A 105,463-nucleotide genomic window follows, 5' to 3' on the forward strand; every position below is an offset into this window, starting at 1 on the left:
GGCATAACAAATTTTAAGAAAAAAATGTATGGTAGATATTTATTGTCAATATTTATTTCCAAAATAAATATTTGTCAAATTCATTCTCAATATTTATTTCCAAAATTTATAGTTGTCAAGAAATAACATACCAAATCAGTAGTTTTTTCTGGAAGACGAAATTTCATTCTCTCTCTGTGTCTTTACAATGTTTTTATCTCCACAAACTATTTTGTCTTGAAAATCATTACGAAAATTATATATATGTTGATTAAATTTTGAATCTTCTTAAAACATTTATTTAGTTCTAACAACATACTTAAATGTAACATTTTTATCACTTTTTTTTTCGTAAGAAAAGAAGTTGAACTTCCCATCACCACAATCTTCTTGTCATAAAAAACATAATGTAAACTGATATTTATTTTGCTCACATTTTCAGTATTTTGCTAACATTTTTTTAATTCTATTAGCATAATATGTGTGCCATATGTTATGAATTAGTTAAAGTAAGTGAATAAAAGTTTGATTATTTTTCTAGCATCTTATTGATCCTAACAACATTCTTAATTCTATTAGCATAATATGTGTGCCATATGTTATGAATTCGTTAAAGTAAGTGAATAAAAGTTTAATTATTTTTCAGTATTTTTCTAACATTTTTTTAATTCTATTAGCAGAATATATGTGCCATATGTTATGAATTAGTTTTTTTTTTTATGAAGAGCGGCTGTCGCCTTTTATTAATTAATAGGATTGTCGATTACAATATTAGTTCTATCGAATCTTAATGGACTAACAATGCAAGATGGGACTTCTGTCTCCCTCCATTGTTTACAAATGTTGAACTCTAAAGCATTCTTAGCTAGAGCATGAGCGACTTTATTTGCGGTTCTCGGAATATGTCGGAATGTGAGTGCTTCAATTTTTGTAGCTTCTCTTTTTATCTCAGTAATCAGGTTCTTTATTTTCCAAGGGATCAGGGCCCTCTCTGTCGTACAAGATTGGATCACATTGATCGCATCACTTTCTAACTCTATTTCCTTTATGTTCAGCTGAATCGCTAGCTTTATCCCCACTAGAACTGCTTGAGCTTCTGTTTCTATAGGATAATTAGTATCAAACCACATTGCTTTTGCTGCTATAAACTCACCATTTTCATCTCTAATAACAGCAGTTGCAACCCCTTTAACCTCTTTGCGTGCCCCATCGACGTTGATCTTTAGTTTATCAGATTGTGGTGGTTTCCAAGTCTTGCTCGAGTCATCAATGATTTCGTTCTCTATACTGGGACCAATTTCTGTTTTTCCTCTCTTTTGAAAATTTGACCACATGTTAATGGCGTCTTTAATCACCTTGATGCTCTGTGGAACTTTGTTTTCAAACACTTTCTTGTTCCTTGTTTTCCAAATGTACCACAATAGGTAGAAACTCAATTGAACACCTTCATCTTCTATTTTATGATTGATCCAATGTTGGAGTATTTCAACAATTGTTTTCCCTGCCTCAATTCGAAAACCGAGTGGTGAACGAAACCAAACTTCTTTCGCAAATTTGCACTCTATGAATAGGTGATCAGTGTCTTCATCCTTCTCGTAACATAGTTGACATAGTTTAGATTATTTTTCTAGCATCTTATTGATCCTAACAACATTCTTAATTCTATTAGCATAATATGTGTGCCATATGTTATGAATTAGTTAAAGTAAGTGAATAAAAGTTCGATTATTTTTCTAGCATCTTATTGATCCTAACAACATTATTAAGTTATAATTGAAATTTGAAATTTTTTCTAGCATTTTACTGATTTTGAAAACACAATTATATACTTAATTACCCTAAAAAATACTTCTAAGTTTTCAAAACAACTTAGGTGATTCGGCCTAACAACAACATAATAATGTATCATATGCTTTCTGACTTACTTACATTATGTTAACTAAATTTTTAACATTTCTCTAGCATTTCCTTGATTCTCTTGTATTACTTAAATGAGTTAATTCTTATTTGGCCCCCTACTTTGTGATCAGCTTCCTTTATGACCCCCTATTTTTCATAAATTCAAATATGGCCCCCTTTTTTGGTGTAAATGTCATAAGTACCCTTCCTATATATGTTTTTCCAAAATAAAATTATTTCCAAAAAAGAAATTCCACTTCACCTACACCTCACATGTCTCTCCATCTCACATATCTCTCCACCTCACGTCTCTCTCTCTCCAACTCACCTCTCTCTCTCCAACTCACCTCTCTCTCTCTCAAACTCATCTCTCTCTCTCTCCAACTCACTTCTCTCTCTCTCCAACTCACTCTCTTCTCTCCAACTCATCTTTATCTTCTCCGACGAAGGTGTTTCCCTTAAAAAAAACCTCTCATCTCTTTCTCTCTCTAAAAACTTCGACGAAAGAGTTTTCCTTCATCGAAGTCGGTCGGTTTGTGAACAGACCGATCTGGTCTATTCAACAGACCTTGATCGGTCTATTCACGACTCCGACTAAGGAAAACCCCTTCGGCATTTTAGAGAAAGAGAGAGTGAAATTTTTATTTTATTTTTTTATCTTTCCAGGTCGCCGACTGGAAAATTTTCCGACCGGCGATCTGGTCGGAGAAGACAGAGAGAGAAGTGGGGAGAAAGAGATGTGAGGTGGGGAGAGAGAGATGTGAGGTGGGGAGAGATAGGTGAGGTGAAGAGAGGGAGAGAGGTGAGGTGGAGAGAGAGAGTGAGGTGAGGTGGAGGGTTTTTTATTTTTATTTTTATTTTGAAACATATAATTTGTGGGAGGGGCAGTTAAGGAATTTATCTTAAAAAATGGGTCAAATTTGAATTAACAAGAAATAGGGGGCCAAGAAGGAAGTTGGTCACAAAGTAAGGGGCCAAATAAGAATTAACTCTACTTAAATTTTTTTTTTGAAACCATATTTCATTCCATAAGTGATTAAATCACTAATTTACATGGATAATTGATTATTCCTCTCGGTTCAACGACATGAGAGTTACAAAAGTAAATTCTCAAAACTTCAAAAGTAAAGTACCTCATGAGGTGAGAGAAATTGACAAGACTCTGACAAAAAAAAAAAAAAGAAGAAAGATGAAAAGATCCTAAAGATCAAAGATTAAAGGACCCTAAAGGTCAACAAAATAACTGATAATACAAATAATAAAGAAAATACTAATTTAAATTCATCTCGACGGCCATTGTTGCAGTAGATTGATCATCCTTGGTAAAGCCTCATTATCACCACCTAATCCATGTTGATTCCATCTGTGTTCAACCCCTATCCATATCTACATAACCCTTGAAGATTGTCACCCTTTACATCCCCTGTACACTGCAATGGAGTAAACCAGTAAAACATGACTAACCAGATCGATTTTCCAAAGTTTTTCAATATCATCAACAACAATTAGATCTGAATCGAAGTTAATTATACGATTTACATTGTTTGATAGTAAATCAACTAAGTAAATTCTTGCATAATTTAATGGTTGATCAAGTGCTTGACTAATTGACAATGAGATTTTTCCTCTAACTAGATTTGTATCCAAATTGTAAAGATGAAACACAATCAGATCCGAAAATCAAACACCACCACCGAAACCTCACCACTGAAACACTACCACACACCAGAACATCAACCTTCTCCATTTCCATGAAGCGAAGAATCTTTTTCGGTTTGATAATGATTATGATAATCATCTTTATCATCATCGCTGGGTCGTCAATGAATGATTTATGTTTATGAAAAATATCATAATTTTGGAACTCTTTCTCTGAAGGAATTTATTATCGACGGATCCTTCCTGCTATGTGACTCTCTTCGAAAGAGGAAGTAAATGTTAAATTAGGGTTTTTTATGGTCCCTAGATACCATTAATGGAGGGAAATCTATATAACAAAACAGAGTGGGTTTTGATGATTAGGACAAAATAAATGCACCATTGTGCTTACTTGGACAACCATGTGGACATCTTACTAGGATGAAGTAAATGAGGAGGATGCTACCCTCTAATCTAAGGTGGATCCTAATCTTTGATGTAATCCAACGCCACACCTACTGCGGCGCTTTCTGCATATGAGCTGAAACGAACGCCAAAACCCCTCATCTCCCTTTGCGCCCTATGTGTTCCAATCTTAAAGCATAAAATCTCTTCCTTATCAATATCAAAACCAAAAAATTTTCTTAGGTCTCTCTGGTTGTTAGGAAATCTTCTTCTTTCCCAAATCTTCATAGCAGAAGAAATAACCAAAGCCATCACTTGCCCAGATCTTCTGCAAGAAAAGAATCACACAGAAATTCTCAAGGTCAGCATCGAAAATTTTAAATTTCCTCTTTATTTCTTTCGCTTAAATGATTGATGATCTTCATATGAGTATGAAAAGATTTAAAATTTTCATTTAGATTTCAGTTATACCCTCTTCCTCTCTCTAAAATTTCTATTTTACAAATGATAGTTTGGTAGTTTTTCAAATCTATATAACAAAACAGAGTGGGTTTTGATGATTAGGACAAAATAAATGCACCATTGTGCTTACTTGGACAACCATGTGGACATCTTACTAGGATGAAGTAAATGAGGAGGATGCTACCCTCTAATCTAAGGTGGATCCTAATCTTTGATGTAATCCAACGCCACACCTACTGCGGCGCTTTCTGCATATGAGCTGAAACGAACGCCAAAACCCCTCATCTCCCTTTGCGCCCTATGTGTTCCAATCTTAAAGCATAAAATCTCTTCCTTATCAATATCAAAACCAAAAAATTTTCTTAGGTCTCTCTGGTTGTTAGGAAATCTTCTTCTTTCCCAAATCTTCATAGCAGAAGAAATAACCAAAGCCATCACTTGCCCAGATCTTCTGCAAGAAAAGAATCACACAGAAATTCTCAAGGTCAGCATCGAAAATTTTAAATTTCCTCTTTATTTCTTTCGCTTAAATGATTGATGATCTTCATATGAGTATGAAAAGATTTAAAATTTTCATTTAGATTTCAGTTATACCCTCTTCCTCTCTCTAAAATTTCTATTTTACAAATGATAGTTTGGTAGTTTTTCAAAGTGGAAGAAGTAGAAACCCTAACCCAATTCCTAATTTATTTCTTTTTCTCTCTCCAAAATTTCTGTAGTATAAAATGGTTTGATGGTTATCTAATGGTGGTAGAGGTAAAAACCCTTTCTCTCTCCAAAATTTCTGTAGTATAAGATTTTTAGATGTGCCGCCTACTTGCTTCATTGGGGCTGATTGTTGTTACATTAAATCTCTTAAACTCCTCTCACTACTCAAACCACTTTGTCCATTGAGCAATTTAATTTGTGCAACCTAATTTGAATCACTATCTCTTTGAAACAATTTTGCATGTAAATTAAAAGGTAGAGACGATTGGATTGTGTACTCTATCACAACAACCATGTTGAATTTGTATTTTTGTGTATTTGGTGGTTTTTGGAAGTTTCTGATGAATAGGTTTCTTGAAATGGAAGACGAAATTATCGAACAGTCAAGTCGAGATAATTTTAGATTGGTTTCAAATTAGCCATTTCAACAGTTTATAAATATTGGGAATTATCAACGTATGATTCTTCTTCGCTCGTGTACTTTGTAGAAGTGAGTTCACATCGGCCCTAATTACACCTACATATTGGTTTTTTTAATCTACTATGATAATTTGAAATTTTCATTAGTTTTCCTTTTGTTTATGTTGAAAGAAAGACCAACTTATGGAAGTTGCAAGTATTTCTTTCTGTTCTCTCATTGTGAAAATCTGTGTAAAATTCTATGGATAGGAATCCATCACTGCGATCTCCTCCTTCACAATCGTTCATTACTGCGCCCTCCATCACTTTATGATAAATGGAGGAATTATGGTTTTAAAACATACGAAATGGAAACGGATATTTCGGCTTGTGGTGTTTACTTCTCCTTACCTGTGTGTTTTTCGTTTTTTTTGCTTTAGAGAGAGTTTGAAAAAGAATAAGGATTTGTCGGAAATATAATCTCTGCCTCAAAGAAAAATAAATTTATAGGTAAAACTAATTTAGCTCTGACATTTTCCTCTGAATTTGTTGATTTCATTCAGTTTGTACTTGATGTCTTAATGTTTTCGTTCATACTTATTGCCTGAAATAATCTATCTACCTTTTGATTTTCAGCGGCTTCGTCTCCTACACCCTTCGTCCTCGATCACTTCCAAGGTCCATGCCTTAAAGTAAGTTATTTTTTGTCTTCATTTTTTCTTCTTAATTCACCAAAGTAAGTTAATCTTCTCCCTTCATACTGTGACTCGCATTTTATGTTTGCTTACTCTCTCCCATTGCCCATGTCGATGAAGGAATTTCATGTCGTCTTAGCTTCCGTTATTTTGTTTGTGCGATTTTATTTTGTATTTCAGAAATTTAGTTGTCGTGTGAGGTTGTTCAATGAAAATCATCAATCAATTCAAAAGTCATATTTTTTTAAGAACTCAACTTATTTTACTCTTTCTTCCTACCCTAAATAAAATTTGATGCTATTTTTTTATGTGGTAGGTTTTTACCACATGAATTTCTTGCTATTGCAATACAAATGGGTTTCTAATATAAATGTTGATCTGCATATTTGTTTGCCACCGATTTTTTATGCATGAAGTTGCACCATTTTACAGACTTTCATGAACAATGGTCGACGAAGTTTCCAAATTGAATATCGAGACAGGTTTTAGCTTCTTTTGCTGATTTTCTATAGTCATGTTATATGACGAGGTAATACTAAAGTGATCTTTGAGTAAGTATATATCCATTATATTTTGTTTGTACACAATTAGTTATGTGTGGATAGAGTTATTCCAACCGAACTTCTGGTTCAATAATTTATTCAATTTCATAGAATTCTCTTATTTCATTTTTCCACTGATCAAGTTTTACCCTTGCACCTTATTTGAAAAATCTGTCTCTGACTCGAGTCGCTGGACATTATTTTTTCATCACTTTCTTGATAATGTTCTTGTAGGATAAAATTTCGGACGGGGACTTTTTAACAACTGTATGGCTATTAAGATTAGTTTTAAGGACTCTCCATGTTGAAGAATCAATTCCAAGTTGGATTATAATTTGTGTAAGTCCAATATATGTTCTCTCCCTCCCTCTATTTATATGTTTCGGCAATTTCTCATGGCTATCTATACTGAAACCAAATGAGTTGTGGCTATTCATGGACATCTTCTTGATTCAAGGTTATAAACCAATAGTTGTAACAGATTGGGACGTTGTTATTTGTTTGGTATATCAAAATTTGTGCTTTCATGCCTTCACACAAGCATCCTGTGGTCCTGTACTCCTGCTTCTATTCAAATCCGACATGTTTGGGTGATCGTCCGGGACTTGAATCATCCAAGGTAAGTAAAATGGAAGAGGTAAGGGGTTCTATCCTTTACAATTGTCTGCTAACTTGTTATAATTTTGTTTTCACATCCATGTCTAATGTAGTATTCACATCAACAGTGCATGGTTCGTCTACTAGCTTCTGAAACCTAATTGGTTCCTTCTTCAAAAATCTAATACCTAGATTAAGGCCAACTACTACGGATTCATTCTTATCTGGTCAATTTGATTTAAGGTTGATTTTATCAAATATTTTCTGAAATCTACCTTATCACAATCACTTTAGGGGCTGGATCTTGGTTCTCATTTGAACATTTATAGAAGTGATGGTTGCCTTGTAACGGGTCATGCTCACTGATCAGTTCTCTATTTCATTAAAGCTACAACAATTTGGTATAAATCGAAGTAAAAGTGTATACTCTGAAGTGCAAAAATGATTACTTCATAACTAAAGAAAAAATTTCATATTTTGAACTAACCTTACCTAAAATCTGTTTTAGTTATTGGCAGGTGTTATAATGGTGCTCGGATAAGAGTATATATGTTCTCTAAAGTTGAGAAAATATGTTACGCAAAGTTGAGGTTCCTGTTAGTCTACATATGTAGTCGACTTTGAAGAGTCGTGAGCATAAATGGTTATATATTTTAAACATAGACACCACTCTTCTTCTTCCATTCTCGAAGGAATTCGTGGTAATTCTTCTTTTACATTTCAGGTTGGCTGCAACTATCAACATTCTCTATTTGTTCTGTTGGCTTCTCAAAGGTAAACAATTTTCAATTATCCTTTGATCTAAGTTTGTTAATTAGTTAAATTGTTTTATACTTTTCTCTAATATATTTTCTTACTAAAGTGTTTGAACAAATTTGAATGTGAAGTTTTTTTTTAATGAAAAATCGATTATGTTTTTAATTTGACCAATAAGAATTGAGTTCACTAATGAGTTAGCTGCACAGAGTCAGCGACATCTTCTTTCAGTATCAAAGAGTCACATATACAAGACTTTCATGGCCACAGAAGTGATGCCCTGGATCTGTGTTGGTCCAACTCTAATGCAAGTAACACTTTCACATAAAACTAGCAAGCCATTGAACATGAATTTGAGGCCGCTCTTTTCTGCAAATGGTTATAGTTATTAAAGGTTCAGATGAAATTACAAGAAGTTTTGTAACCATGGGTTGGCAGTTGACTATATTAGTTTAAAATTTGAGCGTACATGCTATAATATGTATGGTGTTTCATAGAAATGTATGTTCCCTATGGTACCAGTTGTCTCTAGAAGAAGAAAGACAAACCAAAATAACAACAGAATCATGTACTTTTTACAAAGATCACAACAGTGTATTTTTTTCATAAAATTACTACTATTTCCTACTATCTCGGTCAATCTTTTTATACTTAAATCTCTTTTGTAGCATAAACATTTTGACTGTTTTGTTCCTTGTAAGTATGAGAGCATTATCCACAGTTGTATTGTGAGATTCATGGATACGAATAATGCACAAAATATATAAATTTGATGAAAGGGAGATGGTAACACTATTTCACTTCCATAGTGAATTGTATAAAACCCTTGAGCTTTCAATAGACTCTACTTCATTTGTGATCCAAGTACTCTGAAAACTTTGATCTTGCAGAAGAGTGAATTTCAAATAATTGCACGTTTGTCATTTTAAAACAATATGAGATCTTAGATATGCCATCTCATACAAAAATCCAAAAATGGGAAGAAGACATACCAAAAATGTTTCTCATTTTAAAATGATCCGAGTTTTGCTATTTCTCAAAAAAATTGTTGAGAAGACGAATCAAAGCGTGTCATGACAAACTATTTAGGGGCAAGACGAACGACATGTATGCTTGATAATCTGTTGGTTATGTTTCCACTGTTCTTAAAATTCTTCTTTTAATTTTATATTACGAATATGTTAATATTTCACTATTATGAGTTAGATCTTAGTCTATCTTTAACACAACCTTCGGCGGAGAATATAACATGTTATTAATGTGATAGAGTGGTTTGTTTGGGTCAACCAAGCAATAATTTGTTTGAGTCAATCAAGCAATAATAGTCCGTATTTAGTTCTGAGTTTCAAATATATTTTGTTAGAAAATTGTATTCATTAGGAGTATTATATTGAGATCATTTGTTTGGGTTCACTCAGGTTTACAGATTTGAGTAATATTTAGGAGCCTGTGAAACCTGCAAAAACTGAGTAACCAGTTATACACAATGACGCATTTTGTGTCTGAAATTAGCTAAGGAATGACAATCAGAAATTTAAAGATGCAATTTTCTATCCACGATTCAAAAGGTATTGTTTTATGTTTGCGATTCGAGGTAACTTGTGATAGTAGTTTTTTTCTTTATCAATATCTTCCTCGTGTTCGAGACCATTTCGACCAGAACATTTGATGTGGCTCATGGATTCAATTGGTTATGGTATGATACTGATGTGGCTTAGACCAGTTTATTGAACTAGAGTTATTTGTTGCCATGTTTATATTGTCTTTTCCTTTACTTATATTTTTCATTTTTCTCATTTTCCACATGTACATGATTCAGAAGGATTATTCTTTGTTAAAACTGGACGAACATCGTAGCCAGCTCCAAGGCTAATCAAAAGAATTACGAGGAATTTGTTGTTCTTTTCGTATTTGTATTTTTCCCATTATTTATCGAGGAGTTTGTATTTATTTTTACTGAAAATATTCAAACTTTCTTTTTATTCTTCACATAATGTGATTAATGATTTCGTTAACAGGAAGTGGATTTAGCTTACAAATGAACAAATGCACCATACAAATACCAACGGATTGCAGTAGACCTTTGCAATTGCGAACGAGATATTGGATCAAATAAGCTCATCCGTGCCGGAGGCACGGGTTATACCTAGTCAAACTACATAGGAAAGAAAAACGGGTTCCGACAAAGGGATGACCCTTTGCCGGAGGAAAAAACTCAACTCTACTTAAATTAGGAGAACAACAACTTAAATTTTTTTTTTAATTTTCTTTATTCTTATATATAACATGTGTTATTACTTGTTAGAGCAAGTGAACAAAAGTTTTGTTATTTATCTAGTATTTTATTGATTCCAACAGCACACTTAGGTATAACATGTTTATTAAGTTACTTAGTTCAGATTAACAAAATTTTCAATTATTGAGTTACTTAGTTCAGATTAACAAAATTTTCAATTTTTTCAAGCATTCTACTGATTTTAACAACCCAATTAGATCAAACATCATATACTTTGTGAAAAAAATTTCGTAAATTTTCTTCTAGCATTTCTTTGATATTTGTATAAATTTTGGCAACTCTACCAACATCTTCAAAACTCTAAAGAATCGATCATATTTTGACAAACATAAATTAGTTGGATAGACAAAGAATATTATCGACATCGTTGTGGTATTTGTAGCATTCTTGTAATATCTTCTAGCATTTCCATTAACTCTCAACATTTTTAAAGTCTTTGACGATATTTGTACTAAAACTTAGAGTAATTAAAGTTAAGAGAAACCCATTAAAACATAATCAATACAAGAACTAATAACTTCAAGACTTTTTCTTCCATTACCCTTCAATTCATCCGGGAACATCCAAGTCAATTCAACCCTCATCCTTTGCGATTGCATTGATAAATCTTTAGCTAACATCCCGTGTGAAAAAAGGCTTAGAGCATCTCCAATGGGGCACTCGATCTCTAACACTTAGAGTGCCACATATGACTTTTTGGAGTTTTTGTTAAAAAACATCTCCAATGGGACACTTTGTTAGACACTCTATTATGAGGTGGACACATTTATTATAGATTGTCTAAAAAGAGAAACTCTAAAACTAGAGTGTCTCTTTGAGACTCTCTAAGTGTCACTTTAATATTTAAACCAATAGAAATCTTTTCTTTTCAACTACTTTTTCCATATTCAATTTAAGAGTGACATGTGCATGAAGTAGAGAGATTTTAGAGATCTCCACTGGAAATCAAAAATGTTTAGAGAGTCTTTATATTGACACCTAGGAAAAAGAATCTCCATTGACACTTGACAACTAGATTTTTAGAGTGTTTGTTAGATTGTCTCATTGGAGATGCTCTTATAGTTAGCTTCGACCACAAGTTTATCCACGTGCAAAATCACATACAATCACAAATAAAATATATTAGTGTTCAAACAAGTGTTTGTAATTCATGGAATGTAAAAAAAAAGAGTAAAAGAATCGAAATATAAAACTTCACAGAAAATCCGTATAGTTGTCGATGAAGTCATTTTGAGAGAAACAATGTTAGGTTTGCAAAATATATTAATTTTTGTTAGAGTTCAGAATAAGTCAGAAAATTATAAAACGTAAATATGTTGTTAGAATCAAGAAAATGTTATGAAAATATACAAAACGTTTGCAAAATATATAAGTAATTTTCATGCAAATTTTCTGGAGAAAACAAGATTGTAGAGAGAGAAACAATGTAACAAGATCTGAAGATTTTTTTTAAGAAAAATTTTGATATCACAGCTTTAAGAATAAGAACAACAAAATCATGCATGGTGCAATAATTTATCATGAAAAAAAAAAACGAGAATATGGTCAAAAGAGATCTATAATCCATTGATCACCATGTTATTCTTGTTTTCTCCAGGTGAAGAGCAAAAAGTATGGACGAATGTTCTCTGCAATTTCTTTAGGTTTTTTCTCGGTGGATTGAAGAAGAGACAGTTATGGTTGATTTTTTTTAGTCAAAAGATTAGGGAAACGTTACTTTAAAAGGAAAAGACAACTTTTTGTAAGGATAGAAACTTCTTATTCAAGAATTATTTTCATGAAACTGAAAATGTTATTTATATATTCTAATATGGGTAATTTTAGTTAACCTGGGATAGGTTAGGTAGTAATAGAGAAAAGAGAGGTAAACATGTAAATTGCTCCTGGTGAATTTATTTTCTATTTAGTATTATTTTTGGATTCTAAATCCACAGACCTTGGGATTTTGGACCTAAAACCCACCCCCTTTAATAATTTAGTTTTATTTTTCTAAATGTAAATGAGCGACGTCCTATTAAATGCACGTGCAAAATTTTGTTGTTACGACCCAATGGAAATTTCGATAACTAAAACAAATGAATCAAATACAATAAAATTTGATCTTTATTTTCAAATATTAAAATCTTACATTATGATTGAGCAGTATAATTTCATTGAGAGTAAGAATTTTGGTACTAACTCCTCTTTTTTTGTTTTTTTTTTTTTTTTTTTTGATGAAAGCTCCTCTTTTTTTTGTTGAAATATGGTACTTAACACCTCTTGAATAATTAATGATCTTATTTTGTTAGCCTCAAATCTCAATGATTTCAAGTTTCAATCAATAATCGAAACTGAAAATAATACTAGTGGGGTTTCTAGATATAAACCTACACGTGGCACTTGAAACGGACTAGTTCTCTCAAGAGATTATAATCAAAGGGTCATCAACCTTTCGCAACATACAAAAAACTGTTAAAATCATAATAATGAGAAAGAGATCATGGAAGAAAAAGGGTACTACTTATATAAGTACGTGTTTGGAGGCGTTTAAAACTAATCAAAAAGTGATTAAATACTCACTTTAACTTTTCTCTCTCTCTCTCTCTACCAAAATCTTGTAACTCTCACAAATCACAACCATAATTAATCATAAGATTTATGCATGGCCGGTTTTTTTCTAATTCATACGGCGGCGCACGATCTCCCATTCATAGATTCATTCTCCTCTTATCTCATCATTTAAATCATCATTTTCTCTCTCTTAAATTTAATCAATACCCTTTCTCTCATCATTTATATAGAGAGAGAGATAACTCTATCTCTCTATAGTAGTGTTGTATCTGGACCTTTCTCTCTCTAGATTAAAGAAAAATGGAGGGGAATAATCAGCAATCAAGCATCCAAAACTTTTCTTGGAATGAAATTTTACCATTTCAAGATGACCCATTTCTCTTTTCAAATTACCCATTACCTCCAATTCATGATCTTAGCAGGTAAGATATAAGCATTCTGATTTTGATGTTCTTAATTAGTTCATTAGTATTAGAATTGAGAAAATTATTGGAATGACTTGATTTCTTTTTGATTTTTTGAAGTGGGTATTCGGCTAGTAGTAGTTGGGTTTCAGGATTTGATGAATTTCCATCACAAGAGAATGTTTTGGATACAATTCCATTAATGGCAAGCTTCCCAACTGATCCCCTCTATTCCTCACTGGATATTTTACCTACTCAAAATGTACTACAAGGTGATTTCTCTCTCTCTCTCTCTTTACTCTGTTTTCTCTCTCTACTCTGTTCTCTCTCTACATGTGTATTAATGTTTTTTCTGGTAATTTCAGAGGATTTTTGCAGTAATGTATATGGAAATTATGAGTTTGGAGTGGTACCCATGCAAAATGAAGAAATGGGTAATGGATTTGAAGGTGAAAATAAGCAAATTGTAGTGTATGAAAAAGATTTGGGGCAAAGAAGTAGTAATAGTAGTAATGGAGGAATGAGGATGAAGAAAGAGAAGAAGATGAAGAGATCAAGTAGAGATAATAATAGTATTGTTATTTCAAGTGATTTGTCTCGTGAAACAATCTCACAATATTTCTACATGCCTATAACACAAGCGGCTAGAGAACTAAATGTGGGATTAACATTGTTGAAGAAAAGGTGTAGAGAGTTGGGTATCCCTAGATGGCCACATAGAAAGTTGATGAGTTTGGAAGCCCTAATCAAGAATGTTCAGGTAACCCTCTCTCTCTCTCTCTCTCTACATGGTTACATATCATCTCTCTACTAGAGGACTAGCCCACTAGGGTATGACAAGCATGTGCATTTCAAGGGAGAGACTAGGGTTAGAATATTGATTTTGTGGCTAGAAGAAAGAACTTTGTCATGTAGTTGGGTCTAGTATCACCCATTATTTACTTGAGGGGCAACATGTCTATATTTAAGTTGAACACAAAAAAAAACATGTCTATATTTTTATTAAAGCCGATAAAGAACGGCTTGTCTTATTCACCACGTAGACAAAATTGTGTCTGGTTTTTAATTTGAGTGTGAAAAGACTACAGTACCTCTTGTCTTATTCACCACGTAGATAAAGCAGTGTAAAGGACGAGCAATAAGACCACCTAGATAAGGCAGTGTAAAAGGGCGAGCAAGGTGGGTTCTTTACATTTTTCGCTGGGCAGACTACGAGTCATTGTTAAGTTGTTTCGAACAAGCACATAGTATATATTGTGTAAATAATCATTATCTTAATTTGTTCTGGATTTGATTAGTTAAAATTAACTAATAGGTTAAATTTTATTGTGCAGGAAATGGGGAAGAATGAAGAAGGAGAAATGAGTAATTTAAAGGTAATAGAAGCATTAGAGTTATTGGAGAATCAAAAGAAACAAATGGAAGAAAAACCAGGAATTCAACTTGAGGAAAAAACGAAGAAACTTAGACAAGCTTGCTTCAAAGCAAATTACAAGAAAAGAAGGCTTATGGGGACTATGGATTTTCAGCACCAATACCAAACACCTTCATCATCTTCAGCTTCATTTAGTAATGGAAACTACTTCTGATAAACAATATTTTTCCTAAGTAAATTAATGGAATATTTTATAGTATATGAATGTGTTCTATGTTGTAAGTTGGTCGGAAGAGCGAAATATAGTTTGGTCGGAAGAGGTATTTGTTATCTTAATTTATGAGATCCCAAAGAGAATGTTCATAATCTTAGTTTAGTTCTTCTGCCGTGCTACATGCCCTAAAATGTTGTGTGAGCAGTCCAATTGGTGATGTAACATGCTCATTTTTCATTCGTAGGTCGTCATATCATCATTCCGACCATTTTTTGTTTCGATGAAAAATTTGATGGTTGCATAACTGTCCTCTTATCATTTTATTAAAACATTTTTTGTTCGAGATTATATATGTTGTTAACAATTGTATTAGTTTCGAAGATAATTAAAAGAAATGGGACTTAAGTTTTAATGGCTATACAACTGTTTTCTTTTTGCCTACTCAATTGAATTGCTAAATTGCACAATTTGCATTTCAGAATGAGAAGTAGAATTCACATTAAATTTTAACTAAAATTGTAAAATACGTTTTTGTCTAGAAATAAACTAATGACTAATGGAAGAGGAGCTTTAAATCCTAATTTTATATGACAAAATTCATTTTTTGAATGAATAAGGAATAAAAATATTATGTGAAGGAAAGGTCATATTTAGATGAAAATATTACTATAAAGTATGGAGTGTATCTTTGTAAGCAAAGATTAGTTGGGGCTTGGCCTTGTCAATAACAAATACTCCCTCCGTCTCAAATGAAGAGACCCGGACCTAAAATCCTTCAAAAAATTTACGTATTTTTTCCTTTTCCGTTTGGTAAAATCACTTCCATTTACAACTTTATCATACGATAATTTTTGACTTCATTGGATATTTGACTTGAATTAGAAGAGTTTTTATAGATATATGATAACTCAATCGGAACTCCATATATTCAAAAACTAAATCAATAAACAAGAAATCATCATAATATGGAAACCATAATATTGGAAAGGCCAGCGCTTTGGGGAAAGCTAAATAGTTTCCGGGGTGTGAAATTTTAAAGGGAATATGTAGAATTTTAGAAATTTTCCGGGGAAATAAAATTTAAGCGTGTGTTTGATATCTCTTATTTCCATGGAAATAAAACAATTTCCATGGAAATAGGTATTTCCGCCGTTTGATACAAAGTATAATTCCATGGCTTTAATTCCCTAGGGAATCTATTTCCATGAAATAGTCCATTTTTAATTCCTTGCTCCCCCCTTGGAATTAGTTTCCATGGAAAGTCAAAAATCAAAATAAAAATATTTTAATGTATTCAGATATTTGAAACCTAATAATTATGTCCATATATGTTCAAAATGACATTTTTACCCATAAAATTTAGCAGAATAAACTTTTACTTATACATTGAGCAAATGACATTTTTGTCCTTCTTACCAAATGACATGTTTACAAAGTTGTCAAAATGACATTTTGGCTTTATGTAACCAAAATTACATTTTTACCCTTTTATAATATCAAATTGACATTTTACCCATAAAATTTAGCAGAATAAACTTTTACTTATACATTGAGCAAATGACATTTTTGTCCTTCTTACCAAATGACATGTTTACAAAGTTGTCAAAATGACATTTTGGCTTTATGTAACCAAAATTACATTTTTACCCTTTTATAATATCAAATTGACATTTTACCCATATGTTGTCAAAATGTCATTTTTACCCTTAATAATATCAAAATGACATTTTTAACCTTATGTGGTCTGAATGACATTCTTACCTTTATCTTGTAAAAATGGCATGCCCGCACTTTTACTTTAAAATGACAATTTTACCCTTTTATATTAGTAAAATTTCTTTTTTATCCATACGTTGTCATTTTGAAAACATAAGGGTAAAAGTGTAATTTCGACAGCATAAGGATGGAAATGTAATTTTGACAACATAATAGTAAAAATGTCATCATGACTACAGAAAGAGTAAATAAAAATTCTTCATTGAATGTTATATTCGTAGAAGTTAGTTGTCAACCAAATAACATAATTCGTAATTCCGCAGAAATATAAATGACTACCAAACGAAATAACTCTTATTTCCATGGAATAAATTCCGTGGAAGACTTTCCTTGGAACTCTTTTATTTCTATGGAATTATTTCCCTGATATCAAACACAACCTAAGGGGAAATAAAAAAAAAAACACTCCACCTCACCTTACTCTATCTCCACCTCACCTCACTCTCTCTCCACCTCACCTCTTTGTCTTCTCCGACTAGGTCGCCGGCCGGAATATTTTCCGGGCGGCGACCATGAAGACAAAAAAAAAAAAAATTTGACTATCTCTCTCTCTCTAGAAACTCCGGCGAAGGGAAACAGACCGATCTGGTCTGTTCTTCAACAGGCCGGAACTCCGGTGAAGGGAAACCCCTTCGCCGGAGTTTCTAGAGAGAGAGAGTGAAATTTTTTTTTTTTTTTTTTTATGGTCGCCGGCCGAAGGGAAACCACCTCACTCTAATCGGAGAAGATGAGAGAGAGTGAGGTGGGTGGAGAGAGAGTGAGGTGGGTGGAGAGAGAGTGAGGTGAGGTGGAGAGAGAGAGAAGTGAGGTGGAGAGAGAGAGGTGAGGTGGAGAAGTATTGTGCTTTCCCCCTAAATAAAATTGTCAAACAAAATTGACCAATTTTTGACCAAGTCTTCACACCCCGAAAACTATTTAGCTTTCCCCAAAGCGCTGGCCTATTGGAAAATATGGTATTAAAATATAAAAAAAATATGGAAAGTAGAATATGAGAGAGAAAGAGCAAGTTAAAAATAAGTCAAGGATAAGTTACTAATGGGTAATGACATTCAACAATAATACAAGTACATCTTCATGTACACCCTCAGGACAAAGAGCGATTTCGAACTTTCACACCCTTTATCATATTAGCCACATCAGACCGTCATGGACGGAACTACAACTAGGCCAGAAGGGGTCATGGCCCCCCTCGACCTAGCTGTAGCAACATACACTATAAGTTATAACCACAAGTCACAAGGGTTATCTATTAGTAAAATAATATGCAACATGTAACAACAAAGTGCAATAGGCTTCTCGGTTTGATTGTTTGCTCATCACCTAGGTGACTCGGGTCAATTAATTCCCTAGAACCGCAAAATTTTTAACATGTAATCTTAGTTTTACGAGCTTGGAAATGCCATATACCATCTGCAATACGTGAATTTAAAAACATTAACAATTTTTTTATTGAAAACCTAGAGACCAATTATTCACATGGATTGGACAATAAAAGCAAATTGTTATTCCTTTTAGTCTCAAAAACTTTGACGTTAAAACAATTTAGTTTCGAATTTTTTTATTTAAAAGACGTTTCAAGTGATGAAGATGTTAAACAAAATCATCGTTTTGACGGTACTATTTTATTTCAAATTATATATATAAAGACGATTTCTTATAAGTGAAGTATGAATATAAATTGTATAATAAAACGACAGAATTCGTAGTACATTTGCACCCCTTGGTGTTTAATCCTGGTTTCGTCCCTAGAGACCGTGTACACAAAGGTGTACTTCAAACATTTTTTAACAAGGTGTAGTGCTCTGGTTATTTGTAAGGTTTGATTAGGAAAGTGAACAAGATTGGCCCAGGCAGACTCCGTTCATAAGAACTTAAAACATGTTGGGAGATACATCATATATATTAGTCTAGCGATCAAGGTGAAAGTTTCACCCAAATCATACTCCTTTGAGTTTATAATGTGGGACTACGGCGTGGTCGTGTCCAGACTGGATCTTGGGCACCTGTGGCCCGTCAGACAACTGGGGTAAACTGTAATATCCCACATTGCTCAGAAGAGTGTCCGGAGACTGGGCTATAGGTGTACGCTCAAGCTTAGTAAGTACCGAGGCCTTTTGGGTAGGCTTGTGGTGCCTTCGCCAAGGACAAAACCCCGTACCTGTGTGAGGTGGTTAAAGCGGGGACAATATCGGCAACTGCTAAGGCTTGGGGCGTTACAAAGTGGTATCAGAGCCGAGGACGACTCTTCGCTGAGGGTGGGGGATTGTAATATCCCACATTGCTCAGAAGAGTGTCCGGAGACTGGGCTATAGGTGTACGCTCAAGCTTAGTAAGTACCGAGGCCTTTTGGGTAGGCTTGTGGTGCCTTCGCCAAGGACAAAACCCCGTACCTTTGTGAGGTGGTTAAAGCGGGGACAATATCGGCAACTGCTAAGGCTTGGGGCTTTACAAAGTATAGCACCCTCACTTTAGAGGGGTGCCACCAGCAAATATTAGGGGCCCAAATAGCATTATCCCTTTTAATTCCCAAAACCCTTAATCCCTCACAATTCTTTTCTTTCCTTCCTGGTGCAGCCCGTGATTGTGAGGAGGGACTCTAGAGTGAGAAAGTGAAGGAGGAAAAAGGAGGATCTTGAAAGGGTTTGCTAAAGGGTTTAGTTTCTTCTTCTTGGTACTACATTATCAGGTAGGTTTCTTCTTCCCTAGGGTTTACATAGCCCTTTTCAATTTTAAACCTAGATTACCACTTTTGTAACGCCCCAAGCCTTAGCAGTTGCCGATATTGTCCCCGCTTTAACCACCCAGGCCCAAGCCCAAGCCCACACCGGTACGGGGTTTTGTTCTTGGCGAAGGCACCACAAGCCCACCCAAAAGGCCTCGGTATTGGGCGAAGACACGCGATTCGCCCGACCTATCAGAGCACGCAGCGACATCGTGGACCCCCCACATACACGATTTTGTCCTCACTTAGCCACCACTCAGCGTGGTGTGAGGTTTTGTCTTGGCGAAGGCACCACGACCCTCCCAAGAGGCCTCGGTACTTACTAAGCTTGAGCTTACACATATAGCCCAGTCTCTGGACACTCTTGCGAGCAATGTGGGACTATTACAATCCCCCACCCTCAGCGAAGAGCCGTCCTCGGCTCTGATACCACTTTGTAACGCCCCAAGCCTTAGCAGTTGCCGATATTGTCCCCGCTTTAACCACCCAGGCCCAAGCCCACACGGGTACGGGGTTTCGAACTCATGACCTTCACGTCAAGGGCACATGAATCCCATACTTTAACCATTACGCTAGAGTCTTCTTCATATATCAATACCAGATGTAAGTTGAATTTAGATAAAAATACTGTCCTCTCTATATGTTTTATGAAATTCAAGATAAAACTAGTCTCTAAGCCATTTAATCGTTCTTTAATGTGATTAACAATACTATAACTATCATGGAATAAATTGAAAGAGCCTACAAAAAAATTAGGAGATAGGAAATCTACCTCTTTTCGCCTTAGATGACTTTAAGACCACAACCATGGCTTGTTCTCTCACTAGAGAACTATATTTCCATCACTTTTCTTATTTATTCCTCATCCCTTCACTAAGGAGCGGCTGCACCCTCTTTCTTTTCTATAGGGTTTCCTCAAAAGTGAAGAGAAATAGGGTTTTAAACCCACCAGTATTTCATCTAAATAAAACTGACCTAGACTTTTATTATTTTCCACCCAATTTGGTATATCAAGAAAATAGGGGTGTTACATAAACAGTTGAGTGCCAGGCTCACAAGCCCAAAATTTCAAACTGTACCGGTCTGACCTTGACAAGGCCCTGGGGATAAAAAATAAAAAGTAATGTGTTACTTATAACTAGGGTTCCTTATAATTAATGGCCATAATTCAATTAATCTCTAGAAGGAATTCTAAATCTTTGGGATTCTCCCATTTAGAAACGATTATGATTTTATGCCACATTTATTTGTTAAGAACATTAGTGATATGTGATGGAATATGTCTCTTCACATTCTATTCCTCAACCTCAATCACACCAAAATATTAACATAATCATTTTAAGGAGTAATACTAATCAAGAATGATATATTATTCTAAATATATACCTTATTCCTTTCATTTTATTTACCTATAAATACTTAAGAAAATAACCCATATCAAAATCAAACCAATTTTAACACCATGAAATCAACTTCTTTGATCATTCTTGTTCACATTCTTGTGATACAAGTTCTGATTACTTCATGTGTTTCAAGAAGAAGTCCTCGTTCCGATAGTTTTGATTTCTTTTACTTTGTTCAACAGGTAAGAAAGATCATTCACAAATAATCATACAACTCTCTATCAGTCTATCTAAATGAGTTATTGTTACTAAACGTTAACATATCTTTCTCTTTCAACATTTTGTAATAGTGGCCAGGGGCATATTGTGATACAAGTAGAAGTTGTTGCTACCCAACAACAGGAAAACCAGCTGCTGATTTTGGAATTCATGGCCTTTGGCCTAACTATAAGGATGGATCTTACCCATCTAACTGTGATCCCGATTCTCCTTTCGATCCATCTATTGTAAGTATTCTTTCATTTTCGTACCAGAAGAACGTTGACAAGTATTGATTTGGAAAGTTTGATTTGATTTTTTATGTGAAGATATTCCCTAATAGTAATGCTATATATATTATATCTTGTTTGCCAAAAATACTAATTCCAACATAAAACTTGCTTTATATATTAAATTTGACATGGGCAAATGACACAATTTTTTTGTAATTTAGGTATAAAATTTGAGTTGAGATCTAAATTTAGTCGAATTAGATTTCAAAATATTTTGTTATCGTTAGGTTCTCGGGTCTGATTCATCACTTTGACAGATATTGAATCTATGGGGATAAGACCAAAAATCTAAACCGAAAGTTCATTATCTGAAGTCAACTTAGACGAATTTTTATGCGATGACACAATCTCTAATGGTCTGATTTGAGACCTAGGTGTCCACTAGTGGAATTTATGTTAAATTTCTTCCAATTATACGAAATTTCGCAGATCCAAAGCATTAAAAAGGAACTGCAAAGTGAATGGCCAACCCTAGCTTGCCCTAGTGGTGATGGTATCAAGTTCTGGACACACGAGTGGGAGAAACACGGAACTTGCTCAGAATCTGTTCTTGATCAATCCGGTTACTTTGAAGCTGCTTTGAAATTGAAGAAAAAAGTCAATCTCCTTGGTGCCCTTAAAAGTGCAGGTATTGATTCTCTCCCTTAATATTACACGAATGATACTTTGCCCGACATCTAGACCTGCAGAATCCCGACTGGTTTAGGTAGATGGTCCAGATTTCACTATTAAGATATTTGTGAATAGAAGACAAGGCCATGACAAATGGAACTACATTTTTCGATACCTTTCCTCCGAAATAACTTAAATTGGTTTACAAATGTTTTTCTTAACAGGAATAGAACCAAATGGAGAATTTTACGGTCTAGACGACATAAAAAGTGCATTAACAAACGCAACTGGATACACTCCAGGAATAGAGTGTAACGTAGACGAATCAAGAAACAGTCAACTCTATCAGATCTACACTTGTGTTGATACTAGTGGAACCAACATAATCGATTGCCCTGTACTTCCTAGGAAAAGATGTTCATCGACCATCGAGTTTGCCAAGTTCTAATCAAACACACATGGGCAAGGACAAAGAGGAGAAGATCTTTCGTTTTTCTAGTCTAGGTTGTGTTGAAAGAGATCAATTTACCTTGGTTTATCTGGCTAGGCATTAGCTTTATGAGTTATAGTTGCTCTTATGTTTATGTCAAGATACAAAGTTATATTTAGTTATCTTCTACAACTTTGCTTAATTCCAATAAATTAAACAGAAGCGTGTATAACATTTCCTATTTGTTAATTTGGGAGAAGTCTGCACTCCATCAAGTGAAGTTGGGCTCGCCTCACTCGGCTGTTCACAAGGGCCCAAGTCAAATGTGCTTGGATGTTTTTGTAGAACTTCTGCCCCAATAGTTCTTTCACCTACGAGTTGTCAATTCGCTCGGGCGAAAAAAGAATAAATAGGCGCTCGATCCGTAGGAACCCAAAAGCTCCTAACCTTTTTTTCTTCCGACTATGGAAATTTATTAATATCTATAAACTTCTTTGAAATGTTTTGATAAAAAAAGTACCCCCAACCAGATGTTTATTTATGTTTAGAAATTTGGCCAAAACTCCCTAAAAACTTTGGCCTTTGGTTAAAAAGGATTGGACAATTTTTTATGGGTTTCAGCTCCCTGTGGCATTTTTGTAAATTATCTAATATAGGGAAAAGACAAAACTGACCTTATTGCAAACTAGTTTGCAAACCAGTTTGCAAACCAATTTGCAAAGCAGTGCAAACCAGTTTGCAAGGCAAACCAGATTGCAAACTAGTGCAAACCAGTTTGCAAATCAGTTTGCAAAGCTCTGCAAGGCAAACCAGATTGCAAACCAATTTGCAAAGTAGTGCAAACCAGTTTGCAAATCAGTTTGCAAACTAGTTTGCAAAGCTTCGCAAAATCAAACCCTAACAAAATAAGTAACTAAGAAGTAAGATTATATAAAATGTGAGGGTTTTTGGAAAATCTGAGGGTGTTTCTAAAATTTTCCTTTATACAATGGTCAATTCAGGTATACAAAATTAAGGGATTTTTAGAATTGTCCTTCAAGCCTATTTCCAAACTTTTCATGGTGCCTAGAAGGAAAAAAAGATAACTTGTCTTTTTGACAAAAAAAAACAAAAAATTGGGTCTCCAACCCAATTTCCTGTTATTGAATTATATTTTGATAAAAAAAAGTGATTTAACAAAAGTTTCCCCTAATGATTGTGAAACGATTAGATTTGGGATATTTTTGACAAAATACCTCTACTAGTATATGTTTGACATCAGTCGGCCACTATCGCTGAGAGAGTTACAAAGGAGTGTCGTCTAAACACACACCGTCATTGTGATGCGTACCATTTAACTCATGCTAATAAGTCGGGGTGGAGACGGCTGAAAACTTAAAACTCCAACATGACTGCATGAAGTTAAAATGGGGATTCCTTACCTTATTCGAAAATGCTATTTCGCTCGACAATAAATAGTTTGAACGGCCGAAGAGGTGAAACTGGTGATGTCATGTAAAAGTTTTATCTTCTCAAGCCATTGCAGGCCATATGTTATCGGACCAAGCATTGTTGACTTTTATAATTGCAGTGTCTCCCTTCAATACATTTCAATTTATTGAAGATAAAATAAAGAAATTAACAAGGTTGTTTGGATAAAAGAATCTTATTCATCAAAATCAAATATTCCTATCATAGGGCTATTTGACCTTAAAAGGAAAGTTTCATTCATTGGCGTGTGGGAATACTTTGGGGTTGTTTGTAAGTTTTTTTTTTTTTTTTTTGATGAGGGTTGTTTGTAAGTTAGCATAGGATATTAGGATCCATGTAATATGCAGTGATAGATAGCTATGTGATTGGACAGAAGAGAAAAGAAATTGGCAGCGGAGGGATTTTAGGGGTTGGTGGCGCAACCTCCTAATTCCTCTCCCGGAGCAGTTTTTTGCGGTTTTTCGTTTAAATCTTTGATTTTCTCCCTACAATTCCTCAAACCGACTCCAAAGTCCATCCCCGGTCTTCTATTTCTATACATCTTCTCAGTTAATATTCACTTTAAACTTCATGATTCGACAGAAATAAGTTCCAAATCGACAACTCTCCATCAAAAGTTAGATCCATTAAAAGAGAATCGATTTTTGCATCAGTGTTGAACGAAGATGAAGATGAACTTTAGAAGATTGTGGTAAATCTCTCTAATTGAGAATTGAGATTGTACTCCTAGAGAGAGAAAATAGATCTATCAAAAGAGGCACATATTGTGTATAAAAAATAACGAAGATCTGTGTTTCAAGTATAAAATCACTAGAAGAGAATCGACATCATAATCTCTGTGTTGGATGGCATTCATTCTAGTATCGTCATATTACTACTTATTTAGTATAATTTTATTATTGTTGATCTTATATGATCCTTAATTCGTGACCTTTAGGGTCCTTGATTCGTAACCTTTAGAGTTTTGTTACTTTATTGTTGCTATCTTGTAATTCTTAGAATTCTTTTTTTTTCTATTGAACTCCAAAATTCTGTGGAGTTTGGGGTTAGATTTAAAATAGGATCAAGGAATTCAAGAGATATTTTGAAGTCTGATTCCAAAGATTTAGTATTTTCTTCCTACAACATCCCTCGGAGATAACGGAATGAAACCAAGCGTTAAGAGAATCTAGGCCTTCAATTACCATTCAATTCACCAGAAGAGCAAGCACCACTGGCGCGTTTTGACTTAGCGCATTCAACATAAGTCCAAAATATCGGCAACATGTGTTTTTGCCCCTTTCAAGTTCAATTATTATGTAATCCTTGATGTAATGTTACTAATTGTGGACATTGTTCTTTGATGAATGAAAGGTTTATTCAAAAAAAAGAAGAGAAAAGAAATTGAAAATATCATCGGTTTGGTTTCTCAACAAACATACGTTTCTTCAAGTGAAAAAATATCATATTGTAAATTTTGTTTCATTCAAATTACAATGATGTTACTTGGCCTGATTAAAAAGGCCAGCGCTTTGGGGAAAGCTAAACGTGGGGAACCAAGAGAAAGCTTGGAGATTAAAACCCTAAACCTAGGGGTAGCAGGACTCTTTGTGAAGACATCTGCAATATTGTCATCTCCTGGAACATAGTAAACCTTTAGACATCCATTATTGACCTGTTCACGCACAAAATGGAAGTCAATAGCCGCGTGTTTGGTGCGAGAGTGGAGTACAGGATTGACTGTCAAGTAGGTGGCACTTATGTTGTCACAAAAAATAACAGGAGGTGCCTTTATCTGAAAACCCAATTCTACCAACAAATTTTGAAGCCATGTAACCTCAGCCGTTGTATGGGCGACAACTCGATACTCTGCTTCGGTGGAGGAGCGGGATACCGTCGGTTGAGTTTTAGACGTCCAGATGATGACATTTGGACCCAGTAGGATACACAAACCCAAAGTTGACCTTCTATCATCTGGAGAGCCTGCCCAGTCAACATCTGAGTAGGCTCTAATCTCCAACGAAGATGATTTTCTGATGGTAAGACCATCGGTGATAGTGAAGGGAATTATACCCTTATACTAGTGTTTATAGCAGATAATGACATCTAATGTCTAACACTAGTATCCCCAAGATCATCATGCAAAACTAGTAATTAAACTAATGGAGATAGTAGATTACCTTAATCGCTTTTCCCTCGAACTAGTTGAATTGATTAAAGAAGACCGAGAGCTTCAAGTGTAGCTCCTCTACTTGGGACACCGAATAGTGTATTTAATCTCCCTCCTTGAAAGCTCGCTAGCACTCCAATGGTGGTTTGATAATAAGAAGACCTTCTTCTTGCTTGACTAGAAGATAGCTTGGGAATTAGCTCACTTTCTCCTCTCTACTTGATGTGGTAGAGTAAGAAAGTTTAGAGAGAAATTCCACACCTTATTCTCTGTCCTAAGAGTGTTTATATAGAACCCAAATAAGAATCCACCTCCTTTTAGGTTTCCTAAAACACCCTTTAGAATAAGATTTAGGGAAATAGTCGAAAATAGCAACTAGTTGATATTTTCTCAAATACCTAAGGAGATGAGGTCCAAACCCAGCCAAAATTGGCAGATTTAATGTTCATAACATAAGGAAACGTCCCTCCAAAAATCAGCCCAATCCGAGCCTTAAAAGTGCCCGAATCGGCCTAGGCCCAAAACCCTTATTTCGGGCCTTTTTGCTATCTTTTGCCCAAATTCTATTTAGGCCTGTGAGATATGTTTATGGGACATTCCCAATGTTATATCACACTCCCACTAGTCATATCATCCGATTAAATACCCATTCTTATGTGTAACCCGATGTAGGATCCGATCGAAGTTAGCCGCGAATTACTTCGTAATTCGACGATCGTAGTTGGTTTCTAGCTAAACGCTACGACCCCTAAATCAATCGGACTTGATGATCTTCTTCATCAATTGTCCTAGCCGACATATTGCTCGCATTGCCATCTTGGTCGAAGGACATCTCCTTCAACTCCTTCAGATGGTACCTTTGAGGTACCGGAGAATCCTCTTGGCCGCCGTGAAGTGAATATCCGATGGAGCTTTCATGAATTTGGAAACTTGATTTACTGCATACGTTATATCAGGTCGAGTTAGATCGAGATACTGTAATGCTCCAACAAGACTTCGATATATTTGAGGATCCAAAATAGGTTTTCCATCAAGAACAGAAAGTTTCGAACCAGATCTCGTTGGAGTAGGAGATGGTTTCGAATGGAGAAGACCAAAACGATTAAGTAAATCTATAATGTATTTCCGTTGAGTGATCAAGATGGAGTCTCGATTTCTAGTGACTTCAATACCCAAAAAATAGGACAAATTTCCCAAATCCGTGAGAGAAAATTGAGTATGAAGATGTGAAATTAACTTGCTTACCTATGAACGCAATGAACCAGTAACTAAAATATCATCGACATAAAGCAAAACCACCAAAAAACTTGTTGAATTTCGTCTACTGTACATTGATGGGTCAGAGATGGATTGATGGAACCCCAAACGAATTAGAGAGTCTGTAAATTTTTGATGCCATGCCCTAGGGGCTTGTTTCAAGCCATAGATTGCCTTGTGTAATTTACACACATGATTCGGAAAATTAGGATCCTCAAAACCTTGAGGTTGTCGCATAAAAACCTCTTGTGATAATTCACCATTCAAGAATGCATTCTTGACATCTAATTGTCGTACCGGCCAATCATTATTGACTGCTATGGAAAGAATCGTTCTAATTGTTGCCGGACGAACAACCGGGCTGAAAGTTTCCTTATAATCGATCCCATGTTGTTGATTGAACCCACGAGCAACTAACCTAGCTTTATACCGATCCACAGTACCATCTAATCGTTGTTTAACCTTATAAATCCATTTACAGTCGATGAGATTCATAGAAGGAGACCACGGTACAAGAGTCCATGTGTTATTCTTACTGAGAGCACTGATATGTGATGGAATATGTCTCTTCACATTCTATTCCTCAACCTCAATCACACCAAAATATTAACATAATCATTTTATTCCAAAATATAGTATTTTCGAGATTGATTTTATATGGGAGATTTTGACATGCACCCCCACTATTATATTAATATTTGGACTACACCCCCGTTTTTTTAAAACTTTTGATTTATACCCCCACGTGAACGGAAACCGTCAAGTCGAAGTTAAGTAGAGTGTGAGCAAAACCCACATACAAACCATGCCGATTTTGCCCCTAGATACATTGCTATGTGCATTTTTCTTTTACTTCTCACCCAACTTTCTCTCTCTCTCTCGTCTTTTTTTTTCCTTCTTGGTCATCATCTTCTTCTTCTTCATCATCTCGTTCTTCTTCACCATCAATCACCCCCATCACCACAACCACCTTCTTTACCCACCATTAACAAAAACCACTATCACTACTCCACCTTTGCTAATCACCATCTTCATTTACCACCACATAGGTCTAGAAATAAAATCTTGAACTAACTCATATATAGTTTGGTTGATTTGGAGAATAAGTTTCATGTTTGCTTTAGATTTTTCCAGTGTCTTCCTCTTAAACTACAATGCCTAGGCAACAATATATTATTCTATCACTTCCACCTTCATCTCTTAGTCACATTGATCAGACTTCACAATTAATCAAATTTTAAGACCAAATAATCAAATGGGGAAGAAATTTACGAACATCTTCGACAAATTCAAAATATACGAACATTGGTCAGATTCCGCAACCAATAAATTTGATTCTATCACTCCTCATCCTTGCCCAAGAACCATTTAAATGGAGAAGAAATTTTGCCTTCAATCACAAACCCCTGATTTCCATTCAGTTAAACCATGATGTATCGACCTTGGAAAAATTCAAAATCTTGGTTATGTTCTTCTTGACGGTATTGTTCATATTCGTCAATCCTATGTTGTTCCTCATAACGAATCTTCTGATCAAGTTTGTTTCTCTCTCTATCATCTCTTTTTATTTTTGTGTTATGGCTATCTAATTAACATTTACTGTATTTGGAATTGTCGATTTGTGGAAGTTAATTAGGGTTTGTATGCTTTGAGGAAAATCAGGATTTAGGTAATTTCATAAGTTTGTATAGGAAGTTTTTTGAATCCAGAAAATAACTGTGTCAATTGCCATTTGCCAAGTTTGTTCTTTAGATTGCCATTCCCTCTAGGTAAAGTCATGTGATGATCAAACACCCTAGCATGGATTCATCTAGAACCGACTTTAGAGAGAGAGAAAAGGAGAGCCTCCATAAGTCAATTTAGAGCATATGAAGGTTTTAGAATTCAAACCACTCTAAGGAGAGATTAGAGTTTGAGAATGAGGAAACCCTAACCTGGATGGAAAAAAATTAAGGATGAAGTAGGCTTTAAGTTTTTTTTGATAATTAGTAGCCTTTAAGTTTCAACCATTAGATCTTGTGAATGGTTGAGATCCATTAGATTAAAAAGGGGTATTATCGTCCTACTTCGCACATGAGCTTCGCACACGCGAAGTTAACCTTGACTTAACGGTTTCCGTCCACGTGGGGGTGTAAATCAAAAGTTTTACAAAAACGGGGGTGTGGTCCAAATATTAATATAATAGTGGGGGTGTATGTCAAAATTTCCCATTTTATATCTACCAAAATAGTCGGATAAGAGGTCAAGTAAGAAGTCAATGGAATACTAATCAAGAATGATATATATTATTCTAAATATGTATATATATATATATATATATATATATATATATATATATATATATATATATACCTTATTCCTTTCATTTTATTTACCTATAAATACTTAAAGAAAATAACCCATATCAGAATCAACCATTATTATTCTAAAAACCATTTTTAAACACCATGAAATCAACTTCTTTGATCATTCTTGTTCACATTCTTGTGATACAAGTTCTGATTACTTCATGTGTTTCAAGAAGAAGTCCTCGTTCGGATAGTTTTGATTTCTTTTACTTTGTTCAACAGGTAAGAAAGATCATTCACAAATAATCATACAACTCTCTATCTAAATGAGTTTTTTTGTTACTAAACGTTAACATATCTTTCTCTTTCAACATTTTGTAATAGTGGCCAGGGGCATATTGTGATACAAGTAGAAGTTGTTGCTACCCAACAACAGGAAAACCAGCTGCTGATTTTGGAATTCATGGCCTTTGGCCTAACTATAATGATGGATCTTACCCATCCAACTGTGATCCCGATTCTCCTTTCGATCCATCTATTGTAAGTTTTCTTTCATTTTCGTAAACCACAAAATTCATTTTAGAAATTATGATGACAAGAACGTTTTCTTTTATTTGATTTTTTATGTCAAGATATGATATATATATATATCTTGTTTCCCAAAAATACTAATTCCAACAAAAAACTTGCTTTATATATTAAACTTGACATGGGCAAATGACACCATTTTTTTTTAATTTAGGTACTATAAAATTTGAGTTGAAATCTAAATTTAGTCTAATTAGATTTCAAAATATTTTGTTATTGTTAGATTCTTGGGTCTGATTCATCACTTTGACATATATTGAATCTATAGGGATAAGACAAAAATTCTAAACTAAGACGAAATTTTATACGATGACACAGTGTCTAGTGGTCTGATTTGAGACCTAGGTGCTTACTAATGGAATTGGTTTTAAATTTCTTCGAATTATACTAAAATTTGCAGATCGAAAGCATTAAAGAGGAACTACAAAGTGAATGGCCAACCCTAGCTTGCCCTAGTGGTGATGGTATCAAGTTCTGGACACACGAGTGGGAGAAACACGGAACTTGCTCAGAATCTGTTCTTGACCAATCTGGTTACTTTGAAGCCGCTCTGAAATTGAAGAAACAAGTCAATCTCCTTGGTGCCCTTAAAAGTGCAGGTATTGATTCTCTCCCTTAATATTACACGAATGATACTTTGCCCGACATCTAAACCTGCAGAATCCCGACTGGTTTAGGTAGATGGTCCAGATTTCACTATTAAGATATTTTTGAATAGAAGACAAGACCATATGACAAATGGAACTACATTTTTCGATACCTTTCCTTGGAAATAACTTTAATTGGTTTTTCGAATTTTTTTGTTAACAGGAATAGAACCAAATGGGGAATCATACAGTTTTGACGACATAACAAGTGCATTAACGAACGCAACTGGATACACTCCAGGAATAGAGTGTAACGTAGACGAATCAAGAAACAGTCAACTGTATCAGGTCTACACTTGTGTTGATACTAGTGGAACCAACATAATCGATTGCCCCGTACTTCCTAGAAAATATTGCTCAAAGACGATCGAGTTTGCCAAGTTCTAATCAAACACACATGGGCAAGGACAAAGAGGAGAAGATCTTTCGTTTTTCTAGTCTAGGTTGTGTTGAAAGAGATCAATTTACCTTGGTTTATCTGGCTAGGCATTAGCTTTATGAGTGCCTTTAGTCTAGGTTTATCTGACTAGAGGAGAAGATCTTTCGTTTTTCTAGTCTAGGTTGCTCTCATGTTTATGTCTAGTTACAAAGTTATATTTAGTTATCTTCTACAACTTTGGTGGTTAATTCCAATAAATTAAAGATATAAATTGTGGCTGGTCTTTATAATAGATGGCAAAGTGTGAGAATGAATCATGGGCTTTGGCCAGCATTGACTAGAGGCACTCCGATCGCTTTCTAATACGGAACCTACTTGGTAATTTGTCGAGGAAAATTTTATACACTTTGCAATAACGCTTGATGTGTGCGGCATTTTAGCCACACCACGGTGTGTATAACAAAAAGCAAAGCGTGTATAAATTTTCAATTTGTTAGTCTGGGCAGAGTTTGGGCTCCATCAAGTGAAGTTGGCCCTCGCCTCACTCCGCTGTTTGTAAGGGTCCAAATCAAAGGTGCTTGGATGTTTTTGTAGAACTTCTGCCCAATAGTTCTTTCACTTACAAGTTGCCAATTCGCTCGGGTAAAAAGAGAATAATAGACGAACCTCTTGATCTGTAGGAACCCAAAAGCTCCTAACTGCTTAACTTTTTTTTTTCCCGACTATAAAAATTGATAAATATTTGTAAACTTTTTTGAAATATTTTGATAAAAGAATACCCCTAACCAGATGTATATGGTTGCTGAATTATATTTTGGTAAAGAGAAAAGGTGATTTGACAAAAGTTTTCCCTTTGCGATCATAAAACCATTAGATTAGGGATTTTTTGTCAAAATACCTCTGCGTGTATATGTGTGACTTTAGTCAGCCACTGTCAATAAGAGAGTCACAAAGGTGTGTGATCTAAAAGCTGCCGTTGTGATAGGTGCCATTTAACTCGTGCCTAATAAGTCGGGGTGCCGATGTCTGAATACTTAAACCCCCGGCATGACTGCGTGAAGCTAAAATGAGAATTTCTTACCTTATTCGAAAATGCTATCTCGCTCGACAATAAATATTTTGAACGGCCCAAGAAGGTGAAATGGGTGACGTCATGTAAAAGTTTTATCTTCTCAAGCCATTGTAGGCCATTTGTTGTCGGACCAAGCATTGTTGAATTTTATAATTGCAGTGACTCCCTTCAATACATTTCAATTTATTGAAAATAAAATATAGAAATTAACAAGGTTGTTTGGATAAAAGAATGTTATTCATCAAAATCAAATATTCCTATCATCACAAGGCTATTTGACCTTGGAAGGAACGTTTTGTGTTCATTGGCGTGTGAGAATACTATGGGATTGTTTGTAAGTTTTTTTTTTTTTTTTTGTTGAAAGGGATTGTTTGCAAGTTAGCATAGGATATTGGGGTCCATGTAATATGTTGTGACAAATAGCTATTTGCTTGGTCAAAAGAAAAAAAATTGAAAAACATTGTCGGTTTGGTTTCTGAACAAACATACGTGTCCTTCAAGTGAAAAAAATATCATATTGTGTGAAGAAAATTTTGTTTCATTCAAATTACAATGATGTTATGTTAGGAGAAGTTGTATTCATTTGTATTTTACTCTTTGTGTTAAGGACATTCATGTAATTACACTTGTATTGCTTTTACTATAAATATATCTCTCTGCCCTACTATTTGGGCATCTTGACTCAAACACTTAACATGGTATCAAGAGCCAAAAGTTTCTAAATTTTTTTTTTGCTTTCAGTGCCATCCTTCTTCTTCTTCTTCTTCTTCTTCTTCTTCTTCTTCTTCTTCTTCTTCTTCTTCTTCTTCTTCTTCTTCTTCTTCTTCTTTTTCTAACATTCTTCTTCACTGTTTCAATGGAGGTTCCAACTCAACAAACCACTATTTCCCCTATTATCTCTTCTCCCTCAAACACAAACACCACCATTTCCACTTTGCCTTCTCTTACCAACATTGCTAATCTTATTTCTATTAGACTTGACAACTCTAACTACCTACTCTGGAAGAGTCAGCTTCTTCCTATACTCCATTCTCAAGATTTGTTTAAGTTTGTTGATGGCTCTCTTCCTCCACCCCCAGCTACCATTTCTGCTCCTTCTCATGTGGCTCTTCTACTTCTATAGCCAACCCTGATTATGTTTATTGGTACAGAGTCGACCAAATGCTTCTCTCTTGGCTGAATGCTACCCTAACTGAACCAATTCTTACCCAAGTTCTTGGTCTTACTTCTTCTAAGGCTGTTTGGGAATCCCTTGAAAGAACCTTCTCCTCTGTTAACTCAGCAAGATTAATGAATCTCAAACTCCAACTTCAAACTTCTAAGAAAGGTTCTCTCTCTGTTTCTGATTTCCTCCTTCGTCTGAAAACTCTGTCTGACTCATTAGCTGCCATTGGGCATCCTGTTGCTGATGATGAAATGGTGCTTATAGTTCTTGCTGGTTTAGGTCCTGAGTATGAAGGACTTGTCACCTCCATTACCACTCGAGATACTCCTCCCACCTTCTCTGAACTTTATTCTTTATTACTTACTCATGAATTCAGACTTCAATATGTTGCAAGCTCAAGTTCCTCTCCCACAGCTCTATTAACTCAATCTCCTGCTCCTATCATTACTCGTTCCTACAACCCAACCTATAACAATACCAGAGGTTTTAGAGGAAGATCTTCTAACAGAGGTGGTGGTCGAGGACGAGCTTCAAACAGAGGATATTTTCAAAGGAACTCTGTTCTTGGACAACCACCAGATCGACAACAGCTGATATGTCAATATTGTGGAAAATATGGACATTCTGCTCGTCAATGTTATTCTCTTCAAAGAACCACTAACCTTAATCAGTCGTTTGCTGTTCTAGGAATTGATTCCATCTCTGCTGATCCTCACTGGTATTTAGATTCTGGTGCCACCTCTCATATTGCTTCAGACTCAGCTTCTCTCATCTCTCGATCAGAAGCCCCTGTTCTTGAAAATGTAATGGTTGGCAATGGTAACACAACTTCAGTTTCAGGAGTTGGTAATTTCTACTTACCTTACACTAATTTAATTCTTAAAGATACTCTCATTGTTCCTACCTTCAAGAAAAATTTAATTTCTCTCTCTCGTCTTCTTCATGATCTAAATTGCATTGTTGTGTTTCATCGTAATGGTTTTTATGTTCAGGATCTTCCCACAGGGAAGAAACTTCTCGTCGGAATGATGTATGATGGCCTCTTTCGACTCTCCTCTGCTCCTGCCACCATCAATCCTCTCAGTTTCTTTGCTCATCATCTACCTCCTGGATCTCGTACATCATCTGATGTCTGGCATCGACGTCTTGGTCATGTCAATCAACAAAGTTTTAAGTTATTATTCAATCAAATGTTATTACCTTTATCTACATCTGTAATGACAAAATTTCAATGTGATAGTTGTGTTTTTGGGAAACATCATCAATTTCCTTATTCTTCTGTTACTCATCAATCTAAAAACCCTAATGAATTAATTCACTCAGATATATGGGGACCCTCACCTGAATTATCCAATTTGGGATTTCGATTTGTCTTGTTGTTTGTCGATGACTACACCATGTTCACCTGGATTTATTTCCTCAAACAGAAATCTGAAGTTAGTGCCATTTTTAAAAATTTCAAAATCCTAGTTGAAAAACAATTCTCCTATCCAATAAAAACTCTGCAAACTGATGGTGGAGGAGAGTATATCAGTAATGAATTAGCAGCTTTTCTCACCCAACATGGCATTCATCATCGAAAAACCTGCCCTCACACTCCTCAGCAAAATGGAGTGTCTGAGCGTAAAATTCGTCATCTTGTGGAAACAACTCTTTGTCTTCTTCATCAATCGTCTGCACCACTAAAATATTGGGCTGACGCTTTTCAGACTGCAATCTTTACAATTAATCGCCTACCCTCCTCAATTCATAAGGGAATCTCACCTTTTGAAAAATTATTTCATCGAAAACCTGATTATACTTTTCTTCGTACCTTTGGTTGTCGATGTTTCCCATTACTCACTCCCTATCGATCTTCAAAACTTGATTTCAAATCAAAACCGTGCATATTTCTTGGTTACAGTACAAATCATAAAGGATATCGATGCTTAGTTGAGAATTCCACTCGTGTATATATTTCACGAAAAGTCGTATTTGACGAATTCTTGTTTCCCTTTGCTTCTTCTTCCTCTCAAGTGAAATCCCCAATTCCAAACCCTAGTTTTTCTCAATTTTCTCTCACCTGGTCTGTTTCAATGAGAACGAATGGACCAGCTGGTAATCAATCTTCATCGGTTCTTCCTCACTCTACTCGTGTGGGTGATACTCACCCACCTTCTCATTCTCCTTTTTCAAATGAAGGTCATGATAACTCACCTAATCTTCAAGAACGTACACCCAACCCTATCTCTAACGGAAATTCTAGCCGTTTGGTCTCAGCTGTACCACCTAACAGTACTTCTACTTCCACTCCTGCCCACATGTCTCCCACGCCAACCCCTGTGGTCCCTCCATTTGTCTCCCCTACCACCACTAATATATCTGCTACTCCACCTTCTTCCCCAATTCCAAATACTCTGAACGAACAGAGTACTATTGTGTCTCAAGCAGCTGCACCACCTTCATCCTCAACAACCTCTATTCATCCAATGATAACAAGAAGTAAAGATGGCACTCGAAAACCTAAGGTTTTTCTCTCTTCTACTTTATCTAATAATGTTTCCTCTGCCAATTATTCGAAGCTTGAAGAACCATCAACATTTCTTCAAGCTTCGAAACAACCTCAATGGCTAAAAGCAATGGAGGCTGAAATGAAAGCTCTCCACAAAAATAGAACTTGGACCCTGGTTCCCAGAGACCCTAATATGAATATCCTTGATAGTAAATGGATTTATCGTATTAAACAACGATCTGATGGTCAAATTGAACGGTTTAAAGCTCGATTGGTAGCCCGAGGATATTCTCAACAACAGGGCATCGATTATGAAGAAACTTTCAGCCCGGTGGTTCGTCCAGCTACTATTAGAGCAGTTTTATCAATGGCTATCTCTGGTAATTGGGGTATTCGACAATTAGATGTGAAAAACACATTTCTAAATGGTGATCTCTCTGAATCTGTTTTCATGCATCAACCCAAGGATTTTATAAATCCTAATCTTCCAAATCATGTGTGCAAGCTCAATAAAGCTTTATATGGCCTTAAACAGGCTTCAAGGTCTTGGCACTCTAAGTTCAGTACCTTCCTAATCTCTTTGGGATTCAAGCAATCAATATTTGATCCCTCCATGTTTTATTCTAATTCATCTTCTGGTTTAACAATCCTATTACTATATGTGGACAATATTATTGTTACTGGAGCATCCTCCTCAAATTTAAAGTCATTGATTCAACATTTGAAACACAGATTCGACATGACAGATATGGGAGATCTGTCTCATTTTCTTGGAATGGAATCTATTCGTGATTCATCATCAATTACTCTCACTCAGCAAAAGTATATTAGGGATTTGTTACACAGATTTGGCATGACTAACTCCAAACCTGTGACTACCCCTGTTCTTACAGGCAAGAAGCTTTCGAAAGATGATGGTGATCAATTATCTGATTCTTCCTTATTCAGAAGTATGGTTGGGGCCTTACAGTACTTAACTATGACACGTCCAGATATATGCTATGCTGTTAATCAAGTCTCTAAATTCATGAAATCTCCAACAAATGTTCATCGTATTGCAGCCAAACGAATACTAAGATATCTCAAAGGCTCCATCAATGAAGGTCTCTGTATTCGAAAAGCTAGTTCTTCTCCCTTGATCGGATTCTCTGATGCTGATTGGGCTGGATCCCCAGATGATAGAAGATCGACAACAGGTTCCTGTGTTTTTCTAGGCCCCAACTTAATCTTGTGGACTTCAAAAACTCAATCAACAGTTGCGAGATCATCAACTGAGGCTGAATACAGAGCAGTTACTCATACAAGTGCAGACATCATTTGGTTACAAAATCTACTTCAAGAATTGGGTATTCATCCTTCATCCCCTCCTATTGTTTACTGTGATAACATCAGTGCTACCTATCTAGCTGTGAATCCTATACTTCATTCAAAAACAAGACATGCTTCTATTGATTTTCATTTTGTTAGAGAACAAGTTGCAGCTAGAAGATTACAAGTTAAGTTTCTTCCTGGAGAACATCAAGTTGCAGACATCTTTACAAAGGGTCTTTCGACTTCTCGATTCAATGAGCTGAAATTCAAGCTCTCTCTGGTTCACCGACGTTCGGCTTGAGGGGGGATGTTAGGAGAAGTTGTATTCATTTGTATTTTACTCTTTGTGTTAAGGACATTCATGTAATTACACTTGTATTGCTTTTACTATAAATATATCTCTCTGCCCTACTATTTGGGCATCTTGACTCAAACACTTAACAACTTGGCCTGATTAAAAATGGTCTGAATGTTTGAACAAGATAAGTTTTGAATAAGACGTTTATCACACCATCACTATTTTCTTTTGTTTGGACAATTCAAACTGCTATTTGTCAGGCCAAACATCATTTTCATTCAGATTATTGTACAACTTATTTAATTAGTTTCATTATTATGTTAAAAGTGATTAGTCAGCTATGTTTGTGAGGAACCATATATCGCTAAAGCATCATTGTTTGTGTATATTAGTACATATTTTACTATTTTATAGTTGAGTCCCCGGGTCACTGCGGAATGTATTAGGACAATAGTATAATTATTTTTTCTTAAGTCCTTAGCTGATCGAGTTCTTCGTTTGAATGCCAATATTGACATGCTCTACTAATTTAAATAAAAGAAATAAATTGTAAGTGAAACAAAAATTAAGCGAGATAAATTTACATTTTCTTCCTTAATTTAATATTATTTCCACTTGTATTACTAACAAATTGTTAAGTTTTGCAGCAAATGAAAAATAACAAATTATTAACTTTCATCCATGGAATAAGAAACTTTCTTGATTCTTGTCTCAATGGAGTTACTTGACGTATATTCTTTTCGAAAAAGCTTAGAAAGACTTGCACCAACTACTACCTTTTTAACCCAAACCAAGTTTGATAACTTATGACCATATTACATCATATGACATAAGTACATCATAAGAGAAAAGTAAAAGTCCACCGCTCTTTAGTGCAGTGGTTGAACACCCCCTCAAGTCTAGGATCGGATCTTGGTGGAAGCCTCACATATAATTAAGACGATAAATATTGTAGAAGTAGGAATAGATGGGCTCCTAGACCCCCTAGTATAGTCCAAAGGGTCCTTGTATAACCTTAATTGGCAGTATACCCCAGGAACTTATGAGGTCTTTTAAAACCCCAATTTTTTAATCAACAAAAGAAATAGGTGAACCAAACTAACACGAAACGAAGGTAGATAAAACAGATAAATAAAGTTATATTTCATTTCAATTCACGCAACTATATGTCTAGCTTAATGCCTTAGGCAATGTCTTTGCTAAAATTATATACCAACATCTTATATTATTATTTAAGTTATACTACTTATTATGGCCTATAAAACACCAACTCCTTTAGAGGAAAAATAAGACAATCCAATATCATCACATTCCCAAATCCCACATCTAAAGTTCAAAAAACAGAAAACCCCAAATCTCATTTTCTAAGAGTTAAGTTAGTTAACCATGAAATCAACTTCTTTAATAATCCTTGTTCACTTATATTTAATACAAGTTTTAACTGTTTTATGTGCTTCTCAAAGTTTTGATTTCTTCTACTTTGTTCAACAGGTAAATTAAATTTGTTTTTTTTTAATGATCCTCAATTAATTACTTTTTTTTACTGATTAATTTAAAGTGTCCGATTGGGTTGGGTTATAGTGGCCAGGATCGTATTGTGACACTAGAAGAAGTTGTTGTTACCCGACAACAGGAAAACCTGATGCAGATTTTGGAATTCATGGACTTTGGCCTAATAACAAGGATGGGACATATCCATCAAACTGCGATACCCGTGAACGTTTTAATCCATCTTCAGTAAGTAGTTTGCTATAACTAAAATACATTTTGCAACGGTTTCACCAACCTTTGCTATTCGCATTTGAAAATTGTGGCGAAAAGCATATTTTCAAGTAATATGATATACCTATAGGCTATATGAGTTCTTGATGTTTTTTGTGATTTATGGTATTTGTAGATTTCAGACCTTCAACATGAATTGGAACATGAATGGCCAACCCTTGCTTGTCCAAGCGGAAACGGTATAAAATTTTGGTCGCACGAATGGCAAAAACACGGAACTTGCTCTGAATCTATCCTTGGTGAAAAGGGATACTTTGAAACAGCTCTAAAATTGAAAAAACAAGTTAACCTTCTAAGCTTCCTTCAAAATGCAGGTACATATATACATGTATATGATTGCTTTAAGCAACCATCTTAGTCTTTATTTTAGTATTTTTTTAGTGTCTAGTACTTCAACTAATGGTTATTAAATTTTTTAGGAATCAAACCAGATGGTAAATTTTACAGTTTAGATAGCATAACGAAAGCTATTAAACACGGAACTGGGTTCACTCCAGGAATAGAATGCAATGTGGATGCGTCTGGTAATGCTCAAATCTATCAGGTCTATGCCTGCGTTGACAAGAACGGGACTAAGTTGATTGAGTGCCCTGTACTACCGAGGAGCAAATGCAAGTCAAAAGTTGAGTTCCCCATTTTTGGAGACGAAGAGGAAATTAATGCTGATGATAGAAGTGAACTATAATTATTCGTCGGGACAATTTATTATTGATTTCAATTTGATTATTGATCGTTATGTTGGTTTCTTTTTTACTTCGGTTGAAAAATAATAAAATGCAATTACACTTTTAAATTAACATAAACATGAAATATTTTCTTTTATTTGACCAAATGTTGTGTATTAATGTGTCTATTACCTGGAATTAGTTAAGTATAGCATTATTTCAACACGAAAAGAATTGCCTTAGCAGAGGACAATAATTACAAACTAGAATGCAGTAAGTCATGTCATTGTTTTTATTGAAAAAGTAATTTATGTTCCATCCACAAATTTTATTTATTTTTCTAAAAAATGTTCCGTTCATCTAAGCTAAAAATAATACGCGTAACTTCTTTTTTGCTTTCTCTTCTTGAACAAATTACTAATTGTTGTCTTTGTTAACCTAAATTCATCAAAAAGATGGTCACAAATATTATATGTTTTTTCTTCTTATATTGGCAAGTGGATGGAGATCCTTAAAAGTCAAAACAATCTCATTCCCATGTTGTTGATCCAATCATAGAAAATTGATGTGGTTTATTCAAGATTAAAGTAAATATACAAGCTCACGCACCATTACTAAAATGAAGTAATGCTCACACATAATATCTACTAGTAATGGATAAGACCGACACCATAAGAAGCACGCAGTGTTTGGTATAGGACTTTGCGTGTACAAAATCCTCTCTCTCTCTCTCATACACATGGTTGTTGGGTGTGTGCAAGTACAATCAGTCGTGATACAACCACCGAAAGGTGAGACACACTCTGGACAGAAAATGAATCAACGACAAGGATAATCTTGGGATCTGATACACGAATCTAAAGAGAATTGACATGGGTGGTCCGTGTGCGCGAATACAATCAGTCTTGATATAGCAACCGAAAGCCGAAAGGAGAGACAGACTCCGGGCAGAAAATGATACCAACGGCCAGGATAATCTCCGAATCCAATACATGAATGTAAGAATTGACCCTCAAATCCTACCAGTTGATTTTATTTTCTGTCCAGAATTTGTTTTGAATTTAGGGTGCCCAATCTTGGGTACCTTGTGCAAGCTAGCTGAGCTCCAACCATTTAGGAATATCCGGATACCTAATGGGATAAGATGGTATATCCATTTTAATATACTGCCCTTTTAAAAAACTGGGCTCCTCCCCCAAGGACATTATTGACCTCCCAAATAGAAGGATAAGCATGTTCATAACCATACTAATCTCTTAATTATATTTGATTATTTGTGTAACTTTCGAGGTTAACCCCAATCTCATTTTAGAATCACAAGACATCAGTAATACCAAGATATATGAATCATTTTGTAAAATTTTGAGTTTTTCTAATTGTGCTATAAGAAAATGTTGTCACAAATGCTTGTTTTAAATCAATGAAACCGAAAAATTAATTGGCACAATTGAATATTTATTTGTCAAAAGTACCTAGTTATGAGGACTCTTATAATATAGTAGATAACGTCGATCTATCACATCTCTAAAATGACATCTTATTTGCAAAAAATGGGTTTGGTTCATCTCTCATCACTACATAATATCTTGGCTAGGGACAGAGAACAAGACATCTTCACCTATATAAAATAAAAAGCAATTATTGATCTCCCCAACAAACAATCAAACTAGGTTATTTTAAGCACTTATTTTGAAATAAGTAACATTACTCTAACATCAATTAATATTAAAATCCCAAGTTAAGCAAGTCCATGTGGTGTAACATTATAGTAATGCATTTTACTGAGCACGATCGATGCTACATTATGTTTCTAACCTTCTGCATATAATTGTTTGTACATTTTTTTCACACTCGTACGTGGCATAATACAAACCATCAGATCAAACAGATTATGCGAGATTGTTGAATATTTCACTAATTGACCTCGTGATTTAAGAGATGAGTAGAATCTGACGGTGGGTAATGCAACACGTAAATTTGTAGATGTACAGACCTTGTCAAGTATTACATATAGGTTTATTTTGCTTACATAATCAAACAAATGGAATCAAAGACTTTTTATTTTTATTGTATTATTTTCTCCTATAAATATACTTGTCATTAGAAACAAAATTATCCAAAAACCAATCATATCTTCTTCTTCTTCTTCTTGACCATGAAATACTCAATTGTTTTCTCAATCCTCCTTGTTAACATAGTTGTAATACCACAAGTGGCAGTTCTTTGTGCTTCAAGAGAATTTGATTTCTTCTTCTTTGTTCAAGAAGTGAGTTTAGACTATCTTTTCTTCTTCTCTTACTCCTTATTCAATACTTCATATTTCATCAAATTTGATTTCATTTTTAGCTTCATCTACTAAAAGTAACTATTTTTTGTTTTTTTTTTTTGGGGTTTTAGTGGCCAGGATCTTATTGTGATACAAGAAGAAGTTGTTGTTACCCAACTTCTGGGAAACCTGCAGCTGATTTCAACATTCATGGACTTTGGCCCAATTACAACGACGGGTCATACCCGGCCAACTGCAATGACGATAGCCCTTTCGATGAATCCGTCGTAAGTTTATAAATTTTATAAGAATTTTATGTGTATTTGAATCATTTGATTCCTAAATCTGCCATAGAAGATGATAGTCAGCAAGTGCTAGTAGGTGACTATGGATAGAGAAGAAGATATCTAAATTATTGAAATTTTGGGTAGTTGTCAATTTGTCATTTTATCCTGCTTTTTTGGATAACATTTTCAAATTATTTTATGACTAATTTTATTTTTCTTTTCTTGTAGATTTCAGATCTGAAAAGCGAAATGCAAAAGAATTGGCCAACCCTTGCTTGCCCTAGCGCTAATGGAATTAAATTTTGGACTCACGAGTGGGAGAAACACGGAACCTGCTCTGAATCTATCTTAGACCAGCACCAATACTTTGAAGCCGCTCTAAATCTGAAGAAACGAATTCCACTTCTCGATATCCTTCAAAAAGCAGGTTATTATCTGAATCTAAATCATTTGACTCAAATAAACTTAAAATTAGTCATTAGGCAAATTAGACATCACGAGTCACACAGAAACAAACATTATGAAATCGGATTAGATTCAGATTTCATATTTGGCCGAGGAAAAAAAACTACCCTAGATTAGTTTATAATTTGGATTCGCGACATCAAATAAGTAGTAGTTCCTAATACTTTGGTTATGAAATGTTTGATTACCAGGTATTCAGCCCGATGGAAACTTTTACAGCTTAAACAGCATTAGCGAAGCTATAAAAGGTGCGATCGGTTTTGCCCCAGAAATACATTGTAACTCAGATCAGTACGGTACTAGTCAACTCTACGAGATCTACATTTGCGTAGACACCACTGCGACGAACTTAATAAAATGCCCAACACGTCCCAAGGGTCGCCAATGCAGATCGAAAATTCAGTTTCCTTACTTCGGAGAGGCTTCTCTAAGATCAGATCTTTAATTATCAAGACGCAATTTGAATTGAATAAATCTATTGGAACTACTTGAATTTCAACTCTGAACTCCGACGAGATTCATCATATGACTTAATCTGTAGTCATATTTATATTCATCTCATATGAGATTGCATCACATTGAGATTCAAATTGTCCCAATGAAACTGCAAATTATGTAATTTCTTTTTCTAATTATGTATGATGGGGTATTCGGGTATACTGGGCCCAGAAGAAAAGTTCAACTTGAATGACTGGAATCTTTAGTAGATAACAAGTTGTTGGATACATTTAAATTTCCCAATTTCAATGAAGCCTTCTTTATTATGTGGTTGTTGGATCCACTAGTACGAAGCAAATGTTTTATTTTCTTCGTTGGTTGAATCTGAATCATCCGACTCAAATAGTTTTAAAATCAATTAATCGATGTATATCAATCATTCAGATGATCAGTCCGTACGAGTTAGACACAAAAAAATGTGTAGGAAAAAGATCTTTATGTACATACAAGCAACCTGTCTTGTAGCCACAGGTTGAATGGCCACAACCTGTAGCTCAACCATCAACAACCCTCTCATATGAGTGATCTCATTATGTGCGAAGAGTTTTAGTAGTCTAGTATATCTCTCACTATTGGAGTATCGGTACAACCCTCTCGTACGAGTAATGTCTTTATGTGCAAACGAGTTTTAGTAGTCTAGTATATCTCTCACTATTGAAGTATCGGTACAACCCTCTCGTACGAGTAATGTCTTTATGTGCAAACGAGTTTTAGTAGTCTAGTATATCTCTCACTATTGGAGTATCGGTACAACAGTAATGTCTTTATTTGCAAACGAGTTTTAGTAGTCTAGTATATCTCTCACTATCGGTATGTTCAAACGTGTTCCTCCACACACTATCACGGAGTTCAAAAACTGATATGTTAGTCGATAATGTGAAACGAGCAATGAAGTTTTTATGGGTCTAAGCTCATTGCTAACAAAAATATTTGTTCAAGATGGAACCCACAAATTCAACAAGGTAAGGGACGATCTTTCGGTAGATCGTAACACTATATGGACCTGAGCCCAACATTAGTATGCAGTATAATGCACATTGGGGAACAAAATTTGAACAAATCAACACGAAAAGAAAACACAGAAGGATGGTCGACCAATTCATTCATAAACAACATATGTTTGAATTTTCACGTCTCATAATCATTCATCAAGATATGTCTAAACTGAATAGAGATCAAAACGATGCGGTTAAATAAATGAAAGCAAAAAGAAGAAGGAAAATCGAAAAACTGACCTAAACATACAGGAAAATTGTCTGAACTACAAAACTGAAACCTGCTTATTGCTTTCCATTATGACTTAAATTACTGATAAGTAGCGTTAGGTTTTGGGTTTCAGCTCTCAAACTGATGTTGCAGCTTCTTTCTTGTTTGCGAATGCCACACCCTTCTCAATGCTAGCTTTCAGCTCTGGTTTAAGGGCTTCTAAAGCTTTCGTTTCATAATCTGTCAAACCCTGGAGATCAGCGGATATTACTGCCTCAACCCCTTGCTTCCCGATCTTAACCCTTGATGCAAAGAAGGGTAAATCAGTCAATTCAGACTGGATGAACGAGCATTCATAAACGTCAGTATCTCCATCAAGAGCACGTAAGGATGACTCGACAAATCTTGCAGCTGCATATGCCATAGAAAGTGTTGCTGATCCTGCACCTGCCTTAGCTTCAACAACTTCCGTTCCTGCATTTTGGATCCTTACTGTTAACTCTTCGACTTCTTGATCTGTGAAACTAACAGATGGTCTAGTCTTGGAAAGCAAGGGTAGAATGGTGATTCCAGCGTGCCCTCCGATAACTGGGACATCGACATCTATGAGTTTTAGGTTCTTCTTCTGTGCAACAAAGGTGTTTGCCCTAACAACATCCAGAGTTGTAACACCGAAAAGCTTCTTTGGATTATAAACACCCTTTTGTTTCAGTATTTCTGCGGCAATTGGAACAGTTGAGTTGACTGGGTTACTGATAATGTGGATGAAGGCATCGGGACAGTTATCAGCAACGGCCTCAATTAGGGTTTTGACTATGTTGGCATTTATGTTGAAAAGATCATCTCGGGTCATTCCCGGCTTTCTTGGAACTCCGGCTGGTATGACGACAACATCTACACCTTTCAATGAGTTTCCCAATTCAGCTTGACCCGTAAAATCCAAAACTTGGGAAGGAGTATTGCAATGGCTGAGATCAGCTGCAACTCCTTTCACGTTTGCGATATCATAAAGATGAAGAGCCGACACCAGGGGTGACATCTTAATCAAGAGAGAGAGAGGTTGCCCAATTCCTCCAGCTGCTCCAAGAATCGCCACCTTGAAAGAAGCTTGAGGCTGGAACCGGTTCTCAAATTTCTGAGTCTGTTTCTCAGCCCTTACGGCAAATGAGGCTCGAAGAGCAGAACTACTTTCCTGGCCAAGGAATGATGTCTCAGATTCACATCTTACAGATCCGGCAGCCTTGAGACCGCTGAAACTCTTTAGATAGTTCGGAGAGTTGAATTTCACGCCGAAAGGCTTTGCTTTGGCTCCTTGCCTGCCACATGGGACTGATGCAACCGAAAAAGTAGCTGCTGTTGTTGCCGCCATTTCACAATCTGACAGAGGAAAATACTATCAAATATCAAGGCTTGAACAAGTTAATTTACAGAACTAAATCAGTATGTAGTCTAACAAAAACGGGAAACTATAGGATGTCGTGAGAAATGTAACAAGACACATAAATACTTCTTATATTTATAACTCTAGGCATAGGAAATAACAATCGATAACTAGCTCAACTGATCCCCGACAAAAGGATTGTGCCTATTTTTATGCTTCTTCTTGAGAAACTAGATCCTATGTCGAATGTGAAATTACATGCCTTCTTTCACATATAATATATTGAAATATTTGATTCATTCTTGCAAGGATTTAGAATCGGGGATTTGGTTGTCACTCCCATAAGCTAATAATATAAACAAATTACCGACAAGTGTTCTAGAAATTAGTTCAAGTCATCAAATTGACATCCTAATATCCTAGTTAGGGCCAAACATCCCCATCTTAAAACCTAACACATAAGTGGTTACTCAAGAAGCAAATCGAGAAAAGTCATATGATGCAGGGGCACCCGGCGTGGAGGCTTTTTCCATGACCAAACCGGGCCATGGCCCATCCGGTCATGAAGAGTAGTTTTAGGAAGTCCCAATTTTAGTATGATTATTAGAGAATTTAGGTTTAGGAAATTATGATATTTTAGTATTTCCAATAATTGGAAAGGTCCAGATTTGAGTCTAGTTATTTAGGAAGTTGCAGTATTTTAATTATTTAGGAAAGTCTAATTCAAGTCTATCTAGGAAAGTCCAGAATCCTATAAAAGGATATCTAGTTTGTCCATTATTCTCAGATTGAAGAGAAACCCCTTTGAAGTTTTAATAAAGTTGAGTATTTTAGAGTTATTTAAGCCTTTATTTTACCGTTCTTATTTAGTTTATTCATCTTCTTTAATTCCGCTGCGTTCTACATCAAGTGGTATTCAGAGCCATCAAAATTCTGGAATTTTTTTTTTTAGTATTTTCATGAAGGTTAATTCTTATATCAATGGATTCTTCGTCCTATAGTGATGAAAGTTTTTTTGAAGAAAGATCAAATTACGAGGAAGATGATTTATCTTACCAAAATATTTATTTCAATAATTTACAAGAAGATAACTTCTCCTACTATGAGGCAGAAAATTTCTATGAGTCGAATATAAATGATTTTGGATACGAATGGGACGATTCAAAACATAACTATGAAGACAAAATACCTATTGAAGAAAATCATCAAAAGAAGAATTCGACATGTTCGTATGATTGGGAACGTGGAGACGAACCAAGTAAGTCATATTTTTTTCCTTCTCCTCCATCTTCCTATTATTCTATAGAACAACCAAATCATAACCATTCTTTTAGAAATCCCTTGCCGCCACCATATTCACCACCACCACTGTATTCTCCTCCCATCCTAAAACGAAGTCACAATATTGCCTCTTTGCTAAACCCTAGTTGTGTAGACTACAACCCGGATTCTATAGGCACCCCTGGTTGTCCCACACATAATTTTTCAATCCCAACTACAGGCACAACCCAATTCCACCAACCGGTCCAGGCTTCCATCCCAACCTTATGGTGTCCAACACCACCATCTCACCAAAACCCAACTTCCAATTTCAATTATTTAAGTCCCCCCATTCCTCTCTTACCGCAACCTACCCTTTCATACTCTTATAACCATCCACAAGTTTATAATGAGGAACAACAACTCCAAGCACTTCCCCATCATCTTTATCCTCATACTCTACATGCACCCTACACAAGCCCAAACAACCCACCAATCCCTACTACTTTTCCATCACCCAATTTCATCCAACCTAACTTCTCCCAAATAGATCCATACCCATACACAAATCCAGACCTAATCCATACTACTTCCACCCCAACCAATGCTTTTAGGCCCTTCGAAAACCAAGGAAACTTTTTGCACCACCCTAGCTTTGTCGACCACCCTTCGTATATGGGTTATTCTTATTCGAGTTCGGAAGCCCAAGTTGAAGGACACGATCAAAAGCAAAAACCAATGACGAATCTTGTTTCTACTGTCGACAAAATTAGTCAACTCAAACCTGAATATTATCCTCAAGTTGTGATGGAGTGGTACAATTATGGAGGAAAAAGAGAGAAGTGGAAAACATATATTGAGAGTGGTTGCACAAGGACAGTGACTTTGAAGGTAAAGAAGCGTCTTTTATCGGTTGATTGGAAGTTCTCGCATGTCATAAAACAGAAACGTAGGTGCGAGCTACGATATATATCGCTAAAAGGGAAGACTTATACATCTCTTGTAAGAGATTGCCAAGGATATTTAGAAGATGACGAACTCTTAGTAACCGGTGTGAAGTCAAAATTTCCAACAAACGGGAAGAAGTTCTCCTCAACCATTAATAGACAGTCACAAACGGGTTCTTTAGAGAAGAACAAATTCAAAGAAAATAAACCTCTTATTCAAGGAGATCGGGGCGACGAAGGTTATCAACTAGGGCCTCTGCGACCTCGCAAAAGTGAACGACAGATTACTATTGGGAGTTTCGTGCCTAAGAATCGACGAACCGTTCTATCCGGGATGTTAGACAGTAATATCGTGTCACCAAAGAAAAAAGTATACTTCACAAGTATTGAAAATTTTCCAATGATTACAGGGATCATATCTCGTGATGGTATCATGGGCATCTGTTGCCACAAGTATTTCGGCTTACACAAGTTTGAAGTTCCTGCTGGTAATTTAGTACAGTGTGTTCACTGCCCATCTTTATTTCATCTTAGCTGCCTTGGTTTGATGAATGTGCAAGAAGAAGACTGGTTTTATCCATCTTGTCAATGTGGGATATGTAAGAAGGGAGTTGTCACTGGAGACGTTAACAAGTTGACAAATACAACAGTTCTCTGTTGTGATCAATGCGAACAACAATATCATGTGGGGTGTATTAGGCAAGGAAGATTGGTGAAACTAGAGAACTGTCCGACCGGAAAAGGGTTTTACAGTATCACTTGTGAGAAGTTCTTTGCAGGGCTTCATAAAGTTTTCGGAAAATCATTGCATGTGGCGTCTCTGTTATTTTTCGTCAAACTACAAGATGACGGGAGATGTCGAAATTTGTTGGATGTTTATTTACTACTTTTGCATGGGAGTGAATCTTCACATCATAGGTTTCAGATTATCGTTGGTGATTTGGCCCATCGTTGTCTTCTTCAGTTTTTCCGCAACTTTCGTGAGAAGTGGGAATTAAGAATCGCCATGGAGGATTTCAGCGTCAACGGGTGCAACATTTTTTGTTTTCTCTCTTCAAAAACGGTTCGGGACGAACCTCTTGGGAGAAGGGGATGCTGATGCTGGGGCACCCGGCGTGGAGGCTTTTTCCATGACCAAACCGGGCCATGGCCCATCCGGTCATGAAGAGTAGTTTTAGGAAGTCCCAATTTTAGTATGATTATTAGAGAATTTAGGTTTAGGAAATTATGATATTTTAGTATTTCCAATAATTGGAAAGGTCCAGATTTGAGTCTAGTTATTTAGGAAGTTGCAGTATTTTAATTATTTAGGAAAGTCTAATTCAAGTCTATCTAGGAAAGTCCAGAATCCTATAAAAGGATATCTAGTTTGTCCATTATTCTCAGATTGAAGAGAAACCCCTTTGAAGTTTTAATAAAGTTGAGTATTTTGGAGTTATTTAAGCCTTTATTTTACCGTTCTTATTTAGTTTATTCATCTTCTTTAATTCCGCTGCGTTCTACATCATCATAGACATTAGAGAATTCACATAATGAACCGAAAAAAGAACCCGGAAACCCAAGATTGCAAAATGAAAACTGCAAATGAAAAATGCATTCTTATCTTGGGAACTACAATCTAAGACAAATTTGAACACATTGAATGCTAAAAGATTAGATTACCATAGATCAATATACCCATACCTTAAAACAACCAGATTCAAACATAACCACATCAAACACAAACAACTAAACCTAAAATACAACTTAAAACCATAGGGAGTTTCAGAAATGAAGAATCTTCAACCAAATATAGCTCAAAATTACAAATCAGATCTAACTACATATAAAGTATCAAGAAAAAGAAGATCTAAAACCTACCCATGAATTAAAAAGTGGAAAAATAAGCTTACCCAATTCACAGATTGAACAATACGAACACTAACAGATCTAAACAAATCTCAGAAATGGAATTCCAAAAAACAATCTATACCTTAATTGATAACGATAAGATGATTATAGAACAAAAAGGGTAAAAGAAAGTAAGAATTAAAGTCTTAATAAAATACCTAAATTTCACAGGTTAATAATCTTCTTGGCGGAGGGGGGAGGAGGAGGAGGCTTTTTAAGAAGAAAGTTCACGTTTTTCACAATTCTCTGTGTTCTCCGCCGTTGCTTACTATTTAACGAATCCTTTTTTGCTTCCACCAACAGGCGTGAGTATATGCTCCAGCTCCAATGATACTATACTTCGAAGGTGTATGAACCTCAGGTTGAGTCCTTTTACAAATCAATTTCCTACCTACCCCATATCATATCTAATGGTATATATATATAAAAGCCCTTATTAAATCATAGGGTTGGGGCATCTATATCTATATTATAAAGAGAGGAGGCATCCTGCCCCCTCCTCCCAAAGGCCAAGATCTCTTTTTTTTTTTTTTTGAAGACTTAGAAGGTACCATATTAATATTGTAGGCACCCTATTTACGTATAGATCCATAGTACGTATAACTTTTGAGGAGCGCCTATAGCTGCAATGTGGGGGCGTCTAGCATTTGAGGGGTGTCTATAGCTGCACTGTGGGGCGTGTATAAATCTGCCTCTTTCTTTCTCACGCCCATTTCCCAGACATCTCATTCCTTCTCAGTCTAGCTAATTCTTCTTTCCCGCACCACTTCTCTGACTCTCCTCTTCATCTCCGATTGTTTTGGTCAAAACTCAAAACCTCGTCTCCTCTCAACGCCCTCTGACTCTCTCAAGCAACCCCCTCACATTGCAGGCCTCGCTCTCACTCAGTCACACAATCGAGTTAAGGCTTTACTGCTCCTTGTTCGCCTCTCTCTCTATCTCTCTCACACACGCGTTCTCATTTTGAGATTTCATCGTAGTTGTCACCCTTCAATGGATATCGTCAAAACTTTGTAGTTCTCATTTTGGTTTTTGTTCGAACTAAAATATCGTCTGAAACGGTTTGTATTTGAAGTATTTCTTTAGATATATAATAAAATTGAAAATGTTATGAGTTGCAATTTTCTTGATTCTATAACGTATTGTATTAGATGCTTGAGTTGGAGAAGATTATATCTTCAATATTGGTATCTATTTTCATTTGGAAACCGTAGGATACATTGTATTGAACTCTCGTGGATTTCTCAGAGATAGGATTTAGTAATTTTGAAGTCATATCAATAAATTAGTGCTTTCCTATTTTTGAATCTTCTAGGGTTTTGAATTTCAAGCTTTCGGTTTAAGATTGAGATACACTTTCAAAGGAGCCTATTTGTGTAAATAATATTGAAGAAATTCATTGATATGTTGTTCAAGAAGCACATCAAGATCCGTAAAATTAAATCACAAATCCTAAGTTCTTAATGATACTCATAAAAGGTTCACGGATTATAATCCCTAATAAACATATAGAAAATTGATATAGATTTGTAAGGAGATTCAAAGAGGAAGATTGAAGTAAGAAACAACACGCTTTAGCCTTGATGGTTTCCAAAATGTTCCAACAATTCAGAAACCTAGATAAAAAAAATCAAACAAATAAAAGCAATTTCAGCTGATCCTATATCATAAAAATCAAAGTGATGATGCATGAGAGATATTTGTTCTTTTATGTCACTTAGGTTGAAGATTGATGACAGTCAGTGGTGATTTAGGGCTTCGATTTAATTTCAAAGTCTTATTAGCTTATGAAGGACCGAAGCAAGTGTAACTTTGAAAGCAGCAAAGAGTTATTTCCAATTTGATGTATCCATAATGGAATCTTTCTCTCGTATCTCTCAGCAGTTTGGGCTTTGCTACTTCATTTAGTTTCAATTGACCTTTGAGTTTTAGTTGATCTTTGAATTGATGTTATATTTTTTTGTATATTGTATTAAGTTGTAGAGTTTTTGTGTTAAGCCACAATTATTTTAAAGGCAACCTCACGTGACGTATTTGATAGAACTATCTGTGTCGGACGTACACATGTTATACCCTCGCTCTAAATACATACCCGTTTTCAACTAAAGAAACATACCCAGGAATAAAACTCTCCTCAGTACATACCCTAGTTATTTAGCGATATTACAACCACACTCCCAAAATAAAGATATCTATAGCGTTGACATTCATTCTTAATTTTCCCGTATATCAATTAAGTAGGTTTCGTGTCAACCACATGAGTAACTTATGACAAAAATATCATTACGGGATATTTAGGTCTACTTAGACATTGACCCAAGTTATTCAACTATTCTAGGATTGCACCCCAAAATGAAAGTATGTCTATAGTTGACTTCGATTCTCGATTTTTCCATCAAACATCAGTAAAGTGGGTCGCGTGCCAACCACACGTATGAGTTTTTCATATCATAAGTAACAACTGTAAAACTACATAAGGACTAGACTTTGTATCAAACGATTATATCTCTAACACTTTCTCGAATCTTTTTTATCAACCAAACTTATTTGACAGTCAAATAGTATTGGGTTAAGTTTTTTTTAATATGTTTCTAATTGGTAGCCTATCCAGTATATCTAGCCAGAAGGTCGAACTGTCCCGGACTTCGGGTATATTTTCCTTAATATTTCAGGCTTATTTGAATTGAGTTTTCGGACTAACTTCGAGTTCATGGACCAACCATTTTTTTATAGATAATGCAATTTGAGATTTTAGATTCTTATGCTATCAGATTAGGATGAATTTTCCATCATATGCCGAAAACCTATAAAAATAAGAGAAACAAAAAATCGCAAGCGAACTTCTAAATTGGTATTTGGCAAAAAAAAACCAAGAATGTGAGTTAATCTTAAACATATTTTTGTTATGGGGTGTAGTCCTAATATTTTAGAAAGTGTATTTTTGTCATAAATCACACATTTAGTTGGCACGTCAACCACTTAACTGATATTTAACGGAAACATCGAAAATGCGAATCAATATCATACACATTTTCATTTTGGAAGTATAGCCCTAATATCGTTGAATAACTGGGGGTCAATGTCTTCGTGCAGACTCCTCTTTCCCCTTGTATTTCTCAATATAATATGTTTCTCTCGTCAAATCCATCTCTCTAAATTCTAATTTTGGATTGTGTAAAAAAAACAAAGTCGAAGCTCTAATTTGAGTAAAGACTTGTACAAATCAAGGAAGTTTTATTTGACTGTTAAACCCATGATTAGTTTGGATTCATCGAAGATTAATTCTATAGGGCAAATTATTACAAATTTGTGGTTATTATTTTGCATATAAACATTTCTATTATTTTGCATTTGTAAATGGATTAAAGTTTAGGATCCGGTCCTTAAATTGTTAGCCACGGCGTTAGATTTGTCGCTAACAACGATTTGGGCAAATTTGTATAGCGCTCCATAATTTCGTTTTTTTTAAATGGTCTGCAAAATCAATTATTACAAGACATTAATACATCTTAAAAGAGATAATAAATATAAAGTTACATCAAGATCCATGAATTAAATCAGCCCCCAATAAGTAGAAGGCAATTACCTAAGTTGATATAAGTTTGGCCTCTATAGATGATCAACTTTTAAAATTTCCCCCAAACTATAATTCTTTGTTACAATTAGCTTCTGAATTTTGTTATACAGATGAGGAAAAAGGCATCAGTTCATTTCTATATATTCTTCTTATCTAATAAGGCACATGTTCATGTATTTTGGAATTTTTTTTTCCTTTTCAGAGAAGTGCCTCATAGCATAAAGAACACTGACCAAATCATCAGGTAGCCCCACTTTTTATACATGAATTTTCAACTATGATATTTCCAAGCAGTTTGGTCTAATTTTGGACTTACACTGGAGTGCGACCCAAATTTAGAAATGTATTTGTCCTTCTAAACGGGATCATCTACGTCTGACTGGCCGCCTATAGATAGCCCAACAGCGTGACGTACATAAATTTTTCTCTAAACAACATTTTTCTCCAAAGGGAATAGATTCTCTTGTTTTAATTTGACTAAAGTGTAATTTAGTTGTAAAAAAAGTTTATCAAATATATAATAATTTTCAGGGTTTCTTTTATGAAAAATTGTGCAGAAATCATTATATTTCGCCACTATGATGTAATTATGGCAGCTTGAACAAAAACGAAATATCACCATGGGCCATGCTTAATCCCATATTTACATCATTTTGAATAAAAACACATATGCCCATAACTACTAACTATAGAAATGATTAAAAGAAAATAGTTTTGTCCCGTCACAATCCTGACTGAATTCCAGCCATACCTAAAATGATTTAGAGAAAGATAGTGTTGTACTCTTTTTTTTTTCTTTATATTCTGTCCGACCATATACCCTCGCCGAAATTATTGGCGGCCATAGTATCCTTCTCAATGATAAATTATATCACTATAACATGTTAAAGATCATCACATACATAGTTCTAAACATTAAGTCTATATTTATTTTTAGAGAAAACGACATACCCATGAATCACTCCTTCTACCTAGTCATTTACCCTTGATATTATATTCTGCAATCTTGTACATTTTAAATTTCTTCATAATTCCAAGAATTGCAAATTAGTACATGTTAATTTATAATTAACCCAAATTAATACTTAAGAAATTAATTAAGGTATCTGATAATTTAAGCAGCCATACACCCAATACCATAACGAGTAGTAGGAAAAACAAGAAAAAGACCACTACAAATTACACCCACCATTAATGGAAAACTCTCCATAACTTCATCCATTTCCTTCACATTCCCAGGAAACAAACAATCTGTAATTCTATGATCTGATAAAGCAATAGCAACAAACACCATTACTGACATTAATGCATGAACAAAATCAGTTAATCCAACTTTAAATCTATCATCTTTTGGTATCTCCACAGTCAGATCTGACTTAAATACTGCTAATCCTCTTGGAGTAACAAACCCATAATATACTTTACCATCTGGTCCTCGAAAACTATCCGTAAAATGAAAGAAGAAACACGAAAAACAACAAAGACCCATGAGAATATATATCATCATTGTGCTTATGGGTGAACACAGACCGTTTCCGGAAACTGAAGGAAGAATCATTTCAAACGTTAAGAGTGTTCCGGTCGGGAGAAAATTAACGAGCATTGATGTTTTCGATAGTGTTTTTTGAACTCCTTTTGCTACTGCACGGCGTTTCCGACCTTTCTCGGTGACTAGAATTGTTTGTTGTTGTGGGTGTGAAGGTGAAGATGTGTATGGAGATGGGTCTTCTGGATGGGTAGCATTATAAAATTTTATTCCAAATTCTTCAATCTCCTCCTCCATTTTCCTGCAAATCTTTTCCAATTCAAGGAAAATAGAGAAGACAAAATTGAATAGTAATTGGGTAGGAATAAGTTATTCTCTTTTCTTTAAGTCATGGTTTATATAAGGGTTGGTTATTGATATGAATTTGAATTTGAACCGGATATAACTGTGCCCTAACCGTTTATAACCCACAAATGACTTTTGACTAAAGGATGCCTAGGGAGGAACCAAAAGTGAAAACCAGTGCCATGGGGTTTGATAGGCGATTAGGCGTGGTGATCGGATAAGCCGTGTACAAGCATTTTCCTCTGTCCGGGCATAAATGTGTTTCTTTAGGCCCGCATTTTCCTCTGTCCGGGCATAAATGTGTTTCTTTGGGCCACGTAAACGACTTAGAGTAACCTTTTTTTAACGCCGTCCAAGCCCACTCACTAACACTAGCGGGCTAACGGGCTGTGATGAGCTTGGGCTCCTGTCTCAGTTGTTTCTCCATCGGACTCTTGGGGCGAAGAACGGTAGTGAGCGCTGGCTGAATTTTTATCCGCGAGGTTGAACTTACCATAGACTGGAATCTGTACAACTTCAATCTTAACCTAAGGCCCCCCTAAAAGAAACTAATGAGCAAAAAAGTTGGGCTAGAAGGTGAGTTTAGCCCAAATGAACAAAATAAGCCCGGCCCAATATCATACTAATTCCATTTTACATATGAAAAGTGGTAGGTCAACTCTTTAACAACAAATTCTACAAGAATTGTTTTCTACCTTGAAAGGTCTAACATTGGTTTGTTGAAATTAGGTTTGACTATTTAACTTTTTGGTTCATCCACCTCTCTGTCTCTCTCTCTCATTTATCTCACTAAGATGAAGCTATCTATCAAACTCAACCATTTCATGAATACTATGCCCATTAAAAAAATAATCTTATGATTAGCCTTACAAGTTACTACTCTATTTCTATCAACAATATTTCTCATTATCTTTAAATTCAACATATTCAAGTACCTAAGTAGCTTAAGATTGCAATGCCAATTATGAGGTTCCATAACACAAAAACCATATTAGCCTTGACAACCATCTTGGTTTTAGGACTTGTTTCTCAACAAGTTTCTTGCAAGGTTGTGCAATTCATATTTGGAGATTCCCTTTCCGATGTTGGAAACAACGAGCGTCTTTCTAAGAGCTTGGCCAAGGCAAGTCTACCATGGTATGGGATTGATTTCGGTAATGGTATGCCTAATGGGAGGTACTCCAATGGTCGAACGGTTGCTGATATAATAGGTAGCTAATTACTTAACATCATTTCAAAATTTTATCTCTTATATTCTAATATTAAGACCTATTCCTAGAGTTAAGTTCGAAACATCTAACATGCCTTTTGCAATCGCCTTTCTGGAGATGATCGGAAGGCAATATTTTTGTGTATGAACTTTCCTATGTATATCCTGTCCATCGAAAGGGCAATCTTTTAGGAAGTCATTTTAGTTGGGGGAAACATGTATGTTTCTTCACTGGAGAGCCTAGAATCCAAATCTTACTATTTCTAAATGGGTTGTGTCGTGGCGCCATGACCTTGTTACATGGTTTGGCGGGTATGCCACGCCATGGTGACACCTGACACAACTTTTAAATATATGAAATGCTACGTTCGTGAAATTTTTTACTCTGTTCCAACTCATTTTGGTGGGTATGAAATGTATCTTCGTATTAACTAATGTTTCTACTAATCTAACATATCGGTTGGGGATATTTATCCGGGTTAAATTTGTCCTCCAAAAAAGGAACTACAGCTAGCTTGTTTTACTTGTTTGTAGGTGACAAAATGGGTCTTCCAAGGCCACCTGCATTCTTGGATCCATCTTTAACTGAGGACATGATACTTGAAAATGGAGTCAATTTTGCATCTGGTGGTGGTGGAATCTTGAATGAAACTGGTGGTCTATTTGTAAGTTCTCTTAACTCCACAACTAAAGAATATTTTATGAATTTAGGGTTAACTATTTTAGAGTATATAGTTCTAAGATTGAAACTTTGTGATTTTATGACTTGATCAAGATTCAAAGGTTTTGCCTGTACAAGCAAATTAGTCTGTTTGAAGGGACTCAAGAGCTAATTAGAAGAAAAATTGGAGCCGAAGAGGCAGACAAGTTCTTTGAAGAATCTCATTACGTCGTTGCCTTAGGAAGCAACGATTTCATCAACAACTACTTGTCGCCCGTTTATAGTGATTCATGGAAGTACACCGATACTAGTTTCATTGAGTACTTGATGGAAACCCTAGAAGACCAACTCAAGGTAAAATTTGTTAATACTGTCACATACTCGTAGAAAGTTTAATATGTGAAAGTGATGTTTTTGATGTAAATATAGTGAATTACTAATATACCATTGATTTTTTTTGCTTTATAATTGTAGTTATTACATAAACTTGGTGCACGACAATTGACCGTATTTGGGTTAGGGCCGATGGGTTGTATTCCTCTTCAACGTGTTTTAAGTACGTCACGATCAGGAGGATGCCAAGATCGAACAAACAAATTAGCACTTAGTTTTAACAAAGCTGCAAGCAAGATTCTTAGTGACTTATCGAGCAGCCTACCTAATGCTACTTATCAGTTTGGTGATGCCTACGACGTTGTTGCAGGAGTAATTAACAACCCATACAAATACGGTACGTAATTCGTTTACCACTCAAATTGTTCTTACACTTCGCTTACATTCTCTTATAAATTAGGGTTTGATTATTCCTAAAGATGATTCGTATATTTTGAGATTCTCAGGATTCAATAACTCGGATTCACCGTGTTGTTCGTTCGGAAGAATTAGACCAGCTCTAACTTGTGTTCCTCTCTCAACATTGTGTGAAGATAGAAGCAAGTATGTGTTTTGGGATGAATACCATCCTACTGATGCAGCTAATGAGATGATTGCAAAGGAGATCATGAGAAAGATTTCTTTTTTGCATGTCAACTCGACCGATTCTCCCACCACTTCTCCAACAAGTGCACCGCCAGATGCTCCAACAACTGCACCAAAAGGTGCACCAAGCGGTCCAACAGTTGCACCAAGCGGTCCAACAAGTTCACCACCAAGGGCTCCCTCAATAGCACCAAGGGCACCAAAGAGACTAAGGATACCAAAGTCACCGAAGACACCAAAGGCGCCAGCAAACTCAGCTAATGCTCCTTCTCCAGGAAATTAATTAGACTATATATATATAGTTTGTTATATCCTCGACGTTTTGCTAATCCCCGCACGTGAAAATTTTTAAGAACTATGTAATTTTCTGGGTATTTACTCTTTGTCCATTTATACTCTTAGATATATATATTTTAGTGTCAAAACTTCGGAGTAACGGCATGAATTTTATTTTTAAATGGCATGTTTGGTGTTAAATGACTCTGATCACGAAGAACAGGTTTTGAGATTTGAGTTATACGAAATGACGGGTAGATTTATCCAAAAATACTTGCGAATTGGGATATAAACATTGATTCCCCCATTATCACAATTAACTAACTTTTCCCTAACTAGAAAGAATCCCCTGAGAGCATAGTTACCTGACTAGAACAAACGTACTACTAGCCCATGTCTGATGTAGAACGCAGCGGAATTAAAAGAACGGAATAAAAGTAAATAAAGAACAATAAAATAACTCTAAAAACTGAAAAAACTTTATTAAACTCAAGGGGTTTTCTCTTCAACATCCATAATAAAACAGACTCGACCTCCTTTTATAGACTACTAAACTTTCCTAGATAGACACAAACTAGACTTTCCTAAATAATAGAGATACTGAAAATAAAGAAACTTCCTAAACCTAGATTCATTATGAATCATACTAAAATTAGGACTCCTACTAAACTACTAAACTCTGGCCGACTAGGCCATGGCCGTGTGGCCTTGTGGGCCCGTCTTGGATGCGCCTGCATCAGCTCCCCTTTCCCCAGAAGGTTCGTCCCGGACCGATTCGATGAAGAAAATAATTTGATGCACCCACATACGATGAATTCTATCATGGCGATCCGTAATTCCCACTTTGCATGGAAGGGGCACGATAACCAAAAGACACCATTATGGATTATAGCACTAGCTTCAATCTCATATTGCAAGGAATTTCGAAAGATCGATCGTGAGAAAGAATCTTCCAACAAATTTCGACATCTCCCGTCATCTTGTAGTTTGATGAAAAAGATTGCAAATACCATACTTTCCTCTATGAAAATTCTAACCTTAAAATTCTTCTTCCAATCCATCACCATTCCTGCCTCTCTTCTTTCAATAATATCTGGAATACTCGTAACGACGATTTGACCATCATACGAAGAGGGAAAGTGTAGAGAAAGACAAACAAACGAATCACCAGGTTCCCAAATAAAAGTATGAAAATTTCCAGAACTTGAAACAATCGGAGTATTGTTATGAGTATCCTCTTGTAATATTGTGAAGTACGCAACAAGGCTTTCTATAATATCAAAGAGGGCGTCATCAGTGGAATCCTTACGAGAAGATCCAATAAAAATTGCAAACCATCGTAAAATTTCTCGAAGATGAATGATCATATTTTCTTTTATATGTTGCATGGCCTCACCATTAACAAAAGTATAATCAATTCCATGAGGAAACCCAGCAGAAACACTTTCATCGATGATCACTAATGTTGGTTCTTCGGATTTGAAGTTATCATCGTCTTTTAACAGATGAGACGGGGCTGTTAGTTTGGATCTTGGGGTGCCAACTGAAACAAAAGGAAGTGCATCGAAATCCTCACGCCTAGAGTCTAAATTTTCTATCGAAGTGCCTCTAGAATCAACAAAAATAGTGGAAGAGGTAAGGGATAGGATGTGTTCACAAAGTTGAGGGTATGAGTAATGGTTTATGGTCGTTGGACTATTGTATAGATGTGGAGATGAAGAACGCACACTTATACGGTATGAAGTTGAGTAAGGAGGAGAACCCAGAGTGTGGGTAACGAGTAGGTTGACTGATTGGTTTTGAGAAGCTTCGGGGAAGATCTGGTAGTTATTCCGGGTTTGGGTAGCCATAGGAAAGGTGAACGATGGGATTGGTGGTGTAACTAGGTGAATGGAACTGGTTGGTGATGGTTCAATTGACTTGTTATGGTGGTGTAGGGGCATGAATAATTCTGCCTGGTTATGGGTAACGGGTGGATGGTGTGTTGTTCGGTTTGGCATGGTTTGATATTCAATCCTGGTATGGTGAAGGGGGATGAATGGTGGTTCAACACTTAGGTGATGTGGAGGGACATTGTTTATGGATAAACTAGAATTGTTTGCTCCTGTTATTGTTGGGTGAACATGCACTTTATTAGGGTGGAGGAAAACGGTTCCTTGATTTTCCAGGGAAAGAAAAGTATTTGATGTAGTAGTGGTGGTTGTAGAATGTTGGGACGAAGATGATGTATAACTAGTAGGCGGTTGTTGTTTAGACGGGGAAGAGTTAGAACGAATACCTTTGAGTTTGAGGTTGAAATCTCTGATTGTATCATTGATTTGATCAAATCGGTGATTAATGCGGTCAAATTTTTCGGTGTTCTCTCTCTTGTATTCGACAAACGCTTCTTCTAACATCGAAACCGAAGATAATCCTTCTCTAATGTTGTCCCATTCGGAGGCGAAAGTTGGAGTCTTCTCTTTAGTGGGCGTAGTGGAAACAGTAGTGTTTACCGATTTGAGAGCTCGTTCAATGGATATTTTTATCGAATCATCCTTTTTCTTCTTATCATCAATGACTTTTTCTTCGGACAACGATGTGGATTGCTTCAAAAGTGTTGGTGCCGCGGAATGGTCAAGAGAAGATGGTTCTATCGGTGTTGGTGGTTGTAGTGAATAATAAGTGTATGGAGGTGGTGGTGAGGGTGATGTTGGTGTATAATAGGAAGATGGGGGTGTTGGTGAATATGGTGGAGGACAAGAAAGAGATGGGGTTGATGTAGAGTAGTAATAAGATGGAGGTGATGGTGTAGAAAACACTGGTGGTGGTTGGTATTGATAAGGCGAAGGTTGTGGTGTATAATTAGAGTACGGAGGTGGTGGTGGTGCGGTTGATGTCGGATAATAAAAAGATGGAGGTTGTGATGGGTTTTCTCTTAAGGTTTCTCCAGGATTCCAATGATAATCGTACGAGTTATTTGGAGAAAAACAAGATGTGCATAAGCATTGATTCGTTATCCCTTGATGAGTATAATCTAGTTGATTATGACTCTCTTGAGGAATAGAATATGACCGATTCTGAATTAACTGATTTGGAAAAAAAATTCCTGAATCATTCGCCCAAAACTCTGGTGGCTCTGAATACCACATGATGTAGAACGCAGCGGAATTAAAAGAACGGAATAAAAGTAAATAAAGAACAATAAAATAACTCTAAAAACTGAAAAAACTTTATTAAACTCAAGGGGTTTTCTCTTCAACATCCATAATAAAACAGACTCGACCTCCTTTTATAGACTACTAAACTTTCCTAGATAGACACAAACTAGACTTTCCTAAATAATAGAGATACTGAAAATAAAGAAACTTCCTAAACCTAGATTCATTATGAATCATACTAAACTTAGGACTCCTACTAAACTACTAAACTCTGGCCGACTAGGCCATGGCCGTGTGGCCTTGTGGGCCCGTCTTGGATGCGCCTGCATCAATGTCTCTCGTCTCTCATTATAGATTGTATGAGACAATTGTGAAAGTCGGCACCCCTAAAAGTATTGTGTCAGACGTAACTGAGCTAATTATAAGTTTTTGTTCTTAAACGAGAGCCTGATTGCAGTTCTCCAAAGAGTACTTTGGGAAGCCTTAGAGGGGAAAGTGTAACTATTCAAGCCCCAACCGATATGTAATTTTGTTCTTGGCGAAAGGTTCCACGAGTACACCCAAAAGGCTTATGCACTTACTAAGTTTGAGTGTGCAACTATAGCTCATATGCTCTCCCGAGCTATGTGGGACTATTACAACAAACCATATTCAAACGATCAAATGTCAACATCCCTGTCAAGTGAGTATTTTTTTGTACTGCCTTTCTAGCAAACTGATGGAAACCTTCATAGTTGAGGTGGCCCAAGCCCGAACTACTCGACTCATTCGGTTGATGAGCCCACACGACCAAGAGGGTGTTTGATTTTTGCACTTATTAAGTGATTTTCACTTAATAAGTGCGGGCCGGCAATTTTAGGTCATTTGTTTTTTCACTTAATAAGTGAATATCACTTGTAAGTGGGGTCAAAGTAAGTGCAAAAAAGTAAGCTCCAACTTGGAGCTTATTTTTTTGCACTTACTTTCTAAGTGTTAAAATAGACATTTCTATCCCCACCGAATGTAATAATTACCAATATAATTATAACTAACAAAAAAATCTTAAACAATTGATAAGTAAAAAAAATCTTTTTATGACTTTATCAATGATCCTTTTCCTTCTTTACTCATCCTTCACTTAAGTTTTTCTCTTAAATTTTTTCACATCTCTTCCTTCATTAATCACGGAACCACCCAAGCTCCATCATGCAACGTAAGTTCTTTTTCCTTCATAATTTTTAATTACTTGAGGTTAATATTTTCAACATAAAGTATTCATAAATCGTAATTCTCTTGTATCCAAACTCGCGAGCATAATGAATTAGTATGAAATGCTAATATGTAAATACTTTAAGGTCAAAATAGACAATTTCTCATTTTTATGACATTTAGAATTAATATAAAAACAAAAATAAAGCACTTAGAAGTGATAGAAAACAAACGCCATATCACTTACTAAGTGATTGTCACTTAGTAAGTGGTAGCACTTGTAAGTGCTAAAAAATCAAACACCCTCCAAGTCCTTCTCCATGATTCCATGAAAGAATATAAGTTTTAGTATCATAATTCGTACTTCCATTATTTTGTGAGTTTTCTCCTTTCATGTTTCTATTTCCTTATCCTGATAGTTAATTATCAGTTTCCTAGCTAAAATAACTTGAGGATTTCTATTTGCCTATATAAAAATATCATTTACTTGTATTTATTTTGGATAACAAGTGAATATCAACAATAATCTTCAATCTAAGTTTTATTTTTTGACTTGTTTAGCGTGTCTCGAATCCTTGACCTTTAAGGTGGAAGACTGTACCTCTTATCACTGCAAACAAGAGTTGTCTGGTAACAAGTAATATCAACAATAATCTTCAATCAAGTCATTAATGTCTTCTCTTATTAGTCTTGTCATCCTTATCGCTCTTCTATAGTTTTCGGTATCATTTCTTATTATTTAATCTTTCTTCCCTCCTGCAACATCTACATCACAATTACCAATGTACAGGGCAACTAGATTATACAGTCTTTTAGCACATCCCAAAAGCCACAAAAAGGAAAATACAAAAAGAGGCAACCAGATGAAGTAGTAGTATAAGAGAACAGTATCAATACTAATGTTGGTCGAACTTAAGGGGTTCAAGGTAATTTGATTGCCCATGCCCCATGGTTTTCTGGTCTTGTTAAGATAGAGATGTTAAAGAAAATTAGTACTAAAAGTTGCTTGATTGACTCTGTCAGGAACATTACAGATTCATAGACAGGGGAAATTCTAAGATAGTGAAAGGAGAGAGAAGAGAGAGAGAGAGAGAGAGAGAGATCTTGACTTAGTTAGGGTTTGGTTCCTGCATAGTTGGTGAAATTTACAAGTCGTAGACGTGTCTATGACTAATAACCACAAATATTGATGTAAGATTCATGACATCTACTCTCTCGTATTTTTGTCTCCCCTCACAACTCTACTATCAAAAACTATTGAACTATATGACTTGATTCAGTGTTATAAATTGATAAAAGAAAAATTATGAAAAGATGAACAATCTTGTTATTCGTTTTTATTGTTGTCTAAATTTGATTCCTCTAAAAAAGATACTTTAGTGAATTATTTTCTCTACCTATAACATTTATGAAGGAGTTTGACGAATTTTGGTTAAAGTTGGTTTTCAAGAAAAATTATCTTCACCAATAAACCACAGTTAAATCATCTTTAAACGAGGACACGTAGAATAAATAACATTTTATATAGAGGATGAATACTCAACTTGTTGGAATCAGTATCCAGCTCAAAAGCAGTTGGACCGGTTTTTCATGAATTTGAGGAATCTATATTCATCGTAATCTCGAGTAAGACGTCTCGTTGGGTTCGTCTCGCCAAGCTCTTGAATTTAGACCCAAAGTTTGTTCAAATCCGATTTCGTATGAATGAGTTACTACCAAATTAGTTTGGTATGAGTAACATTAACTCTAAACCGGGATTTTGAGTTAGTACCACATTTATGATGTTGGAGAAGTTTTATTTCCTTATATAGACTCTTCCAATATTTATGGTATGTTCGTTGAAACAGAAAGGTGTTTCGCGTGGTTTGCGCAGCGTGAGCGAATGGGTGTTTAGGGTGCATTGGGCACTTTAGAGGCGCCCGCACGCACTTCGCATCGGCGCGAGGAGTGATTAGAGCCTTTGATTTTAGGATCATAGATTTGATTCAATGGTCAGGATGTTTGGCGCCCTTAAGATAGATCTGTTGAGATCTGTTGAGATCTGACGATCAAGATTGCATCCGAAAGCCAACAGTCAAATATGACTGTTGGGAATCATCCATTCGTCTATAGGCACCTGTCTGAAGTGTCACCAATACTTCTATAAATACCAAACACATTTCAAGTTACATGAGCATTTTGAGTTTTAAGAAGTCAATTTCATATGTCGTTCTTACTGCATGTTCGAAGTTCACACGCTTTCAGAAAAACGAAGTACTCTTATAGTCGTAATCCTGAAAGATATAGCCGTTGTATCCTGGGAGACAAACATCTAACTAGTTTTAGTACAAATACCAAGGTGTTCACTGTCTTAAGGAAAAAGACAACTCGCCTCAGCTTTCTCTATCTTTAACCTTCTAATTAATCTCTATTTTAAATTATATTAGTTTTCTTTTTTAATCTGTTTCAAATACAACAATAATTTTTAGACATAAAGTTAACTCTGAATTTATTTTAGAAAGACACTCTAAAGTGTATCCTTGTTTTTATTAATTAAAACAGGAAAACCAGATTCTTGGTTTTTCATAATACCATGAAAACAACACAACTTTTAAAGAGACAAGTAGAAACCGTGAAGTCTTGGGAACATCGGGATGGTGTCTGCAAATGGCACTCCGACGGTCAACTCAACAAATTATAAATAAGATAAATATTAACTGATGGAATGCTGAGGGTGTCACCGTGTTGTATCGTCAAAGGGTGGCTCGACTCGTAGAGTGGCCGGAGCTTTGATTCTACGAGATTGTTTGTCAGGTTCGTCTACTGGAGCAGGTCGAGAGGTCGTCGATCAGGGATTCCAACAGAGTTTCAAGGTTCTTGAAGCTTGAAGATGGGATCTCGTCGTCTGGAGAGATTTAAGAAGATAGTAAGTGCAAGAGAGGAAATGAGTTCAGTAAACTCGATAGGAGGTTCTGGCTAATGAAGAAGTAAAATGGATTAGCGATTCTAGAAGAGCTTCAGGTTTACTGGAGTACGAATATAGCCTATCGTCGTCTAGAGTACTGATTAGAAGATAACAAGTGGGAGATCAGATAAGATTAATATTCAGTATGTTTCTAGCTGGTCTTCCATGCCCTTTGGAGTCAGAGTCTCCTTCTATTTATAGGCGACTGATGGGCGCGTGGAGTCTATCAGATCCGAAATAATTGAGGTCGAGGGTGACTCCGAACCCTAAGGGAGACTCGTTCTAGCCGTCGATCTGTCGCCTGTAGTAGCTTGATCGCGCTATTGCTCCACCTCAACTCTAGACTCTTCGTAGCCAGAGCTGGCTTCGAGATATTTGAGGTGATGTGGGGTCTTTGACTGACCTAGTCAAGTGGCACGTGGAGAAATCTTCGGAGTTGAGGTTGAATCGACAACTACAGACACGGTTGAGGGCAACCAAGGAGTGCTTGGAGTATTAATTATTACTTTTGATGGGTTATTATTCGTCTAGATGGACGTTTATAACTTATAAGGGCTTAGAACCGTTTGGACTTCTAATGAGTCGAATTCCACGCTGGAGAGTGTCCAACTAGTAAGCGAGCGGGTTTGGCCCAAGTGATATTTATTCGAAGTAGGCTGGGCCTAGGCGACGTTTAGACGAAGCGGACCTCGTACGATTTTTGGCCACTACAATAGCAATATCCTGGATAGAAAGTACAATCCTTGAATAATGACAAGCAATTAAGCTTTATAGATTGAGAGCAAGAGACGGCTTAAAATTTTAATTTGGTGTATGTAAGATATATGGGAAATGCTAAGTTCACAAAAAAATTTGACAAATTTTTTGCCAAATGATGTGGCAAGTCCATTTTGAAAGTTTGACTGAATTCTGACTATTAAAAGATGAGCGGCTCATAAAGAGAACGATCCAGATTCAGTCAAACTTTCATCATTCGCAAAAATTCTGTCAAACTTTTTTTTTATGAACCTAGCATCTCCGGATATATATATATATGTGTGTGTGTTACTATTTTATGTGCATAAGTGTACCTTTGGTTGATCTTTGGATAGATAGATACAACCCATCTAAAGAAAAAGCCAAATAACAATGGTTATTAAAAGAAAAAGAATAATGTTTTTAACTATAATCCAATCCAAGTTTTCTATTTCCTGGAAAGATCAAAATCAATATTAAAATTCCCAATTGACATTAACATGTTTGAAATTTAGCATTATCCTTTTTGTCAGTTTATGATGAATCAATCTAAATTTCTTAGTTATTTACACATAATTTTCATTATATATTGATAGGACACTTGGTGGTCTAAACTCTACTCTTCCTCTAGACTAAAGAAACATAGGTTAGTTTTTTTTGGAGATGGGTTTGCTTCTTTCTTGTTGGTTCATCATTGAAAATATTCTTTTACCACATGGTTTTGCTAAATGGTATTGCTTGAGTTTCTTTGCCCACCCTTTAATCCTTATTTTCTGCCAAATCTTTCTATGGATCAAAGCAGTAGGAAGTTGGGCATATCTCATTCTTTTCCAACCTTTTAGATTAATTTTTAGGTTTTTTAGTTCATGGATATTTAGATTTCGAAAAACTTACATAACTTTCTTCTTTTCTTTAAAAAAATCGAATAATTACGATATAGTTTTACAACAAAATGATCATATTATTCTACGAAAAGATAGGAGTATTGCAAATTTTAATGCAATCCAAAGTATAGTCTTGTATGATAACTATATTGATATTGGAAAAACTCTTTATGAGTCTATAGGAGTCCTAGTAGAAGATAAAAATATGACAGATGAATTTTTTATTAGTGAGGAACTAGTGGTTGAAGAAAATAATGAACAAGTTGTTAATGAAGAATTAGTAGTTGATAATGGTGATAATAATTTCACCCAAGAATTGGATATCTTTCATGTGGACAACGACATAGACGAGGATATGGAGAACTCCTTAAAGCTTACACCATCTAGACTTGAATCGGCAAGTACAGTTGAAACACAAGTTGAAACTGAAAGGAAAGTCGAAGAAATGGATCCTTTCTATGTGAAATATGTAGAAAGGATGAGGTGGTATGATCTTCTCAGTCATGAGAGAACAAGTGGAATGAGTAAGTACAAATCAATTTTCATTTTTTGTATAGGAAACCCACTTTAATCATATGATAACGTGTTTATCCCCCGGAAGCCCAAGGTTTTCGAATCTTACTGTATCAAAAAAATTCATCCAGCGTTTTAACTTACGATTAATCCCAAGTGATTCGGCTCGAATTCATCCCTCTTCTTTTTGTTTGGTTAATATACCACTAACCCTAAATCATTGGACTTGTTCAAATGTAGGTTCAATCTTGAACAACCAATTTGGGACTCCAAGTTCATTAGAAAGAATAGAGAGTGTTATTGATTTGATCTCAATACCATATATGAGCAAAATGGATAAAAGAAAGCTCATTAGAAGCTTAGAATGTGACATTGAAAAGGTTTATGTGGGTCAAATATGTTTGTGTTGGGAAGCCCTTCATTACCAATACAAAAAAGTTGAACACCTTCTACTTTCTAGTCCCCAAAAGGGTGGTGCTTTTTGTGATAATGTAGCTGGAAATTTTCAAAATTTTCAAGTTTTGTTAGAGAGATTCATGGAAAATGAAGTTGTTGATAGTAGAAGATTTTGGAATTATGTTGAAGCAAGATTTTCCACTAAAGAACTTCTTCATGTGCCCAAAATTTCAGGTACTTAACTTTTCCTGTCACTTCTTTGAATTATGTTTATAGAAATTTCTTTGATTGAAAAAGAAACCCATTTTAGACTCAACATAATTACAAAGAAATGATCTAAATAACGAAATATTTTACTGGAATTATACACTGAGATAAAAAATTAATTTGGAAGAGAAAAAGTGAAAGAAGTTCATAATTTCATATTTTATTTTATTTCCTCTGTTATTACATATTTTAGAAATTTATTGTAGAGATTGTTGGAGAGAAGATAAATTGATAAAAGCTTGATTGAAATGTGTTAAAATAGCACTTCTTTAAGAATTAAGGATTGATAACATTTTCTTTATTTCTAAGTTCAACTAGATTTTCTTTTTTCCTTGTCTTGGTTGACAAGGTCATCTATCATTAAATAAGTAAGTCTTTATTTCATTCAAGCAAAAGATTCTTTAGCTTTTTCATTTAGGGTTAATTTTCTTTTAGCTCCCAATTTGTGACCAACTCATTGTTTTGTCCCAATAAGTGTCTGGCATTTCATTTTGACCTCCAAGAATTATGAAAATTTCAACTCTCTTCGGAAGTACCGTTGGGAGCCGGTCAAAACGAACTGTCAGACACTAATGGGGCCAAAACGGTAAATAAGTCACAAATTGGGGATTAAGTCAGAATTAACGCTTTCATTTAAGTAAATCAAATACTGTACATCCTCTGTTGTATGGTGTAGTGGTTGGACACTATCTCTGTTACTCGGAGGTCTCAGGTCCAACGCTCTTTAAAAGTGGAAATTCATAAGTTATAGATCTCGAGGTAAGTTTAATGAGGTCTGGACTATCTCCCGATGTATCGTTCCAAAATAAAAATATGTTAGATACCATATATTTAAGGATAAACACATTCGAGAATTTTCTCCTCTAAAAATATTTCTTACATGTTTTATTGTAAGATAGTAGATTATCATAAGTTTTACTTGACTTATTGAATGATAATAGATTATCATTTTTTATTTAAGGCTACTTTGAAGAAGAAAAAGAAGGGGAGAAAGAAGAGGGTGTGAGTGTAAAAGAAGTGTTGAGATCCATTGAGAAATCTATTATGGCATTTTGGGTTTTTGTACAATCAGACAACAAAAAGTCTTGGTGGAGATTTAAAAGTCTTATGTGCAATTACCCACCAATAGAAGACCCTAAAGATTTGGGACTCCTAGCTGATCTCACAAAAGAACTTCAAAAGGTAAAATCAAGATGCATTTTCTTTTCTTTTTTTCTTCTTTTTCTGTTGAAACAAGTTTTTGTAATGAATGGTTTTAACTCAAAATAGATTGACGACAATAGAGCTCGACTTTAGCTTTTATATTTTCTTTTTCACTTCATATATGCATTTTTTTAGCCTAACTAGTAAAAATATATTTGGTGTTTCAACAAATAAAAAAATATATTTGGTGTTTCAACAAATAAAAAAAGTAGTTCAACAAAAAAAAAAGTACAAATATATTTGGTCATTTGACCTATCATGGACATTTCATTACTAACTTTGATACATGTTGAGTAATTGAGTTTTTTGACTTCCAACACAAAATCAATTGGTGACAAATGGCGTCATTAATTATTTTACGTGGTTTCGAGGTTAACTCTCACACTGTGTAATTTTACTAATTTTGTAGAAGGAAATGAATTTGAAAGATCTACAAAGGAGGAAAAAGAGAAGTTGGTTGAAGAAAATATATCATCATCATGATAACAAGAATGAAAATGATGAATTCCAAAATATTGAGATTTTGTTTTGTAACATTGAGTTGAAGCTTGTCTCAAGGGTACTCAAGATGTCTTTGATTTCTAGTCCACAACTTAAATGGTGCCAAGAGAAGTTAAAGAATTTAGACTTCAAAGAAGGGAGGGTTCTGAGTATTAATACTCCTGGTTGCATATTATTCCCTCCTTGATTAGCTTCTTACATTTAACTAATGAGAGGTGACAACTTTTTAGACCATCTTTGTAAATAATTTACTTAGGCAAGCAATAGAACAAAAATCCTGTAAAGATCAATAATTAAGTTATTAAGTTAAACAATAAGATTTCATGCTTTGTTGTTGGTCACAATTTTATAATCGGCTTACCTTTGATGGTTGTGTTAGTTGTTTTGGTTACAACTTTATAATCGGCTTAACTTTAATGGTTGTGTCCGTTGTTTTGATTGACTAAACTTTCTTTTAGGCTAGCAGATGTGACAGAATGCATGCTAACATTTTTTAAAATGGGCGACATATCGATGAAGTGCAGAGGATGAAAAAAGTCAACCATCTACCAGAGTAGATATTATATAGATTTATAATAACCAACAAAAGAACTCCACATTTGCCCCTCTTATGAAATAATCCTACCCATTTCAAAGCTTCAATTTAATACAACAAATCAACACAAAATTTAAGCTCTCTATGACGATAATGGTTGTCTCATCCACATTTTTACTCTCTAAATATTCCATTGTTTATCTCCTTATAAAATACCCACCTGATTGGAACGGACGTGACCCAACTCTCATTTATACTTCATCAACATTCCACCAACGAGTCTCCTCTTCCACCATATTACAATAACTCTCCTACTTACTCAAAAAATTTTAAAATCCGACCACAATACTAATCCTCGTGATATTTGCACCGAAAACATTTGGTTCTTCGAAGGAATCCTTTCTTCTTCATAATACAACCGACAAAACTCCTATTATCATACCACTCGTTACCACGACCTTGAGTTGCTTAACATGGTAGGGAGTTAGAGAGTTACCTATCATATATACATTTTTGTACTCCTATTCATGAAAAATTTGCCATTTTTAAGGAAATTTGGATTTTTTTTAGGATTTTTGAGTCAACAGTCCAAAATCTGGAGGGTAAACGCAAAAAAAAATCAACTCTTGTCCAAAAATTAGTTGCAGGTCCAAATGTCAGTTTTTTTTTATTCCCCTCTTGCCCTTGGACGGGACATGCTGACGTTTTCCTAGAAAAAAAAAACTGACTGGTAAAAAAAATAATTTACCAGTACACGAAAAATTCAAAGTTTCAAAATTTTTTGAAAATTTGAAACGAAATTTCAAATTCCCGCCCAACAAACCATCTCTTCTCGGTAAATAAAATAATTTCCCGTACTTTTTTTGAAATTTTCAAACAAAATCTTTTTTTCAAAATTTTCAAACGAAATTTCAAATTCCCGGCCAAATTTTCAAATTTTTAATTCCCGCCCAGCAAAAGTGTCTAGTACAGAAAAAAATTTCCAGTAAATAAAATAATTTCCCGATCACAAATTTTTTTTTTCGAAGTTTTAAAATTTTCAAACGAAATTTCAAATTCCTGCCCAAATTTTCAAATTTTTTTACGAAAATTCAAATTTCCGCCCAGCAAAAATGTCTAGTACAGAAAAAAATTTCCAGTAAATAAAATAATTTCCCGAAAATTTTTCGGTGGCAGTTCCGTAATTTTCTGAACAGTACAGATTCTGATGGACGGGTTGTCAGTTTCTTTTTCAGAAAAAAAATCGTTTCCCGAGAATTTTCGATGGCAATTTTGTAATTTTCAATGGCATGAACGGTAAATACTATATTTTCTAAGGGCTCTTTACGTAATTTTGACCCCCAAACTGACACATTGGACCTCCCTTTCATTTTTAGGCAACTTTGGGTGAGATTTTCATTTTGGGCCTTTTTTTTTTTGTGGACCAATGACCCAATCCCTCTTTTTTTTACTCCAAATATAAATGGTATAAATGCTTCTAGACCAAAATAGAGAAGCTTATTTTATTTAGCAGATCCCCATGAACACTTCAAAAAGTTTTCAATTTTGTAAGATGTAGGGACCTAATGACCTCTCATCATCTCCTTGGCATCAATCCTCAATCAATAGTTTATGATTCTAAGCCTCACATTTGGATAAGAAAATAGATTTTTGAGTGACACCTCATAAAATTTCTCAAGTAAATTACCTCATCTCCCACGAAACCATCTAAAATCACCCAAATTATCTCCTAAACCTTAGTTCCAAACAAAATTTGTTGCAGTTTTTTTCATGAAGATCAAGAAAGTCCAAACTTTTAGACTATTGAGTTCTTCCAACTAGGGTTCATCATCATCTCTAAATCTCCACCGTTCACCAAACCCTTAAAAACTCATATCTCCACTTCATTTTCACTCGGACTAGTGAGAGTAGTAAGTGACCCACTAGCAGAAGTGTTCTACTATTCATGACTTTTTCCATGATTCCTGATCTGGGTATCCTTAAATTTCGCATTTCTCATCTGGGTTTTGCTTCAATCATCATTTCATCACCTGGGTTTTGTTACTTTTCAGTTTCTTCATCTGGGTTTTTCTCAATTAATTCTCAGAGGTGAAAAGACAAACATTCATGGCGTCTATTGGATCTCCTTCCTTCATTTTTGGTATAACAAATGAAAGTGTTGTTCCTTTTCATAGTGGAAAATCTCAAATCATTCGACCTAGATTTCATTCTTATCTCTTCAATGGAAGATCTTCACTTGATTCTGGTTCAAAATTTTCAAAATGTGGGTTTCTCAAGGTTGAAGATGGAGAAAAATTGAAAAATCAGGGTTTATTTTTGGATGGAAACAATCTAATAAAAGTGGGTAATAGAAAGTTTATGACAGCGATCGGAAAGAATGATTCTCAAGGAAATGAAAGTGATGACACAGAGGATATAATTCAAGCTACCCTTGAAAAAAGCAGAAAAATTCTAGCTTTACAGAAAGAGCTACTTAAACAGGTCTTTAACTCAAATTGTTTAATGGGTTTTGAAAGATTTCCTTTTTGTTTAATTTGTCTTTCTTTTCAATATTTGTGTTGCTTTTTGTTCCCTTTTTTACTTTCATGACTTTCCCTACTAGTTTATAATATCTGCAAAAAGTGGAACTTATAAACTCTTGTGAAATATTTCAAGAAAAAGATGAGTTTGTTATATAGAAAGATTGCAACGGAGAAAACCCTAATGGGGTCTCTCAATTTCTGCGTAAATTTATGGCCATAATGGGTATTGGAGGTGAAATTGGGTTTAGGGTTTATGGAAGTTTATATTGAAACTTGATGCATTTCAATGGACTGTCCAGTCCCTTACTAAATTCTCCCGAACCGTGTGTCTCTGACTTCGACTTGTCCTAATCTGTGTACAGATTGCAGAAAGAAAAGAAGAAGTGTCTTCTATAAGAAAAAGTATTTTCAATGGAGATGGCGATTTATTTCCCTATACTAAGACGAATATACCTATCCCAAAACCGGATCTTGCTTCCGCTAGTGGAAGTGGAACTGACGGAACAGCTACTATAGATTTGGGGAACTATGCACCCTCGGTTGGAGTTGATGTTCCTGTTGGTGTCGAAGCCGATAAGGAATTAAATAGAAACTTTCCTCTTGAGGAGGTTTCCTCAAATATCAATTACCAAATGAATTCTGAAGCAACTAATTCAGAAGCTTTTCGATCGGATAAACTGCACTCATTTCGATCTAAGTCATCTCAAGTATCTAGTTCACAAGTAAAAAACTTCAAGGAGTTAACAGAAATGAATTTACAAGAATTGATTAGCGAAGCGAAGGCTCCTGTTGAAGAAAACATAGAATCTCCTCCCTTAGCTGGAGCTAATGTCATGAATATCATTTTGGTATCGGCTGAATGCACTCCTTGGTCCAAAACAGGTAAATTACTGTTAGGAAACCCATCAATGGGTTGTCTCGTTTGAGTTACTCTTTTAAGATTAATTTCCTGGTTCAATATGCATATTTAGGAGAATGTATCTCATACCATACTTCATTACTTTAACGGTAATGTTAATACCTGCTATTTCTATTTAATACTGCATTTAATATCTATGCGAGGTACACCGTCTGGGTCTTTATAGACTTCTATTCCTATTCCCATGATATGCTTAAAAGTTTTAGTCGAGCTGTCAAGCATATACAAAGTAGCCTCACAAAAGAAAAGTGCATGTAACTCGTTACTCGTGGTTTGAACAACATCATACAGTGGGTCAGTCTATAAGGCAAAATATACATTTAGTGAGATTTGGGAACCGACGATGGCAGAATAGGGTATTGGTAAACCTCTGGATTATGGGTGGATCTTATGCATCTTCGCCAGTTGCAGGGAAGCCTTAGTGTCATTAATTTCCCCGTTCGGATTTTAACTTCTCTACTCCGATAAAATGATCAGGAAGAGAAATAAGGGAAGTGGAGAAAAATGGGAATAATTTCAGAAGGTTGACTTGACTCTAAAAACGCCTGGATGTATAAGAGTGCATTTTCAAATTTAGGACTCCCGGGCCATGGTCCCTCTGTTCTTCTTTTTGTTAGAATCATAAGAAGTACATATTTCTTTAACTAAGGAAAGAAATAGTATTTGCTCTGTTTGGTGGATTTCTGAAATTTGTTAAAATCTCTTAGGTGGGCTTGGAGATGTTGCCGGTGCTTTACCAAAGGCATTAGCTCGGCGTGGACATAGAGTCATGGTAATAATATTTTTTATTCATGACTTAGTTGGATATTATAAACTCTTAGCGATGAAACTGGTATAATTGCGTCAATATGTGAAAGAAAGGAATTGCTTATCGTTTCATGTGATATTGCTGTTGTTTAATTATCTATCTTATGAACTTGGTGTATTTAATGTGGTGGATTTTTTTTTTGGATCATTAGGTTGTCGCACCTCTTTATGGAAACTATGCTGAACCTCGCCATACAGGAGTTTGTAGGCGGTATAATGTAGATGGGCAGGTAAGAATTAGCCGAGAACTTCCTACATTATGCCAGCTTTCTAAATCATAGCTTATGATGAAATAATAATGTGTCAAAATGAATTTTGCAGGATACCGAGGTAAATTACTTTCAGGCTTTTATCGATGGTGTCGATTTTGTTTTTATAGAAAGCCCTGTGTTTCGCCATATCGAACATGATATTTATGGAGGAAAACGAGAGGTACGATCTTCTACTTCCTTTCTTATTTATTATAAATATTTTGTTAATGTCTAGGTTGGCTTGAATGTTGAAGTTTAAAGTATTTGTCATCAAGAAGTATTGCCCGAATCTGAGTCTTACTAAAGTGTCCTTCGAATAATTTGGATCGACTCTATACCAAGTGTAAATGTGGGTCAACAAAATACGCTCCCCCCCCCCCCCCCCCCCCCCGAGTCACTTGACTCGGGACTCAACTGGATTGGTCTTGACCTGGCAAGTCACTCGGCCATTTGCTGACTCGTAAGCAATCGCCAAACCTGAGTCTCTTTTGGGAGCCAACTACAGAGAGTGGAACGAGTTATTTCAAGTATACACCAGCAAATGATCTTAAGCATCTGATTATGAATGCTGCCAAAAAATTGTTGAATGGCCATCAGAATTGGATAGATAATATGGTTATGTTCAAACTGCTGGTTTTATTGTTTGGTTCGAAAGATTTGGCTGACAGATTAAGGGTTAATGAATTGATATGTGATCTGAACTTCAGCCGTCGTGCTGTAGGTTAACCATAGCCGAAATCCTTCAGGAACTCCAAATGACTTGACTAAAGAACTTCAAATCTGACATCCCCCCCATTTTTTTCCTGATCGTATTATACACTAAATTAAGATGGATTAGTTCGACAATAGTATTCCATTTTAAAAATCATTTTAGGTTCCTATCAAGCAGAGACATTTTAGGTTTTCTATACGAAATGCTGGGTTTTAATATAATGCCTTGTACAGCTGACATATACATTCATTAGCAGTATTTCCTTTAAAACTATAATATGATGATAACATACATAACTTGTTTGAACTTGAGTACTTATAATCTTTTCGGGTATTTAACATCTTTGATTTCAAGTGAACTGCAGGACATCTTAAAGCGCATGGTTTTGTTCTGCAAGGCAGCTGTTGAGGTACAATTTCAAACCTAACCATAAAAAAAGGGCTTCTAAAAGTTTAAATAGACACGGATATGAGCCAATTGTACTCATAGAAATTAAATGGTACTCTTTAGAACTAGAATCCGTACATGTTTGATGCACATGGGGTAGTTGATATTAGGTCAAAAAGTTTTAAATTCAAAGATGCTACCAAATATTAAACAGATAGTAGTTTCTGCATCTATCTCCACATTTGGACAAGAACAATCTACTATCCCAATTCTTGATAGTACTAGTCGACAATCTACTATCTCAATTCTTGATAGTACTAGTCGACAATCGAGATTCTTAAGTTCTGCTTTTTCACTTGGATTTTAATAAATCAGTACTCAAAACATGAAGTTAGTTAATGTCTTTGAATAAGAGCTATGTATTCATATTCTATTGAAATTAGAATCTGACGTTAAGAAGCTTTATAGGTACCTTGGTATGTTCCTTGTGGTGGGGTATGCTATGGAGATGGAAATTTGGTTTTCATTGCGAATGATTGGCACACTGCATTATTACCAGTGTATCTCAAGGCATATTATCGTGACAATGGCCTAATGAATTATACACGTTCTGTTCTAGTTATCCACAACATTGCTCACCAGGTTTTGTTCTCTAATCTTTCTCTCCTTTATTTTTGTTATTATCCATATTAAGTAACTGCGACAAATTCTTATTAAATCAATCGGTTATTCAACTTTAAAGTTTGAACATTCGGTTATATTTACTTTAATTAGTTATTTGGGAATCACACCGACGTTAGCTAATGATCACCCAAACCCCAAATGGTTCATTTGTTGTGTTGTATTTTTTTTCATATTTAATTTTATTTTCAGTGACAAAGAGAGTGAAACTATTGGTATAACAAAATTGCAGCAATTATACAACATTTCTTTTATCAGTCTTTTATTCCAACACGTTTTAAATTTATCAAAAACAATTAATAAAATTACTGGAGAAAACACCGTGTCCACATAAATGGAACTTTGTTTTATAACTGTTGTAATTTTGTTGTATGAATAGTTTTGTAGGAACAATTGGTACAACAAAATTGCAATAGTTTTACAACAAAATTTCATTTATGTGGACACTGTATTTTGCAGACATTTTATTTATCGTTTTTAAAATTTCATGTCTCTTGGAAACAAGAACCATAAAAATGGACCCTTGTATAATTGTTGTAAGTTTGTTGTACCAATAGTTTTACTATTTCAATAAAAAGAGACTTTTTAATCGTAATTTAATCCATAAATCTCATTCAGGGGCGTGGTCCAATGGATGACTTCTCGAAAGTTGACATTCCAAGACACTACATAGACTTGTTTAGGTTACATGACCCTGTTGGTGGCGAACACTTCAACATCTTCGCTGCTGGATTGAAGACTGCAGACCGTATAGTTACTGTCAGCAATAATTACGCGTGGGAGTTAAAAACTCAAGAAGGCGGTTGGGGTCTACATGGAATCATAAATGAGAGTGACTGGAAATTGAAAGGAATCGTGAATGGGATTGATACAAAAGAATGGAATCCCCAAACGGACGTTCACTTGGCGTCCGACGACTACACTAATTACACGCTAGAAACCCTTGATACTGGCAAAGCCCGATGCAAAGCGGCCTTGCAAAAAGAACTCGGGCTTCCCATTCGTGAAGACATTCCTCTCATTGGTTTCATCGGAAGACTTGACCACCAGAAAGGTGTTGACCTGATTGCGGAAGCCATACCCTGGATGGTGGATCAGAATGTACAGCTTGTCATGTTAGGGACCGGAAGGTCCGATCTGGAAGACATGCTCAGACACTTTGAGGCCCAACACCGTGATAAGGTCCGGGGATGGGTTGGCTTTTCTGTGAAAATGTCCCATCGGATAACTGCAGGTGCAGACATTTTACTCATGCCATCAAGATTTGAACCTTGCGGATTGAACCAGCTCTATGCGATGAACTACGGGACTGTTCCTGTTGTTCATGCTGTTGGTGGGCTTAGAGATACTGTACAACCATTTGATCCTTTCAGTGAATCAGGCCTTGGGTGGACATTTGAAAGAGCCGAAGCGGGAAGGCTTATACATGCACTAGGAAACTGCTTATTTACTTATCGAGATTACAAGGATAGTTGGAAGGGAATTCAAAAACGCGGAATGAACCAAAACCTTAGTTGGGATAATGCTGCTCAGAATTATGAGGAAGTTCTCCTTGCTGCTAAGTACCAGTGGTAATTCATGGAACATGCTAGTTCCGCTTTCTTTGGCCGTATTTCAAATTCGGCAGATCATTATCCGTGCTAGCCTTCTATCTGTGCTAGAAATCATCCGGAAGAAAACTGCATCGTAGTTTCTTGGTAAATATCTTGGACTCTTTCTATCTCTCTATCGATCTATATATATCAAACTTTGTAGGTAGCAATAAAGGAAACACCATCTGAATTTCTTAGTCTTAGCCGAATATCTACATATCTAATCCTTGGCTGGTTGTGTCAAAATGAGTTGATATTGAGTGTCCGGAAGCTACGAAATTCTCAAGAAACTAAAGAAGCTAAGACGAAGAAATTGTCCGGAAGTTGTCGAAGTTCAGTGAAACAGCAATTTTTTGACTGTATCAGGCCCCACCCATCTCGAAGCAAATCGAAGAGCAAGGAATCAGACAGCAAGTTTGGTACTCCCTTTCTTCTTTTCACACTTCTATGGTTTTTTTTCAGTGTAAACTTTCACAATCAACATTAGAAATTTTGTTGCTCAATAATATAATTTTTCGAGTTCGATGAAGTTCGGGCTTGTTAGGAGTGTTGTGTGCCCGCCAATGCGGCCGACCCTGTGAAGTCATGGTTCATTTTTGGAAATTAACTTCATTGATAAAGCTGACGACGCAGCCACCATGGTTCATGTTATTCCTGCTTCCTTTTATCATTTTCATGTCTTTCTAGTGCCCTAGTTAGGTATTCTCCTTGTCGAGTTCTTATTGGATTTTTGCTTTATTAGTGCTTGATGATTGGGTCTAAAATGTTGACAATGACAAAAGAAACTAACAGGAAAAAAAAAAGTTTTGATAGTTGAACATTTTCATGTTCCACTCATATATTATATTTAAGTTTGTGTTTGGCGAAGTCATTCACCTAGGTAATAAAAAACTACGTGAAATCTTCAATGGCACCCGAAAACAGATGTTTTTTTTCTAAAAATAGTAGGACCCCAACTCAGCCCTTTCTAATGCAGTACTAGAGCGACAAATAAAATCTGAAACCTCTATTCATCAGCCTTTACTGCACTGGTTCGACACCCTCTTAAGTCCAAGAGGTTGTGAGATCAAGTCTTGGTAGAAGCAGTTTGCCATTAAGATTTATCCTATGTAATTTAGGCTATAGATAAAGTAAATAACGTAATGAATTTGTCGGACTCTAGGCCTCTTTTATGTTGTTGTGCTTTAGGTTTTTTTTTCTTTCATGGTTAAAATTAGGCAGTCATTGAACTTATCACATCTTAATGATGTATCAATATCTTGTAACGGCTAACGTAGATCGTAGTCGAATTCTCGAAAAAAGAAAAAAAAGAGTATCAAACCTTTCAATTTTTCAGCCATGTTTGATAGGCGCCCCAATTTATTACTACTCGCGCACCTTTTAACTAACTCTGAGTCCTGCACTCTTGCCCATATTTAGCTGTGGGAGGGCGCCAAAAGTCATAAATTTGAGCCCCTTTACAAACCCCCTAAACATCGATTTAGAAGCTTCTTAGAAGATAGACATGCCTAAAATTCCAGTTTCCAGATCGTTCTACAATGTTCGTCTGGCCATTCTCTCCCTCTCTTTTATTCCTCTCTACCTTCCCAAACCCCCTCTCATCTAACATTTTCTCTCTCTAGATTTTTCAATCTCTCTCTCTCTACCTTCACTGTCAATGGATTCATCAGATTCAAGAAACAGTAATCTCTCTTTCTTCTTACCTTTCATATTGGGTATATCAAGTTCTTCAAGAAGAGATGAACAAGAAGAAGTTAATGATCAAAATCAAGAAACAGAGAGAACCCAAGATAGAATTTTACTCATCAATCCATTAACCCAATCTATGGTTGTTATTCAAAGTTTTGATTCTTTGTTTAGTGAAGTATCTGAAAAAAATGGTCTACCACCAGCATCAAAAACCTCCATTGATGCTATGCCAAAGATTGAAATTACTGAGGAGATTAAAGACATGGAATGTTCAATTTGTTTAGATGGTTGGGAAATTGGTGGGGAAGCTAGAGAAATGCCTTGTAAACATAAATTTCATTCAAATTGTATAGAGAAGTGGTTGGGGATTCATGGGTCTTGTCCTGTTTGTCGATTTGAGATGCCAATTGATGATAATGAACTTTGCAAGAAAAGAAGCAATGGTGGTGGTGAAGAAGAGAGAGAGAGAAGAGGAGAGAGAGGAGTTTTGGTTAGTTTTTCGTTTAGTAGAAGGAATTCTAATTCAGCTAACTCTGATTCTTCAAGTCAAGGAACTGAAAATGGTGGGTCTGGTTCTGTTTTTGATGGGTCTTCATCAAACAATCAAACGAGTTGAGATTAAATTCGAGATCAATTTTTTTTTTTTTGTTCTTCTAGATTCTTAGTTTTCAGGATTGTAGTTATTTTTCCTTTGTGGTGGTAGGAATTTTGTAAGATTTTTTTTTCAAAATGAATGACAAATAGTTTTTTTTTAATGTTTGATATCACTTTGTTTTTCTTTTATATTGGGGATCTCTCAGGATTAGTGTAACATTGGAACTCTAAAACTTAGAGGGGTCACATAGAAATCATATTAAATGCAAAACTCAACATAAATCTTTACAATCATGTCAAAGGAGGTGACATTTTTTTTTTTTTTTTTTTTTTTTTTTTTTTTTTTTTTTTTTTTTTTTTTTTTTTTTTTTTTTTTTAAGGAAGGGGGTGACATTTGATCCTATTGAATTTCAAATCAAATAGGCTATCTCACAAATTCTAAATAGCATTAGTGTGATTATGTGGAATAATGATGTGACCGGTTCTAATTGATCAAACCACCATTCTACCTATAAGAATTTTGGATCATTTAACTTTTCTCCGACCCTAACAAAAAACTAAGATGAACGCATTCATTCAACATTTCTCCGACCCCTAACAAGAAACTATAATGAACGAACGAGATTTGTACTTTTTAGAAAGATCGAGAGCGGGCGACCTTAACATATCACCCTTTTTATTTTTGTTATTTTAGTAGTCTATCTTTTTTTTTTTGTATGAAAATAGTAGTCTATCTATCATGCACAATATACTCTTATTAGGAAATACTATGGGTGGTCCATAATCTATTATCAATATACAACATATTTATAAGAACAAACAAGCCCCTGAACCTTTGCAGATTCACAACTTGTGAAACTATACTATATAACATATATATATATATATAGATATTATGAAAAGCGAATCAGACTATTATAAATTTGAATCACCCATGGTTCAATTCTAATTCCAAACCTGAATCCATCTCACTCTGATACTTGCAGTTCAGATCAATCTCCTTAACCAATCCGAATTTTCGCAACTTGTCACTAGATTTTACTTCCTCGGCATCCATTGATCTCTTAGTTAATTGCTTAACAGAAGTTTCATCACAAATGCTTCTCCTACCTCTCTTTCTGCCTATACTACTAACCTCCATTAATGGAAGTAGATAAGAATCTCTGTCACATTCATGGGTTTCTTCACTCTCCAATACTTTTAGCTCCTCATCTTTTTGACCAGAGCTTTCAGAGGACGTCAGCGAACTACCCGTCGAGCAATCTGTGCTTCCAATTGGTCTTTTAGTTGAATTTTTTAAGCTAACTCCTGTTTCTGTTAATTCCGATATAGATGAATTCTGGTTTTGGGTTTCTGTCATGGAGATCGTTTCGGAGGATTGGGTATTCATGGTAGAAGAATTATAGATCGAAAGTGTGTTCTGTGCTTTCATAAGTATTGAATGTAAATACTTCCCCTGAGCTTCAATTCTTAGTTGCAAATGTTTTTGTACCTGAAATTAAGAAAAGAAACTTTGTTCATTGATCATCATGACTAGTTATCTAGATTAGTATTTCATAATGTGTGATAGTCCCACATTGTTTATGAGAGCGTGCTAACTCCGAGCTATAGGTCGCTTGGTCAAGCTTAGTAGGTCTTCTGAGTGGGCTAGTGGAGCCTTCGCCGGAAACAAAACCCTGTACACCTTGACTTAGGTGAGGGTGTCAAAAGCGGGAAAATATCGATAACTGCTAAAGCTTGGGGTGTTACAGAATGGAATTTGAGTTCATCAAATTCTACCTCAAGTTGTTCATGGAGTTTCTTCTGAACATCCATTTGTACTTTCAGAGCTTGAGCAATCAACAAGCTTCTGAAAAAACAGATCTTTTAATCAGTGAAAGTTGCAAATGAATTAATCAAACATTATCGACAATCGATCTTTTTGTCTTACTCGTCAACTTGTTTTCCCGTTTCACCATGAACAGGATTACTTCTAATCTCCATTTCGAAATGATTAATCTCTGTCACATCAAAATACAGATTAAGAGCCACAGAAACGGAACGAATATTGATCTGAAAATGTGATCTCACCTTCTTCTCGATCATTTTTGCAGGTTTCTAATTGAAATTGTTTCTTTCCTAGCCTAAATTTCTGCAGAAACAGACATCAACACAATTAAAAAAAGATTACTTTGGATCGTAATTACGGATGAATGAGAATCTCAGAAGAAGTTCGAAGAAGAGGAAATGCCTGTAAATGGCTCTTCAAGTGGTATAGAGTCAATCCTGGAATACCCATTACTCTCATCAAACTCTTTGGTGTTGCTTCTACAAAAATGAACAAATCCATGAAGAATTATTTCATAAGAAACCTTCTGAATGAAAGAAACACAGAGACAAGCTTGATTATTAGAACTTACTCTCTTCTCCTCCAAGTTGAGCAACCGCTTCGACGAATCTTCCATGAAGTTCTGATGTCCATTTAAGTCTGGGTTTTGCATCACTTGATAGATTCAAACCTATGTCTTCATTTTCAGTTTTCTGAAAATCCATTACATCAAGAACAATCTTGAAAAATGAAATTGGGTTTTTTCTTGAATCTTGCTAATACTTGAAGGTAGGTAGGTATATTGTTCTATTTATAGTCTAGATTGGTTTTCATGTCCAATTCTCTTATTCACATTATATATCTGAAAACAGAAGTGGGTTTTGTTGAAGAATATAAGTAATGAGCTGTGACTTATTCTTCTCTTCCAATTTCATATCAAAATCTTATATTTCTACTTTGACTTGAAAGGGAACAGAGAATCTATTAGGAAGCAAAAAACAGAGAAAGTAATATGGTTTAATTGAGTCTCTCAAAAGGAGAGAAAAGAGAAAAAGTTAATGAATTGTTTTCTTCTCTACCCATTTTCTCTCTACCCAACTTTCTCTCTCTACTCACCATTGCTTGATTCTTGCTTCATTAGGAAACCCCACATGATGAATAGTGGGTAGAACTTTTCCACAAGACTGAAGGTTTGAGGAAATTTTGATGGGGTCCTTACTTCAATTATATTTTTTTTTTCTTTTTCAAGTTTTTCTTCAAAGATAAAATCAAATGAAGTTGCTTTATTTTTTCTTTTTCTTTTTGAAGATGGTGTGGAGTAGTTGGCAGATTCTTATTGTTCTTTTTTGGGGTTGAAGGAATCAAAGAATCTAGTCTTTTAGATCTTAAGACAAACTTATCTTAACTTTTTCTATTAATGTATTATTTACTCCTATATTAGTGGAAGAAGTCATATAAAGTTGTCACTCATCAATCTTTGAGATTATCCATATTACCTAAATCTTAAAGAATATCTAGACATATTCACAACTCCAATTTCAAATACCCAATTAGCAAAAACAAATCCTTCTTAGATTAGAACCATCAAGAATCCCTTTTATGTTGTAAAGCAATTCCACAAGTCTGAATTGTTGTGCGCTTTATAAGGGTTTTGGTGACGCATTTTAAACTTGTTTAGCCTTAAAGCACCAAAGCAAAGATTATCACTAACATCCTCAAAAGTACTTAATATCAGTCCGCACAATTCTATAACACGTTGTGTTCTAAAGACTAAAAAAAATCTAAAGCTTTTAACATTTTATGATTAAATTGAGTAGATGAATTTTGATCAATTTCTTTGAGATTGAAGATCTTCACTTTCCCAAATTCTGCCACTTCTTTTTTCAGGAATAGGGGGCTTTAGTTTAGTATCTCAAGAAAAAAGAATCAAGAAAAACAAAGTACTAAATAGGAAAAGTAGAGAAAGAAAATATATTTTGTTAGAAAAAATTGAAGATGCCTTGACCACATAGACACCTCTTTACTTGGGCAGGGATAATAACAGTTTAACATCTAATTACTTAATGGTGCTTGTTTTTGTTTCAATTCAGAATCAAAATCTGACTCGAGATCTGAATATCTGGAGTCGATGCCTGTTTTTCATCTAACTCGTGTATGACTCGTACTTATGTCTCAATCAAATTAATTTTAAGCCCATTTGAGTCAGACGTCAAGTGGATCTGCATCAAGAATTCATTGTCTGAAATAATCTAAAATGACTATTGTCTTTTGGATGAAAACAAATCAAATAAGTCATATTCAGATAAATTCGGACACTAGAAAAAGCAAACACCACTTAAAATGAAAATGCAACTCATGAATGAAGCAAGTTCCCATAGCGACGTCCTGAAGAAGCTATAATTCAACTTTTTTCTCACAATAACCACAAGTAAACCGAAAGGCGAAACTCAAATTATGAAAGTGACAAAAGGGGTCCCCTATAACTTCTACTTGCAACCTTTCTTCTTACTTTTACTCTGTAAGCCATGTCCTAACAGAAATGATTCAAGGTAAAAAGAAAAGCAACAAACAATTGCCATGGCCAACAAGAAATCAGAAAAGTTAGTAGATTAGATTGATCCCTCGATCGATTTACTGGGTTTATTTATTGGGTTGTGTTCTTTAATTAGATCGTCGGAATCAAAATTCAATGATTGGGATCTAAAGTGGTGTCATCTCAGTGCCATACATTCAGTCGGTCTGCTACACTAAAGAAAGATTTACTATTAATTCACTTTTAGCAAAGATCATCATATACTTGTATTAAAATAAAAGATAAAGGTCTAGAAAAAATAGGAAAGCCCAAAATCCTGTAAAAAGAACGAAATTATATACCATTTTAGATACTATAATTCCTGCATTATTCGCCTTATGACTATTTTCGGTAAACAACGTGAAAGAGATAGAAAAATACAGCAGTAACAAAAGAAAAACTAGGAATTTCGGCCGGGATTGGGGGTAGCCTGAGGCAATCCAGTGACAAACCCCCCCGAGTTAGTTGTTATATATAAAACTAGAATAGTTAGAGTTTAAATTGAATTGTTTGAGTATAATTTGTGGCCTATGTGAAAGACTACTGTATATATAGACGCATACACATGTGTGTAATAAGTGGTAGCGAGTATCCGGCCAAGTTACTCAAATCCGGTCGTTTGAAAATGAGGATCGGTCGGGCATTGTCTGGTCCTGAACCGACCTAGACACCTAGTGCTCAGATTTTGAAGCAATTTTTACTCTTTTCCATCTAGGGTATTAGCCATTAATTAATGTTTTGGTTCTATCAAAACAAACAAAACTAAACCAGAAAAGAATCTAAATACCTGAGGAAAATGTCAATATCTATAAGGAAGCCTTTGAAAAAACTAAACAAGTAGGGTTATAGATGTACCTTTCTCTTTAATCAGATACTTTCTTGCTTTAATATATTCCAAAGCAAAAGGAGATTCCATTAGAAACACCCTTGATATGGTTAGATCAATAGATGAAGGGCTGGTGAATCAAAAGTCATCTAAGCAAATCCATTAAATCAAAAGCGATTAGTAAGGACACCTTCATCAATAATTATTATTCTGTAAAGAGTGTGTTAGATGAGATCTAACAAACCTAAAGCATGCATCAAAAGAAGATGAGAAGAATATTGCTTCAGGAATCAGGAAAAGAGCAAAAGAAGAAACTAGTCAGCATCCAACTACAAAAAAATAATTGAACTACATGACTGCAATTTCATTGATGGCATAAAATTATTTACGTGTAATGACGTTAAAGTATGTCATTTGTAAATATAGTTATCGCTCACAATAAATATTCATCGTTAGGGTATCTTGAGTTCTTGTTTCTTGCTTGTGTTGTGTCATTGTGTGTCATGAGAAAGAACGAGCAAGCAAGAGTTATTACTGAAAAAACTCAAAATGGTACTGAGAAAAAATTTGTCGTCATTCCGTGAGATAGAAAAGTTAACAGAAGTGAAAAGGTTCCTTCCACATTGGTTCAGTTCATGCAGGACCATTATTCTTTGAGGTGAAATTAGATAAATTATGGGAGCACACGCCCAATTGGTGCTCGTAAAAACGCAAAACAAATAACACATGCCTATAGGACCACATCCACACAGAAAACTGAAGGACTTTATGAGAAAGCTTCTAAAAGGAGCTAAAATCAAGAGAACTAACAGTCATAGATGCAAGAAATCATTGTTTGATAATATATATCTATATACATTATACATAAATAATAAGGATAAGACGTTATTAAAAACGAAAAGGTTCAATTCCACAATTTCGATGTGTCAATGTTTGTTTGTTTGTGGGTTGTCCCACACTCAAGAGATCGAATATCAATTGAAGTGAAAGAGAGGTATCAAGTTGGTCCATATTTGGCCTATGCCAACGCTAGAACAACACTCATGAGAGACAGAGTGAGAATCCTTTTTACAAAGAAATAAGTACATCATGAAGTGCTTAGATGTGTCAAGATGGTCTGTGTCCTGGGGTTACGCGCCACATAGTTAATGGAATTCTGCTTGAACTCTCGGACAAATGAATTGGTGAGCAAGCTCAGATAGGGAATAGTGAAGGTCACATTCAAATGATTGTCTTATGTGACAACAATTCATCATACTCCACTAAGTGTATGTGCATGTGGGTCCACCGCATGTTTTTTATGCGAATCGATTCCACAAAGAGGCTCCCCATTGCCGTCGCCCACTTGAAAAATCCCAAAAATGGGATTCTTCTTGCTTCCGATTTTATTCGATTAGATCCTTATTTATATTCTTTCTATTCAAAAACGTGCTCATCAGATTTCCTCTAAGATTTTTGTTGCTTAAATTAGGAATAAGTTTTATACAAATTTTGGGATTTTTGCGGAGATTTTTAGAAGGTACTCTGGGAGGTCAATACTTATTACTTGATGCCTAACAAGAGCCCACGCTCATAGGTATTTACGGCAGCTCTTGGAAGTTACACGAGGTTGGGTCACTTCCCTGAAGATATCAACATAAGGAGCTCTTAATATGAATTAACTCTTAAACTTCAAAAAAATTAGCTTCTAAACCCGACACGTTTCAAAAGTTCTAGTTGACAATTTATATATTTCTAATGAAGTAAAAGAATTCGGAAACTTCTAATCAACGAATTAAATCAGTATGACTCCATAACATTTTTAATCTATCCAAATACCCAGAAAGGCAATAAACTTGTTAGGATCCCTAGTTCGACGTACAGACATTAGAACCTGTATGAGACTCAACGTGCGACAACTAGACTCATAGGACGCTACTTTTAAGATGAAGTGTAGTAAAAAAACCAACCAAGGAACCCTAGCGCAAATAAATGAACTAGGATGAATGGTCAAAGAGGGGCAATAAAAAATAATATCAATAACTGAAATCTTAAGAAATTCATAATTTAAATCTTTTAATCACCAACCAGCACATATTTAGATTGGGCGCGTTCATTTTCTGCTATTTAACTCAATCCAAAGGTATGTTCTCTAAAGAAATGAACTTGTATGCTTGATTGTTTGATAGGTCATGTACGAATTACGATTACAAGTAATTTCATATATTTAGACTATTAAAACTGAGATAATGGTTATTTGAACTAGGGACTCGAAAGATGTGACGTCACCTTGGGGTCAGGTAGAGTTTCTGCAACTTAAGGGTGTCGAAATAGTAGTTCCAGCTCTAACACTGAATGAAGACGTCGAGAGACTTGAATGAGGAATACGATCTGTAAGAAGTAGCTTCTTCAGATTTCCAGCCAAAGAGTCTAATGCTACCTGCATACAATCAACTTCAAACTGTAGTAATGTACAAACAAGCAACATAACATTCTACTCAATATCATTGACAATTTGACAGACCAAATGCCCATGAATCCTGTGATGCTCTTGATCCAATTAGCTTAGTACAAACAAAAATTCTCGGTCTACTTAGTCTCCTTTTGCAACTGGAAAAGCTTGTAACGAAATCATGATTCAGATAGCAAAGAAGTCGATCGATTCCAAGCGATGTGCAACCTACTTCGCCAAACCATGAGTGATTTCATAAGGAGCTAATGCAAAAAAAACGTCAATCTATCCGGAATGAAAGAAAATGTTTAGTTACGCTTCGGAAAAAAGACTTAAAGATGCTAGGTTAACTGAAATGGATTTGTAGCTCAAGTTAATAACAACTTCGTTTGTCTCGAGCGTATTTGTTTTAGGAAAGTAAGCATCTCGACAATCTTTGACATCTGCAAACTTATCTATAAAAGAACACCCTGAATCTAGCAGGAATAAGTAAGGTAGCAGAAGTGCTGAAATGACGAGAACTCAACAATACCAATACCATAATTCGGATTAGTATGAGGATTTTAATTATTGAAACTAGAACTCAACAAAACAACAACATGATTGAACATTAGTCGAGAAAATAAACCTATAAACATAGTTCTTATATTTCATTTTTAAAGTTAAAACAATTATTACAAGCTTTAAGCTTACTGTTTTCATCGAATTATTTAATTACATAGAGTATATGTAAAAGGAGCAAGAGTTTAAAGCAATTATCTCTCTTTTTCTCAAAGTTGAAACTAATAATCTAACAGATGATAAACCTTCTCACTAAGTAACCAATTAAACTGAGCCTATTTCTTAATCTTTCGAAGCTTTTTTGGCCCCGAGACTTCCATTCTACCAATAGAACACCCGCATCTTGCTCGAAACACAACCACTGCTTTTCCATTTGGTGGTGCTAGCTTCTTAAGCTCAGCCATTAATTCTCTATGGTGACCAATTGACAATTCAAAAAGTCCCTTCCCAGATTCATCATTCCCCACAGAAGAACTAGAATTCTTCATAGTATCTTCAGTTTCGATCTGGATATCGAATTCAGCTGATTTAGAAAGCCCAAGACAATTTGGTTTCCAACATTTCTTACTAGTACGTTTAGTAACAATCCAAGCAGCGAAAATAGCAAAAAACAAACTTAATCCTAGTGAGATATAAACCATTGGAGCTCGAAAAATTTCATCTTTCACAATAGAAATAGTTATTCTACCAATTTGAACAAAACCCAGACAAATAAACTTAACATAAGGATATATCAGAAACCCACAAGCACCAATAACAGCAATTAAGATTACTAAATCGATTAGAAAAGTTCGAGATCGACCACAAGGTGATATTAGAACAGGATTGTGAGAATTGGGTTGTTTTCTATTACGATTATGTTGATGATTATGCTTTGAATAAGTAGATTGATTAGTTAAACTCATAGGGCTAACCATGTTTATTGGATGATGATGATGATGATGAAATAAGTTGAAGATTCAGATAGTTAAGTGATGAAAATAGACCATTTGAAGAGAAACCCAGATGACAAAACTTGATTTTTGAAGAACCCCACTCATTTAAACCCTTAAAATTTGATAAAAGAATCGATTCGATTCGAGAAGAAGAAGAAATAATAGCACCTGATGATTCGATTCCGATGAAATTGCAGAGACAATGATTGGTGATTAGAAACAAAATCAATTTAGGGATGATGAAGTGAGGGGTTTCTGAAAAAAAGAAAACCCTTTGTTTGGAAGAGTCCAATTTCTATGGCCAATTTGAAAGAACATCTGAAACCATAAAGAGTCGTGTCTGCTTATCTCATAGACTCACTCGTACTCCATTCCGAGGTGTTGTATATTTCACCCAATCAGGAAAGGAAAAATGAAACTTGGCTCCATAATGGCCTGATGGGTGGGAAAAAGATCCGGAAGACCGTTCCGTTATCTGACCCATTCGACCGAAATAAAAAGTGTCCATGAACACCGATGGTCATAGCGGTAAGTGTCCGATCGGCACGAAAGAATTGGCGGACGGTCACGGTCAAAATTCTATGTCGAATGACCGGCTGCTAACTGACCGACCAATATAGACCGTCTAAATAACCGACCGGTACGAATGACCGAATAGGTTGACCGACTAAACTGTCCTCATTTTTAGAAGTTGACCTTTGAATTTTTATAGACATATGAATATATGATGGTAGTTGGCTATAGTCATATAGTCTTCTGAAAGACCAAACATTAGTACATGGCTTAATTATATCTTGTCAAATGATGATAAACTGTGTTTTTTTCTTTTCTATATTTACTTTTGATTTCTTGGTTAAACATTTTCATTTGTAAGTAATTTTATTTGTGGTAATAGAAATAGAGTTCTGAATTTAAGTAAATTTTATTGGAAAGTCCGGACCGGGACCGTCCGGTGTCCGACTGGCCCGGTAAAATAAACGGTCTCGGACGGTTAATGGACAAAGAATTCTTGAGAGCAACCGTCCGAGTCCGTCCGAGTAAATAGGTGGTCACCAACAATTTATGTCCGAGTCGACCGGTTCGATGAAGTTAGAGTCCGGTACCAACCGGTCCGGACTGATTCCCACCCCGCCTGTCAGTATGTCCCGAGTAGAAAAAAAAAATAACTTTAATATCAAGCATACTTACAAAGAAGCAAATAGGGCAGCTGATTATCTAGCTAGTTGGCATACAGATCTATTTTTGCTACAGATTTCCTTCTCGGAGTTTTCATCGGAGTTAATGAATATCATTGAAGATGATAGATCGGGTAGATATACTTAAGAAGTTAGTTTTTGTTTGTCTTTTTTCTTTGTTTTGAGTCTTGGCTCTCTCTCAGTGTACCGCTTCAAAAAAAAAACACTTTTAGGTAATTAATGTAAACTCAAATACATTAAAAAAATGTAAATTTAAATGTTATATAACGATTTAACAATCACTTTATTGTAGAGAGGAAATTATTAATATAAACTTCGTTATTCAAAGGATGAAGTTTTGATAAAAATTATTTATAAAACAAAGAGTCAAAATTTCTTATAAATTTTTTGATTTGGTGAAAAAAGAATCTGTTAATTTTTCTTAGTTTCCAGCTCCCAGTGTACTTTTTTAGATTTACTTTAAGTTATATTGTTTTGTTAAAATCGTCTTGCAACAGATTTGCAACGCCCTGAATAATGTACCACACTATCTAAATAATGTATCATAATTCTGAAAAATGTGTACAGAATTATATGTATAGAGGCGTAAAGTTGGAAGGAAGAAAATTTCTTAGAGATGGGATTTAGTGCATTGGGATCCGTTTTTGGACTAGATGTGGGTTTATAGTTTGTTTTTGGATTTTTGATTCATTTTGGGATATGAATGGACTATTTGTACCAATAAGGCCTTGTTTTTTGACCTCCCACCCATTTTTTCAAGAAAATATTCAATTTATCCGGTCCTACTCTGTCTGAAAACTCTAGGTTCTTTCATATTTTGGAATGTGGAACCCCATGTGCAAGGTTTTTCATGCCCATGGGTGCGCCGTCTAATTTCCAATCCTAATTATGTGTGTGACATGGTGGGCCAAAATTAGATACAGAAGGCTTCCCATTAATATCCCTTGAGCCCAAAATCCATACGGCCTCGTGCAGGAAGCCCGACCACCTGTCCAAGCGTGAGATTAACCAACCTTAATATACTCGCTTACTTAGAGCATCTCCAATGGAACACTCAAACTCTAAAACTTAGAGTGCCACTTAGGATTTATAGAGATTTTGTTAAAAAAAACCTTCTCCAATTTGACACTCAACTAGACACTCTATAATGATTTGGAGCATTTATTAATAGGGACTCTCAAGAGAGACACTCTAAAATTAGAGTGTCTTCTTGAGACTCTCTAAGTATCACTTTGAAATTCTAAGCAATAGAAACTTTTGCTTTTTAACCACTCGTTTTCTGTTGAATTGAAGAGTAACATGTGTATTAAGTGTAAGTATTTTAGAGATCTTCATTGGAGACAAAAAAAAGTTTAGAGTGTCTCTATATTGACGCTTAGGAAAGAGAATCTTCATTTGACACTTGACATCTAGACTTTTAGAGTGTTGTTAGAGTGTCCCATTGGAGATGCTCCTAAAATTGCTTTCCAGATGTGTCTGTATCATAAACCTTTGGATGTTTCAGTATCCAGAATGTTCTTTACTCCGTCCAATAGACCGTTTGGTCCATTTCTGAAATAGTCTTGTTTACGAACTCTTATGCCTCATTTGGACAAGCTTATATTGTCTGTAGTAACGTTTTTTAGCACTTTATTTCAAGTGTTTAACAAAAATTAATCGTGGTTGTTTAGTAATGTCCTCAAAAGTCGCTTTTCATATTGAAGAAGCAGTACCACCTATTTGGGGAAAAAAACACCAAAGTGTAAGATGTTAGTCAAATTTTGATAAAATAAAAATTTAGAGAGATGAGGAACTTGGAACAATTTTTATTCTCATTGCCTTATAAGAATTTGGTTTGGAGTTTTGGGTTATCTCAATTGATTTTTATTGTTCATATGTTTCCCTCTGAATTCATACCAAGAGGAATTCATAATGATGGATAGAATTTGGGGATTTCTCAAATCTCATTGATTTACACATTTTGGTGGCTTCTGCTTTTAAGCTCACAAGTGTTTTTTTATTTCTAAAAAGTTATAACTTTTTCTTTTAAACACAACAAAATGGTTAAGCACTTTAAGCTTAACCAAACGTGGCTTTTATGATTTTCCTTTACGAAATTGTACTTATCATTAATTGTTTTCTTTCTCTCTCTTCCCCTACTCTCGCCCTCTATATCTCTCTCCCTCATCCTTCAACTGCAAGTCTTCCATTCCAATTTTGAGTAGAAGTAGATAAGATTGAGCTTAAGTAAAACAAGATATGCACATAAAAGTATAGAACCTCAACTAACAATAAATATGAGAAAAAATGAGTGAAAAACCCAAAAATCTAGACCCTAATAGGAAAAAAACCCACTCAAAAATAATAATGTCAAAAAAACCCATTTTCTGAACATTTTTCAAAATGTTCACAACATACGTAATTATGTTGTTAACAAGACAACATATTTTTTTATAATTCCATTTTTACCCTTATATGTTGACAACATATATCATTGTGTTGTTATAAAATGTTGACAATATCTATAATAATATCCCGACTTATTATAAAATGTTGGCGTCATATATAATTATGTTCTTAACAACATATATAATGTATTAGTCAAGATATTATTTGTTCGTTAACGGATTTGTTAAATACAACGGATAATATGCATAACATTTTAATTTTTGTAAAAGACAAATAAAAAAATGCTTTAGTCTTTATATTTATGTCGAAAGCAAAACAAAAAATGCGGAAACCATTTATTTTTTCACAAGACAAATCAAAAAATGTTGTAGCCAAAATGTTTGTGTTAGTTTGTCTATGTAAAATGGAAAAGAAAAAAATGCGAAATATTTTGGCAAAACAATGTCTAAGCAAAAACGAATTTGTTCAAAAATTTACAAATTGTTGAGACAAACTAAGATTTGTTCAGAAATTTACAAAATTGTCGAGAGCAAACCAAGAATTGTTCAGAAATGTTCAAAATTGTTTTTGACGTTGATTTGGGCGGAAAATTTCATTTTGGAGGGTAAAATTGTATTTTTACCTACTGGGTTTTTTCCTCATTATTATTTGGTATTGGGCCTGATTCTCTTTAACTTCCTCATTTTGGGCCTTATAATTACCGGCCCTGTTAACTCAAATAAGTTGTTACTTATACTTTGTTCAATTCAATCGTGTTATTTTAGAATATATAAAGAAATAGTACTTCTTTATAAGTTCATGGAAGCATGTCTCTAATATCAAACTATTTGTGTATATTTTTTTTCGATGAAGGAACTATTTGTGTATATAGTCGATATCAGTCATATTCAAATAAAGTAGTATTTCTTTAACACGATTGAATTGAACAAAGGGAAAGAAAGTGGTATTTCTTTATATATTCTAAAATAACACGATTGAATTGAACAAAGTATAAGTAACAACTTATTTGAGTTAACACATAGAGATGGAATAAGGGATGAAGTAGTAGGAAAGTCAAGACCCTCTCATTTCATCTCCAAGCCACTTCCTCCACTATATTCAAATAAAGCATTCCATTATCTTCCTTTTACCTTACTATCCATTTCATTCCATTTCTATATTCTCTCTATGATCAGACTTAGTTTGAGCTACATAAAATGTTGTAGATAACTTAGAAATTACGGGAGTGCTACATGTATAAGATCCTTGACAAAATTTATGACTTAATGACTCTTTTTCACTAAAAGACAAAAGTTGATCTAAGTTTGACTTTGATCGGACCGTTCACTTGACATTTTGTCAAGAATCTTGTCAAAGATTCTTGGTACTGTTAGTATTTCCCCAGAAATTAGGTGATAAATTTTAATTAGGCATCTTTATTGACAGTATTTCCAGATCAAGCTAGCACGTTTTTTCTGTTTCATTATTTTACAATATTTATGCATCTTTTAATAAAACATCTTGGAAAGGTCGTGTCTATCAAAGTAACAATATTAGATACAAAAAAGTGTGTAATTTGCATTCCCACAAAAATTTAATCTGGAGAAAACAAACAATCTAAAGTCTATTGGTCTGAATGTTCGGATTTCAAACAAGGAGAAAAACATAACTTCAGTGAGAACATAATGAGATATATGATAAGTCAAACTAATATATAAAGAAGAATAAAAGTGAAGGATGGGGAAGAACTCAATTCCTTTTTGTCCAAATAGTGGAAATATTGGATATAGACACTTTACAGAAATTCAAAATAATTGGTTTTACTAAAAAGGTTCACTAAAGAAATCTGAATAACAAAAGTCACATTCATATTTCAATCAATTTACTTACTTGTATCATTTATGTTTAGGTTAATATTCGACTTACCATGATCTTGATTTGTATGTAATTGTTGATAGACCTAAGAATTAGGTTTCTAATGCAAAAAGAGTGAAAAAATGCTCCAGGGTAATAAGCAATATAGTGTTTCGATCATAATTATTTTTTTCAACCGTAATAGCAACCGTTTCATCGGTATTTAAAAATTGAACACTCAATCCCTTCTAAGGGGCTTGTATCTTGTTGTTTTTTTTAATATATATTTATTTATTTTTTTGACATAAACCAGAATTTTCATTCATAAGTAGAATTTAAATCTAATTTACATGGTTTAGAGACTTTGACTCCTTTGAGTACAACATGGATTTACTATCGTAAATTACAACTCGAACCTTACAAAAGTAAAGACAACATGAAGGTGAAGGAGTACAATATTGCAAAAACAAAATAAAAAGACTTTAAAGGTCACAGAATAAAAAGACTTAAAGATCACAAATAAGAGGACCCTAGAGGCCGCGAATTTTATTATACTAATTATATGTAATCATGATGAACAAGTAGAGACGAATTACAGTTTCATCAAGAACACCACCAAGTTTCTCGAAGAAGAATTTATGAAAGTCGCGGAGACATTGACATTTGATTTCAAAGATGAAGCTTGAGTGATTCCATAGCTTTATCTTGTTTATGTAAAATCTTTCTTCTTCCAATCAAAGAAACTTCTTGTCATCTCCCGTTGTGTTATTTTCTTCTATTTCTTCCTTGATGTCTTCTATTGTGTTATTTTCTTCTATTTCTTCCTTTATGTTTGTCCATTCCCGTTGGAAAGATGAGATATCATTACAGAGAGAAGAAAAAAGATGATGAAAACCGCACAATTGAAAAACGAATTGCTCACTGACTTCCAAAATGATTAATATAGATTAAAACAAAGATATATCCATAATAAGAGGAAATTCCTTTTGAATATATTGTTTCTAGTTGTTGGAAAAGGGAAAGAGATAGATAACTAATTGGGCCTAACAAAATAACAAACAACTTCACAATCTCAAATGGGCCTAACTAGTGAGATCAAAATATGCTCATTCCCATCTCCAAGTATCCATTTTGTTCGATAAAGGAACTCTCTCTTATCTACAATATAAAGTAGATTTTGTATGTATCAAATTTATTAGGGCAAACAACCAAGTGGTTGGTCTTCTTTAGAGAATTGAATCTCCATACGACCACAAGAATTTACACACGATAAAGACCCTCACCACTAGTTTTAAAGTTGGATACCAAAATTCTAACCCTTTTGGTATCATGTACTTTTACAATATCTGGGATTGATTGGAATTTATATCATGAAATGCCAATTTTCCTGCCCACCCTAACCAAAAGTACTTGGTAGAACTTGACACGAAACAAGTAGAACATGTAGACTATTTACATCCAAGATCATCTTGACGCATATTACATGTAACTTTTAGTTGAATCCTCGTTTATTTTATACAAAATACATTAATTCTGAGAGGAAAGAAAAACATCGGTTAGGTCTCAAGAAACTAATAGCCTTCGGGCGGTGGAAAATAGCCTGAAACCTGTCATCGACATCTAATGGTGGAGCCAAGATTTTCAAAACAGGGTGTGTTAGCTGAAAAAATAAAGAGCTAAAAACGAATCTAATGACAAAATAGAGGGCAAGGTTAAGGGCCAAATAGAAATTAAAGGACAAAATCAAGAACCAAACATGAAAGTGGACGCAAAGTTGGGAGTGAAAAGGAAATTAACCCTAAACTCAACAAAAGAAGTTGCACCCTGTGTTCGACTAAAGAAGTTTTTTTTTTTGTTGAACTGTTCGACTAAAGAAGTTAGCAAGCAGTTAGAATGAGTTGGGATTTATGAAATAAGTTTGTCTACAAAGTTAATATCGAAAATTAATCTGCCCCAGAGTACAGTCAGAGGTTGTTCTCCATTGTGCACATCTGAGTCCGTTAGAGTCCATAGACCCTAAAACCTGAAGGAGAACTCAATCCGACCCTCTGATAAACAATGGGTCGGTCTCATATTTTTTATGTACCCAATGAAGGGCAGAGCTATTTGCATGTTATTGGCTCTGATGAGTGGTAATTTCTTCAATTTTCCTCTTAGTTTTAGCTCCCACAAACAAGAACATGGGCAAAGTGACCTTGAATCTAGCTAGCACCATACATGTCACCTATTCTAATCCTAGTAAAGAACATTTGCTTCTATATTTTGGAAGCAAATACAACACTCTTTGGACAAATACAAAATGTCATGATGTTTGTGTTCTCATCTAGTACGTCTTACTCGATTTTACTGTTCAAACCACTTGTCTTGTACAGAGTTAGAAAATCAAAATGTAAGTGAGAATCATAATAAAAAAAAAAAATACGTTATATACACTAAATTTTTTAATTAGGCTTTAGTTTGCAAATACATAGTCATTCTAAGCTGAAATTTACTCTGTAATAACTTTAAGCTACCAAAGAACCATTTGAAATCCTAATCTTGTCCCTTTATTCAATATCCCTCACGAGCCTACTTCTAAGGTTTATTTTGATCTTCTCACAATTTTATGAGATGTGAAATCACCAAAATACCATTCGCCACGTAGGCGAAGCCGCGAGTGAGTCACCCAGACCGACCTCTTATCATATTTGAAAGATGGGGGACTAAAATCCACTTTCTTTCCCTTTTCTCCTCCCCGAATCAATTTCGAGTTCAATTGGCCACAAAGAAATTGTGGCTGAAAATCAAGCATACTGCTGACATGGCATCCACAGCTTGTTAATATCAAACCAAGAAAACCCCCCAAAACGGAAAAGAAAACATACGACGTTTACCTGAAACTCTACTAAAAAAAAACACATCAAATCCATAACTGATTCACAACCCCTGTATTTTTTCTGCTTAGAAAGAGAACGGGAAGAGTAAATCTAGAGAGAGAATTATATATATATATATATATATATAGAGAGAGAGAGAGAGAGAGAGAGATCAAGAGCTAGCAAAAAAAAGAAAAGAACAATTGGAAAAATGGCTGAAACAAAGGAACCAGCAATTAAGTTGTTTGGGAAGACTATAAAGTTGCCTCAAAATGAGGAGAAAATTCTAAGTGTCTTCTCTTGTAGAAGAAATGGAACTACTTGTACAATTATTAACACTAGCTATACTGATTGTTCTCAGTCGATTTCGCATTCGAAGAATGAATTAAGAAGAACAGGGGAAGTTGAAGAAAAAGTAGCAGAAAAGGTAGAGTTATATGGGTAGCTTATATGAAATCAAGAAAGGGAGATAGTAAATTTTTTGTAATTCTAAGAACAACCCATTTCTTAATCACCATAATGAAATAATGGGTCAATCTTACTTTATCATTTTCATGAGTCTTTTTTGTCTAAATTCTCATAATAAGTTCTAGTTTTATGGAGGTTGTTGAAGTAATCTCTTTGATTGAACTTAATTTTAATCTCCTACTACTTATTCTTGATTCTTAATTTCTATAATCAGAGATTTAGACATGTATAAAAAATCTCACCCATGTCTTCTTTTCTTGTTTCAGGATTCATCGGGTAAACAACACGAAGAAACGGACGATAAAGACAGAGGACCTACTCTGATTTCGGAGAAGATAAATCCTCAGAGTGATAGTTCTACAACTTTTCTTGATAGAGAAATTGAAGCTTCAAAATCTTTACAAAATGAAGAAGGAGAAGGAGAAGAAGAAGAAGAAGAAGAAGAAGAAGAAGAAGAAGAAGAAGAAGAAGAAAGTGAAACTAGTGATTCTCAAGGAAAAATTACCTCGAAAAAGACCGATAAAATACTTCCATGTCCTCGATGTGCGAGTATGGACACGAAGTTTTGTTACTACAATAATTATAATGTGAATCAACCAAGGTATTTCTGTAAGAACTGTCAACGATACTGGACTGCCGGTGGAACCATGAGAAATGTCCCTGTTGGAGCTGGACGTCGAAAAAACAAGAAATCTTCTTCTTCTTCACATTATCGACAAATTAACGTCCGCGAAGCCCAACAGGTAGTTGGGCCAGTCGTCGGTCCAGATGTGTTTCACCTCCAGATATTAAAACCCAATGGGCCAATACGGACTTACGGTGCTGATGGACCTCTATGTGCCTCCATAGCGTCATCCTTGATCCTCGCAGATAGAACAAACGGTAACTGCACGAGAAACGGGCTTAGTGTATCCGAAGAACACAAGATCTCATCAGTGCCCATTGAAGAATCGAATGTTCTACAGGAGAATTCTGCAAAAGGAAGAGGAATTTCTAATGAAGAACAAACAAATTTTCATGGGTTTTCTCAACAGATTCAATTGATCCATGGGCCTCCATTACCTTATGCATGGAATTCTGCATTAACCCAACCTGGTTTGTGTACTCAAACCATTCCAATGCCATTTTACCCTGCAACTAATTTTTGGGGTTGCCCTGTTCCAAGCTCTTGGAACAATCCTATGATGCATCCACCAACTAATCCGAACCCCGAAGCACCACCAAGTTATCCAATACCTAGTCCTAACCCTCAAGCATTGGGGAAACACTCAAGAGAAGGAGAGTTGATATCAAAACAGAGTATTTTAGACAAAGAAGATCCTAGAAGAGAGAGTAATTCAAATAGAAATATTTGGATTCCAAAAACATTGAGGATCGATGACCCCGAAGAAGCTGCAAAGAGTTCCATATGGTCTACATTGGGTATTAAGATCGATAATGTCGATTCTATCAGTGGGAATAGTCTATTCAAAGCTTTCCGATTGAAAGGAGACGGAAATTCTCACATAACCGAAACGTCACAATTGTTGAAAGCCAATCCTGCAGCTTTATCACGATCAGACAAATTTCATGAGACATCTTAATCCACTTGTGAAAGAATTGTTAATTCAGAATCGACTGATATCTTTCTTTTGGCCTGATACAGAAAGATTGTCTTTTTTTTTTCACTTGAATAGTTTCATAAGTTTAGCTAATGTATGATGTCATATACCCTTAAAATAACGACATCTATTATCTATTATATTAAACAGAAGGAAAACGATGACTAGGACAAACATTCTTTTTCAATTATGGATATTGTCTAGGAGTCAATTTTATATTTTTATCCTCCCTGAAAAATTTCTGCTTTTGGTCCCCATTTTATATTTTAATCTCGATCGTTCATTTTAATTAAGAAAACTTTTAACTATCTATATCTCCTTCTCAAAAATCCGCGCCCTTTTACAACTTCGTTTCTTCTTTGTGAAAGCCCTAACGCCTCTCTCCCCATCTCCCCCTTCAGTTTTCTTTAATTATTTGTTTTCAGTCTTCAGTAACCCCCCTCCATTTGTAATCTTCTTTAATATTTTCTTGACTCTCCCCATTAATCACCTAACAAATAAATTTTTATCTAATTCTCTTTGCCTGCATCACCAAATACTTTCACTTGTTGAAGAGATAGGTATGGCACAGAATCAGAGACCAACATCAGACCCATTATCGACGTGAAGGAAGAGAGAATTTGAGCTTGCGACTGGCGTTAAATTAAAGCTTTTCAAGGATTAGGGGTTCACGATACTTCTCATATTCTTTTTTATTTGTTGTAATTTTCTTTTGAGTTCTTCTAAGGTGTAGTTTGAATCTTCTTTGTTTTCTAGGTTTTGATAAAGGTGTTTGATGAATTTTCTGTCGTCAGGATCTACTCTCAATCTGCCACTACACAATCTGCCACAACAGTCTTTTAAATTTAGAAGATGAACATGTCAAAGGAGCTCCTAAGATAGATTTTCTATATCTAGCCCGTTTAAGTATTTACTAGGTTTCCGCCTCCCTCTTGGTTAACGCCGTAAGATTCTCAAATTCTTCCTAGAAATTAAAAACTTCGATAATTTTAGAGAGAACTTACCTGTAACATTCTCAAAATTCTTCTCTGCAAAATAATAACAATCCAAAATTAATTACAGTCAATTTAATTAACTTCACTTAATTCTTAACAATATCAATCTTATTTAAATAGCTTACAAATTAGATTCCAAAATTAAGAGAGAGAGTTGCAGAGGAGAGGAAGGGGGAAAGAGATACAACCGTATGGTTATGAGAGAAAATATAGGAGTGAGAATTTTAAACTGAATTAAAAGACTAACCGAATTGATAAAAATAAGGGGACGTGTATGTGCAATCATGAGAGAGGAAAGGAGAGATAGAAGATTCGTGGGTGTAGTTATTTTAGGGAGGTTGTAACCAAATATTTAAAAATAATTTATTATTGACACTAAAACCCTTCTATTTTAAGTCGAATTACACGAAAAGGGATTTTATAACAGCCGTCAGATGTGATCTTTATGAAAATCTCAATAAAAGTGGACGGTTAGACTTATCCCCTAGATAACCGACTGAGCTGTTTTAATATAATAGATTTAGCATCTATTCATGTTTTAAGTAGTCTATAGTTATGCGTGTTTAGGAGAAAGGTTTAGTAAGTTGAGTTTATTTTCGTACTCACAAGTAGATAGGTATATATGGTGTTAAAACAAAATAATGACATTAATTTGGTCAGACATAAATATTGCAGCAAACTTTACTCCACCTTCATACCATTTACGCAAGTCGAGTAATCAATTATTTTGTATTGTTTGGCAATTTATCCCCGTTTGATTTTCCTGCTAAAATTTGAATCATCGATCACAAGATATTCGATTTTCTTGTATTTTATTTTCTTGCTTCTATAATAACTATACATGTGATGGTCTTATTTTTCTTTAGAAATTTTAAGATGAGTTTTCTCATCATGCTTTATCATGGGTTCTCTTTTTAAATTGGTTTCTCTTTGTGATAAATTCGTTTTTTTTTTCTTGAAATTGTCAACATATCTAGAACCCTTGACCTATAGGGTGGAAGACTAAACCTCTTACCACTCCAACCAATGATTGTTGACTTTGTGATAAATTTGTTTCACTCCACGTGCATAACTACTTTTCTTTCCTCTCTAACAATGCAACTATGTGGAATTTGTTAATAACAATCAAATGGCCATCGTGAAAATGGACAGTGATCAACTTTGTATTCAATTATCGACAAAAAATGCGTCACTACCAAATTTTTTCACATGAAATCAATTTCATTTTATTCATTGGCAAATGTCGTTCATCCTGAGAAGACACTGTTTGATTGTATAGATAAACTTTATTGTAATTGAATGTAGTTAAGTTAGGTTTGATTTTATATTGGTTAATGTATATAGTGGTGGCACACTTTTATTTTTTGATGAGATAGTGGTGGCACACTTAGAACACTACATTTTTACTTCCTAAGTTTGTAAGAGTATCTTCATCAAAAAAAGTTTGTAAGAGTAAGACCAGAATAGAATGCAAATTTTTCAGGGGCAAACCACATGTTTATGGGAAAAAATAGGATCATGTAAAAAAGTGTTAACAAATTCCGTGCCATTTCATCAAAAAAAAGAAAAATTGTGCCGTAGGCACGGGTTATACTCTTTTTTTTTTATGAAAGGAGCAGGGTGGATCCATGGGGGTGCGAGGGGTGCGGCCGCACCCCATGAATCCTCCCGAAAAATAATAACAGTAGTAGTAAATATATTTTTTTATATAGGTGTATATAAATATATATATTTATCTAATGATGTATGATATTGACACAAAGAAGCACTTGGCATGGTGGTTAGGTTATGAGTTAGATTTTGGCTATGAGTGTGTGGTCGTGGGATCGAATCCCTCCATAAGCAATTTAAGTATTTTTTTCTAATAGATATATTTGTATATATTTTTTTGATTAATGATATATTTGTATATTGTTATTAACATTTTTAAGTATTTTATGTTTGAATTCATTCCATCCGACTATCTTTATTGATATTCAACTTCAAGAACTAAAAACTCGTTTCAAGAGTACCGAGTTGTTCTGTTGTATGACATGTTTGAGTCTATCTAGAAGATTTGCCATTTTCGACAAAATTAAGTTGATGCGTCTTGTTCAATTTTATCCGTCAGCTTTCATTAGTCTTGACACTTTGCCACTTAGTTCTCAGCTTCATAATTACATTTACAGTACGAAGAAGAATGATGATTTTCTAAATTTGGATGAGATTGGAGTTTTTGACAGAATATTGGTGGAAACTAAGAGAAATAAAACATATCATTTAGTTTATTTGCTTATCACTTTAGCACTAATGTTGCCGGCTGCGCCTGCCTCTAGTGAAAGAGTTTTTTTGAAGCTAGTTAAAACGCGTTTAAGAAACAAGATGAGTGATTCTTGGTTGAATGACAGTTTAGTAGTCTTTATTGAAAATGAATTTTTAGTAAAATTGAGAATGAGTCCATTATCAGAACATTTCAAAACATGAATTCTCGTAGAGGTTAATGTGTTTGTAATTGTTGATGTATTAATATAATTAATGAATACAAGTATTTTGTTTGCAAAAAAAAAAAAAAAAAATTAGTTATATAACTCCGCACCCCCTAAGTAAAAATCCTGGATCCGTCCCTGGAAAGGAGCACCGGGTTATACTCTAGTATAGATAGAAACATAAATTTTTGATATAGTCAAAATCTATGAGATTCTTGAGAGCATCTCCAATGCAAAACTCACAAAAATCTCTATTCATCCTATTTGTCAAGTTCCAATTGAGATTCTCACTTCTCGGTGGCTTCAATAGAGATCCTCAATTTTTTTTGTCTCCAATGCAAAACTCTAAACTTATCTTATTTACTTATGTGGCATAGTAATTTTTGTCAATATATAATTAGTTATTTTAGAAAATATAGAAGACTCGATTTCTATTGGTTGAAAATCAAATTTGATGAGTTGGACAATTAGAGATATCTCAAGAGGACACTCTAGAAGTAGAGTGCCCTCTTGAGATATCTCTATTTGATGGGTCATGAAAATGTCCCATCAGAGTCGTTTAAATTAGCCGAGTTAGTCTGTTTCGAGTCTTTATTGTAATAAAATGGTTGGTTTTCTTGATTAGGTGTCTTTTGGAGAGTTAGGTGTGAAAAACGGTTAAAAACGAGGAAAAGGTGCATGAAGGGTATTTTGGTCATTTGGAGTCAAGAACATTCTGGTAATTTGGCCAAAGTCAGTGCATGGTTGAAAAGTAGAGGTCGAGACGAGTCCGTAGGAGAAAACGGAAGTCAAATCGGAGTCCGGATGAGAGAAATATGCAAAGTCAAAGATGGGTCAAAGTCTGTTGACTAGGTGGGACACATTCGGTGCAAGTTCGGGCATGCGGGATCAGGCGGGACACGTGTCGACAAGCGGAGGCCGGAATACGCGATTCCCGTGTTTCCGCTAAGCAGCGAAACTCCCCATCGAGCAGGATCCAGTGTAGCGCGTTCCATTTTAATCCGGTAGCCCCGAGCCAACGTTTTAATCTTGACCGTGAACCTCCGCGTTTTCAAGATCCAACGGCTTCGGATGATTTTTCGTTCTTGTTCCAATCCCGTGTAAACCGAAGCTGTTTAGCTTAAGTACTCCTGACACGTAGCCGATTTCTAGTCGTCCAGATTCACCGGCTTCTTTATCCGACGGTCTCTGATAGCTGCCGCACCTCACTACACTAAGCCGCGAAACAGCTTAGCGGCGTATTCAAGACCCCAACGGCCAGATTCCCCACTCCTTTCTCATGCGACATGTGTCCCTCACTTTACCCAAACCCTAGCCGCCACTACACTTGTGTGTTTAGGGTTTTAACCCATTTTCCAAATATAACCCTTCCCTTTATTCCTTTCTACCATTTAACCCCAACTAAACCCTAACTCTATATAAACA

General features: G+C 35.2%; 14 protein-coding genes, 1 long non-coding RNA gene and 1 pseudogene across 24 annotated transcripts; 11 read left to right on the top strand and 5 right to left on the bottom strand.

The window, feature by feature from the left end:
* Window positions 1-722: 722 nt before the first annotated feature.
* LOC147543075 (uncharacterized) lies at window positions 723-1,313 on the bottom strand. Its single transcript, XM_086635371.1, has one exon. The coding sequence runs from the start codon at window positions 1,311-1,313 to the stop codon at window positions 723-725; it is 591 nt and encodes a 196-aa protein (XP_086491497.1).
* A 3,206-nt stretch (window positions 1,314-4,519) lies between these two features.
* Window positions 4,520-10,106, top strand: LOC147543076 (uncharacterized). Of its 4 annotated transcripts, XR_015224337.1 has the most exons (9): window positions 4,520-4,867; window positions 5,427-5,581; window positions 5,931-6,000; window positions 6,127-6,182; window positions 6,618-6,714; window positions 6,962-7,967; window positions 8,049-8,098; window positions 9,499-9,648; window positions 9,900-10,106. It is a non-coding gene; the product is annotated as an uncharacterized LOC147543076 (long non-coding RNA). The 4 variants fall into 4 exon arrangements; XR_015224336.1 differs by lacking the exons at window positions 5,427-5,581; window positions 9,499-9,648; window positions 9,900-10,106 and adding exons at window positions 5,103-5,139; window positions 8,290-8,708 and having other exon boundaries at window positions 4,521-4,867; XR_015224335.1 differs by lacking the exons at window positions 5,427-5,581; window positions 9,499-9,648; window positions 9,900-10,106 and adding an exon at window positions 8,290-8,708 and having other exon boundaries at window positions 4,522-4,867.
* Window positions 10,107-13,226: 3,120 nt separating this feature from the next.
* LOC147543077 (uncharacterized) lies at window positions 13,227-14,919 on the top strand. Its single transcript, XM_086635372.1, has 4 exons — window positions 13,227-13,348; window positions 13,451-13,602; window positions 13,696-14,090; window positions 14,665-14,919. The coding sequence occupies exons 1-4, from the start codon at window positions 13,227-13,229 to the stop codon at window positions 14,917-14,919; spliced, it is 924 nt and encodes a 307-aa protein (XP_086491498.1).
* Window positions 14,920-20,879: 5,960 nt separating this feature from the next.
* On the top strand, window positions 20,880-22,537 carry LOC147543078 (ribonuclease 3-like). Its single transcript, XM_086636144.1, has 4 exons — window positions 20,880-21,002; window positions 21,111-21,266; window positions 21,741-21,939; window positions 22,148-22,537. Exons 1-4 carry the CDS (start codon window positions 20,880-20,882, stop codon window positions 22,369-22,371), a joined length of 702 nt encoding a protein of 233 aa, XP_086492270.1. The 3' UTR covers window positions 22,372-22,537.
* A 7,098-nt stretch (window positions 22,538-29,635) lies between these two features.
* On the top strand, window positions 29,636-31,255 carry LOC147543079 (extracellular ribonuclease LE-like). Its single transcript, XM_086635210.1, has 4 exons — window positions 29,636-29,799; window positions 29,902-30,057; window positions 30,506-30,704; window positions 30,916-31,255. The coding sequence occupies exons 1-4, from the start codon at window positions 29,677-29,679 to the stop codon at window positions 31,137-31,139; spliced, it is 702 nt and encodes a 233-aa protein (XP_086491336.1). The 5' UTR covers window positions 29,636-29,676; the 3' UTR covers window positions 31,140-31,255.
* Window positions 31,256-38,624: 7,369 nt separating this feature from the next.
* Window positions 38,625-40,082, top strand: LOC147543080 (ribonuclease 1-like). The gene is made up of 4 exons (XM_086637741.1): window positions 38,625-38,959; window positions 39,050-39,205; window positions 39,366-39,564; window positions 39,670-40,082. The coding sequence occupies exons 1-4, from the start codon at window positions 38,855-38,857 to the stop codon at window positions 39,933-39,935; spliced, it is 726 nt and encodes a 241-aa protein (XP_086493867.1). The 5' UTR covers window positions 38,625-38,854; the 3' UTR covers window positions 39,936-40,082.
* Window positions 40,083-41,921: 1,839 nt separating this feature from the next.
* LOC147543081 (extracellular ribonuclease LE-like) lies at window positions 41,922-43,697 on the top strand. Its single transcript, XM_086636042.1, has 4 exons — window positions 41,922-42,181; window positions 42,313-42,468; window positions 42,697-42,895; window positions 43,125-43,697. The coding sequence occupies exons 1-4, from the start codon at window positions 42,071-42,073 to the stop codon at window positions 43,376-43,378; spliced, it is 720 nt and encodes a 239-aa protein (XP_086492168.1). The 5' UTR covers window positions 41,922-42,070; the 3' UTR covers window positions 43,379-43,697.
* An 821-nt stretch (window positions 43,698-44,518) lies between these two features.
* MDH (malate dehydrogenase) lies at window positions 44,519-50,558 on the bottom strand. The gene is made up of 2 exons (XM_086636043.1): window positions 50,274-50,558; window positions 44,519-46,014 (listed from the first exon to the last, which is right to left on the bottom strand). The coding sequence occupies exon 2, from the start codon at window positions 46,004-46,006 to the stop codon at window positions 44,774-44,776; it is 1,233 nt and encodes a 410-aa protein (XP_086492169.1). The 5' UTR covers window positions 46,007-46,014; window positions 50,274-50,558; the 3' UTR covers window positions 44,519-44,773.
* Window positions 50,559-54,753: 4,195 nt separating this feature from the next.
* LOC147543083 (protein DMP9-like) lies at window positions 54,754-55,552 on the bottom strand. The gene has a single exon (XM_086636044.1). It carries the CDS (start codon window positions 55,473-55,475, stop codon window positions 54,807-54,809), a length of 669 nt encoding a protein of 222 aa, XP_086492170.1. The 5' UTR covers window positions 55,476-55,552; the 3' UTR covers window positions 54,754-54,806.
* An 851-nt stretch (window positions 55,553-56,403) lies between these two features.
* Window positions 56,404-58,856, top strand: LOC147543084 (GDSL-like Lipase/Acylhydrolase superfamily protein). Its single transcript, XM_086635409.1, has 5 exons — window positions 56,404-56,734; window positions 57,268-57,398; window positions 57,509-57,748; window positions 57,869-58,124; window positions 58,234-58,856. Exons 1-5 carry the CDS (start codon window positions 56,479-56,481, stop codon window positions 58,653-58,655), a joined length of 1,305 nt encoding a protein of 434 aa, XP_086491535.1. The 5' UTR covers window positions 56,404-56,478; the 3' UTR covers window positions 58,656-58,856.
* Window positions 58,857-67,002: 8,146 nt separating this feature from the next.
* LOC147543085 (uncharacterized) lies at window positions 67,003-70,752 on the top strand. The gene is made up of 4 exons (XM_086634414.1): window positions 67,003-68,060; window positions 68,290-68,679; window positions 69,674-69,894; window positions 70,325-70,752. The coding sequence occupies exons 1-4, from the start codon at window positions 67,316-67,318 to the stop codon at window positions 70,601-70,603; spliced, it is 1,635 nt and encodes a 544-aa protein (XP_086490540.1). The 5' UTR covers window positions 67,003-67,315; the 3' UTR covers window positions 70,604-70,752.
* A 1,640-nt stretch (window positions 70,753-72,392) lies between these two features.
* LOC147543086 (granule-bound starch synthase 2, chloroplastic/amyloplastic-like) lies at window positions 72,393-79,351 on the top strand. The gene is made up of 8 exons (XM_086636045.1): window positions 72,393-73,432; window positions 73,836-74,355; window positions 75,100-75,164; window positions 75,352-75,429; window positions 75,521-75,631; window positions 76,527-76,571; window positions 77,018-77,191; window positions 77,849-79,351. The coding sequence occupies exons 1-8, from the start codon at window positions 73,058-73,060 to the stop codon at window positions 78,803-78,805; spliced, it is 2,325 nt and encodes a 774-aa protein (XP_086492171.1). The 5' UTR covers window positions 72,393-73,057; the 3' UTR covers window positions 78,806-79,351.
* Window positions 79,352-80,403: 1,052 nt separating this feature from the next.
* On the top strand, window positions 80,404-81,264 carry LOC147543087 (E3 ubiquitin-protein ligase MPSR1 pseudogene; annotated as a pseudogene). Its single transcript, XR_015223606.1, has one exon. The product of XR_015223606.1 is annotated as an E3 ubiquitin-protein ligase MPSR1 pseudogene (transcript).
* A 581-nt stretch (window positions 81,265-81,845) lies between these two features.
* On the bottom strand, window positions 81,846-90,557 carry LOC147543088 (myb family transcription factor PHL8-like). Of its 6 annotated transcripts, none has more exons than XM_086636049.1 (10): window positions 88,814-90,557; window positions 88,579-88,729; window positions 86,555-86,591; window positions 86,340-86,459; window positions 83,505-83,625; window positions 83,336-83,412; window positions 83,176-83,236; window positions 83,036-83,105; window positions 82,885-82,954; window positions 81,846-82,597 (listed from the first exon to the last, which is right to left on the bottom strand). In XM_086636049.1, exons 6-10 carry the CDS (start codon window positions 83,390-83,392, stop codon window positions 82,034-82,036), a joined length of 822 nt encoding a protein of 273 aa, XP_086492175.1. In that variant the 5' UTR covers window positions 83,393-83,412; window positions 83,505-83,625; window positions 86,340-86,459; window positions 86,555-86,591; window positions 88,579-88,729; window positions 88,814-90,557; the 3' UTR covers window positions 81,846-82,033. The 6 variants fall into 6 exon arrangements, with proteins under 6 accessions (XP_086492175.1, XP_086492178.1, XP_086492177.1 ...); XM_086636052.1 differs by having other exon boundaries at window positions 86,555-86,639; window positions 88,814-89,448; XM_086636051.1 differs by lacking the exon at window positions 86,555-86,591 and having other exon boundaries at window positions 88,814-90,472.
* Window positions 89,365-90,219, bottom strand: LOC147543089 (uncharacterized protein At5g19025-like). The gene has a single exon (XM_086636053.1). The coding sequence runs from the start codon at window positions 90,217-90,219 to the stop codon at window positions 89,578-89,580; it is 642 nt and encodes a 213-aa protein (XP_086492179.1). The 3' UTR covers window positions 89,365-89,577.
* Window positions 90,558-98,518: 7,961 nt separating the features above from the next.
* LOC147543090 (cyclic dof factor 1-like) lies at window positions 98,519-100,752 on the top strand. The gene is made up of 2 exons (XM_086638500.1): window positions 98,519-98,936; window positions 99,244-100,752. The coding sequence occupies exons 1-2, from the start codon at window positions 98,721-98,723 to the stop codon at window positions 100,558-100,560; spliced, it is 1,533 nt and encodes a 510-aa protein (XP_086494626.1). The 5' UTR covers window positions 98,519-98,720; the 3' UTR covers window positions 100,561-100,752.
* Window positions 100,753-105,463: the final 4,711 nt, after the last annotated feature.

This window comes from Eschscholzia californica, unplaced genomic scaffold (genome assembly GCF_041429995.1).
Source record: "Eschscholzia californica isolate CP2 unplaced genomic scaffold, dmEscCali1.0.p SCAF_4, whole genome shotgun sequence".
NCBI classification, from domain to species: domain Eukaryota; kingdom Viridiplantae; phylum Streptophyta; class Magnoliopsida; order Ranunculales; family Papaveraceae; genus Eschscholzia; species Eschscholzia californica.

Bases quoted from the DNA above. Each gene is read 5' to 3' on its own strand.
- LOC147543088 (XM_086636047.1), bottom strand. From the start codon at position 83,637: ATGGATTTTCAGAAAACTGAAAATGAAGACATAGGTTTGAATCTATCA. The intron at 83,237-83,335 runs GCATTTCCTCTT...CTGTTTCTGCAG, and splicing joins ACTTGAAGAGCCATTTACAG to AAATTTAGGCTAGGAAAGAA. The intron at 82,955-83,035 runs GTAAGACAAAAA...CTGTTTTTTCAG, and splicing joins ACGGGAAAACAAGTTGACGA to AAGCTTGTTGATTGCTCAAG.
- LOC147543077 (XM_086635372.1), top strand. From the start codon at position 13,227: ATGGAGGGGAATAATCAGCAATCAAGCATCCAAAACTTTTCTTGGAAT. The intron at 13,603-13,695 runs GTGATTTCTCTC...TGGTAATTTCAG, and splicing joins TACTCAAAATGTACTACAAG to AGGATTTTTGCAGTAATGTA. The intron at 14,091-14,664 runs GTAACCCTCTCT...TTTATTGTGCAG, and splicing joins CCCTAATCAAGAATGTTCAG to GAAATGGGGAAGAATGAAGA.
- LOC147543083 (XM_086636044.1), bottom strand. From the start codon at position 55,475: ATGGAGGAGGAGATTGAAGAATTTGGAATAAAATTTTATAATGCTACC.
- LOC147543086 (XM_086636045.1), top strand. From the start codon at position 73,058: ATGGCGTCTATTGGATCTCCTTCCTTCATTTTTGGTATAACAAATGAA. The intron at 75,430-75,520 runs GTAAGAATTAGC...TGAATTTTGCAG, and splicing joins GGTATAATGTAGATGGGCAG to GATACCGAGGTAAATTACTT. The intron at 77,192-77,848 runs GTTTTGTTCTCT...AATCTCATTCAG, and splicing joins TCCACAACATTGCTCACCAG to GGGCGTGGTCCAATGGATGA.
- LOC147543080 (XM_086637741.1), top strand. From the start codon at position 38,855: ATGAAATCAACTTCTTTAATAATCCTTGTTCACTTATATTTAATACAA. The intron at 39,206-39,365 runs GTAAGTAGTTTG...TGGTATTTGTAG, and splicing joins AACGTTTTAATCCATCTTCA to ATTTCAGACCTTCAACATGA. The intron at 39,565-39,669 runs GTACATATATAC...TAAATTTTTTAG, and splicing joins AAGCTTCCTTCAAAATGCAG to GAATCAAACCAGATGGTAAA.
- MDH (XM_086636043.1), bottom strand. From the start codon at position 46,006: ATGGCGGCAACAACAGCAGCTACTTTTTCGGTTGCATCAGTCCCATGT.
- LOC147543075 (XM_086635371.1), bottom strand. From the start codon at position 1,313: ATGTGGTCAAATTTTCAAAAGAGAGGAAAAACAGAAATTGGTCCCAGT.
- LOC147543079 (XM_086635210.1), top strand. From the start codon at position 29,677: ATGAAATCAACTTCTTTGATCATTCTTGTTCACATTCTTGTGATACAA. The intron at 30,058-30,505 runs GTAAGTTTTCTT...TAAAATTTGCAG, and splicing joins CTCCTTTCGATCCATCTATT to ATCGAAAGCATTAAAGAGGA. The intron at 30,705-30,915 runs GTATTGATTCTC...TTTTGTTAACAG, and splicing joins TGGTGCCCTTAAAAGTGCAG to GAATAGAACCAAATGGGGAA.
- LOC147543090 (XM_086638500.1), top strand. From the start codon at position 98,721: ATGGCTGAAACAAAGGAACCAGCAATTAAGTTGTTTGGGAAGACTATA. The intron at 98,937-99,243 runs GTAGAGTTATAT...TTCTTGTTTCAG, and splicing joins AAGAAAAAGTAGCAGAAAAG to GATTCATCGGGTAAACAACA.
- LOC147543084 (XM_086635409.1), top strand. From the start codon at position 56,479: ATGCCAATTATGAGGTTCCATAACACAAAAACCATATTAGCCTTGACA. The intron at 56,735-57,267 runs GTAGCTAATTAC...ACTTGTTTGTAG, and splicing joins AACGGTTGCTGATATAATAG to GTGACAAAATGGGTCTTCCA. The intron at 58,125-58,233 runs GTACGTAATTCG...TGAGATTCTCAG, and splicing joins TAACAACCCATACAAATACG to GATTCAATAACTCGGATTCA.
- LOC147543081 (XM_086636042.1), top strand. From the start codon at position 42,071: ATGAAATACTCAATTGTTTTCTCAATCCTCCTTGTTAACATAGTTGTA. The intron at 42,182-42,312 runs GTGAGTTTAGAC...TTGGGGTTTTAG, and splicing joins TCTTCTTCTTTGTTCAAGAA to TGGCCAGGATCTTATTGTGA. The intron at 42,469-42,696 runs GTAAGTTTATAA...CTTTTCTTGTAG, and splicing joins GCCCTTTCGATGAATCCGTC to ATTTCAGATCTGAAAAGCGA.
- LOC147543085 (XM_086634414.1), top strand. From the start codon at position 67,316: ATGGGTTTGCTTCTTTCTTGTTGGTTCATCATTGAAAATATTCTTTTA. The intron at 68,680-69,673 runs GTACTTAACTTT...TTTTTATTTAAG, and splicing joins TCATGTGCCCAAAATTTCAG to GCTACTTTGAAGAAGAAAAA. The intron at 69,895-70,324 runs GTAAAATCAAGA...CTAATTTTGTAG, and splicing joins TCACAAAAGAACTTCAAAAG to AAGGAAATGAATTTGAAAGA.
- LOC147543089 (XM_086636053.1), bottom strand. From the start codon at position 90,219: ATGGTTAGCCCTATGAGTTTAACTAATCAATCTACTTATTCAAAGCAT.
- LOC147543078 (XM_086636144.1), top strand. From the start codon at position 20,880: ATGAAATCAACTTCTTTGATCATTCTTGTTCACATTCTTGTGATACAA. The intron at 21,003-21,110 runs GTAAGAAAGATC...ATTTTGTAATAG, and splicing joins TCTTTTACTTTGTTCAACAG to TGGCCAGGGGCATATTGTGA. The intron at 21,940-22,147 runs GTATTGATTCTC...TTTTCTTAACAG, and splicing joins TGGTGCCCTTAAAAGTGCAG to GAATAGAACCAAATGGAGAA.